Source organism: Apus apus, chromosome Z, assembly GCF_020740795.1.
Source record: "Apus apus isolate bApuApu2 chromosome Z, bApuApu2.pri.cur, whole genome shotgun sequence".
NCBI lineage: Eukaryota > Metazoa > Chordata > Aves > Apodiformes > Apodidae > Apus > Apus apus.
This window is the reverse complement of record NC_067312.1, coordinates 61,889,907-62,034,085: the sequence shown is the minus strand read 5'-3', so window position 1 is coordinate 62,034,085 and position 144,179 is coordinate 61,889,907. Positions and strand designations below refer to the sequence as shown.

The 144,179-nt window shown below is 39.5% G+C and overlaps 2 protein-coding genes across 3 annotated transcripts; one reads left to right on the top strand and one right to left on the bottom strand.

Moving 5' to 3' along the window:
- Window positions 1–29,067: 29,067 nt before the first annotated feature.
- Window positions 29,068–39,460, top strand: LOX (lysyl oxidase). Of its 2 annotated transcripts, XM_051641934.1 has the most exons (7): window positions 29,068–30,131; window positions 30,629–30,737; window positions 32,017–32,154; window positions 34,432–34,588; window positions 36,829–36,924; window positions 37,064–37,179; window positions 38,704–39,460. In XM_051641934.1, exons 1-7 carry the CDS (start codon window positions 29,402–29,404, stop codon window positions 38,708–38,710), a joined length of 1,353 nt encoding a protein of 450 aa, XP_051497894.1. In that variant the 5' UTR covers window positions 29,068–29,401; the 3' UTR covers window positions 38,711–39,460. The 2 variants fall into 2 exon arrangements, with proteins under 2 accessions (XP_051497894.1, XP_051497895.1); XM_051641935.1 differs by lacking the exon at window positions 38,704–39,460 and having other exon boundaries at window positions 37,064–37,183.
- Window positions 39,461–53,027: 13,567 nt separating this feature from the next.
- Window positions 53,028–131,307, bottom strand: SRFBP1 (serum response factor binding protein 1). The gene is made up of 8 exons (XM_051641936.1): window positions 131,187–131,307; window positions 104,664–104,752; window positions 103,630–103,702; window positions 79,628–79,699; window positions 56,580–56,661; window positions 54,900–55,638; window positions 54,520–54,557; window positions 53,028–53,776 (listed from the first exon to the last, which is right to left on the bottom strand). The coding sequence occupies exons 1-8, from the start codon at window positions 131,214–131,216 to the stop codon at window positions 53,583–53,585; spliced, it is 1,317 nt and encodes a 438-aa protein (XP_051497896.1). The 5' UTR covers window positions 131,217–131,307; the 3' UTR covers window positions 53,028–53,582.
- Between the last annotated feature and the right edge of the window lie 12,872 nt (window positions 131,308–144,179).

Sequence of the window (144,179 nt, the reverse complement as noted above, 5' to 3'; positions counted from 1 at the left end):
TGCTCAACACCCCATCCAACCTAGCCTTGAACACTTCCAGGGATGGGACTTCCACAACTTCCCTGGGCAACCTGTTTCAGTGTCTCACCAGCCTCACACTAAAGAATTTCCTCCTAATGTCCAGCCTAAACATCCCCTCTTCCAGTTTTGATCCATTACCTCTTGTCCTCTCGCTACAAGCCCTTGAAAAAAGCCCTCCCCAGCTTTCCTGTAGCTCCTTCAGGTACTGGATGGCTGCAATGAGGTCTCCCAGAGCCCTCTCTTCTCCAGGCTGAACGAACCCAACTCTCAGCCTGTCTTCATAGGAGAGGTGCTCCAGCCCTTGAACCATCTTTGTGGCTCTCCTCTGGACTTTCTTCAGGATCTCCATGTCCTCCTTGTGTTGGGGGCTCCAGAACTGGACACAGTACTCTAGATGGTGTCTCAGCAGAGCTGAGTAAAGGCAGAGAATTACCTCCCTTGGCCTGCACTTCTTTTGATGTAGCCCAGGACACAGTTGGCTTTCTGAGTCCTGGGTTGCATCAAAAGAAGCGTAGTCAGCTTTGAAGGATTGCCAGCTTGAAGGATTTCCAGTGGCAGACTCTTGCAGCTTTGCCTGCAGGATGCTTAAGAATATTGTAAAATGTAAAAAGAGAGCAATAGTATTGTAACAAGATTTCATGGATAACATGGTGCTGTTTAACTCCCATATTCTCCCAACAGCAACCATCAGAAAATCAAGAGGCATGAGCATAACACATTTCTCCATATATTCCTCACTTGATTGCATGTGAGCAGTGGATCTGTACAGCTGATTAACTGTGCCACAGTAGATGGGACAGTGCAGCTGGTTCTGCAGGAACCTATCCAGGCTCCCTGAGTTATTTTCTTGGGACAAAATGCAGGAATAGTGCCGCAGTTTTTACACAAAATGTAACATAGGCTTGAACTGAGATTAACTCAGTGGAGAGCCAGACCTGCTGTTTCTGCACTGTGCACCCTGGATCAGTACTGTTGAACCCTTTGGAGGTGTGTCCAAGGGGCTCTTCACCAGTGCAAGGCCAGCAGATTTTATACACTTGTGTTCATGCCATAGCAAGCGTGATCAGGCTCCTACTGAGCCGCAGAGTCTTCTGGATTCCTAGAAAGCTTGTTAGCTCTTTTGCAATATGATGTACTCAGGGAGTCAGTTCAGGTCAAGCACTGTGTCTGAATGAGTAAATCCTCCTCCAGTTTGGAGAATCAGGAGGGTGCAGTTCAGAGATACTTCTGGGTCTGGCCAGTCTTATGAGAACTGGTTCCATGACTGCTCCCAGTCCTTGCATCATCCATGTTTTTCTTCTATTAGGAAAATGCTTGTTTCTTTCCATCAGATAATGGAGAATTCACCATAATTATTTTTGGCTGGTGCACTGCTGCTAAGAGCTATTTCAAAGTGCTCTAATACAAAATAGGCTCACACCAGTGTACGGTTCCTTTGTTCTCTAGAAAATGGTGTTACTGAAGGTCAGACTAAGAGATCAGAATCCCCAGTAAAAATTCTTTCAGCCTGATGAAGGGCAAGAGGTTGAACAAACATTATCTACTTGTCACATCAGTGTCCTACTACTGGGGCAGGCAAGTTGGAAGAAAGAGCCTCTGTCTATTCACATTTAACCTACTCTGGTCAAGACAGCTTCTGGGACAGAAGGACTTTACAATCTGGTGGAGAAGATGAGCAGCTTCAGTAACAAAACAGCATCAGGCCAACAGGTTGAGAGCAGAGCCCCCTTGGTATTTCTTAGCCTGGTGATCAGAGAGCTCTTCTGTGCTTTGTGCTGCTTAAACCACAACTACTGTGACCTAAGATAGGCATCAAATCTGCACTCTCCATACCATTGGCTGTTCTGGACAATTCCCTGGTGATTAAATGAACTGCCATCAGCATTCACTGCTTCAAAAGAATGTGAAATGCCAGCATGGTTTCTTTCCTGGAGGGGAAAGAAAGACAGAAAGAAACCAACAGGAAGTCACTAAATGAACTTTGATCTGAACAATACATGAATGTTACTTATTTTATTCAAAAGACGGTAAAAACATCTATTATTCACAATAAAATTGATCTTTAAATGCCATGGTAGCCATCACCTTTTGTCTCAAATGAGTATCCCTAACACTGTGTTTTTAAAGCTTCACATGAAGTTTTCTGCAGCCATTGCTTACAGATGTCTGTGATATATGCCACAATGAACAAAAGTTAATTTTGTCCCTTTTGTGAGCAAAGGCATAACCCCACCCTTTTCATAGTCTAGCCACTGGATTCTAGCAAAGTTGTTCTGGTACAGTTATGTTTTGAAAGAATGTTACAGAAAAAGTGAAACCAGCCTACACTGGCATAAAATGAGAAGATCCTACAGAATTAAAAATGCCAGAGTAGTGAGCTGGAATTTGCCTGTGTTGCTTACTGGGAAGGGAGAAGGGGGAAGAGCAGCACACATTCCTCCTCCAGAAGGAAAAACCTGGTTGTGACTCAGACAGGGGAGAATTTTTCCAAGAACACTTCATCCTAGTGAAACTAAAACACTCGAGTCATGTTGCCAAGGTTATTGACATTTTGTTTATCTGATCCTTAAAGGGAAATTAAAGTTTAAAGTTTTGGACCATATGCTTCATGGGGCAAACTGCTGAAGCTCCACTGTAGCCACTGGAGGCACTTAATGGCACCACAGGTTTCACACGGTTCTCAGGAACTCTTTTCTCATGTTGGAGTAAAATGTTTGAGTTTTGCATTACATCCAGTTTTCATAATCTCTTTCCAGAGTTGATGCCTGAAAGTCAAGCTGTTTCACAGTCTGGCTTTCCAATGTGTAATTCTATAGCTGCATGGTTGCAGCATTACTGGGCCGTAACTTCCTGCCAGCTACCTCCTGCCTACCCCTATTCACATTCAGCTCTTGTTAAATGAGCTTTTTTCTCCTTTCATGTACCCCCTGAGATACAGGAACTCTCTAAAGCCTAAAGACAAAGCATCAATTTATTAAATGTTGAATCCATGTAAGGTGCAACCTCCCTACAGAACAAGATGCATGAAAATATCTGTATTATTTTTTGAAAATAACTTCTTATTCTAGTTAGTGACATTTTTTGTTATCTCAATGTGATTATTCCCTCCCTAGTTAAAAAATAATGGGATTTTAAAACAATAGGATTCTAGCAAAGAATCAATGCTGAGCTCTCCTTATTTGCCTTCTAAGTGGAAAAGCACTGCTAGCTGTCTTGTAAAGGGAGGTACAAGTATAGTCCCAGAATCACTGGATGTAAATTTGAGCAAACAGCCTATTGCTTCAGCATTTTGCAGGCTTACAGTGAACCAACAGGCCATCAGCAGACTCCTAGGGATCAGAAGTTATTTTATTTTTCAATAGAAGTAGAGATCCTCAGACACTCAGAGAGCTGCAATTTTAAGAAGAATGTTATCTCTGACAATAATTTTCTTCTTGCACATTTTGTCTCTAATACCACACCTGAACTGTAAGGCTGGCAGAGCAAATTTTCTCTCTGTTATGACCAGGGCATAGAGGAATCAATTCTTCAACTGAAACTTGATGATGGTAGTGATAAGCTGCCATGAATAAAATATTACATGGCTGTCAATAAGGAGTAACCTCCTGTGCAATTGTCTACATGACTAAGTCCATGAAACCTGGAGTCACTATGATGCATCACAGGTCTTCTGAAAGCATAATCCTTCTGCATGTCATGGAGGATCCTGACATATACAGTGTAGCTGCAGAGCTTTATTTACAAACCTATTCAAACCTATACTAGCAGGCTGAAATCCACAGTATAAGACTGATTATATTCAGACTCTTTGAGTAATTTATCCGAGAGTGCAGAATGATAGCTCCTGGCAATACTTCACAGGAAAACTTCTGTAGGTTATCAATTCCACATCTTCTTCTCATGAAGAATAAGGTCCAGTTCCCCTCAACCACATAAAGTCAACCATTAGAGCCACTGTCCTTTTATGCCTGACATCACTATTGCTTAACAAAATATTTTCTATTTTGGAAAACACTTGGCTATTCAAAGTACAAGCAGAGACCTTAGTAGTTCCTTCAAGTAGCCTCACTGTGAAACACAGCTCAGGGGAAGTCTACTGAAGGTTTAATAACAAACATATTTAGAAAACAGTAACTGATCACATGGGAAACCACATATTTCAGCACATCACTTTATGCAAGATTTTTTGTTACAACATAATTACTAAATCATTTTTTTTATTATTAAGACAGATACTTCTTTTATGACTAGAGGTGGTCCTTAATAAAATTGCATGTAGGACCTACACAAAATACAAGTTCTATCAGACAGCTCTGTCTGCAAACAGCCCTTGAATATCCCTAAAATGTCCAATAAACTCTTCTTCAAATTCATTCGTAGGTCATATTAGTAGGTCACTAAGCAGTCAATTTTTGCTGTTCCTCTGAGAGACTGCTTAAGGCAAATTTTACTGTATTTCCTTCCCTCCTGATATTGACTTATAATAAAAAGGAAAATATTTTTCCCTATTTAATGCATTTTCCAAAATTACATCAGTGTCTATCCACTTCAAACAATTTCTAACAAAGGTCTTGTCCAGCTGGGTAAACAAAGATATTTTACATACATTTCATTGAACATTTTTTACTTTTTTGTTGTGAAATATTAAGGCAACACCTCTTGCCAAACTCCATCATTTCTCAGCTGAATAATTACTTACATGCTTGCATTGAAGCATAGGTGCTCTTCTTGTCACAGCAGAAGTCAAGCAAAACATTCCAATGCATTGAATTTATAATCTCACATGAAAACAGGGCGTCAGTAGCTGCGTAGTTTAATGGACTTATATAGCAGCTCTAAGACAATATGTCTCTGAAACAATAAATACTGATTGAACAGAAAGATAAACTGCTTATTGTGATACACCTGTCATAAAGAGAAAGTTGAGCAGCATAATGTGTCTTAGCGTGTTCCCTTTTTCAGCAGATTAAACACAGATAATTTCCAAAGTCAATGAACAGACTTCCTGAGTGCACAACTATTCCCAAGCAAGTAGCAACACAGGCAGCCAACTCAGTGCCCCCCAAGAGAAAACTGTTTTCATCCCCAGCTGTTGAGGGCATGTACTTTGAATACACTTAGAATTAAGCTTAAATAATAGACTTTGGGGTGTGTTTTGTTTTTTGTGGGTTTGTTTGTTTGTTTTGTTTTTTGTTTGTTTGTTTGTTTGTGTTTTTTTAATTAAAAACATAAAATCCAAGGAAACAAACCCAATATGACCCATTCTTATTTCTTTGGTGCTTTAAGTAGATTTTGCTCAAAGCTGCACTAGATTTTGACTGACTTCATTTGATGTTAAGGAAAGGAAACCCTGCTCCTGAGGAGATCAGTGGCAGGGTGGGCCAGGGAAGAGTGCTGCTGTTTATGGATTAGTCTCAGCAGCTTAGATTTTGTAATTTTTTTTTTCAAGACATAAAGACTGGTGAAAATAAGTTGACAATACAGAGGAAAGACCTCATTTGACTTGTTGCATAGCCCTGAAATCCTCTTCAAACCAAATCCAGTTTTCACTTACATTGTCATGATCTCAGTGGAGTCAAATTTTCTGTGATGTGATGATATTCAGTTGAGAAAACTGAAGAGAAAGGAACCCTTTCTGTACTGTTTTTTTTTAACACATTGATGAGTGCTTATTGCTGTCAGAGTTGTCCTAGCTGCAGTGTCTCACCACAGAAACTCCGTGGACTCCTGTTTTTTTTTTGCAAGCTGAAATGTAAATCAGAAATTACTCATTCCATGAGGTACCAATTAAGTTCGTGTGCTTCTTTATGTCAAGGTTTCACTTTTCCCCAATGACATGTGTTAGACCATCACAAAGACTGATGGCTGTGCAGCTGATTTACAAGTGTGTGGCACAGGAGTTCTGTGTCTTGCTCCTGGGTGGTCTTTCTGCATGATCTTTACAATTAAGGGTCATTCCTTGTCTAATGACAACAAAGACCTCTGCATGCCACCACAACAGAGTAATACCTTGTGGCACGATAGCCTTGGCTAACAGCCAGCCTTCCACTGTGCTGCTCACCACTCCTCCCCAGCAGGACTATGAGAGAAAATAGCTTGACAAAGTTCATGGGTTGAGATAAAGACAGAGAGATGGCTTACCAGATGCTACCATGGGCAAAAGAGACTTGACCTGGGGAAAATTAATTTATTTCATTTCCAATTATAATATATTCAGATTATGAAAAACAGTGAACCACCGTTCCACCTGCCTTTCCCAGGCCCACATTCACTCAACTCCTGAATCCTCTATCCCACTCCGAGCAGCACAGGGGTGTTGCAGTTGGTACACAGCATTTGCCTCTCTGCTGCTCCTTCCTCCTCACACTGTTCTGCAGCTGCAGTGTGGATCCTCTTCATAGGTTCCACTCCTTCAGGATAAACCTTCTCCAGCATGGGTTCTCCATGGGCTGCAGGGAATGGCAGGAAAGGCTCCACCATGGAGCACCTTTTCCTCCTTTGACCTTTGTGTCTCCCTGTTATGTTTTTCCATCAGTTTGTTCCCTCCTTCACTCTCTCTGGCATTTTTTGCCTTTTCTTGAACATATTTTCCCAGAGGCACCAATAGCATGGCTGCATGGCTCATTATGAGGCAATGCAAACGGCCACAGATGCAGTTATTAATTGCAAAAGAAAATGTATGCATTGGTGCAGATTGAACTTGGCTCACACAGTGGTCACTTGCCTGGAACTTATCCAGCTGATCTTTACCATAAAAGATCCCCCATTTCTCTGCTGCAGTGCCAGAGTTGGAACCAACACAGAGGTAAAATAAAAAGGATTAAGGGAGTTTCATGGCATTTCAGGATTGGAAGGCAATTTACTGTTTCAGATCTTGGCTGAAAAAAGCAATTTGTTGAGGACATTGATGGCTTAAGCATATTCGGTTCAATCTATTACAACTCATCACAGAAAAAACAGCATTCTCTTGAGATTACACCTATAGCAAGCCTTTTGAATAAAGGAATTCTGAAGGTAACTATGGAAACTACAGACTTTAAAACAAGTTCTAAACTCTTGAGACTAGTAATTCTTCCTGTAACAGCCCCTTAAAACTTAATGGCCTGAGCTTTACCAAAACTTTGAGCAATAAAATGTAGTGCATCATGTGGTCAAATAAGCAGAAAAAACCTCCTATTGGGAAACTTCTGAAAGTTAAAAATTGTATGTGTAATACAAACACCTTGCGGCTGTGCTGGACCTTAAAGTATGGTGAGGGAAATGCTTTCACCTTTGACTGCTTTTTTTGAAGCACATTAATGTTTCACAGGAAGTGGTTTCCTATCCTCATCTATTTGATTCTAGGAGATATTTATTTTTCTTAGTGTCCTTTTTTCAGATCATTATTTCTCAAAAGAGGGCTAAAGTAAAAATTACTGATAAGAGGAAATAAGAGAAAGATACCTCTGAATAAGAAAAAGAGGATATTTTTAGCCAATAGTTTTCAAGAGAAACTTGTCTGACAGTTTCCTACTGACCCATAACTTGTACTGGGTCACTTTATATATTTATATTTACTTTTATATAATAAAACCTCTCATATTTTTACTCCTTATTAGTATACGAACAGAGAGGCAGTAGATCAAGTACAAACTATTTTAATTCATTTTTAGACTGTCTGCAGGTTAGGACAGGGCCAAATTGACTAAGCATTGAGACGATACCACTACGAATTCTTCTGTTGCAGGAAAAGACAGTTTATATGGCTGTCAACTTTTACATTTCACAGCAGTACAGTTGTGTTTTGTCTGTTTTCCAAAATGTTTGCAAAAAAAAATTACTTCAATAAAATAGTGATGATTCCTTATGTCAGGAATTTTTGAATATTTAACTGCTAGGGAAACAGAAAAAAACACAACTGAGTTTTAAATACATATGAATAATTAAATTGCTAAGTAGTACTTTTACTTAGCAAATGAATTACTGACTATTGCATAGAGCAATTTATTCATTTGCCTGAGGCATAATGTGGCACCTGCTTTTAATGAAAACTGACCATTTCAGCTTTTCTAGTTATCCTGTCCCTATATCTATTTTCCCTGCATGCAAAGAAAAAGCAAAAATTAACCACATGTGTATGGCATCACATCCTGTCTGGAAATGATGCTAAAGCATGATAGCCATGCTAGTACAAGACTCCAACATTTCTTGCATGATGTGGCTTATTGTAGAATTTCCCTATCTCACCCTTGTAAACTTAGCTTAAACGTGTGTTTTACCCCACAAATAGTATTTCTGCTTTACTTTAACCATAAATGGCAATAATATTTGAAAATAATGTTATTTTCCTGTGAAATTGGACAGTCAGCTAAGGCAACTAGTGTTTCAGTTTGTACGACAGAAGTGGTTCATACTGATAAAAAGACTGAAATGGCAGGGCCACTAGCTACAGCAGCCTTTAGTGTGAAATTGTGGGAAGGGAGTTGTCAGGAGGGTAGTACATAACAATGCACAAGAATCAGGTCACTTTAGTTGGAACAAAGTGGGCTTGATAGAGTGTCTTAACAGTGGTGTACACGGGGAATGAAGAATCAAAAGAACTGGGGGAAAAAAAAAAAAAAAAAAAAGGGGTGGGGGGGGAAAAACCAACACACAATACCTTATGTCCCAAACCAGATAAACGGTTCAGAGAAAATGTCTATTTTGGATAAGCACAAGCACAGAATCATCTTGATTAGAAATCACAGACTATTAGATTGCCAGGACGTGCAAAAAAATCTAAGTATCATTTACAGGTATAATAAAGTGTCTGGTTTTGACAACATAAAATTATTTAATTTAATTTTATGGTTGGGGACATTTCAGAATGTAATTGTTTGCCAATTAAAAACATGATTCTGTTGAGTTATTAATTTAATGTTATTGACATGAGTGAAGAATATGTGAATTCTAAATTCTATTGGCACATCAGCCTTGTAAAACTGTTTGTTCCCTTATACATGTTTTGGCCAGAAAATAAATTATAAGTATTTTTTTGTGTCAAAGTATTATGCAAGTAAAAAGGAGAATTTACATGGGTGCAGTTGTTACTCATTCATATCATAACTTGGCTTTTATGCCAAGGCTAGCATCCTTCCTTTCTTGAACACTTGTAGATATATAATGGCTGAAAGCTATTTAAACCTTAATCCCACCCTCATCTCATGTAACACTCTGTACCTTGAGCAGCACGGCACTTCCTACCTTTGTGCTGGACAACAGGGTTAGTCAGCAGTGACTCAAAAGAAAGATGTTAAGCAGTGAGTTGTTATCACCATATAGTGCAGTATTTCACAGTCGTATACTTTCAAAGAGCTGGAGAGAGCTGACCGTATATGATCTAATTTTTTCTGGACCTTTAAGGTATTACTTTTCACCTGTTATTTTACATTGCATTAGATAAAATCCAGCTTTTCATTTAGAATAGCTTTATATTATGATTTCCTACATACATTCAAAATATTCTAAAAAGAAAAACATATGCCACTTTGCAATCTCCAGTGGGTTTTCTGATCTTAGTTAAATAATTTATATCACTTAGAAATGAGCTTAGAGCACGAAATACCACTAAAAATAGCATGACTTAAAGCATTTTTTATTAAAGATCTCTGTCTGGATATTAATATGGTGCTACCACTTGAAAAATAAAATAAATTGCTGTCGCCCTTCATACACACACATCCCTGGAAGTAAGAGGAAAGAAGCAGGTGACCTCCTCATCAAAGAATAAATAGCAAGATGATGATGATAAAAGCCAATTTAGCTGGTAAATTTACTTTATACACAGTAGAAACAAATGGGAATTAGATGTGAAACTACATAAAGTCTTTAAGTGTTGAATTTCAGTTGGTTTCACCAGGTAATATTATTGTATTAATATAAATGAATACTGTACCCTGAGCCTCAGTAGAAAAGCTAACGAGATTTACTGAAAGAAAGATAAAGTGATGCACTTTACTGTAATGCATTATCTATCCTTAAGAACCATTAAGTTTTTCATGGATTTGGAATACTTGACATGTTCTGAACAAAGTGTGTAGATATATAAAGAATAATCTAAGTGTACCCACTTCTAGAAAATCTCCTTATTTTCAATTAAAATGACAGCACTCTCCCTACTTGAAGACACTTCACGTGCTTTAGATATTAATTCCCTCTACCCAACACATGATGTAAACTCTTTTATATTCTGGTTGAAGATCTACCTACGACAACATAGGGTATGATGCCTAGTAACTAGTGTATGTTACCTAGTGTACTAACAGTCTGTTTCTTTCCTTAGCCATAAGAACAACCAAAAGTCCCAACTGTTACCACATTATATAAAAGCCAGATTCCAGGATGTGGACCTTTCCACTAAGACCTACCAGAAAGTCTGCTAAATCTGGCTGACAGATTATTTTGGGAGCATTATGAAGTTATTTTAGATGAATTCTTTAGTCTAAACATTCAGTTTTAGTCTCATCACATCACAAGTTAAAGACTACTCTTATGCCTGGGAGGTCCCAGAACCACCAGCATTCCTCCTCAGATCCAATCAAGGATCTGAATGGAATTATCCTCAAATGGAGGAGATTAAAAAATAACATAGCTAAGGGATAAGCGAAGGTTCAAGAATGTCCCAGTATTCTGGCTTCTAGGACAACACTGTATTGGTATGTTTGTGAAACTCTATGTCTTTGTGAGATCCTAAACTTATAAAAGCTTAAATTATTGTAGATCTTCGTGCAAATGTTCTAACCAACTGAGTTACTGGTGTGTTAGTAAATTTAAAACTACACCTATGAGGAATTAGATTTTGCATTGTAAGACACAGAGCCTTGCATTCAAAGGAGAAAAATATGAGATGATTCAGTGCTATGTCTGTCACATCCACCCTCAGCTTACTGCTCATGTGACCCTTATGAAGGTGTCCTTGCAACACACCTGGCTAGCTTCTGTCTCTCCCACTTCCTTGGGAAGTCTTTCCCCAGGTGTGGGCCTTTAAAGTCTCTTTTGCCTCTTCAGCATTCTCATTTCACAGAAATAGAGGACAGCAGAGAAGAGAACAACTTTATACATGAAATGTGGTAGTTCTGTTTACATTTCATACATACACACATGTGTGCATGTCCACATGAATACACACAGAACATACATAAAAAATATCCCCATATCGTATCTGTTTGCTGTGCAGGTGAAAACAAACACCTGGTAGGTACAACAGCATATAAATACCAGCAAGAAACTTGAGACTATATGGGGATCCAAGATTATTTCCTTCAAGTTTCTAAAGATGGGAAGTCAGATCCCACACTCCCACATAACACTGTTCACGTGGCTCAGAGCTACATCTCTTTTCAATTTGTTTTTCCACCTCATGCCGTTAAAACCTCACTTAAAATTTCTCATTATTCTGGCCAATAAACATAGGTCCTGGGCTTCCTAATTCAAAACTGTGTACCATGTATGTGACCTGTATAATGTGCTGCTGCCCCTGCTTAGTTCTCAGCACAGAATGGCTAGGGGGGCATATACTAAGAGGCTGTGTCTGGAGTGATCCACCCTGGAAGCATGTTCTGAACCTGCAGAAGTCAGCAGGACACAGCCCTTCTGAGCACAGCTCCTTTCAGACCACTGGGTTTAATAAATGTATGCTTATGATTTAATTTTAAATTATATTATCAATTTGTTGTACAACTCCTGCATTGTGCTCTCTATATTATTCAGCATTAGTGAGTCCACAAGGTAATTATATCCTGATGAAAAAAAAGATCCTTTTTTTTTTAATGTAAACTTAGCAATTGTCACATTTTTATTTCTTCCTATTCCCCTTCTGTGCACCAGTCATGATTTTTAATCTCTGTCATTCCTCAGCTTTTATCAGTTTTCTCCTTTATAAAATGAAGGTCTATTCTAAGGAACCTGGTTATCAAATTAGAAGATGGGAAACTGACTTAATATTAAGAAAAATAATTTACTGTAAGGGTGGTGAAACACTGGAATGGGCCCAGAAAGCATGTGGGATCTTTATCCCTGAAGACATTAAGAACTTGTCTGGGCATTGCAATGAACAAACTGATAAAACTGGGCTCCATATGTTTCATGAAGAAAAATATTACTTCAGCCCTCTGAGGGATCCCTACCTGTAGTGACCTATTACCTCTTAAGGGCTTCCTTTTCTTGTCAGAATTGAACACGGGATGTTATCAAAAGCAATTTTTTAAATTCAAGCATTGCCTGGATTGCTGTAGGCATGTGTTGTGGACAAATGCCACAACAGCACAGGGAGCAGAGTTCTCAAGGTTTGAACTGAGCGCTGCCTCTTAGCATGTTTCCAGTGCCACTGATGAGAGAGATATTTGTACCACCTGAACAAACATGTTAACGAGTGATATACTGGACTGGCAAAGGAAAAAAAAAATCTTTCAAAATAATGCATAATGTTCTCAGACCTGTTTTGGATATTTTAAACCAAAATATATACCACATGTAACCAGGAGAGGGCAATGAGCACACAGAATATTGCTGAAACCTAGAAAGGCTAGCGCCCTGAATGGTACGGTATTTTCCTCTTTTTAATCAGAGGTTTGGTGTTTATTTACCCATTGTCAGCTTTGAAGAAGCTGCGTTTCTAAGGTTAATAACATTGCATTTCACACAATAGGTCTAAGGTCTCAAAACAAAACAGATTTCCACATCAGTCTTGCTACCAAAAAAAAACCCCAACAAACAAGAACCCAACAACAAACCAACAATTCAGAATTGCTGCTGAGAGTTTCCTCTTCGGCTAAATGGAAGAATGTGTTTAACTGGACAAATTCCCAGAATAAATGCCACAGAAATTTGCATTAAAAAAAACAACAATCAACATTTAGAAGTGGAAAAAACATTGCAAAGATCTGTTCTAAGAAATTGCTTTCACAACAGTTTTCACATGAATGCACTCTGAGTTTCTTCTTTCCCAAAGTATGTATTTTGAAGAAGCTTATTTAGAGCATTTTGGTCTCTTTCAGAATGTTTAACTTTTGATGAACTCTGAAAAATCTATCTATTCATTAACAAAATGAGGACAGCATTTGTTTGGCTTTCCCAGAATGAAAGCTTGCTGCTTGCTATATGTGTTGCTGTTAGGTCCACTGTAGACATAAACAACAATAAATTGTCCTGCTGGATTCAGGCATGTAATTTTCTTCATTTTCTTTAACAGGAAACTCCCTCTAAAGAGACAGGATAATTCTAAAGTCAATGATGCTGTAACATAAAAATAAAATAAAAAGTTAAAATAAAAAGACTTGCTTTGGCTGAAACAAAAATAACTTTTTCCAAAAGCAAATGAATAAAGTACATCATTATTCTCAGGTGTAAACAAGTGCAGGGGTTTAAACTTGACTTTTTTATAGCTGAAATGGAAATATGTACTGTAAAAAAAAAAAAAGAAAAAAAAGAAAAAAAAGAAAAAAAAAGAAGCTTGAGTCCTGATTTTTTCATTTTCAGACTTAGTAATCTAGGTTGCATGTATTTGATTCTGTTTTTGTCCTAACAGTATTGGTTAAAAATTTTATAACTTAATATATAAAGTCCTGAGGAATTCAGAATACTTTCAGTAGCCACGGGAGCAAATAAACACATATTGTCTGCATACCTAATAGTCTAGTGGTTTACTGTAGTGAGAAACTGCCAACCACATTTTATGGTTTAAGCTCAGTGCTTAGTTTCTCATGGGTTCAAATGAGTTGAGTTTGTTTTTGTCAAGGATATCACTATCTCACACTTAGCGTAAGTGGTTTGTTCCCTGCTTGGAAATTTGTTCTGAAATAATATATTTTAAATATCTATATAGTTTATCAAAATGTGATTTCATGTGGTATGAATAACAACATTACCATTTTCTGTCACAAAAAATGAATGAATTAAATTCTATATTGTTATACAAAACAAACTTTATTATTAATGAGAATAGTATTTTTATAATCAGGATGCTGCCAAAATGATAAAAATAAAAACAAAGGCTAATTTCTCTCAGTGGTATTTTACAACCTGGGGAGATAAGAGATGCTCTCCTGATGCTGTATAGTCACCAAGTATTCTAAAGAACAGGAATGAATGTTCAAGGTGCCTTATTTTGTTTACAGGCTTCTTGGAAGCAGTAAGAATTGGATCATCTAGGGCATGGGGGTGCACCAGACAGTCTGGAGTGCACAGGGCTCACTGGAGTGAGACACAAGTGAGACAGGGCTGACTGGGTCACACTAACCATAATGGAAAGGTGTCTTTTGTTTTCATCCCAATTGCTATATTTTAATGCTAAAGAAAGGAACCTGGCCAGTTTCTTCAGGTAGGGGATATAATTTACCTGATATATTTTAAACCTGGGCAAATTGTGGAGTGGGACTGAGTACGTGCAGCTCTGTGGTCCCTGGTACCAGGCTTTTATTGAGCAGAGCATCTGTCCAAGTAGGTCTTTTTACTAAAATGTGGATCTTAAATGTATTTTTATAAACTACAGCTGTGATCACGTGATATGAACATAAATTTTGAGTGGTGAAGGGAACTGAATTTTTTCAAGTGATGTGGTATTCATTCTGACCCCAGAGTTTAGGAAGCAAAAAACATGTAACAGAAGAGAAGACTCAGAAATTTACTGTAATTAATGTGTTTGATGACTCCTTGAGAAAAATACATCAGACTGCCTTCAGGTGCTTGGATAACAAAATGTCCCAAAATCCTTCTGGGAGGTCAGCGGGTCTCTTCCTCTCAGCTTACACTTGCTGGTGATTTTCTCAGTCCAACAGCGCTCCATTGTTTGGCATGAAGAATGCAAAGTTAGATAAATACATTTTTGGCACATGAGATGGTGCATTCAATACTGCTTCTTTACAGCTACATGCTCCTTTCTCACAGGTAGAAAGCCAGAGAAGGACGGTCACTCCAAAGACCAGATAATGGTAGGGTTAATTTCGAAAGGTGTTTCAAAGCAGCTGTAGCTCTTCAGCACAACCTGGCCCTCCTACATGAAGCAAGCAGCTTCATGAAAAAAGAGGGACCTTACAAAGGTGATTGAACAAGAACAGTGAAAAAAACTGTGCTTTATTTTTCTTTTCCATTCACTACTTTTCATGGGTAAAACATGTTCATTCCTGTCTTAGCAGCTACTTGCTCACTACAGTTTCTGTCCTGAATGACAGCTTCAGTGGAGGTGTTAAATTCAAATTATAAATATGGCAAAATTTTATTTTGTTTTGTTTTGAAATGAAGAGAAAAAAACTGTTGCATCAGCTGACTTTGGGTTGTGGTGTGCTGTCTATCATTTGACCTCTTTAATCCACAACTGTCTTTCTAAAAAAGATATCTTAGCTCAGTGACTAATTATGACCTTTATGCAGAAATTACTGGGTGAAATTCCATTGCCTGTGTTATACAGAAGATCAGACTGTACAGGTTCTTCTCAGCTTTTGTAAATCCAAATTCTAACACATGTAATCTTACTTACAGATTTCCCCAGAGGTTTCTAAAAAAGGATATTTAATTTTCTTTCTGTCCAACACTGCTTATTAACACAACTATGACAGAGAAGACATGCCCTTCCTCAGTGGTGTGCAAAAAAAACTGATGGGAGACATTTCTATGCCATGCTTTTGAATCTTCCGTGATGTAATAAAACCTAAACTTAATACTTGTTATTGTTTAGTCTTTGGAAAATACTAAACTATAAGGTCAGTGCAGTAATGACAGAAACACAGATTATAGTTTTATAAAGACAGCATTTTGCCTTTCTTAATTAATTCAGGTATCTTCAATCATGCTCTGTGCATACTTCCTACCACAGTCAAATTTAAAATTTAATTTACCGAAGTTTTACAACATGAGAGTTGTGCAGGAAACCACTGCAATTTTAATGCAAACTAAAATGCAAAATTAGAACTACAATTAAAAAAAATGATAAAAATACAGTATCTGGAGGAATTTTCATTCTTTAAAAAGTACATCACAGGACATACACAAACAGCACGGGGCGGAGCACGGCCCCGGCGGCACGTGCTATCGCAGAGAGCTGGTTGAGCTGGCTGGAGTGGGTCGGCGCAAGCAACTCGGTGTGGGTGTGTTCGAGGGCGCGCAAGGAGCAGCAAACAGCGGTTGCTTTCTTATCATGGTCACAACACGACCAAAAACTGCCGTCAGAAAGAATGCGGGAGCTCCGGCTGAGCTCTCGTGCAGACACGAGGCCCTGCAGGTCCGGGGCTGCAGCGAGTGCCCGAGCCTGGCGCTGGTAGCGGAGGGAGCCGGTGACACCGCGTGTGTGCGGGGTGAGCAAGGGAGTGGTCTGCTCAGGCAGGTGGTTGAGCCACACCCTAAGGCAACGGCAGAAGGAAGAAGTGATGGATCCCCTCCCCATCTATCATCAGACAGAAGGAGGGAACTCACGGGACAGAGGGAGGAATGGAAGGAGGTCACTCCTCGGAGAGGCAAGTGAAAACCCGCACAGACCCCCCCACCCTCCCAGTTGCGCTTGAAAAATAGATATGAGGCTTTGGAAGTTCAGGGCCAGGGAAATGGAGAAGTAGATCCATCAAGTGAATCACCTAGGACTTGTCACTCACCCCCACACCTTAGGACTTCTTCAAGTAAGAAGAAAAGGAGAGTAATTCTGGGTTCTGAGGGGAACAGAAAGGCCCATTTGTCAAGTAGACCCATCCCACAAGGAAGTCTGCTGCCTCTCTGGGGCTCGGATTAGAGACGATAAAAGGAAACTCTCGTATCTGGTGCAGCCCTCTGACTACTGTCCACTGCTGGTTTTTCAGGTTGGCAGAGATGAAATTATTACAAGGAGTACAACGGAAATGAAGAGAGATTCAGGGCCCTGGGACAGCTGATAAGAGGGCCTGCAGTGTAAGTAGTGTTTACCTCCATCCCTGTTGGGAGAAAGGATGAAGAGATAAACAGGAGTCTGCAGATCAGTGCATGGCTGTGTGACTGGTGCCATAGGCAGGGCTTGGGTTTTTCGATCACGGGCTGCTATACAAGACACCTGGCCTGCTGCTGGCAGGTGGGAGGCACCTGTCCCAGAGGGGCAAAAGGCTTTTGGGCCAGGAGTTAGAAGGGCTCATTGACAGGGCTTTAAACTAGGTATGAAGGGGGAAGGGGAGATACCTGGGCCTCTTAGGGACAAGCCCAAGAGAAACATGCCAGGGCTTGAAGGATGGTGGACAAGGGAGGATTCTCACTGGCTTCATTTGAGAGAAAGGATAGATGTTTAGAAATTGTGGAAGCAGCTGAGAAGTGTCTGGTAGGAAATGGGGCCCACAGTGGAAAAAAGGTGTTGGAATCATTAGCTCATCTGAAGTGCATCTGTAACAGTGCACGCAGTATGAGCAACAAACAGGGGGAGCTTGAAGCCATGGTACACCAGGAAAACTGTGACATAATGGCTATCACAGAAATGTGGTGGGATGCATCACACAACTGGACTGCCACAATCAAAGGCCACAAGCTCTTCAGGAGAGATAGAAAGGAGTGTGGAGTGCTCCTGTATGTTAGAGGATGCTATGAGAGCTTGGAAATCAAGTATAGTCATGATGAGTTTGAGAGTGTTTGGATTAGGTGAAGGGCCAATAAAGCTGATATTCCTGTGGGACTCTGATACAGACCTCCCAACAAAAGCAGTGAGGTGGGTGAAGCTTTCTATAAGCAGTTGGGAGAAATCTCCCAGTCATTTGCTGTTGTTCTTGTGGGGGATTTTAACGTCCCAGACATCTGCTGGGATTACAACACAGCAGAGAGGGAACATTCCAAGACATTCCTGCAGTGTGTGGAAGATAATTTCCTCACACAGCTGATTATTGAGCTGAGCAGAGAGGGTGCCCTCCTGGACCTGCTTGTTGTGAACTGGGAAGATCTTGTGGGAGAAGTGAAAAATGCTGGAGGCTGTTTAGGGCACAGTGATCATGAGATGATTGAGTTTTTGATCCTTGGAGAAACAAGGAGAGGGGTTAGTAAAACTGCCACCTTTGACTTCTGGAGGGCAAACTTTGACCTGCTCAGAAGACTGATTGAGTAAGTCCCTTGGGAGGCTGCCTTGAAGGATAAAGGAGTCCAGGAAGGCTGGACATACTTCAAGAAAGAAGTTTTAAAGGCACAGGAGCAGGCTGTCTCTGTGTGCTGAAAAACCAGTAAGTGGGGCAGGAGACCAGCCTGGCTAAATAGGGACCTTTGGCTGGACCTTAAGAACAAAAAGAGTCTATGACCTTTGGAAGAGGGGACAGGTCAGTCCTGAAGTCTTTAGAGATGAAGTGAACCTGTGCAGGGTGAAAATTAGGAGACCCAAAGCATAGCTAGAGATCAAATTATCTACAGCTGTTAATGATAATAAAAAATGTTTCTATAGGTTCATTAACAGCAAAAGGAAGATTGGGGAAAATCTGGATGAGCATACGATCTGTTGGATCAAGCACTGGCTGGACAGTTGGGCCCAAAGAGTGGTGGTCAATGGAGTCAAATCCAGCTGGGGCCAGTTCCTCAAGGCTCAGTGTTGGTACCATTTCTGTTTAACATCTTTATTGATGATCTTGATAAGGATATAGACTGTCTACCCAGTAAGTTTGCAGATGACACCAAACTAGGCAGGAATGTTGATCTGCATGAGGATAGGGAGGCTCTTCAGAGAGACTTGGATAGATTGGATCATTGGGCTAATGTTAATGGTCTGGGCTTCAACAAGGCCAAGTGCTGGGTCCTGCACTTGGGCTGCAACAACCCTAGGCAACGCTCCAGGCCTGGAGAGGTGTGGCTGGAAAGTGTCTGGCAGAAAAGGACCTGGAGGTTCTAACTGACAAGCAGCTGAATATGAGCCAGCAGTGTGCCCAGGTGGCCAAGAAAGCCAATGGCATCCTGGCTTGTCTTAGAAATTGTGTGACCAGCAGAAGTAGAGAAGTGATTGTCCCCCTGTGCTCAGCACTGGTGAGGCCACACCTGGAGTATTGTGTCCAGTTTTGGGCACCTCAATTCAAGAGAGATATCAAGGTGCTGGAGCAAGTACAGAGGAGGAAAGCAAAGCTGGTGAAGGGCCTAGAGAATCAATCTTATGGAGAACGCTTGAAGGAGCTGGGAATGGTTAGTTTGAGAAAAGGAGGCTGAGGGGAGACCTCATCAGTCTCTACAACTACCTGAAGGGTCATTGTAGAGAGGTTGATGCTGGTCTCTTCTCACAGGTAATTAGCGACAGCACAAGAGGGAATGGCTTCAAGCTGCAACAGGGTGGGTTTAGACTGGACATTAGTAAAAAAAAATTCACAGAAAGAGTGGTTAGACACTAGAATAGGCTGCCTAGGGAGGTGGTTGAGTCACATCCCTGGTTGTGTTTAAGGGTCATTTGGATGTGGTGTTGGTGGATCTGGTTTAGGGGAGAACTTTGTAGTGTAGGGATGTTGGTTGGACTCAGTGATCCCAAGGGTCTTTTCCAACCTGAATAGTTCTATGATTCTATGATTCTATGTTGAGTGCTCTACTCTCAGCTGTGAATTCCCACCTCGGCGTAACTCAGCTGGGAGTTGTTTACTAGAAGTGAATATTGTCCACAAAATTTAAAAGGGGAGTTCAGAGACACTCTATTCTTTGCATGTCTGTGGGGAAACAGCTGATTCTGGAACCAGACGTTCAGTAAGCTTCATCCTGCTCAAGCAGCATCGTTGCTTCTTAACCTTGCAAATGCTTATTCAGATTCTCTCTTCCTACTGGGTCTCTTTTCCTGATACGATTCCTAGAGAAACTCTATAAGACATCCTACAGTTTCTTCTCTTTATTCCTCAAGAGGTCCATGACAGTGACTAAAATAATGTCACTAGGTCAAGACTTTCTTATTCCTTATTGATTTCTCACAGCTCCTTGTAGAAACTCCTTCTAGCTTCCTCTAGAAAGATTTACTTCAGTGGAGCAGTCACAACCACCTTCCACTAGGAAAAGCAGAAAACCTAGGTGCAGGAACTCCTCCTTACAGTCCTTTCAGATAATTGTACTAGAAGGTGTATTCTGTCATGCTCTGACTGGTGAGACACACTATTCTTCAGAACAGCTACCTCCCTTTTGAGTTGTTGCCCCTGATAAAGCATGGACAGTGTTTAAACTCACCTAAAGCTTAGGACTGCATGTATTTCTTTGTGATAGTTTGTGTGTTTTTACAGATCTAAGAGTCTGAGTTTGTTCAAGACATACAGGGAAATGGTATGTGTACCTAGATTACAATACTAAATAGATACATACATACAGGAAGTTTTGCTAAACAAGTACAATAAGACTAAAAGAAAAACTACTGTGGGCTTACTTGTAGATTTACAGGGGAAAATATGTAAGGGGCTTGTTGTTCCTGTTTTTCCCCATCTCATGTCCTCACATCCTGCTCCCATGCCACTGCACAGGTAACTCTCACAAGCTCAGCCAACCGTGTGAAACCATAGCCTTTCCCTAGTGCCTCCAAAGCTACAGACAAGTCAGTGTTGCACCAGAGCAATCTTTTCTTTACCATCTAATCTCTCCCTCATCCCACTGCTTGTCCTCTTGTAAAGCTTATTAGCAGTGCCACACCATTTCCTGACTTGATACAGCCACACAGCCTAGACACGTATCACAGGGGATAACACCAGTCAACTGGAGAGAAGGAGGAGGGGCACCACCTTCTCAGACAAAGGCAGCAGCCACCTCTGTCACAAGAGTATTCAGCTGAAATTAGCACAACTGTGTGTACACATTTCTGAATAATATATCTGTTTTCATGGAACTTTCTGTTTGGCTACGTAACATCAAATGTTGAGATAATTTTGAATGCTTTGAAATGACACACGTGCGCTGTAGTTTAAACTCACTACTGTGTTAGGCTTCAACTCAGAATAAACCCAAAGAAATCAGCCTGGCATATCATGACAGCTTCCAAGCTTACCCTTAAAGATTGGTCTTCAATTAGTAGCTGTGTGAGTCTGCTTACTGTGAGGAGAAAACAGTATTTATCATCAATTTGTACTTCAGCTCATTAAAGTCAAACAAGTGTTTTCTAAGTGTATCTCTTTACTTCTACTTTTAGTTGGTAAACATTAACACTCATTGCCCTGATATGCCTTCAACATCTTTTTATAAACATTCCTTTCAATCTGACTGCATGACTTAATGTTTTACTTCAAATAATTTCTTAAATCATGTGAGCAATGATAAAACCTAAAGTAAAATCTGATAATTACCTGTAGATGAAAAAAAGAAATTAGATTAGGAATGTACTTCAAAAATTATCTACTATACTGCTGCAGAGCAGATTAGTAAAAGAGTTCATAATATTGGTATGTAAGACAAAATATTATGATGAAATTTAGACCAAAGGGAAAACCACCACGGGTGTTTTATTTGAGTCAGAATTGCTGAGTGTCAGCTTTGTTCAATAATACACACAGCTGCATGAGGGCTTCCACATGTTCTAAATGTTGCATCTGTTCAATACAGCATTCTGTATTCAGTACTGCTCTTCATGTTGCAGTGGTGGCCAAAAGTAATAGATTCAGTGCCCTACTGTGAGCATCACTGAGCTTGTATATAGGAAGTTGTGGTCCCTGCCCTGGAAAGCTTGCAGTCTGAATTGACAAAGGACATAACAAGTGGAAAAAAACCCGAGAAAATAGTAAGGAGAAAGATAATGGGGCCAAGATCACATGCTTGGATAGGATCAGAATATGAACAGCAAAATATTTCTCAAAAGGCTTAGTGTTCTCTTCATCTTATAAGGAAGGTAGATAAATAAAGTCAGTTCTTCCCAGTACTCATTCATGTAGACACTACTTTTTTTCAGTCTTCCTAGTTACATCTAGTTATGCCTAGAGAAAGAAATGCTCAGCAGCCAAGAAATTCTCACCAGTGCTGACCATCAGTTTAGGCAAACTGGCATATCTCCACTGTTGTATGCAAGCTGATTTATTTCAGGACTGGAAATGAACATATGTTTATAGAATCAAAGAATGGTATGGGTTGGAAGGGACCTGAAAGATCACCTAGTTCCATCCTCGCTGTCATGGGCAGGGACACCTTTCACTAGACTAGGTTGCTCAAATGCCCATCCAGTCTGCCCTGAACAATTCCATGGATAGGGCATCCACAACTTGCCTGGCCAACTTTTGCCAGTGTCTCACCACCCTCACAGTCAGTAATTTCTTCTTAATGTCTAACCTACATCTCCCCTCTTACAGTTTAAAGCTATTACCCATTGTCCTATCTCTACAAGCCCTTGTAAAAAGTCCCTTTCCAGCCTTCCTGTAGCCCCTTCAGGCACTGGAAGGCCTCTGTGAGGTCTCCCCAGAGCCTTCTCTTCTTCTGGCTGAAAAACCCAACTCTCTCAGCCTGTCTTCATGAGAGAGGTGCTCCATCACTTTCGTCATCTTAATCACCCTCCTCTGGATGTGCTCCAACAGCTCCAAGTCTTTCTTGTACTGGGTACCTCAGAATTGGACTCAGTACTCCAGATGGGGTCTCATGAGAGAGGAGTAGAAGAGCAAAATCCCTTGCACTGCTGGTCACCCTTCTTTTTTATGCTGTTGAGGATACCGCTGGCGTTCTCGGCTCCAAATGCACATTGCTGGCTAATGTATTATTTTTCAGCTATCACTGGCCCCAAGACCTTCCCCTCAGGCCCTGTCTCAATCCATTAATCTCCCAGTTTATACTGGTACTGAGGATTGCCCCAATGCTTGTACTTGGCTTTGATGTCCTTTATGAAGTTCACATGGGCCCATTCCTCAAGGCTGTCAAGGTCATTCCAGATGGCATCTCTTCCCTCAAGCAAATCAACTGCACCACTCAGTTTGGTGTCATCTTCTTGCTTTCTTAGAGTGCCTTCAATCCCACTAAGCTAACAATAAAGATGTTGAGCAATACTGGTCCCACCTGAAACCCCTCATTACTGATCTCCATTTGGACAGTGAGCTGTTGACTACAACAATTTGGATTTTGCCCTTGGTAAAACCATGTTGTCTGTCTCTAATTACCTCTTTATCTTCCCCATGCCTTGACACAGCTTTCAGGAGGATGCCCCACATTTCTTCACTTAATTCATACAGAAACTCTTTTTCAGGGTTTACAGATTAAACCTTCTGCACATAACTCTCTGAGAAGCAAAATAGAGCAAATGTGTCTTAATAATATTAAAGATTTGCTTGCCAGTGTCAAGCTAGAAACCAAGACTGAGTTGCAAATATGAGAGCATTTATTTTAGAAACATCCTGACCCCTGATCAGATATTTACATTTTGATGAAGTAATAAACAGCAATACACTACTGAAAACATATAGGAGGGATTAAGGGTTGTTATTATATTGTTTCTCTATAGCAGCTTGGCTAATAAAAGGTACCTTGTAAGTCTGGACCTGCATCTCTATCAACCTATTTCTAGCAGAAGACCATTTGTCTGGTAAGCTTCTGCGTCCTGCTAGAAGAGCTTGTGGAGAAACTGGCCCATCTGTTTTGATTCTTCTCTCATTTATTTTTTTAATGGAAACTGCAATTTTTATTTCTATTGTCTTTGATAATCATCTCTAAAACGTTCTCTCTAATGCAAAGATGTGAGGGTTTTGTTTGGTGTGTATATATTCTTCAAAGAAAACCAAGTAGTATACAATTAAAATCCTAGTCATAGGGATGTGAGAATCCTCCAGTTATTTTACCTTTTACCTTAATCATTGTCCCACATTTTATGCATTCACACTTGCTTTATCAACAGCATTATTGATTGCTATTTTAATTGATCCTTTGTATGCACCTTATTAGTATACCATGGAATTTTTTTCAATGCCTGTATGTAGAACCACTCAGCCAAACATTTGCTTTCACTGAATTTACTTAGGTTTTTCAGGTCTATCACTATAATCTCTTGATATTAAAAAACTTCAACAAAATTAGGAAGTTGTGTCTGAGATGTAGACATGTCTTGAGCACATGCTCTGCTTATGAAGACAATTCAGGACTGAACTCCCTAAACAGAAAAGTACTGTCTACACATACAATGGACAAAGCTGCTTTTTAATATTATTAACCTCACTAAATGAAACTAACTGGCACTTATGGCACTAATGCAGAGATAGTGGAGTCTTTACTTTGAGTGTCCTGGATTTCAATTTCTTTGTACATGTCATCAGACAAATTATTGAAATCAAACAAACATACTCCGTTATATTACTGACAGTAAGTTTTGATACCATTGCAATGAACACTTCAAATACATTAGGTAGGGAAGCTTTCCTTCCAGATGCTGATGTGTAAGACAAGAAATAACTCTGGTGGGTTTTCAAATCTCTGACTGAACTTGCAGTAGCTGCCTGTTTATCTACTTCTATCACTTTTTTTGATACTCACTTGTTACAGAAATTTTCGGGAGACCAACAGAAAACCAATAGGAAACAAATAGAAAAGTTAGAAGACAAATATTCAGAGATGAAACACACTGTAAGTTCAAGAAGGGAGAGGCTTTTCATTTAGTTTTCACTATGGTCTTTTAAAAATCTGGGTTCAAGTAAGAAACCAATCAACTGCATGATGTGAAAACATTCAGGTTTACCAAGACATCAGCACTCTAAATGTAAAAAAATACTGCTATTAAGACTTCATTACAAACTCCTGATTTGACAAAAAATCCACTGACATATGAAGACTTTTGTCTTCAGGTCTCATGCAATAGAAAGCACACCAGCCGTCTTGGGTCCTGTAGCTGCTTTTCTTGATAATGCAGTCAGATCCCGCAGAGACAGACAAGAGTGTTTCATTTCCTTCATTGGGCATAGATAGGTGTAATACAGTAGCTCTACTCACAAAGTAACTACAGCCTACTGTTGTAATGCACATAGATGAACCCAAATCTTAGACAAGGGCAGGTGGCACTTTGGCTGGTAATTTTGAACTGAGCATGATACCTGATAATAAAATTCTACCCATTTTCTTTCTTCAACAAAAATGGCAGGTTCATTGAAGCAACAAAAACCAGTGTCTTCCTTTATACATTCATAGTAGAAGAAAGACTGAAAGTTTACTTTTACACTTTACTTATGATCAAAGGAAGCTGCCTTATTAGAGACTTCAAAATCAGACCTACAAATGGTAGCTAAATTTAACCAGAAGATTAGCTACTGTGAAAATAAATTCTTACAGTCTGCTTCAAAGATTACTGATGTCAGAAAAAGTCTGTAACTCTGGTCTCTAATTAAGTCTGTTTGTTAAAAAAATAAATCTCATTACAGACCTGAACTGGAAAATACTCAGTGTGCATAGTTTCTAGTGAAGTTCACATACTGTAAAAAATATCTTAACATCTTAAATCCAGCTGTTAAGGGGAATTCTTTGTAATTAGGAACCTTTTCATCCAATGCACTGACAAGTGAGTTTCTAAATAAAAATAGCTCGACCTGCTGAAAAATGTGCTTTAGAGAAATCCACAGTGTTGTAGTGTGCAACAATACTACCCAATTTTGAATATTTGAATGCAAATGCAAGTAAATTTAAATATATATATATAAGCAAGATCTGAAAAACAAGATAAATGTGAATAATCTAGTTGCAACTCACTGTTTATGCAAACAAAAAGATCAGAGTAAGTTCTTTGTCTACTCAACCATAATTTTAAGGAGTAAACTAAATTTTTCTCTGATACAGCAATCTGAAACCAGCCACTACTCTTCAAGCTTTTTCTCATAGCAATTCATCAATAACCAGTCCTTCAACACAAACAAGTAAACAGCAGCTTCAAAGAAATATACTTAACACATACTAAGTTTGTCAAGTTTCCTGTTAGGCTTTTATAAAATTATTAATACTTCTTGCTTCATGTATGTGGCTATAGTGAAGCATCCCAATTCTACAGTAAAAAAGAACATGAATTATCCATCCTATGGCAACAAGATTAATTTTTAAAATTACATTAAAACTAACAAATAATGTTATTGGTGTAAACTAACTGTCACTGTCTACACTCTCACACTTTTTTCATGCACATACTGAACAGTATGCTTACAGAACCTTAAAATGTCTTTCTTAGGACACATTCTAAGGCATGCCAAGTTCAAATAGCTTTAGTTCTGTTTGGGGCTTTTTTGTTGTTTTTTTGAAGACCAGGCTAATCTTTTTCTGTTTTCAAGATTCAAAACTGCTGTTTAATAGTAGTGTACAAAGAAGGAGGACTCCAAATGCTACACATGCCATTGAAGATATTTTTCTGCATGTAACCTTTGAATGATTGATGTAACCAGTATATCAAACTTAAAAATAAAATCCTAATCTCAGGTTTTGAGAAATTATTGCACTTACTTTCTGATATCTGCTTCAATTAGTACAATTTTCTGCTGAAGGAAAATTTAATTTCTTGGCTGATATAGACTAGCATTTCTGTGGGTGGCAGAAATCCAAATCCCCAGTGCAGCAAGTATCCAGACAGAACAGTCATCCCAGTCAACAAAGAAAGGAGTAGGCAAACACTTAAGTAAGTATGTAAATTAACTGCAATCCAGTAGCAGAACTGGGCTTTAAAAGAAGCCATATCAACATAACGAGAAAGCTTAATGCCAGAGTAATTGACAGTTTTTAGGGCATTTTTAAAGCAGTCACCATATCTGTCTTTCTTACAAGGGTTTTAAGGTATTGCAGAGATTTTCATCTCCATATGTCTGGTCACACATTCTGGTGACCTTTTTGATGGTCTGGACAGACCCAAGGTATAAAATCTAGGTATAAATGGGCAACCTGTGAGGAGAGGATGGCAGCTGGACGTAGGCATACAATGATAAGTGAAGGACATGACTCTCTAGGGACGCTGATATTGCTTTTCATGCTTTATGAAACGTAAATTCATTCACAAATAAAACTCATGTTTAAAAAAAATGACAAACAACATGAACGGCTAATAAATGGTCAGGACTAGCATCATCTCTGCTTTCTCTAGTTTAATGAAAAATAGTTGCTTAATCAGGTAAAAAAAATGGCTAGAATTCCACTATGTGGAAACATTGTCTAATATCACACAAATTGGCCAACAACCTGCTGTTTATAACACTACAAAGACTTAAAAGGAAGATTAGAAAGACAGAGAACTCATTATTTCAGTGTTGTATTTTCCTGTCTTCAACCTTTCCATTTTACTCAGTCTTAGTCACTGACTGTTTGAGGCAAACCCTTAAACGAAGAACAGTATTTTCAAAGCCACAATGAGAAAGATCAGAGGGGATAAGCAGTCTGCAAATACAATGAGTAAGAGAACCCAACAACCTCTGTAACTGGCTGATCAGCTTAGTACTAGCTGGAGCATCAGGCACAACCTGCTTGTGGAAAGACACCAGTTACTGGTTCTAGTTGGGGGCCCAGGCCAGCAGATGTTCCCCACCAGCCTGGTGCTGGCTAGTAGTGATAACACTCACTTTGCTGTTGGGGTATTCCTTGGCTTTCTTTGATGCATACCTGCCGTGTACTCCAGACTGTGAATTTTTAAAGCTAACTGCTGCTTTCCCAGTGATTTTAACCCACTAGTTTGTTCGGGTGAGTGCAGTGAATTGAACAGTGCTTGAGAAAGTCCACCAGGCTGCACACTCATCTGCAGCACAGGTCTCCCGAGGTCAAGAGCAGAGCAAGCGAGCCCGGATTGGTGAGCAGCTGGTGCCAGGTACTGGTCACAGCCTCTGACCCACGCATCCACAGGGATAACTTGGACACCCAGGATGGCAGCACTGATTTCAGGGGCTATGAAGAGCTACTTTGAAGCTAAATGCTACTACTCATAACTGGATATCAGTGTAAAGCAGCATTCACAATCCATCACAGCCACGATGCAGGACCACATTTTGCATGATTTTAGTAAAGTGTGAACCATTTGAAGTAATATGGCATTCAAATAAATTACAACACAAAAAATTACAGGAGATCTAAATCAAGAACATAAAAATGAACTGCCAACTATGTGCCTGGTGGGAAGGTGCCTTGCATCTACCTCAGTACAGTAAAAAGTTCCAGCCTGGGCTGATTGAGAATCACTTAAGAAATATCCTTGCCACCAAACTTTTGGTGAAGTACTTTTGTGTATTATCCTCCATTCCTTCACAAGGATTCATAAGCAAACAGCCCTTGGAAAAATACACCCAAATGCAGTTTTGGCTGAAATCCACGGATCTTAATTTGTTTGCCTCACTGGGTGACTGAGCTTATCAAAACACAGCGCTGATGAACTCTTGTAAAAGCAGGAAGGGAGAGAAAGGCTTTCAGGACACAGCCTGCTCCCCTCCTCCCAGCACGGTTTTGGGGAGACGCTGCCCGAGCCAGGTTTATTTGTTCTGGTGACAGGGCTAAGCCTCTCCCATGTGAAATTTCACTTTTCAATGAAAAGTTACTCCGGGAGGAGCACTGCCAGTATATTTCTCGTGTGACTCATACTCAGAAAATGCAAAAGTCAATAGTCAAGAGTTTATTTGATGGAGGTTTTCTCCTAATTAAGAGGTCATTAAGGGGATCCGACTGTTACTCAGCGCTGAGACGAACGACCCCAGCAGCTGCTCCAGCCCGAAGATGTGCCGGACAGCACATTTTCCAGAAACATGTTTCCTCTCTCGCTAGTGGCCCCTTCACGCTCCTTCTCCGCCACCCCGTTTCTAGTCTCTCCAGCGCTGATGAGCTAATAGCATTTTTCCTTTGCATACTTTGGCGCTGCCCCACGGCATACTCTGGCAGCCTACGTGTGTCTGAGCGCGCCCGCCCGCCGCAGGCTCGGCTCAGCCCGGCGCGCCTCGGGACGCGGGGGGAGGCCGGGAAGGAGAGAGGGAGGATGGGGATCCTCGCCCCCAACCCCCCCGAGCGGGGCGGGCGACGACGGCGGGCGGGGGGCGGCCGTGGGGGAACCGTCAGGGCCGCACGTTTCCAGCTGCATTACGTGAACAAATGGCGGGGGCGCAGCCAGCCCAGCCAGCGGGGCTTGTGTAACTTTGCGAGCGTGCCAACAAGTTTAAAGTCCCTGGTCTCTCCTCCTCCTCCTCCTTCCCTCGCTCCAGACACCAGCGCGGGCCGGAGGACGATGAGAGGCTGATTGTTTGCTCCGGCTCCCATTCGCATCCTCCTCGCCTATAAATACCGGGGAGAAGAAAAGCCGCTCCTGCCGCCTCCCCCAGGCCGAGTTTCCTTCCCGACGGCCCGACCTGCCCGATGCCACCGCTCGAGTGCCGCCGCGCCTGAGACCCCGCTGCTCGCCTAACCCCTAGAGCGGCGCAGCCCGCTCGCCCCCCGACCTCCCTACACCCGCCCCCTCGGCCCCGTCCCGGCCAGGAAGGCGCCCTTAGCTCTCCGCACGCCCCTCGGTTTCGCCCGTTCCTCTCCCCCGCCAGCACCCAGAAAACAGAAGATGCATTTCGCGCCGCCGGGGCTCCTGCTCGCCCAGCTCCACGCGTGCATCTACTGGAGCTGCCTGTGGCCCGCTGGCTGCCAGCAGCCGCCGCCGCGCCGCGACCCTCCGCCGCCCCCCGCCGCCTGGAGGCAGCGGATCCAGTGGGAGAACAACGGGCAGGTGTACAGCCTGCTCAGCCTCGGCTCCCAGTACCAGCCCCCCCGGCGCAGGCAGGCGGCGGAGGCGGTGGGCAGCCCCATCGTCTTGCTGCGGAACAACGGCACGCTGCCGCGGGGAGCGACCGCCCGAGCCACCGCCGGCGCCACGCAGCCTCAGCCCGCCGCCAGCAGCCGGCGGGGCTCCGGCGCACGGCACTGGTTCCAGGCCGGCTACCAGGCTCCCTCCGGGGGTCGCGCCGCCGCGGGGCAGCACAGCCAGGGGTCCGCCAGCCCCGCGGCCGCCGGGACGGCCAGGAGCCCCTCCTCGGGCGCGTCGCGACCTGGTGCTCCCACCAGCTCCGCTGGCGGCACCGGGACCGACGGGGACCGGAGTAGCACCGGGGCCGGCGGTCTGCCGCCCCTCAGCAGTTTCAGACCCGGGCGGGAAGATGTCATGGTAGGAGACGACCCCTACAACCCCTACAAGTACACGGACGATAACCCCTATTACAACTACTACGACACCTACGAGAGGCCCCGCCAGGGCAGCAGGTACAGACCCGGCTATGGCACCGGCTACTTCCAGTACGGTAAGAGCTCTCCTTTCCTTTCCCATCCCGTCCCACCTTCCTGTCACGCCGGCCCCGGCCCCCCTCCCAACCCCGGTTCCGCCGCCTCGCTTCCTCCCGCGCAGTGCGGTGCCAACGCGGCGCGTCCCGGCGGGATGCGGAGTGGGGCTCGGGGGCTCTGCCTGCCCCTCGCTGGGACAAAACCTGGCCGGGCAGAAGTCTGCAGGGCTCCCGGGCCGCGGGAGGCCCGATGGGCTGCCATTCCAGAGGCTTGGAAGGGCGGGGGGACGAGCTGCGGTGGCCACAGCGGGAAGCTCACCGCGAGGGTCCGTTCGTCGTGCTTGTGATGCGGTCTTTAAGAAAAGCTGAAGGGCCTGAGCAAAAGGGAGAGAGAACTTAATGGGGGGTCGGGATCCGTAGCAAAACGGAGGCTCCTAACAATTTGGAGGGAAGCCAGGTATTTGCAGACGTGTCCTGGGTTGATCTTGCTGTTATGTGGTTGGTTTGATGAACTGCAGGTCTCCCTGACTTAGTCCCGGATCCCTATTACATCCAGGCGTCCACGTATGTCCAGAGGATGTCCATGTATAACTTGAGATGTGCTGCTGAGGAGAACTGCCTGGCAAGGTAGGCATCGCCCTAGCTTTTGCCTGCTCATTGTGGGTTCCTGTGCTTCTGCACCCACGACAGAATACCTGAGAATACACTGAAGAGTCGAGAAAAGTGAGGCTGGAGGGTCCGAGGAAACTTAGCCCAGTTTGTAACCTTAGATTCTAAGTTTGTGGCAGATGGTAGGGTGTGCACAAAGAAAACAAAACCTCCATATAACAGGCAAGCTACAGATGCTTTGAAGAACCTACATTTTGGGATAAGTTACATTGCACATTTCTATTATCAGACTCATTTGAACGTATCTGAATTTTGCAAAATGGAGACACCTAAAAAACCCACTTGAATCTGGTGATTCTCATCTCCCTTCTCCAGTCCAACCAGATCATACTCTATGCCATTAAAAAAAAACAACAACCCTATTCTTAAACAGCACAGCTTACTCTTAAAATTATAATGCTAATTGTTTCTGGGCCTATGCCTTTTAATGTCTCCTAAGAATTAAAGTCTCTCTGAAAAGTGTTTTAAAATCTGTTAATGGCTTGAAATAACAGCTTTGCTATAAAGTTAGGTTCTGTCCAGTTGGCAAAGAGGCATTTTTCCTGTTTAGTTTGGAAATAAATCAACATGGCTGTTTTTAACCATTTTAAGTTGTTTGATACCTTATCATGCAAAACAGATGTATTTATTTACCAGTATCTTTAATTGATGTCAGGCTGTTTCTAGGATCATGCTCTTTCTTCACTTACAGGTAAAAGAAAACATGGCAGAAGAGGCAGTATTTTTTGTAGTAACTTCACAGTGAAAACTAAATGAAGTCTTTTGCTGGCTATCAGTTGACTAAAACATTCCAGTATTTAAAAGAATGTAGAGAATAGCTGTATGAAATAGGAAAATATAGCCTGAGACATATATTTATTCACTATTTTTTCAACAGAAACAAATGTGTTGTGTGATCTTACATGCACGGTGAGTTATTTTGTTTAAAAGCAACTAATGAAATTATATTTCTTGTACTGGAGTAATTGTACAGCTAAGCCATGATCTGCTCGGAGACAGAGCCAAAGAGTCAGTGGCCAGACTCCTTTTTATATTATTAGAAGCAGATCTGAGTCTTACTCAGGCCTTGGTCTGACACCCTGCACTTCTGAGCACACCATGTGGAATTCTTGTGTGTCTCCAATGCATGAGCTTTAAGGGAGCTAAGAAGGATTGTTCAGTTACTTCTGAGACAATACAACGTGTTTTATGAAGTGTTTCTTGCATATACTTACAGCTCTTTTTTGCATTATTACAGTTCAGCTTATCGAGCAGATGTTAGAGACTATGACAATCGGGTGCTCCTGAGATTCCCCCAAAGAGTGAAAAATCAAGGCACGTCAGATTTTCTGCCCAGCAGACCCCGTTATTCATGGGAGTGGCACAGCTGTCACCAGTGAGTGAAGTGCTCAGTATGGTACCTTCTAATTAGCTTTTTCACTAACAAATTGTCCTTACAAGGTGACATTTTTTAAAACTGCAGTGAAGTAAGGGGAAGCCGTGGAAAAACTTTAGCCTTTTATTGTCTGATTAATTTTATGGTAGTCGTAATTAATCTTTGTATAGCCACATTAAACGAAAATGGATATGAAGCTTATGTGTAAGTATAAAACTCTTACATGTATAAAGTCATTATACATACAAGTCTGAAATCAGTTTTGACAGTGGCACCTTCTCCCTTTTAAGTATATTTTACATAGGATATTGTCTAGTTATATTTAGGTGGAACCAGGAAATGGAAGTCCCAATCGTGTTAAAACAACTGTGGAAACCCTAAAACATGCATTCACTAAACACTGAGCCATACTTCTTTACCTGAATTTCATGGGTTAGCTCTTGACAAGGAGTTGCCTAGTCAATATGAAAAAGAGAAGACAATGAGTTGACTGAACCTGTTATCAGTATCCCTATAATATAATGATAGTTTAACGTAGCAGTATTGGTCTAGAAATTAAAAAATTGCTGGAAATATGGCAAAGCAAATGTCGTACATTTGCAGCATTCTGGGAGCAGGTAACACTGCAAACTTGTACCTTTCAGAAAATTCACATGCCATTTTGCAGGCTTGTTCCAATTTTTGCTATTTCATAGCAAGCCCAACCGCAGAACATTAGAAAGCTTACCTTACTTCCACCTTACTTAAAATATAATTCTACTGTTATAGGTACCTAAGTGATAAGTTCGGTTTATTCTATTAAAATAATAATATGTAATGTGGGTTTGATCTAAGGGCCCCTGAAGTGAATGGAGTATTCCTCTAATTTCAGAGGCTTTCAGCTTTGAATGAAAAATAGGCATAATTAGAACAAAGTCTTTCAAAAAAAGACTGATATTACTAGATTATAAATCTTTTAAGGATCAAAAACCTAAACCAAACCAAAATAAAATAAAATGCTTCAATAAATGCTTTAGTTAACCCCTCTTCTGAAAAAACCACCACCACCACTAAAAAAATACCCCAGCCCTGGTGCTTAAAAAGTTGGTAAGTAGATTAAATGGATAAAGAGCAACTGAAATCTTCCATTTGCAGAAAAGCAGTTTCTTACTCTGCCATGATAGCCCATCTATTACTATCCAGATGCAAAGTGTCTCTGATGTTGATTCAGTTCTTGGAGAGAAAATACGTTGCCTACAAAAAAAAAGCATTTCTTGTGATCATTTCCATGACAGTGAAGCAAGCTCATTTTGAAATCAGCTATAACTGCCAATTAGTTTGGCTAGCTATCAGACTCTAGTGTTAGTCATCATCATCTGTGGACTGATTGTAGTGTTCCCGACATGCATGCTTATGAGACTTGTGTGCTTGTTTTCCTTTTAACAATATGTTTGAAATCTGTTTAATTATATATTTTTCATATATGTCTTGAGCTGAAAGCATTCATAAGGAACAGCAGCCAAAGGGTGCACATACGAAGTGCAGGTAGATAGTACAAGTTTAGCTTTCCATGTGTTTGGAAAAATTGAAATGAGAAGAATAATAGATGTTCAAGTGCAGTCCACAGTAGGAGCTAGAGCTCACTTTATGTGAGACAAGAGAAATGCCTCGCTGTGCCCAGATGAAAAGCATATACAGTTTTGAATAGAGACTGCGTTAATTATAGAGTAGAAAAATTCCTGAGATCAGATGCAATCTGCATTACCAGTTGACAGAAGTTGATTTATTTCTGCAGATTTTGTTTTCACTAGTGTTATGAATGTGTTACATTGATGGAGGGCCATGGAAATGTGAAAGTGAATTGTTGGGGTTTTGCTAGCAAGTAGCAAACTTCCCTGGAATTTATAGTATGTAAGGTAAGCATTCCTAGCAGAACTCTGGCTAAAGGCAGTTATAACATGTACAATTCAAATATGAAAAATTTATTATTTGCTATTGTTATTGGAAAAGAGCTGAAACAGGAAATTTTGGAAAAATAGTGCTGCTATGGAATCTTTCCTTTTACAAACTAAAATCTATTATTTTTTCGGTAGGAGATGGCATTTTTTGTCAATGCAAATAAGGATGAAAATAAAACTTAAATGAATAGCCAATAATAGGAAAGTAGACTAACATACAAGTTCCATGTAATAAATACAATTTGGCCAGATGTAACAGAAGGTAGATCAAATAGGAGTATGTTAAAATATTATTGACAAGATCGGATCCATCTTTAATAATGTATCTATGGTTTAACAGGCATTATCACAGCATGGATGAATTCAGTCACTATGACTTGTTGGATGCAAGCTCACACAGAAAAGTTGCTGAAGGACACAAAGCAAGTTTTTGTCTTGAAGATACCTCCTGTGATTATGGTTATTACAGACGGTACGCATGTACAGCGCATACACAGGTGAGAGGTAGTTCAGAGACAACCAAGATTCTTTCCCCCTCTTATTTATCTTTGAATATTTTTTCTACCAATCATCTGATGCCCTAAGTAGCTCTGAAATTCTCCATCATAGGGGCCTGTAACATCATCAGTAACAATGATATTAAAACACACCACAAGTTCTTGTGGTTATAGGATTGTTCAAGTGAGCTAAAACAAACTCAAGACAGAGTCAAGGATGACTGTTTCCAGTGGTTATCCCCCTAAAACTATACAGTGATGTCCTTGGCTGGTCCCAGGTGCAAGGTGCTGAATACCCTTAATACCTATAGCTACCATCTGGCAGTTCAAGGCAGAAAACCTACAGCACAGTTTTATCCGTGTATAGAAGGCTATTAAAGAGAATGGCAGTGATGTGAACATTATGATAGATCATATACCCATGTAAAGCAAGGTGTTAGGGCTTACTGAGAGAACAGATAAAAAGTGGAGTGTACTGTTACGATATACAAATCCTTGAATACTGCATGGAGCTCTGGTCACCATCTCACAACTGCTACAGAAAAGCTTAAAAAATCAAATCAGCTAACCCCAGGGGAACAAGGGTCATCAGCAGTGTAGTATGGCTACCACACTAAGAGATTTAATATATTATTCCATTTTGAAAACCAGAAATAATACCAAATCTTGAATGGTCCTTGATGGAAAGAGGAAAATGTTGATACTCACTGTTTCTCACAGTACAAGAATTTAAGGGTATCCAAAAGAACTGGTAGACAACAGCTTTAAAACAGAGAGGAGTGGTCTTTTGTCACAAGAAAAAAATATTAAATTTCTTTCTATATGATGTTGTAGAGAACAAAAATAACTTCATGGGTTCGAAAACAAAACAAAACTGGTGAAGTAATGGAGACTATTAAACAAAAAGTCTGATGGCACCCCATACCTTAAATACAGTCAAATGCCTGGTGGAAGGAATTTGCCTGGTAAAGGACATTACACATCCCATTTCTTAGGTTCTCTTCTCCTCAAGCATCTGCTTTTGACCACTGTCAGAGACATAACACAGAGCTTGATGGATCTTTGGCTTACCTCAGTGTGGCCATATCTGTATAGAAACTTGCATCCCTTTTTCTGTAGTTTTTAATCTAGGAGGTAGTTATTTTATCACAGAGAAATGACAGCTATGCGTTACTGGCTGACGTGCTCACATTTGAATTTTAAATATAATGAATGGTCTGCAATACATAAAGGCTTTGAAGAGGTTTTATAAATACTTTTTCTCCTTTTGTAGAGTATGACATCAAACTAAGCAACATACATATTTTATAGCTGGAGTATTTTTTTCACTAGAATCATGGCTGTGTCAGCATTTCCACTGGAAGCCCATATTTCAGGGGATTGTAATTGGACTGTAAAACTTTCCTCCAGCCTCAGACTTGGCACATATGTTCAAGAGTCTGAGCTGATCACCAGCTGGGTCAAGAGTGAATTCCTGCAGGACTTTTTGTGCAGTCTGTGTGTCACCAGAACAGCTCAGTTTTGCCTAGAGCAATCTGTATTGGCCATGGTTAAAGACACCAGTTTTGAATCAGCGATACATTAATATATGGAGAGTCTTACTAATGTTCCTACCAGCAAAGAAATTTTCAGAAAAAATCAATCTGGAAGAAAGGCTATCTTTTTAAGTTGTGTCAATATTTGCCAGAAGAGGTGCCATTTCTGTGAAAAACTCAATGTGAAAATGGTCCTAGATGCTACTGTTCAAATGTCACACTTTGGCAGAGTATATCTATAGCAAAAAAGTTCCATCATTCCTGAGGGTAGAGACAGGTTCCAACATAGGGATTAAGTTTGTACTCAACAACCTCAGTAGCTATTTACTTGAGATATTTAGGTCCGGTCTTTGGTCAGTTTTGATTTTTTTCTTGCATTTTGTAAAGAACAGTAAGCAATAACTTCAACAATATTTACAGAAAAGGAGTACTGTAACAAGTGATAATAAAATACAGACATTTCACAGATGAACACCTATCAATAGTACAGGTATTTCTTACACAGCAGTAATAGAGTACCATCTATAAAAGTGGTATGTTAGACTTAATGTGTTCTAGTCTAGATATTCAAAGAAAATGCCAAGAAAAAATAAGACCCATTTTCTGAGGTAACGGTTAAGTGAACTTCAGTTTCAGTGTCCCTAGCATCTAGAATGTTGCTATGCCTAATGATTTTTTTACATCCATCTTAACTTTCTTTTTAAGGGACTGAGCCCTGGCTGCTATGACACTTATAATGCTGATATAGATTGCCAGTGGATTGATATTACAGATGTAAAACCTGGAAATTACATTCTGAAGGTAAGGGTTTTGGGAGTGGGGAGGTTTGGTGTTTTTTTCTTGTGTTTTTAAAGAAGCAAATCATAGACATATGTCCTCTTGAATGTAAGTTATCAGGTACAACCTGGAAGCTGACAATACTGTGCTTTCTCCCCTTAAGGTGAGTGTAAACCCCAGCTATTTGGTGCCTGAATCTGATTACTCCAACAATATAGTGCGCTGTGATATACGCTATACAGGGCACCATGCATATGCCTCTGGCTGTACAATTTCACCGTAAGTACATTCCTTTGTCTTTGCAACTGTTTTATATTCCTAGTACTAAAGTTCACAAACAGATTTTTAAAGATTAGATATTTACTTTATATTTACTCCCACCATTAATGCTAGTGATACTGATTTCTTCAGTATGTTGTTTCTTAGGTTTCAGGATCTAGTGTGTTAATTCAAAATTCAGATAGTACTTTTCAAAGGTCTTTGGGCAGAAATGATGGGAACAGTTGCTTTGCTCTTGATAACTGCAGAACTTTCAAATCCTGACCTTTGATAATTCAACTATTTCTGTAAGGCTAGCAGTGTTTTAAAAAAGTAATAAGCTTGAAAAACAATAATAAGTGAGAATTCTAATCTTGCATTTGTGTAATCAGGATATATAGCACTTTCAAAATTGCTGCTACTGTCTGGGCTCTTAGATAACTACCTCTGGCTCACACGTTCTGTGTACTTGCACTAAAACTTCTGTGCTCATTCAATACCCATGTATAGCATCCAGACATAACTGTTGAGTAATTACAAAGCTCTTAAAACATTCTGTAAAATCCCACACATGTATGTTGCTTTGCTGTTGCTGCTGACATAGCAGCCACCCTCCCTGAAACAGTTCTTCCAGACACACTTCATTTACCTTTTAGTTCTCTAAAAATTTTAACAGTAGCACAATTATGGCATTTTTCTCCCCCAAAAGGTAAATTCATTAAATTAACATTCTCATGGTGTATCTGCTGTAGCTTGGTATCTGTGAAACACACACAGACAAAGCAATCAGTCTTCTGCAACACAGAGATAAGCAGTTCTTAGGAAAGTACAAAATCAAGTGCTTTCATTTGGATTGCATATGGAGTGTGTTAACACTGCATAGAGGTTCATGTGAAATAAATTCCAGAGCTGTAAGTGAAAAGTAAATGACCAGCATAGCTTGCTGTAACAGCTTCCGTGAGACAAACATCCTGAATGAATGTGACTAACGCTGAGTTAGCCTTTAAAGTATTCATTTCTTACTTTTTGTTAGGAAACTAGTGGTTAAATGAGGCTAAAATGAGAAACACGTTTTTCACACCAGTGTGGAAATCTGTATTTTTAATCACACTCTGGTCATAAACATGACAAGTTAAATGAGGCTTCAGCAAAATCCTCTTATTTATTCTCACCGAGTGGTGGCCAGACTTGCAGGAAACAAAGGAAAAAAACCAACAGGCATCCTGCAGGTCATAAGTGATTATTTTTGGTGGACCTATGGCAGGAGTTCTTGCAGGATTTCTCTGTAACAGGACTGACTACTTGGTACTTGTAGGAAAAAACGTTTCTGCCCACATTCATGTGGAAAGGAAGTTCATGCTTCATGCCTTTAACTTTTAGTTTCCCCATTTTACCTCTGTAAATGTTACCGAGTAAAAATACTCATTCAAAACAAAATTTCTGTTATTGATTGTTGACCTGCGGCCTTTGAGCTGACAGAAGTGTATTTAGCAGACACTGTTATATTTCCTTGGTCATCTCATAATGTTTCTTTTCTTTTGACAGATACTGAGAAAGATGCAAGAAAATGGATGAGATGGTGCCAAATGTTTTTGAACTGAAGGATCATTATATAAACTTCAATAGGATGTAAACACTATAGAAAAAAACCTACAGAGCATACACACATACACCCTCACACCTTATATGATTTTGAAGCACTTCAGCTGCTTCTCAACCAAAACTGTAACTGGATTTTAAGCAGTTAAATTGGCGTTATTTTTATTACTATTGAAATGTGTGGAACTGGTGATTCATGCACAGATACTTCACATTTTGAAATTCTAACTAATTCATAAAACCATAAGCATTTCTTAACTTCTGAAGATTTGCAGTTCAGGTGATAATAGACTTCAGTAGGAATATTACTGGTGAATGAGTTGAACATATATTAAAAGGTAGCAAAGATTTATGTAATATGAATTAAATAAATGAAATAGAAAGTACTAGTGTTAGCTATCTCAGAAAATACTAGAATGGGAAACAGCTTAAGAGTCATGCTACAGTACCATTAAAATCAAACTTGCTAGTTCACATTGATATGAATGAGAAAAGTATGTTCAGTTTTCAAGGAATATAAACATATAGCAGAGAAATACATATATATATATATATACATATATCAGTTATACCCCTGCAAGAAAAGTTATGTTTACATTTTTAATACATTAGAAGTTTTTCCATTTTCTTAAGTAAAAAACAGATGGGGTTTTGAAATAAACCTTTAATCTGTGGAAATGAATTAAAGAACTTATCCACCTTTCTAGTTCAAGTGATTTTTCAAGGTGGGGCTTTTAAAATACTTCTGCAAATTTAATGTGGATGAAAACAAATACCTGTCAAGAAAAGGGCTCTTGGAGAAGAGTCCCTGATGTAGTCATCTGTGAAAATCATCCAACCTGAACAGGTTAAACATCAAAATAATACAATTAACTCAGGTGGCACCATAAACAGAAGTAGGTCAGAATCTCTTAATGAAGTATTTTTATCATGAAAAAGCCTACTGCCTGCTTCCCTCTTAAGTACTGTAACTTCTAAAATGTATGTCTCGGTATTCAAACAATGAAGTTGAAATATATACTATATACAGAGGGAGAAAAAAAGCTAGTGGATTTAACATCATACTTTAGGCTGTTTGGGAACTAAATGTAACATTGTTAAAGTGAAAATCTTCCAGTCCAAATTAAAGTTTTTGCTGAACTGCTTAACTGGTGCTGAATACACCACTCCTCCTCCCATCCCCAAATTATTTTGCTTTTGCCGTGCACCCTGCTGTAAGCTACAGTAGCTGTGATTTTGTTTTTAAACTGTGAAATAACATATCACAAGGGGATCTGGTGTTTTTTTTTCAGAAGATTTCTGATCTTGTAAAATAAATAAACTGATTTTTTTAAACAAAGGGACCTAGAAATATTGATTGGTGTTGGTTAAGTTTAACCAGCAGTTCAGAATACCTAATGAAACATGGAATGCTCAGTTTCTTAAAAAAACCAAACTACAACCAACAAACAAACCCATGCGCCGTTCAGTATAGTTAAAAATCTGAGGATTATAGAGAAGTTTTGTTAACTACTGCTGAGAATACTTCAGGCAGTTTTTTGAGGTATTTGATGCAATAGAAGTGTATGGATTTAATTTGTTTTATCAATTACTGTAATATCCTTTAAGGATCAACTTTTTCTTTACTGCATATATTTAAGCTTATTTGATGATTATGAAGTACTTCCTCCTTAATCATAATTTTGCTACAAATTTGCACAACTAGATTGTATACTTAAAAAGAATAAGAACCAGCAACCCAGTGATTACTACCAAACATTCACAGTGGGTGCAGAATGATGCCATTTATACCTGCAGGTCCCTTTTTGTTTGCTGAGAGATCCATTGTAGCAATCAGTCACCAGTATAGGCAACCATCAGAAGCAAAATTTGGAAACCAGATTTATTAGAAGCCATTTATTATATGTCTGCAAAAGTTAGCATCTGTTTAAAGCCTAGGCTTCTGAAATCTCATCCCAGAGTTTTTAAGATTAAAAGGTGTTAGGGGATGCAAGTGCATTTATCTTTCCCTAGACCTAGGTCAAAATTGGGGTGTAAGTCCTGATAGCAGCTTGGGCAATGGACACAAAAGCTACTATAATGGAAGCTGGCCTGTGGGCACTGGCTGCTTCCTGGTAAGAGGTTGTGTGCTTGTACCTCATTGTGCCTGATGCTGAATGTGGGATAAGAGAGCACTAACTGGACACAGCAGCCACAGAAATTGAGCTTATCCGTTGGCTTATGAGGCAGTAACCTGCTCACATGTCTGTACCCAAACTACTTGCAGAACTCCACTGAAGTCAGCAAGGAGGCAGAGGACCTCGAGTATCTGTGTAGGTGGAACAAGTTATAATACAGGACTTAGTCCTTTCAGTGGGAATGGCCTTGTTTGGAAAGGTGTTGAACGCCGTAACTTTGAATATTGGGGATATTGTAGCTACAAAAATGTAGCTTTTTTTTTTTTTTTTTTTTTTTTTTTCCGTAGCAAAGTATTATATTTGTTTTGAAATGTGTGTTAAGCAACATGACAGTGATGTACAATAGCACAAAAATTGCCTAAGATAACATGAACAGTCTATTTAGAAAAAAAACAACGGATTTTAGGATTAAAAAAAATGAAGGAATGTGACTTTAACTTCCCCTGTTTAACTATAGTAAATCACAATGCAGCGGAAGAGTTTTATTCTATAGCATGTGTAGAAGTAGTTCTAAATAGGGGAGTGCCAAACAGTATTTTCAGTATCTTGGCTCTGCAGTTTTAATACCTTAACTTACTTTTTTTTCAGACTGGAATATATTTATGGGATCACGTGCATTTTTGTTGAAAAAAAAAATATATAAATGCTTTTGATAAAAGCTTATTTTATACAGCAAATTATATTTTGGAATCCTTTTTACCAGACATTGGGCTTTTTCCCCATCATCTTTGAAAGGCATCTTGCCATTGGTCTCAGTGGGAACAAAATCAGATTTAAATTTTGTGAGAATTCTAGTACAAATTTGCTGTCTTTCAGACTCAAATTTCCTTTGAAAAAGCAAAGCATAAAAATGTGTGTGAAGCAATTACCTCCCACATTTCAGATCTTTAGATAAAAATTGCACATATGGAACATACTTTATGCCAGGCTTCTTACAGGAGGGGTTTGTTATATATATTTTTTTTTAATCCTGAAATACATTTTATATTTGCCTATTTCTAGACAAAAGTGTAACAAAAATGACAGATTGGTCACCAATGGAACCAACATATTGTGTAGATGTTTTTGTGTTAGTAAAAGTCAATTTGTTTTCTCTCTGCTCCAGAGTTTACTATGCAGTGTTGAATGAGTGCTAACACCAAATGTACCTTCCTGTAGTCATTCATTTACAGTGTACTCATTCAAAACCAGCAGGGTGAATTTCAGAAATGAGACACTGAAAGGTGGTTTATCCTGTGTCTCATGTTTATGCCGATAAGGCATTTTTGTTTTCTCCAAATCCTAAAAGGTGCTGAAAGATTTTAACTTGAATTAAAACCAAAGAGTATGTTATTGGGAGGTTTTTATTATGCAACTAAATGCTACAGATACAGTGAAACGCCACTTCTTTTTGCAACTTTTTTTAAAGTTTTTAATTATTTCATTCACTTTTCTTCCAAGAGTCTTAATTTCAATAACTTCGCATCTTTTATCTGAAGAGCTCTAATTTATAATAGTCAGGCACTAGCTTTGTATTCTTCATTGCACTTTCATATTCTTGTGTTACATGCCCGTATTATGGTTGCAAGTTTATGTGAAAATGACTTCAATAAAATGTTTCAAGTGTTCCACTTGTCAAAGTATTATACTTAATGCATAGGCCAGATCCACCTACCAGTGACAAAGCTTCAGTTACAGTTGTATCTATAAGAAGCTGAAGATCTTGTCACACTGACATGGTCTCAGAAAAAATGTCACAAAAAGTTAGAAACAAGAAAGAAAGAGTTGCAATGCATGATAAATTACCTCCCACACTACACGAAGGCTTAACATGGTGAGGGTATGACAGGATGAGGTTTGGTTTGTCTGGATACATGATTTCCTTACTGTATCAGCTGTCTCTGTAGAAACAGGAACTTCAAAACCACTTTCAGAATTTCTGCTCCAAAAACTTCGTGTAAAGAACATATAAGCAGCCCATAGTAGAAAGTCTACATACTCTAGAAAATTGACTAACAGATTTAACACTCTAAAAACATTTTGATACTTTCATTACTCGAGTACAAACCAATGTCCTGCTACCTCTTCATTCCATATGCTAAACTTATGAAATAGGCTGAATTGTGAAGCATTTCTTGTCCCTTCACTGAGGGACTAATGCAGAAAAGTGTGGAATGTTCGTTCTCGTAAAAGGCTGTCAGACAAACATCAACTAATGGCACTCCTGACTTTGAGTAAATGCAGACAGAAACGATGTCGTATCTTTTTAAATTCATAAAATAAATATAGAACTATTTCAGATGTAAACAATGTTGTGATGATGTTTCTATAATTTAGTGAACAGAATTATACCTATACTAGTGCATATTACAGCTAAAAGCTTCAAACTGAGATTCTGCAAGTGGTATCCCTGGAGCACAGAACTTAGTGTGGATCAGTATCCATGCACATACAAAAATGCAGTTAAAATTGCATATAATTATTGCAGAAAGTATATTCAAACTTACTGAAAATAAAGCATTTCCTAGTTTCCAGGTATCTTCTACCTGCTATTTACTTTCACATTCTCACATTAGATCACCTGCCTAGTATCGCAAAATGATCTATCACCAGTAGACAAGTTATTCGTGGGACAACAATGTGCCCTTGTGGCCAAGAATGCCAGTGGTATCTTGGGGTGCATTAGGAGGAATGTGTCCAGCAGACTGAGGGAGGTTCTCCTCCCTCTCTACTTGGCACCCTAGTGAGACCTCACTTGGAGTATTGTGTCCATTTCTGGGCTCCCCAGTTCAAGAGGGACAAGGGTCTACTTGAGAGGGTCCAACGGAGGGCTACAAAGATGATTAAGGGACTGGAACACCTGCCTTAAGAGGAAAGGCTAAGAGGCCTTTTCCATCTAGAGAGGAGAAGACTGAGGGGGGGATCTAATCTAATTAATGTCTATAAATACATGAGGGCTGGGTGTCAAGAAGGCAGGGACAACCTATTTTCACTTGTGCCCTGTGATAGCACAAGAGGCAATGGATTCAAACTCAAGCAGAGGTAGTTCCATCTCAACATGAGGAAGACATTCTTTATGGTGTGGGTGTCTCGGGCCACAGGGTTCACAATGTGGAAGCCGACCATGGCTGAATGCGCTCGAGTAGGTAACCCTGTTATATTTTGGGTTCATCCCAGATTTTGGGAATGGCTTATGTTGCCAATTAGGATATACCAAGTACCTCAACAGGAGCACGCATGCTTCTACACAGTAAGAACAGACACCTGAATATGTTTTATGTGCTTTACTTTTAATGCTTTAGTGAAACTTACAAAAATATGATTGAGGGAGATTAAATTCAGGGGTACACGTGTATGTGTGTGCGATTCCCGAGGAGGACATTTAGCTCAGAAAGAGAAATAATTATGACAGAAAGAACTACTACAGAGCATGCCGCAGTTTCCCCCTCTTTGGGGTCACCATTGTGAGCGGAAGCTGATTACGTTTATCTTGGGGACAGAGAACACTAAGGGATAGGATAGAGTGGATATGTATGTTCTTGGCTTACTATCCCGCTACGTTGGGAAGATGGTCACGTCTCCTGAGGTGTCCCTTTGGTGACTTCTTGTAAGATGACAGGTGGTGTCTTCTCTCTTCTTGGAGAGAGAAGGAGAGCTCAGGGAAAAATGCCTTTTAGCTCTTTTAGTATTAAGATTCAGAGCTTCAGAACTGGCGGGCACTGAGTTCACAGGCTCCCACCTATCCTGGCCTTTCCTGAATCAAGTGATTTAGCTCTTTTATTTCTTTCCCCTTGTGGGAGCTTGACTAGTGGCTGTGCCACCATGATCGAGCCTGGCAGCTCCTCTGTCCTGCTCTTCTAGATCTTCTGTTCTTCTTAGCAGCAACTGTGATGACAGGCAGCAGGCAGCTCCAGCAAAGCAAGCAGGCAGTCAACACGAACCATCAGTAGCAACCACAAACCAGTAGTAAGCAAGCAGGCAGCAGCCAGCAAGCAAGCAAGCTATGCTTTTATAATTCCTAGAAGCCTGCACCTTAGTCTCTGATTGGTGCATTCTGTAATTCTTCTATTTGCATAATGTCTTTACCAATCAGGTGATAGCTAGAGTCAGCCTTGTAGTCCAATCTGGAGGCAGCGTTCTTAACTGGCAACAATGTTGTGACTTTCCCACCTGAAGGCTGCCTGTTGGGCAGTTACCTCAGTCCTTGTTGCTGCCCTTGAAAAGGATGATTGGCAGCTCGGGGTGGCCATTTTGTCTCTCCTGTGGAATGAGTAGTTCTTTATAGGAGACATTGTCCTTTGTGAGGGGTGGAATCCTCACAGAAGGCTACAGAGCACTGGAACAGGCTCCCCAGAGATGTTGTGAAGTCTCTTTCTCTGGAGACTTTCAAGACCCATCTGGATGCCTTTCTAAGTGATCTGCCCTAGTGATTTTTGGTCGTGCTCTGGTAAGGCGGTTGGATTCAATGATCTTCAGAAATCCCTTCCAACCCTTAATATTCTGTGATTCTGTGATTTTGTAGAAAAAGACATGCATTTACCTGCTATACACCAACTCCTTTAAGTTGCCTAGATGCAGATGCTAATCTTTAATGCTTTAAATTAATTAATTATCAATTAATCTTAATGCTATGCCAAACAGGTAGATGTTAGCAGCCATAGTACAATTTTTCATGGACAGCTTATCTTTCAGCAGATGAGGACCCTGTTTTAAGAGTTAATTCATGTTAAACACCACAAAGTTAGATTGCAAGTACTTTGGGAAAAAAAGAGACTCTTTACCAGCTTACGTTCTAAAGTGAGTTTTTGCATATGCTTAGAGATCTAGCAGCATTGGTTTATTTTGGCATTTGAGCAAGCTTCCTGCTTCATTCTTACAGCTGTAATTTGTGGCCACACAATACTTCCTGAAGGAAGCCTGACTTATCAAAACTGTGTTGGTTTTGTTTGTCTTTTTTTTCTTCAAAATCACTTGTGAACTCTTTAAAGAAAAGAAGGAAGATAACATACACTGAACATGAATGAAAGAAGAGAGATTAGGTTACTGGCATTGCTTCATATTTTAATGAGTAACTGCTATGTTTAGCTGGTACTTAGTGACTCACCTGGATCACAGCCTTATTGTACTATTCAGAACATGGAACTGGGCAATTTTTTGTGAACTGATAAACCAAATGAACTTGCCTGGAGATTGTTGATAAAGTTCAGAACATTTTCTGCTCATTATAAAAACATTTTTAGTATCTACAGGATTTTAACATAACTTGTATCTGTAACACTGTTTAGACAGAGTCCTCTCACAAAGTACTACTGATTTATTTTTACAGTGGTATGGAAGTTTATTTCATTTTGTGATAATCAGATTTTAAAAGACCTTGAAAGCCATGCTTTCCAGTGCGGTACCATACCATAGAAGAAATGTTCTCAGTTAGAGTACATAGAATCATAACATCCTAGAACAGTTTGGGCTGGGAGAGACCTTAAAGATCATCTAGTTCCAGGTGCCCTGCATGGGGAGGGACACCTTACACTAAATCAGGTTGCTCAAAATCCCATCCAACCTGGCCAGGAACACTTCCAGGAATAGGGTATCCATAACTTCTTTGGACAACCTGTGCCAGTGTCTCACCATCCTCACAGTCAAAAATTTCTTCCTAATGTCTAAACTAAATCTACCTTCTTTCATTTTTAATCTATTACCCCTTGTCCTGTTGCTATTTGCCTGTGTAAACAGTCCCTCCCCAGCTTTCCTGTAGCCCCTTCAGGTACTGGAAGGCCATTGCAAGGTCTCCTTGGAGCCTTCTCTTCTCCAGACTGAACAACCCTAGCTCTCTGTCTGTCTTCATAGAAGAGGTGCTCCAGCCCTCAGATCATCTTTGTGGCCCTCCTCTGGACTTGTTTCAGCAGCTCCATGTCCTTCTGTTATGGACTCCAGAACTGGACACAGTACTCCAGGTGAGGTCTCATGAGAGTAGAGTAGAGGGGTAGAATCACCACCTTTGACCTGATGGCCACACTTCCTTTGATGCAGCCCAGGACATGGTTGGCTTTCTGGGCTGCAAGCGCAGATTGCTGGCTCACATTGAGCTTGTAATCAACCAACACCAAGTCCTTCTCCTCAGTCCTGTTCTCAAGCCATTGTCTGCCCTGCCTTTATCTGTGCTTGGGATTGCCCTGACCCATATGCAGGTCCTTGCACCTGGCCTTCTTGAAATTCTTGAGATTGGCATTGGCCCACCTCTCAAGCCTGTCAAGGTCCCTCTGGATGGCATTCCTTCCCTTCAGCGTGTCAGCCTCACCACACAGTTTGGTGTAATCAGCAAACTTGCTGAGGGTGAACTCAGTGCCACTGTCCATGTCGCTGACATAGATGTGAAACAGCACTGGTCCCAGTACCAATCCTTGAGGAACACCACTTGTCACTGATCTCCACTTGGACCTCGAGCCATTGATTGCAACTCTTTGAGTGTGACCACTCAGCAAAATCCTTATCTACCACATAGTCCATGAGGGACAGCATCAAATGCACAAGTCCAGGTAGATTATCCCAGTTACTCTTCCCTTATCCACCAACAGTGTAACCCTATCATGGAAGGACCAGATTTGTGAGGCACACTTTGCCCTTATTGAAGCCATGTTGGCTGTCACAAATCACCTCCTTATTTTCCATGTGCCTAAGCAGAGCCTTCAGGAGGATCTACTCCATGATCTTGCTGGGCACAGTCTGGAGACTAACTGGCCTGCAGTTCCCTGGTCTTCCTTTTTTTTCCCTTTCTGAAACTGGGGGTCATGTTTCTCCTTTTCCAGTCAGAGAGAATTTAGCACACTCTTAAAATTTCTCAAATATGATGAATAGTGTCTTTGCAACTTCATCTGCCATTTCCCTCAGGAGCCATGGATGGATCTCATCAGGTGGTCTCACATTTGATCTACCTCTACCACAGGTGGATCTTTATTCTCCCAGTCCCTGCCTTTGTCTTCTGTGACTTGGATGGTGTGGCCAGAGCACTTGCTGGTGAAGAGTGAGGCAAAGGAGTACCTCAGCATTCTCTACATCCCAAGTGACAAGGTCTCCTGCTTCCTTCTGGAACAGACCCAATTTTTCCCTAGTCTTCCTTTATTATGGACATATCTATAGAAGCTTTCCTTGTTGCCCTTGATGTCCCTGGCCAGATTTAATTCTATCAGGGCTTTAGCTCTCCTAATCTGATCCCTGCCTGCTTGGGCAACTTTTTTTTTGTATTCTTCCCCGGCTACCTGTCCTTGCTTACACCCTCTGTAGGCTTCCCTCATGTGTCTGATTTTGTCCAGGAGCTCTTTGTTCATCCATGCAGGCCTGCTGGCGGTTTTGCCTGCATTCCTCTTTGTTGGGATGCATTGCTCCTGAGCTAGGAGGAGGTCATCATTGAATACTAACCAGCTTTCTTGGACCCCTCTTCCCTCCAGGGCTTTATCCCATGGTACTCTACCAAGCAGGTCCCAGAAAAGACCAAAGTCTGCTCTCATGAAGTCCAGGGTAGTGAGCTTGCTGTTCTCCCTCTGTGCTGCCCCAAGGATCTTGAACTTTACCATCTCATGGTCATAGCAGCCAAGGCTGCCCTTGAGCCACCAGGCCTTCCTTGTTGGTGAATAAGGTCCAGAATAGCACCTTTTCTCATTGTTTCCTCTATCACTTGGAGAAGGAAGTTACCATCAATGCATTCCAGGAACCTCCTGAACTGTTGGTACCTTGCTGTGCTGTCTATCCTTCCACCCGGCATCAGAATGATTGAAATCCCCCATGAGGACCAAGGCTTGTGAACATGAGGCTACTCCTATATGTTTATAGGATCCACTTGGTCTTCCCAGTTGGGTGGCTTGTAGCAGACCCCCATTGTAATGTCCCCTGTCCCTGCCCTTCCTTTAACCCTGACCTGTAAGCTCTTGGTCGGCTCATCTGTCCGCCAGTGGAGTTCCGTGCACTCCAGCTGGTCAGTGACATACCCTCCTCATCTGCCCTGTCTGTCTTTCCCAAAGAGCCTGTATCCTTCCATTCCTACACTTCAGTCATGTGAGCCATCACATGTCTCTATGATGCAAATAGGATCATAGCCCTGCAGGCACACATCTCTTGACTCCTCGTGCTGTTTAAGTTGGGACCCCAATGAAGCTGACTTAGTGGCTGGAGTGGCTGGTATTCCTTTTGGGTATTTCATTGCTGTTTCCCTGTTGATTTCTGTTACCTCAGGAGCTCCTGGCTTGAGAATATGCTGCAGTGCCCACTGTGTCTCTGACCAATAGGCTGAGGGCCCTTGCTAGCACTCTGTCCCTCTAACCTTGGCATGTCATCCCACAGCTTGTCACAGGCAAGCCTGCTATTATCTCTCACATCAGATACTGCCAGACCGCTTCAGGTGCACAATGTTTTCAGTTCAAACTTTTAAGGACTCCAAGGCTCTCCTCCACAGAGCTGCTCTCTAGCAGATCACCTCCTAGGCTGTACAGGTGCATTTTGTTGCTCCTTCCCAGATGCAGGACTCTGCATTTGCTCTTGTTGAACCTCATGAGGTTCCTCTCTGCCCAGCTCTCCAGCCTGCCCAAAACTTGCTGAATGGCTGCACAGCCTTCAGATGCATCAGCCAATTCTCCCAGCTTTGTGTAATCAGTAAACTTGCTGAGAAGACACTCTGTCCTGTCATCAAGGTCATTGATAAAGATGTTGAACAGGACTGGACCCAGCACCGATTTCTGGGGGACTCCACTAGTTACAGGTCTCCATCTGGACTCTGCACCATTGATCAGCACTCTTTGGGTTCTACTGTGTAGCCAGTTCTTAATCCATCTCACTGTCCAATCTCCTGTCCCACATATCCTGAGCTTGCTCACAAGGATCTTCATAGAATCATAGAATCATAGAATCCTAGGGGTTGGAAGGGACCTTGAAAGATCATCTAGTCCAACCCCCCCTGCCAGAGCAGGATCACCTAGAGTACATCACATAGGAACGCATCCAGGTGGGTTTTGAATGTCTCCAGTGAAGGAAACTGTCTCAAGAGTCTTGCTAAGGTCAAGATAGAATACAACCACTGGGCTCCCTGCATCTATCCATTTAGTCACAACATCATAGAAGGCTATCAGATGAGTCAAGCATGACTTCCCCTTGGTAAATCCATGCTGACTACTCCTAATAACCTTCTTCTTTCCCATGTGCTTCAAGATGACTTCCAAAATGGACTACTCCCATCATTTTTCCAGGGATGGAGGTGAGGCTGACTGGTCTGTAATTTCCTGGATCTTCCTTCCTGCCCTTTTTCAAGACTGGAGTGACATTGGCTTTCCTCCAGTCCTCAGGCACCTCTCCTGTTTGCCATGATCTTTCCAAAATGACGGAGTGGTAGGTGATAACATCAGCCAGCTCTCTCAGCACTCTTGGGTGCATCCCATCAGGGCCCATGGACTTGTGTATATTCAATTTGCATAAATGATCTCTAACCCAATCTTCATTGACTAGTGGAGTCTTTCCTCCTCCAGGCCTCCTCTCCTATATCCAGGGTCTGAAGTTCCTAAGGGCTGGTCTTAGTAAAGACTGAAGCAAAGCAGTGACTCTGCCTTCTCTGCATCCTCTGTTATCAGGGCTCCCTCCTCATTCAGCAGTGAGCCCACATTTTCCCTGTTCTTCCATTTACTACTGATACATTTGAAGCAGCTCTTTTTGTTCTTTTACTTCCTTTACCAGTCTAAGTTCTAAGAGGGCTTTGGCCTCTTGTTGCCTTCCTACTTACCTTTACAATGTCCCTATAGTTCTCCCAAGTGACAAGTCCCTTCTTCCACGAACTGTAAATGTCTTCTTTCCACAACTTTCTTCAGAAGATCCTTGCTTATCCATGAAGATCGTTTAAGACCTCTACCTAATTTTCTACTCAAAGGAATGCACCTATCTTGGGCTTGGAGGAAGTGCTATTTAAAAATTGACCAGCTTTCCTGGGCATCCTTTCCTTCCAGAGTCTTAGCCTTTGGGATTCCTGCAAGTAGATCTTTGAAGAGTCCAAAGTTAGCCCTGTGTAAGTCCAGGGTTGTAATCCTACTTATTACCCTGCTTCTTCCTTGTAAAATACTAAACTCCACCATGTCATGGTCACTGTCTCCAAGGCTATTCCCAGCCTTAATGTCCCCAACCAAACCTTCTTTATTCATTAATACAAGGTCCAGCAGTGCACCTCCTTGTTGGTTCCTCCCCTACCTGCATTAGAAAGTTATCATCAATGCACTGCAAGATGATTCTTCCCTACAAAACTATTTTTAACTAGTTTTTATTTTGATGCTTCTGGCTTTAAATGTTGTTTTATATTACAGTAAAAATAACAACAAAAATACCTGGGAAATGGAAGGTCATTTGAATTTGTAATTCCTCTGAGTGGCAAGGCCATTCTGGAAGATAATACCACGTATACTGACATTTGTTTAGGATGCAGAAAACAAAGCCCCACCGAGTGTTGTAAAGACATGCCTTGATAATAATATATCAAGTGGACCAACTGGAATGTTAGCCTTCAAGAACTTCAAAAAGGATGGGAAAATAGGCAGAAATTGCTAGGCTATAAATATTAAGATACAAAGTCTGCAGGAGAGTGAGAGGTGGCCATACGAGCAATTGTGTAACGTAACAATTAAAAACCCCCAAACTTTTTCCTGCCATTTCATCCCAAGTGGAATACACCGAGAAGTGCGATACACAGTGACTACATGTTTTAGACACATCCAGTGACTCCCCTGCAGAGCCACTGATGGTAAGGGAGTAATTGCTTGACTCAGTCCTAAGTATACAAAATCACAAGGAGTAGATGAGGTAGGAAGAGACCTCTGGATATCACTTAGTTCAAATCCACTGTCCAAGCAGGGCCACCTCAAGATCGTAATCCAGGACTCTGTCTAGTCAGGTTCTGAGTATCTCCAGGGAAGGAGACTCCACAATCTTTCTGGGCACCCATGCCATTCTCCCAGTTGTTCTTGTTTATGCAGAATATCTTGTATTTCAATTTCCTTTTCCTGCCACTCAATAGCACTAAGAAATGTCTGTCTTGACCTCCCCTCACCCTGCCATGTTTATGCACACTGACAATATTGTCCAGAGCCTTCTCTTCTCCTGAACAGTCCCAGTTCTCTCAATCTTTACTTGCATGCAATTTACTTCAAACCCTTTATCATCTTGGACACCCTTTGCTGGACCCATTCCAGCCTGTCCATCTCCCTTACATACTGGGGAGCCCAGAACTGGATCCAGCACTTCAGATGTAGCCTCATCAGTACAAAGCACAAGGCAAGGATCACGTCCCTTGTCCTGCTTGCAACACTCATTCTAATGCAGCCCAAGAGGCTGCTGGTCATCTTTGCTAAGACATATCAAAAGATTATTTTTCATAAGGCTGTAATACATAAGAAAGATTTCTACACTTCAAGGGATTACAGATTCCACAAGTTTACATGGATTTAAGAGCAAATCTGCAGAAAAGAAATCTATTGAGGATTATTAAATCAAATAAATATTACAAGATGCCCCTGAGCTATAAAATTGGAAGCTCAATGACTTCGAAGTTTGATGATGTATCACTGAATACTTCCTTTATCCCTATGCTTAAAGCATCCTTTTTTTGACTACTGTTGAAAATTTTAGGCTAGATGAACCTCCAATTTGATGCAGGACTTTCCTTAGGTATTGCAAAATATTACATGAATTGTACAGTGTATTACATTACACCCACTGCAATAATTTACCAACTTTCTGAATTTGATAGTGAGAGATTCAAGATTATGAAATATAACTGTTTAGATGAACAACACTGTTAAAAGACCAATTACAACTTCAGAACTTTTTAAAATCAAGCAGCAGGGAAAGAAGCCCCTGTAGAAAAATACAATGAGGATTTTACCTCATATCCCATTCACATGAACTCTCAAACTCAGGATAGCACTTGGAAGTGCAATGGGTACAAAGAACTTTCAGTTTTTCAGCATCCTCTCAAAAAATGCAAGTCTGACAATGTCAGAGCACCCAGATATATCCACTAAGGCAATGATATTGAAGACAATCTTCCATTTCTTCAGTTGGCAGTATATAAGCAAAGGACAGAGATCACAATTTAGCAGGCCAATATTTTATTTTTCTCCAGAAATCTTCATACCACTCATACTACTGACTGGCTTTTCAAGCTACTTGATGCATTAATGATTTTGTGAAGTCTGTTGAGTTTAAGGATCTCTTACTTTTTCTCAGTTGGGATGGATTTGACAATATAGTTTTAAGATTAGCACTTTAGTATTTTGTATTGTCCCTCTCTCTTGACATCCAAGTCCTTATACAATTTAAAGAACATTTCTACACACAAAAGAGCTCCAAAGAAGAAATGATGTTTCTAAAAAATATTAATTAATGTTAGGGTGTATTTCCTAAATGGTGGCACTATGTAATGAGACTTATGAACTAACAACATATGACCATTAATTATCAGACAGCACATTAAATAAATGAAGCAATCTTCATTATTAACAGATGGTTATTTCTAGCAGTTGCTATTTTATAGATTCCAAAGGATAAGGACAGTATAACAAAAATGTTCAAACAGCAGTTGTTACTTCATAAGAAAGTACCATTGATACAAATCTAAAAGCATTTTTTTTTAAATCCTAACTTAAATTAGTCTAAATCATCAAATTTAATCTTTTTCCCCTGGAACACTGTAATTTGAGACATTTGTTCCCGGCGTCTCTTGCTTGCTTCCCAAGAAGGATGAAGAGGCTGCTCCAAACATGTTTTCTTATTGTCGTATGTAATACCTGCAGCTTTTGCAAATGATTGCTTCTTGAGCTGTGGTTCCTTTTTAAGAAGTGCTGTGCAAGAAGTACAAAATAAAACATGAACTATATTATAAATAAATACATACTTCATAAATATTTGAATATTATAAATATACTTCATAAAAATATGCTAACACTACCATGGGGTTGCAGATAGTTTCAATAATTTCTTAATGAGCCGTGGAGAACACATATATCTGAATGTTCACAGCAAGATTTCCTAACCTTGCAGTACATTTCCACTGGTAGAATGCAGATAGTTAAAATTTATTATTACTGACTACCTTCAAAATTTGTGTAGCCATATATTCAGCACAATCTCAACTTTTTTCTTCACATTAAACCAATGAGATATTACACAATGTAATTCAGTATGACTGAAACTATATCCTTGTTCTAATTAATTATAAAATGGAACCATATACTATAAATGGACTTATTCACAAGATAAACTACTAGTTAAATATAATCTGACATTATTCCCCGTGCACAGGTAACACTAGCTGCTCAACATGAAGATAAGGTAGAAAAGCACTTTCCTAAGTGCTAGAGCACTAAAGTATTCTAAGCACTACTTTTAAGTATTTCTAATATTAAAAACAAGAAAATAGCAAATAATATGTTCAATAATTTGACCATTTTAGCAACAAATGTTAATATACATGTCACAAAATTGAAACGGAACAAAAAACAGCCTATCATGATTAGACTGTAGAGGCAATAAAACCTTAAGACATTTTTACTCTTACAACTTCTCCAGTCTAAGTTATACATACCTGTCCTTCCATTTTTGAGAGGTTGGTCTTGAGTATTTCTAAAAAATAAAATCAGAATTTAGGACTTTTCAGGAAACTTGTAACATGACAAACACCTGTGCATAAAGAATCATCATCACCAAAACACCCGTACAATGACTTTTCAAGCATAATGTGCAAAACCTTAATATATTGCTTCATATTTGTTAGTAGGAATCCTACATATATGTCAGTGCTAATGTGAATATGAAAAGCACGTGTCTAGAAAGCACAAGAAAACTGCAGAGTAGCTTATGTGATTGGCTGTAATTGGCTGAAATTCTTGTTTGGTAAGGGCTACTAAAAATTACAATTTTCATTACTAGGAAGGAGGGAGAACATAGCAAGGGGAAAAGGTTTACCTTCTGTTTTGAGATTTCTGATTTGAGGTAGACAAAGAACTGCAGAACATAGATTCTAGCTTGCTTGCTTTTGCATGTGGCTTTCCTTCTTCCATTATCAAATCTTGTGCTGTCCCAGGTGCTGTGTTCTTTTCTTTCCTCATTATGTTTTTCTGACGTCTATCCTTTCCTTTTGCTGAAGAGAGATCAGTAGCTGCTGCTGTCTTTTTCTTTCTTTTTACTTTGCCAATGAAGAAATCATCATTGCTGTCACTGTCAGAATCTGATGACTGGTTATAAAACCTCTCTTCAGTACTATCATCATAGTACTCCTCTTCATTAGGTTGTTCCAGGTCACTATTATTGTTAATGATTTCTTTTATTGTGCTTAATTTGTTCATACTCATATTTTCTTTCCTGTTTTGATAGCCAAGTTTCTTTCCTGTTTTATTTTGAGTGACTGCTTGCATTTCTACTGGCTGAAATGGAGATTCTTCTGGAACATTTGCTCTCCCCATTTCCACAGGCTTTTCAGGTTCCTTCTCAGGAAGTTCTTCAGCCACCCTGTCAGTTTCTATTTTCATACTCATTTTTTGTTTTTGTTCACATCCTTGCTGTTTTTGAGCTAGTTTAAGAGCTTGGTTATTCGAATTGTTACTGAAATGTTGTGCTGATTTAGGCTGTTCTTCTGACTTAGCTTGTTTTGAATGAGTGGCTTCAGCTGTGCTCTTTCTTGCATCCTTAAAAGCTTTTACAGCAGCTAGAGAAGGGGCAGGAGAAAAATATTCTGTTGCAGCTACACATGAATTTACATATATTATTTTGATATTAGAAAACAATTTTGCAAGTTAAATGTGTTGTACTGAGTTAGTGTATTTTTAATGTCCTTACAAATTATACACTGAACACATGGGACAAGAAAGACCTTAAAGTGAAGAATCTCATCAACAGAAGTGAGGAAATGAACAAATCATTACCAGCTGAATATACTGCTAGACTTGGGTTTAACTATAAACTTCTCTTTCAGCAAATAATCTGCAACTGATGATCGTGTTCATCTAGGACATTAACTTGTATGTAAAAACTGCAAACAAACAGTAAATATAATAAAAATGGGTACTTGACATTCTCTGTTATTAACAAAGCAATTTTGTGATGTTATGACTAGAACTTGACCCAGTTTAGGCCCATTTTAGCTGGAAAATTTGTGTTTAAAGAAAACAGGACACAACCTAATGCACTAGGAAATATTCTCTAAGGATTCTGGGGACAGTTTCCAGGGAAGTTTTAGGGAATAATTTGCAAAACCTTTTAGCTGACTTTGGAAATCCAGTTGTAATGCTCCTTTTACTTTCCTATCTGCATGTTACTGTGCTCATTGGCAGTTCATTCCTATTTAATTTAGAGATACTCCATTATATTGGCTTGATTTTTAGAGTTCCCACTATGCCCTGTTTGCCCTACACTCTGTATCTTAAATGTCATATAGCATACTGTCATATTTGTAAGCTCATTTCAGGCAACACAAATGGCAACAAGCCTGCGACACTTGGTTCACTGCAGCTAGTTAAGGTAATTATAGGAGCTTTTCGTTTTTTTTTTTATTTTTATACTAGATGTTCATGTCAGGAATACACAGGAACAAGGTAAACCACTAGAAAGCTACTGAAGTCATAAACAAGTTAATAGAAGATTTCATACCTTTAAGTTCAATAAATCTGGGTTTCAAGATTGGGTGTGTGGCAAGTCTTGCAGTGGCTCGCTCAGCTGCAGTACAATTTGGCTATACAAAATAAATTCAAAGGCATGAAGTCAACAGAATGGTGAATACTTACAAAGGCCTGTATCGATTATGCTACAATGCATATTAATGTGATTCTGGACTATCAATTGAACAAAGAAAAAGCTTATGACACAGAAACATTTGAATATTCCTTATTTTTTCCCTCATCCTGTCATTCTAAATGAGGAAAAATCTGTCTGCCTGAACATTGACAGAAATGGATCACACATGTAAATCTGCTATTTTTCAAGTACTGAACATGAATAGCACAATTTTTATTTTAAAACCATACCAGACACATCTTTCAGAGCTAACACATTGATTTTACATTTGCTGGTTCTTACACATGGAAAGAAAATTAATGAGCCCCCTGAATAAAGACCATATTGGTAGAAAGCATTCTGCATGACTCATGGTATTGCATGAGTTGAAAGGGACCTCTAGAGATCATCTAGTCCAACTTTCCTCTAAAGCAGGATCCCCTAGAGCACATTACTCAGGGCTGCATCCAGGCAGGTCTTGAATATCTCCAGAGAAGGGGACCGCACAGCCTCCCTGGGCAGCCTGTTCTAGTGCTCTGTCACCCTCACCATAAAGAAGTTTTTCCTCATATTTCAATGGAACTTCCCATGTTCCAGCTTGTCCCTGTTGCTGCTTGTCCTGTCACTGGGAACTACTGGAAAGAGTCTGGCTTCATTCTCCTTGCACGTACCATTTAGGTACTTATAGGCATTGATAAGGTCTTCCCTCAGCCTTCTCTTCTTAAGGCTGAAGAATCCCAGCTCTGTCAGCCTTTCCTCATAAGAGATGCTCCAATTCCCCAATTATCTTTGTTGCCCTCTGCTGGACTCTCTCTAGTAGTTCCCTGTCTCTCTTGAACTGGGGAGCCAGAACTGGATGAAGGATTCCAGATGTAGCCTCACCAGGGCACAGCAGTGAGAGAGATCGACCTCCTTCAGTCTACTGGCCACACTCTTCCTTACGTACCCTGTGATTCCATCGGCCCTCTTGGCAGCAAGGGCACATTGCTTACTCATGGATAATTTACTGTCTACTAGGACTCCCATATCCTTCTCCTCAGAACTGCTTTCCAGCAGGTCCACCCCTAACCTGTATTGGTGCATACGGCTCTTCCTCCCAAGGTGCAGGACACTACACTTGCCCTTGTTGAACATCATTAAGTTCCTCTCTGCCCAACTCTCCAGCCCCTCTAGGACATGCTGAACAGCAGCAAAGCCCTCTGGAGTGTCACCACCCCTCTCAGTCTGGTATCATCAGCAAACTTGCTGAGGATACACTTTGTCCCCTTGTCCAGGTCATTGATGAAAATGTTGAACAAGACTGGACCAAGTACTGATCCCTGGAGGACACCACTGATGACTGGCCTCCAACTCAACCCTGCTCCATTGATCACAACCCTCTGAGTTCTGTCACACAGCCAGCTCTCAATCCACCTCTCAATGCACCTCTCTGTCTACTCATCTAGCCCACACTTGCTCAGTTTCCTAACGAGGATGTTTTATGAGACAGTGTCAAAAGCCTTCCTGAAGTCAAGGTAGGTGACATCTGTTGCTCTCCCCTCATCCAGCCAACCAGTTATGCCATCATAGAAGGCTAGCACATTGGTCAAGCATGATTTACCCTTGGTAAATCCATGTTGACCACTCCCAATAACTTCCTGTTCTTCAACGTGTTTAGAGATGACATTCAGAAGGAGACACTCCATCACCTTCCCAGGGACAGAGGTGAGATTAACTGACCTGTTGTTCTCTGGGTCCTCCTTCTTGAAGGAAAACAGCAGCTTGCAAAAAGTGAAGTATTGATGTCATAAAAGTAGGCAAAATGACACAGCAGGTACTGAATGAATATACATGAAATGCAGTTGAGAGGCAAGACCTAATTTGATCTCAGAGAAAAACAGCCTTGAATTTGATGTGGTAGAATACTGAAATTCTGTAGACTGATTCAAATAACAAACATGATCTTCATGCTTTAATTTGAAGAAAGAGGAAAAAAAGTGAATTCAATTTCTGACTTTGTCTTTTATATATTAGAACTCATTGGTATGACACACTGTAACCTCATTTTCACACTCCTGTCACCACTCTACTTGAAGAAGTGATAAGTATCTTTTTTATTTTAACAAAGGAAAGGATGGTGTAACAGGCTTGTAAAACACAAATTTAGCAGGAAGACTTCTTAAAGCCTGAAGTGGAATTCTCTGGAAGAAAGATAAAACACACCTTTCTCCCCTTGTGCCAGTGGTACTGTAATGGATATATGTTTAAATTGCTGCTACCTGCGATTTGAGCTGTATGTTACAGAAGAACTACAGCAAAAGCTACCTGAACCACAGATGACGAGCTTTGTAAAGAACCATGCAAATGCTCCATGACCCAACCTGAGCTGATTCTGGTGTCCAACAACTCAACACAACAGGCTGCTGCCTCTCCTGTCCTGAGTGACCACTGCAATAGATGGAGCCTGAGTCACAGGTATGTAAATGGTAGAGAATAAGGGGTGGACATTGTACTGGCACTGACCTGTGATGGAGCTAACTTTCTCCATAGCAGGCAGGGTGGTGCTGTGCTTTGGATTTGTGACTAAAACATTTTTGAGTTGGTAATACATTCAAGCTTCAGTTACTGCTGAGCAGTGCTTGGGCAGCATCAAACCTTTTGTTTCTCTCTGCCTTCCCAACAAGCAGACCGGGAGCAGGCAAGAGGTTGGGATGGAAATGGACCTTGGACAGTTGATCCAAATTGACCAATTCCATATCAAGTTATGCTCAACAATAAAAACTCATGGAAAGGAAAAGGAAGGCGGGGATGTTTGTGGTCATGTCATTTGTCTTCCCCAGTAACCCTTACATGAAAAGAAGCCCTGCATTCCAGAATGTGGCTAACCATCTGCTTGATGATGGCAAGTAGTGAACAAATTCCTTAATTCTCCTTTGGTTACACACAGCTCTTCACTTATTGAACTATCTTTATCTCAAGCCAATGAGTTTTTCTCACCTTTGCTCTTCTGATAGTATCCCCATCCTGTGGAGCTGTAGTGAGCAAGCAGCTGCTGAGTGCTTATAGTTGCTGGCTGGGGTCAAACCATAACACAAACAGTACCTAACACATAAGAAATGCATGTTCAAAGTATTGGATTTGCTTGACGTGAAGAGTGCTCAGTGCAGAATCTTACTTGTTTGCATGTACGTTTTCTTCCCACAGAATTATGCCACTTAGTATAAACATTATGTGTTCATTGCATAAAGAGAGATGGACACTTTATGACAACTAGTAGTGCAGCAGAATCACTTTCAGTGCTCTGGTCTGAAGGAAACAGAGCAGGAGATGACACTGCAGCTACGGCAGAGCCAGTACTTCTAAATGCAGAAATATGTAATTGATTTGCAAAACATAAATCTTGTTGCTCAACCAGTGCAATGCAAATCCCATTTTTATTTCTTTTATCATAGTTCTACAGCTCACAAAATATACTCTGGGTATGTTTGCTCATATTTCATGTTTGAAGTGCAGAGCATCTGGAAATTCTAGTACCTTCCTTTCTCCTCAAGTCTCTGCTATTACAATGTTATTTATCCAGGTCAAGAAAAACTGGGAAAATGTTTTCTCTGTAGACTGTCTACAGAACTACAAACACTGGCCAGAGAAATGGGGTCAAAAGATGGGTCCCGTCCAAGGGCCACAGACTGGTAGCCTAGCTCCGAGAGCTTGAAAGCTAAATTTTGATACCCATCTGATAGTGCTGCACACTGCCACCAGATTCCTGGGACAGCAAGCTCACATTTCTGAAGATCAAGCACTATTTTCTTTGGAGATTTTTCTGTAGCTGGAAAATCTATTTCTGAACTTAATTAATACACTTTTCCCCTTAGCTACTTCCTGTGGGTTTTGAAAGAATATACCATGAAGTTCAGAAAGCAGAAGAAGCTTCTGTGCAACATCTGGTGTCCTTTAATTCAAATGTTTATAGAAAGAGTTTAAGCATATACATGCCAATCCATATGGAGTATCCACATTTTTTTCTTATAGCAAAATACTTCACAAATACTACTTACACTGATAGGCAGTAGCCAACAAACATGCAATGACATTCACATTCCTTAAAATTTCTCATTTTTCTGTGTAGTTTTGTTGTTGTTTTTTGGCATGTACAATGCTCAATTTATTTTTCCTCAAGTATCTTCCAGTATATAAAAACTTGGCAGAAAATAAAACTTCACAGAAAAATGTCAACTGTATTTACATCAAGAACACTCGCTCCCTCTCCTCCTACCCCCAGTATGTTTAGTTATGCAGATACTGGAACTGTACACATCTATTCTCACACGATCCTGCTGCTTTTTGTATTCTTTTGCAGCACTCATTTTTTCACACAAGACTGTCTGAGTAGTTTCCATAGAACTCTCCCTCATTCAGTGTGCAACTAAGATGCCACAACATGAACAAAGAAACTGAGCAGTGTATAGTCATGCTTTTCAGTGAGAAGTTGTAAGATGGATACAGAATCACCTGGAAGTCAGACTCTTCTCAACCTTTTTATTTTGGTAAATGACACATTATTTCTATACATAGTATTAATGATGTCTGTCATCACTATCGTGTTAAACTCCATGTGGACATTTAACTGAATTAACTGCACTGATGTCTATATTTTCAAATCTCTTAAACCAAAAAGAAACCCAAACTGCATAAACAACCATTCTTCATCCTGAATGGTAGATGTGCACACAAATGTACAAAAATATAACTTGTTGGTTATACCACCAGAAAGCAGCAGTTGTATAACTTACATGGTCCAAAACACATATATGCTCCACATAAAGGATGCAAACTGTGTACAGTGTGACAATGATTGGCAACAAATGGACATTACAAGCTTGCTAAGATAAAAACAGATTCAAAATGCAAGTTTTGAGATGTTCTGTAATAGGGTTCAGAAGAATTATGGAATGGCTCTGAGAACTGGCAGCACATGGTAAAGAAAAAAAAACTGTGATGAAAACATGAGGTAGAACTTGCGTGTGTAGTACCTGCTTCCTGCAACACAGTCAAGTCAGAGTAAGAAACTGAGTGTCTAAGGGCCTTTGGGCAGTTGAGATTGCAGAGTTGAAAGAATACCTTGTTAGCAAGCTTGAGACAATAGATCTTTAGGAAGAATTCAAGTGCAGAAGCCTGGGATCAATTCCGGAATGTGAAAAGGAGACTCCTGACCATCGCTTCATTCTGATTACTCTTCCTGTTCAAGTCTACTTTTGTTCGTACCCTCTCTGCTATAACTATAACCAACAACAGGAAACAAAGACGTCATACTTCAGTTGTTCAACTGACTTTTATGCACAAAGCCTTGTTAAAGGTCTCACCAGAAACAAGACTGCTATTAGAAGGGTATACTACCACAAAGACTACTACTAGAATATCATCTGGGTCACAGGACAGTGCTAAAAACTGGTAATGCTTGGTGGCCCTGCATCTGTCACTTCAGATCATCCCTCAGTTAGTTAAAATAATGGCATTCACATTGAGACAGTCAGAAATTTCCCTGACAAGAACACTATACGTGGCAAAAGTCATGGCACAAAAAGTAGCCTTGAAGCATGTCATACTCAAGTTTCTAAACTAACTGGAAATGCAGTTTAATGTTGAGTGTAACAACAGCCTGACTTTAAGAAAAAAAAAAAAAAAAAAAAGGCAGAGATAATGCTGTAAGAATTTTTTTAAAAGCCCAAACAATTCTGGGCCAAAACCAGATGTCATTGCAATACCCTTTGTAGCAGCTTAGGAGAAGAACTGTCACTCAAAAAAACCAACCAAACAAATGAAAAACACAACAAAACAAAACACCCCAAAATGCCCCCCAAAACCTAGAAAACCTTGTTATTTTACACATTTTTCCTAGACCTCTAACTAGTTACAGCTGTCCTTCATAACAGCAGATGTGGTTAATGTGGAGTCAGGGTGGATGAAGGTGCCAGGTCATGGCTGCCAGCCAAGTCCATCCCATGGCCTCATACTGCTTTGGAGTAAGACTTTTGAGAGAAGTTACTTTCTGACTGTGAAATGCTGCTAATTCTCCCTCATCTTTTATGCCTGTAAGATAAACAGTATGTGATTTCTGGCCATCAGACACGGGAAAGATTTTGGTATGAAAAGCAATTGGTTAAGGTCTAATTTGGGGCAGCATTATTGTCTCTCAGCTCCTGACAGCAAAAGACTGTTGATTGTGCCTACCCTTGATAACAGAAGGATGGATTAGCGAGGGGATGCAGTGAACAGGTCTCTGTTAGATGTTGCAAGAGTTTAAAAGAGAGTGGTTCTCCCAAATACAGAAATAACAGAGAGTAATCCCATAGTATTCAAAGGAGAGAAACATCAACACTAGCTGCTTCCGACTCTGCACTGGAAACAGATAGCCAAAACCTGTCAGGTTTATAATCACTTTTACTCGGTTTTTACTCAAGCTTTCCCAGCTTTCCACTTAGCATCAAAATGATGGTACAGGTGTTAAGAAGAAATAGCTATATAAGTTTGATTGCAAGATAGGTGAGAAGTTCTTACTGCAATTAATTCTGTATGGATCTCGGGAAACCATGGAAGTTTCAACAGATATATATTTTTTTATTGGACTATATAACATTTTTTAAATAGACTGATGAAAAATTTCCGGTTGGGGAAAACTGTATGTCCTAACAGATCTAATGCAAAAAAACTCAGACAAATTATGTCTTGTAATAGAATAACCAAACAACTTATTACAAAACATCAAGATACACAAGTAAACCTGAAGCACCGCTTGGCTTCTTGCTTATTACTCTTTTCAAAGACTGTCTCAGTTCATATTAATTTACATTGTTATCTGTTATTGTCGTAATTCAACCATGAAAATAGTTGGGTATTTATCTTGCCAGCTGTAGTGGGTTGCACCTGGCTGGACTCCCATGTGCCCACGCAAGCTGCTCCATCATTCCTCTCCTCAGCTGGAAACGAAAATATAATGAAAGGCTGGTGGAGACAGGGGACAGGGAGAGATCAATCAGCAGCTACTGTCACAGGCAAAATAGACCTGACTTGGGAAAATTTGCTTAGTTTATTGCCAATAAAATCATGGTAGGGTGATAAGAAATGAAACCAAATCTTTAAACACCTTCCCCCAACCCCTTTCCTTCTTCCTGAATGCAACTTCACTTCTGGATTTCTCTCCCTCCTCCTCTCCAATGGCACAGGGGGACAGTGAACGAGGGTTGGGTTCAGCTCCTCACACCTTGTCTCTGCTGCTCCTTCCTCCTCAGGGGGAAGACTCCTCATAATCTTCACCTACTCTAGTGTGGGGTTGGTCCCTCCCACAGGAAAGTGTCCTTCATGAACTTCTCCAACACAAGTCCTTCCCACAGGCTACAGTTCTTCGGAAACAGTTCTTCACAACTGCCCCAGTGTGGGTCCTTTCCATGGAGTGTAGTCCTTCAGGAACAGACTGCTCCAGTGTGGGTCCTCCATGGGGTCACAAGTCTTGCCAGCCAACCTGCTCCAGCATGGCCCCCTCTTTCCATGGGATCACAGGTCTTGCCAGGACCCTGCTTCAATGCAGGCATCCCCATAGGGTCACAGCCTCTGGACACATCCACTTGCTCTGGCATGAGATACTCCATGGGCTGCAGGGGGCTTTACCATGCTCCTCACCAAAGGCTGCAGGGGAACTCTTTAGGAAGGACAGACAGGGCAGATGGGGCAGGGGTGTTGCCCTCTCTGTCAAAGACCAGCTGGAGTGCATGGAGCTCTCCCTGGGGATGGATGAGGAGCCAACAGAAAACTTACGGGTTAAGATTAAGGGGAAGAAAGGCAAAGGCAACATCACGGTGGGGCTTTGCTACAGGTTGCCTGAGCAGGAGGATAATATAAGTGAGGCACTATATAGACAGACAGGAACAGCTTCACATTCACATCCCATGGTCCTCATGGGAGACTCCAATCACCCTGACATCTGTTGGAAGAACAGAAGGGCTGGTGAAGGATGTTAAGCTCAAGGGCAGCCTAGGTTGTAGTGACCATGACATGGTAGAGTTCAAGATCCTTAGGACAGCAAGGAGGGCTCACAGCAAGCTTACGACCCTTGACTTCAGAAGGGCAGATTTCATCCTCTTCAGGGACCTGTCCAAGAGAGTGTCTTGGGATAACATCCTGGAGGGTAGGGTGGCCCATGAAAACTGGCTGACATTTAAGGATCACCTTCTCTGGGCCTAAGAGCATTGCATCCCAACTAAGAGGAAGTAGGCAGAAACTCCAGGAGGCCAGCACTGGATGAGCAAGCAGCTCCTAGAAAAGCTCAAACTAAAGAAGGAAGCATACAGGGGGTGGAAGTTAGGGCAGGTATCCTGGGAGGATTACAGAGAGGTTGTCCGAGCGGCCAGGGATCAGGTTAGGAAAGCCAAATCCCAGATGGAATTAAATCTCACCAGGGATGTTAAGAACAGTAAGAAAAGCTTCTATAAGTATGCTGGGGAGAAAAGGACAACCAAGAAGAATGTAGGCCCCCTCCTGAAGGAAATGTGTGAGATAGTAACTCAGGATATTGAGTAGGCTGTGGTCCTCAGTGACTTCTTTGTTCAGTCTTCTCTGGCAAGTGCTCCAGCCTCAACACAAAGGTCACAACAGGTCAAAGCAGAGACTGGGAGAGTGAATTATCCCCCCACTGTAGGAGTAGAGCAGGTTTGTGACCATCTAAAGAACCTGAAGGTGCATAAATCTATGGGACCTGATGGGATTCACCCACGCGTCCTGAGGGAGCTGGCAGGTGAAACTGCTAAGCCTCTGTCCATTGTATCTGAGAGGTCACGGCAGTCTGGTGAAGTTCCCGCGGATTGGAAAAAAAGGAACATAGCCCCTATTTTTAAAAAGGGGAAAAAGGAAGATCCAGGGAACTACAGGCCCATCAGTCTCACCTTTGTGCCTGGCAAGATTATGGAGCAGATCCTCCTGGAAAGTCTGCTGAGGCACATGGAAAATAAAGAGGTGACTGGTGACAGCCAACATGGCTTCACTAAGGGCAAGTCATGCCTGACCAATCTGGTGGCCTTCTACAGCAAGGCTACAGAGATGGTGGATGGTCACAGAGCAACTGACGTCATCTACCTGGATTTGTGCAATGTGTTTGACGCTGTCTCGCATGGCATCCTGGTCTCCAAACTGACAAGGCATGGATTTGACAGATGGACCACTCGGTGGGTAAGAGATTGGCTGGATGGCCATACCCAGAGAGTTGTGGTCAATGCCTCAATGTCCAAATGGAGGCAGGTCACGAGTGGTGTCCCTCAGGGGTCAGTATTGGGACCAGTGCTCTTTAACATCTTTGTTGGAGACACGGACAGTGGGATTGAGTGTACTCTCAGCACATTTGCTGATGATACCAAGCTTTGTGGTGTGGTTGACACCCAAGAGGGAAGGGAGGCCATCCAGAGGGACCTTGACAGGCTGGAGAGGTAGGCAAATGCCAACCTCATGAAGTTCAACAAGGCCAAGTGCAAGGTCCTGCACCTGGGTTGGCACAACCCCAGGCACAAATGCAGGCTGGGGGAAGAATGGCTGGAGAGCAGTCCTGAGGAGAAGGACTTGGGGTGGTAGTAGATGAGAAGCTCAACATGAGCCACCAGTGTGTGCTGGTGCCCAGAGAGCCAATTGTGTCCTGGGCTGCATCAAACAGGATGCAGGGCCAGGGAGGGGATTCTGCCCCTCTACTCTGCTCTGGTGAGACCCCACCTGGAACACTGTGTACAGTTCTGGTGCCCACAGCACAAGAAGGATACTGTTGGAGAGGGTCCAGAGAAGGGCCACCAGGATGATCAAAGGCCTGGGCACCTCTGCTATGAAGACAGGCTGAGAGGGTTTGGGCTGTTCAGCCTAGAGAAGAGAAGGCTCCAGGGAGACCTTATAGCTGCCTTAGAGTAGTTCAAAGGGGCTACAGGAAAGCTGGGGAGGGACTTTTTGCAAGGGCATATAGTGATACAACAAGGGGTAATGGTTTTAAACTGAGAGCAGGGAGATTTAGGTTAGATATTAGGAAGAAATTCTTCACTCTAAGGGTGGTGAGGAACTGGAAAGGGTTGCCCAGGGAGGCTGCGGATGCTGTATCCCTGGAGGTTTTTAAGGCCAGGCTGGACGAGGTTTTGTGCAACTTGGTATAGTGGTAGGGTTCCCTGCTCATGGCAGGGGGGTTGGAACCTGATGACCTTTAAGGTCCCTTCCAACCTTAATGATTCCGTGATCCTATGAACCTCTGCTCCAGCACCTGAAACACCTCCTCTCCCTCCTTCTTCATTAACCTTGAGGGCTGCAGAGTTCTCACTTCTCTCTTTGGCAGCAGTTGTGAAGGTTTTTTGCCCACCTTCTAAGACAGGTTATCACAGAGGTGCTACCACTGTTCATGATGGGCTTGGCCTTAGGCAGTGATGGGTCCATCTTGGAGCTGGCCAGCATTAGCTGTGTCAGGCACAGGGGAAGCCCCTAGCAGCTTCTCACAAAATACAGCCCTGTAGCCTCCTCCTGTCAATACCTTGCCAAGCAAACCCAATACACAAGCATTATGGAAGCTGAAACCCCATGGCAACGTGGGGTACTCTGGACAATCTTTTTATTTATCTGCAGAACTGCATACAATAGAAGGCAGAGGTCTGAAGAAGACGTTGCATTGATGGCAGTAGCACTGACTGTCAATTCATCACTGACTTCCACAGACTCAGTTTACACTTCTCTAACTTCCATTTGTATGTTTGGACCGAAGCTATTCTTTTCCTCCTCATTTGTCCGAAGACGAAGTGGAAGCCGATGGTAGCAAACAAATTGGTGAGATACAGGGATGAGCTCCATATTTTTAAAACTATTTTAAGTTCACAGTATTCTGCCTTGGGCAAATCTGGTAAGTTTCAGAATTGAGATATCCACCCAAACGCTTATGAAGTCAATTTGCTGACAAAACTCTGCATCAGACTTTTAGGGATGTAATCTTGAGACATCCTTACAATATTTCACTGCTTAAACCTCAAATGATCACTTGTCAGATGCAGTCTGATGCAGCATCATATGCATAAGCACATATGAAAGACAGTTTATAACAGAGAAAGTAGATAGAGTTTTGATCTTCTAGTTTAAAACAGATGCAAAGATTCAAAACTAGCTAACATTTGAAAAACAAGCTCAAATTAATCAAGTGTATTTTAGATAATTTATAAAGTAAAAGATTTATCCCTGCCAATAAACCCTGTCTTGCTCAGGCCTTCACATTTACAAGCATTACCACCAGGTAACACATATATAACTACTGTGAGGGCAATACCTTCAGATAAAACTCTTGGCAGAGATGTATTTATGTTCAGAGCACTGCTGAAGAAACAAAGTGTCAGTGCCAACGATTTGGAGGCACAGAGGACCTAAAGACTTCATGAATGCCGTACACATTAGCCAGGGGTCCTCAAAACAAGACAGAATTTCTTGGCACACCACATTGGAATTTTCACACACAATTGAAAATAGATTTCCTTTAATCTATATGTTTTTAAGCCACTTTCTGAAAAAGACAAGGGAAATACAAATTCAGTTCACGGAAAAACTATTAAAACAAAGATAAACATCCTCTCTTCTTCCCATTGCAGGTGATGATGTGGGATGGAATAGAAGGATCCAGTGATTAAACACCTGGTTTCGAATCTGGTGCTACAGGCAGGGCTTTGGGTTCCTTGACCATAGTGGGTTTTATAAGACACCAAGCTTGACAGTAAAACATGGAAAAGGTTTAACTTCCAGGGGAAAAAGGGTTCTAGGACAAGAGTTAGCAGGGCTCGTTCATAAAGCTTTAAACTAGATTCAAAGGGGGTAGTAGATGGGTTTGCACTGGTGGGGCACTGTTCTAGTATTAATGAAGACCAGAAGGCCTCTCGCCTCCCAAGGGTCCCACCAGCGTGCTCAGCTCGCTCCCACCAATGTGTGTGCGTGCACACCAATGCACTCAGCATAAACAGGAGGAGTTAGAAGTCTGTGTGCAGTCTAAGGGTTATAATCTGGTGGCAATTACAGAGACATGGTGGGACAGCTCACATGACTGTAATGTGGTCATGGACGGCTATGACCTTTTTAGGAAAGCCAGGTCAGCAAAGCAAGGTGGTCGAGTTGCGCATTATGTGAGAGAGCAACTAGAATGTATTGAGTTCTGTCCAGATGTGGATTAGGAGCAAGTGGAAAGTCTGTGGGTACGAATTAAGGGGCAGGCTGCCATGGGTGATGCTGTTGTGGGGGTCCGTTACAGGAAACCTGATCAGGATGAGGGAGTTGATGAGGCTTTCTACAGGCAGCTGAAAGCAGCCTTGCAATTACAGGCCTGAGTCCTCATGAGGGATTTTAACTACCCTGATATTTGCTGGCAGGCCTACACAGCCAGCCATTCACCATCGAGAAGGTTCCTCCAGTGCACTGATGATAACTTCTTGATGCAAATGGTGGACAAACCAACTAGGAGAAGACCGGTGCTGGATCTTATACTCACTAAAAAGGAAGGTCTGGTTGAAGTGGTGATCATCAAAAGCAGTCTTGGCTGCAGCAACCATGAGATGGTCTTCAGGAGTTTGTGTGGGGTGAACAGAATACCTAGCAGGATCACATCCCTGGACTTCAGCAGGGCCAACTTTGGCCTCTTCAAGCAATTGTTTGGGGATATCGCATGGGACAGGGTACTAGATGGTAAAGGGGCCCAAGATAGTTGGTTATCATTCAAGGACCACTTCTTCCAAGCTCAGGATCTGAGCATCCCAAAGAACAGGAAATCAAGTAAGGGAGCCAGGACACCTGCATGGTTAAACAAGGAACTGCCGGGCAAACTCAAGTGGAAAAACAGCATCTACAGATTATGGAAAGAGGGGCTGGCCACTTGGGAGGAATATAGGACCATTGTCAGAAGATGTAGGGACACAATTAGGAAAGCTAAGGCCTCCTTGGAATTAAACCTTGCAAGTAAGGTCAAAGACAATAGAAAGGGCTTCTTCAAATACATTGCAGATAAAACTAACACTAGAGGCAATATAGTCCCAAACCTGAATGAGATGGGTGCCTTGGTGAAAGAGGATATAAAGAAGGTGGAGTTACTGAATGCCTTCTTTGTCTCTGTCTTTACTGCTGGAGACTGTCCTCAGGAGCCCCAGACCCCTGAAGCCTCAGAGGAAGTCAGGATAAAGGAGGAGTTCACCTTGGTTGATGAGGATTGGGTTAGGGATCAGTTAAGCAAACTGGACATCCATAAATCCTTGGGTCCAGATGGAATGAACTTGTGGGTGCTGAGGGAGCTAGCAGAGGTCGTTGCTAGGCCACTCTCTCTCTTCTCTCCTTTCAGTTTAAAACCATTACACCCTGTAAAAAGACCCTCGCCAGCTTTCCTGCAGGCCCCTTCAGGTACTGGAAGGCCACTGTGAGGTTCCCCCAGAGCCTTCTCTTCTTCAGGCTGAACAACCTCAACTCCCTCAGCCTGTCCTCATATAAGAGGTGCTCCAGCCCTCAGATAATTTTCATGGCCCTTCTCTGGACACATTCTAACAGGTCCACATCTTTCTTGTGCTGGGGGCACCAGAGCTGGACACAGTATTCTAGGTGAGGTCTCACCAGGGCAGAGTAGAGGGACAAAATCATGCCTCTCGATCTACTGCCCACACTTCTTTTGATAAAGCCCAGGATAGAGTTGGGGGCCTTCTGGGCTACAACTGCACATTGGTGGCTCATGTCCAGCTTTTGATCCACTAGTACCCCTAGGTCTTTTTCTACAGGGCTGCTCTCAAGTATGACCTCCCCCAGCCTGTATTCATATCTTGGGTTACCTTGGCCCAGGTGCAGGACCCTGCACTTGGCCTTGTTGAACCTCATGAGGTTCACCTGAGCCCACTTCTCCAGCTTGTCCCAAGTCCCTCTGGATGGCATCCTGTCCCTCTGGCATATCAACTGCACCACCCAGCTTGGTGTTATCAGCAAACTTGCTGAGGATGCTCTCAATGAAAGATCCCAACTCATGCATGCTCTGCCTTATGTTCTCCATCCTTGCACTCTATGGCGTTTCTCAAAACAGGATCAAGAGGTGGCCACCCTTCCCTCAGTGGTACACTGATTTTGGTTTCTCACACACAGGCAACATGATGGTAGGTAATGCTTTAAAAATCACCCCCAACAACCTTGGATGAAATTGTCTAATGAGAACCACCAATACTGAAGAAAATTAGCAGATAGGTGGCAAAACAGGGAACACATTTTGCTTTCTCATACGGTTGAACATATTCTTCTCACCTGCCCCTTCCTGTGGATCAACTCTATAATGTGATTACTTTCCCTGTGAATGCATGCAATTCCAAGATTCTGTCTTTAGTACCCAAATGAATTAACATGAACTGAAAACTCTCATTGTTAATATGTCCTAAATTTGTAGCTTCTCTAATCTTATTTAACAGTTTCTGCTCAGCATCATCATTCTGACTGGATGCTGTAGCACTTTACTAGTACCAAACCTGTATGAACTGTCATTTCTTTAGTATTTGTCTTTACCTGTAATACATTTACGCTGTTAGACTTAAAACACAGTGCTTCAAAACACAGCACCACTCTCATGTCCATTACCCCTGCAAAGATGGCACCTTACATTAAGTATCTTGAAGACCTGGTGGAAGAAGGAAATCTATCATAACTGTGATGACATTACATGTCAGGTATTCTAGTTCCCCCCCCAATTTTTTCCGTTCAAGGATTTATATGGAATTATTCACAATTTATCCTGTTTCTCTGCAGCTGAGTATTGGAGATGCCAATCAACTGGCATTGTAGGCAGTCTGATTTACCTTAATTATTTATTAGATCAAACTGTTCCCTCCTTGGCCTTTAAGAGATATTCTGAAAAGCAGACAGATGGCAGTCATATAACTGTGACTCAGTTACTCCTCCATACATATCATCTTGCCCTGCTTTTATTTTCAGTAGTCTTTTATGACCTTTAAAATTCTCAGTAAGAGCAGCCTGGCACAATTTTTATTACAATGAAGCTCATCCTTCCTGTCCAGTCTCCTGCTGGCCTCAGGTTCTCCAAACATCTAAATTTCTCCTTCCTATACCACACTCTCATCCATGCATTTAGATTCTGGACCTCTGTCTGCCTTTCGGGCATTTCATGCAAGTCTGAAAAATATTTTGGAGAAGGATACCAAGGAGATTCTGAACAATGGTAACTTGGCCTTGTCTTATTAAATAAATAAATAAAAAAGGTGAATCAACCACCATACCTTGAAAACCTCATTACTTTTTTTTTCTTCAAGAAAGCATAAAACCAAGACTAATTATAACATTTTCCTCCATTTTCCCCATTATAGCTCATATCCAGTAAGATATTTACACACATCACTTACAAATTATTTTAAATACGAATTAAAGTTGAGCGTTGCTAGTCTTTCTTGAGTGCTGTGATAGAAACCTTCTGGGACTGAAAAAACAGTCATGAGCATGTGGAAGCACCGTGCATTACAACATCACCACCACAGGCACATCTGAGCTTAACACTGTTCCTCCCTACCCACCTTTTTTTCCATTTATGCTCTTGCATGTGTGCCTCTTGTGTCTGAATGACCTAGATGGTGCAAGCCAAATATCACTTGCAAAAATGGTATTGACTCCCTCTGAGCTTCATTGAGGACAACATGCCTGGCCACATTCTGGTCAGACACACTACGTAAGTGAAAAGAGCATATTTAGATTAAAAGCAATCACACCACTTTTGAAATTGAGTCTTGCCTAAGGACAAGAATACACTCTAATAATCTTGAACAATCAATTCAGCGAGACAAAAAAAAAATTAAGTAATACAGCTGCACAGGAATTCAAATGACTGGTAGTAAATCCCTGGATTAGTAATTTAAAATTTGACAGGAGACAGCCTTTTTGTGTCAGAGATAAACATAGTACCTCTGTGAAAAACTGCCAAAGTTTTTTCAATACTGAACTTTAAAAAAATTATTTCCAGAATGGACAAAATCCAAACTGTAATCAAACTGAGATCACTGCAACTGCTACTCAGCTGTTGAATATTATGGAACTTTGGTCTAGTCTATCTCTTTGCTCTCAAACAGTGACCATACAGAGGTAAATGTGTGGGCTGCCAAATTTGAATGAAAAGGGGCTAATGGAGAGGAGATCTACAAATTGCCCCAGAGAAAGTAAGGGCAAGAGTGTGTGTGTGTGAAGAATGGCTAACCAAAGGTGGGAGAGAGGAACACAGCACAGACCTGACCTCTCCCACTGGAAGCCTGGGAAGGGATTGACCCTAGTTGGGCTAGCAGACAAACAATTAGGTGGAGAAATATGTGGGAAAAAAGTGGAGAAAGATTTGTCAAAACATGACAGACTTAGTTTGCGCTCACATAAAACTTCATTTTCAGCCATAGCGATAGACTCTAAGCTCTAAAATATAGTGAAGTATATACACTAACTGCAAACTAAACAGCCCACAGTTCAAGTGATCAAATTTGGAAGATGAAGAACATTCAGGAAAAGAAGGCAAAAAACAATCAGTCACACAGAAGAAGTATTTACAGCTGAATGTGATATTCATCACTGTATGCAAAATTCTTCACTTTGTCAGTAGTCTTAGGAAGACCACAGAGAAACAGCTGGTATTTGACATGGAAAATTCTCAGGAAACGGTGGCTTCATACATTCAGTGTAACTTCCATTCAGAGACAAAACACTCAGGACAAATATTTCAGCTCTGCAACACTGGTTACCAGCATCAAACCAATTATTTTAGCCTATGTTACAGGAAACTGTGCTATTAAATCAATGCAATGAATTTCCAAAACCAAAAGATGATGACAGATCTACCTACTACACAGAGCAAAGTGTATATGGTATCCGACATGCAAATGAATGCCTTTATTTCCATACCGAAATAAGAAAGGAATAGAATGTAACATTTCAACAGGTAGAAAAACAAATAAAGTATTATTATTTTACTGTTGTCAGCATACACACATTGTTGGAGAATGGAAACATCTCTTTAGGTACAAGCTAAAACATTCATTCCTAAGGAAAATCGGTAACTATGTTTCCAAGAATCAGTAGTTGGAAAGAAGGGGAAGGGGAAATGAGATGGAGACTGTTAAGGGTTCAGGTAGACAATCATTAAATTGTTAAATTTTCACGTGTTCTTAGGATTCTGTTCTAGTTTAATAAGAGTATAACAACCAGAATCTAGATTTTAAAAAAATAAATAAAAAATTGAGTTTTTCATGGGTCCCTCAAAAACACCAGCCATTCACCCCTATATTGCCAAAAATCAAACCACAAAACAGCAAAATGTGAAGAATTAATGATAAGCATGTTAAGCAAAGTTAGTGGATTATCAAATCAATATTATACAAAAGACTGATTCATACAGTAGTCCTCTCCCTATGGTTTATGGATCGCAAACAGAATTTCATAAGCAAAGAATGTTAAAAATCCACAGAACTAATTACCCAGTTATGCTGCTATTAAAGGCACAAACAACACAAGCAAAAGTTTATATCAATAATAACATCTATACCAATCAGAATGTTTTGTAGCAAGCAGAATTCTTCAAGGCAGCTAAGGAGGGCAGGGGAGAAAGGAGGAGATTGTGGAAAATCCCTCAGAGCTCAAACAAAAGACAGCAAATATTCTGTGCTTGATCCAAATGCTTTGAAGTTAACAGTCTCCAATTAAGCTGCAAGAGACTTTGCATCAGGCCCCTTCTGTGATTTAGCACATTTCCTCAGAATAAATCCACAGAGAATACAGAGATTTTGGTTTTATATATTTTCCACTATGAAGTATATTTTAAAAATAAATTAAGGCAAAGGTCACAAGTGTCCTTTTAGAAACGTTAGATAAAACAGAAACATTCATATTTTTCGAAGTTAGACCATAGAGATATGATTGTTCCTCCTCAGGCACAGATGTGTTTAACCAAAAGTTCTACCTATTTAGAAATGATACCTTCCTTTCTTGTTCTGTCACACAGATAAAAAGAAGTAGCAATATCAAGTTCAATATTTTCTGAATAAAGAAATGTATTATTTAGAATTAATATTATGCATTAGTTGTGTAAACACGTCTCATGTATTAGTGATATACTCTGGGAAACCTGATGCCTTTCACAGATTGTTGTTGTGAAACATTTCAGTGCAAATCTGTAAAAACATAACACAACCACTGAGACTACCCTATCCTTGCTCTTTCTTTGGTTACTGATGAGAGAGGCTGTGGACTGATAAATAGTTTCATCTCAGGCCTCATACCTCCAGAGTTTAAAAATAAGGTGGTATGAATCTGAGAAATGCTATTTCATAATGTGATTTAAGCACTCTTTTGAAAGATACAAAGATAAAACATAAACATACTTTTTGTAACTTCATCCTTTTTGTTCTTCTCTGTCACAGGCAGAAATACCTTTCTACCTACTTTTCATGTAGTTCTTGCCCAAGGACTTTCTCCCATAGCAAAGTTTGGGAGGTGAAACAGGGTCTTCTCACAGGTGAAGCTGAAAACTCTCATTTGATAAATCACAGAAAACCTTTTCTTGCTTTTCTGCCAGCTTCTGAATCTCAATTGCATTTGAGCCATACAAGCAAAGAACCAAAGATAGTAAATACACTTACCCCTGAAATAATGCCAGAACTTTAACTGCAGCATAACAGCCTTTGGGCATCTGTTAAAAATACCTGGACCTGAAGCTAGATAGCCCTAATGTCATCTCCCCAAAATGACATTAAGTACAGCTGTTCTCATCAGGTAGCATAAGCCTTCTACTGATCAAAATCATACTGTGCAGCAGGCTGCTCAGTCAAATCCTTGAATGCCTCTCTACGGCCATGTATGAGCTGCCTGAGATTCTGTTTCTAAAGCCTTCGAATTCCTTCTAAATTCCAAACAAGACAATGTCGGTTCCTGAATATGAAGCAATCCAAATTAAGCTCACCAGGCATTACATTAACAAAAAAATGCTTCTAAGAGCTAGTAATGGCTTACATTGCTGGTCTAGAAGAAATTTCTCAACAAACTTAGAAACTGTGCCAAGCTCTTCAGTAATCTTGAGACTCAGTGGGATATGGCATGGCCCCAAACAAACTTGAAAGTCACAATTTACTAAAAATTTGCTATGCAAAATCCTCTTTGCAGTACAGAATTGGAGCAACGGGTGAAAATACAGGACTTAGGAAAAGACGGTGCTCTTCTCAAGGACCACAGATTAAAGTTTAATGCAAAAAAATGAAAACTATGCTACTAAGGTTATATTAAGATTGTATTTGAAAACAAAAAATAAGAGGATATATTTATCACCTGAGAATATTTGTTGGTATATCTTCCTGCTAGAGAATGTGCTCAGTTCAAGGTACACTACTACTCTATTCTTCACTCAAATAAAAATACAATAGTTCTTTAGAGTTTCAGTTCCCTCTCCTAAACCCCCAGAATCCAAAAGTCACTGATTTTTTAAGGACATACACTTTTAGTTAGAAAAAATAAGAAGTATCTTGACTTAAGGCAAGAGGGAACTGCAGATCATTGCTTGTAGATCACTATGCTGTAGCAGAATTCTGTCAGTGTTTAAAATACTGGTTTTTTTCCTCATGTCCTAAATGCCAAAGACTTATTGGATGCAAAACTAAATGAGATGCTACAGTAAGTTAGTCAGAATCTGCTAGCACTAGTGGAAAGGCAAGAAAATCAATTGAGGTTATGATGAAGGTGCTCACAGGTGGACCAATGTTCCCTTTTCTGGGGAAATAGAACAGATGATACATACAATTTCTCTAATACTAGAAAATTATTATTACATATTAACCTATCTATGCTGCCTATTTCAATCTATTGTAGTTACCTTAAAACTACATTAACAATAAGCTGAAGATAACACTTAAGACCTTTTTCAATTCGGAAGTCAGTTTTCTGCTTCTTATGAACAGTATGTTTAGGACTAGATCTCATTTATAACTTCAGTGTGCTGGAGCACACCACCAATGAACCATGCCACCCATAACAGTTCAGGTACCTATGCTGTAAAGAACACTTCAAAATCCAATCATAGCTGGAAATACCAGTTTCAAAAAAACATTAAACAACAGATCTGCCACATGTTTTTCAATGTTATTAATGGCTGGGAAATTTATCTGTTACAGACAGTAAACAACTGCATACATAAAACCTTAGCCAAAACCTACAGGTTCCATTTTTCAGCAGCTGTAAATAAGAACTGGCAATTTAAAGTCTAGTTAAAGCCACATAGCAACATTCATTAGAATTTTTACAATAGAATTTATCACCTGTTCATACCAAAGGTGCCAGCTGCAGCAATATTTTAGCAGAGGTACACAAAGAACAGTTCACCTACTGCTTCTTGTCTGACAGTAATGTGGTAAGCCCTATGACATTTTTATAAATTAGAAAAGGAAGAAGTCTTGTGTCATGTGGCTGGTAATTCTTGCCAATTCACTCTGCAAGTTATTAGTGCTTATTAGCAATCATTAGTATAGCAACATTGACAGCTAAATCATCAGTTAAAGTGGGACTTGCTAAACACAGCACAATTTTTTTGTATTTCATTGAAATCTGTGCAAACTCTTTTAAAATAGAAGAGTACATCTATCTTATTCTGAAAAATGTATGGGGAAACATAGTAATGGAACATAAAGTCTCAGTGGGCCAAAGGAATTAAACAAATATCCTGACTACATGTCCACTATGCAAAACTAATATTCAGCATTCCACAGTGAATTAAAAGCAGACTGCCTTTTATCAATGAAAACAAACCTATTCTGAAAATGAAAACAGCCACAGAATGTTTTCCTTCAAATATTTTGAAACTGAAGTTAATGAAAAGGTAAACAGTGCGGTCTGCATTTTATGTGGCCTACAGAATATTTCTAGGGGTAGAAAATAAATACTTTTTTTTTTTAACTGTATGTTTAATAACTAACTGTGGGAAAAGAAGAAATAGTATAGTGGAAAATTACCTTTTCCTGAAACACACAAGACATGCTTTCTTTAGTTAGGGCTATGCTATGGCCAACCAATAAAGTTATGCTGGCTTAGCCATCACTTGTCAATAATTCTGTAATAATTGCACATGTTCTACTGCAGTGCAGCTAAAAACCCTCTTTGGGTGTTTAACATAAAGCATCAGCATCCATCCATAAACCTCATTTGAAACATGAGACCCATTCACTACAAGGTGTGAGATTAACGGACTTTCATACAACTGAAAAGCAGGACCAGCAGCAGAAAGTGAAAGAAGTAACAACAGTTCTAAAACCCAAAACAATTCAATGAAGATACTGTATTATCTGCTTTCAAGGATTAGAGATAAATGAAAGCCTATTTTAAGTAAATGTAGAAAAAATACAGCCAGTCATGATTACGAATACATTTTAAAATGGGACAAAATCAATTAGTAAGATTAATAATATTCCTTCTGTATTCTTGGCGAAAAAAACCCCATCCCTCTTAGAAAATAAAATCCCAACTGTAAAGTCCTTTAAAACAATAGTATCAGCTATTTCATTTTGGGATTCCTATACTTTATGCAATGAGCATAAGCCAGATGCATTTGATTCCTTAGCAGAAGAGTTTCCTATAGGAACTGACAAAATGCCCTAACTTTTTGAATTTAGCATCCCTTTACAAGCATACGTTCTCACAAACTTCTGCACTGTTTTTAACATCACAGTAAACAGTTTCTGACCAGGTTACCTTCAGACTGGAAAATCACAGTCAAGTAAATTGTAAAGAAGAATGCTGCATTTTAGCTCTTTGTCAGCATATCTGACCTTTTCCTTACTCTCTTCTATCATTGAGTGAATGAAAAGCAGCAAGACACATCTAAACACTGCTCCAGAAATACCAAATTCCTGTAATATTTTCCTTATAACTTGATTTTGCTCACATTAAGCATGGAAATCCTACTGCACGCTATGCTAATAGCTGAACTACATCACACATGACTGAGCTTTGCAACAGCATAGCTGTATTACAAACTATTTATTGGTGCCATTATAGGAAGAAATTACTCAATTCTACACTTAGCCTGTGGACTATGAACATTTTAGACTTCGGAGTTTCTCAGCAGACCACCCACTGGAACTTAAGATAATGTGAAGGAAAATGTACAATTTCATCCATTGATATTTTTTTATTCTGAATTGCTTTCTGACATCACTTCTGCCACATACCCCTTAAAATGGTATTTATTTCTGCTCTTCTTCACTCTTCTTTAAGTGTCCAGTCTGTTCTTAACCTCAACTGCTTATTTCAACAAGCTTCTTTGCTCCTGTATGTCTTAATTTAATCTCTTACAGATATCACTAGTAAAACAATTAACATTTAATAATGTGCCATCAGTGAGTTTCAGGAGAAACACTGCACTGAAATTAATGAGGCATGAGGGTGTTAAAATTCTGCCTTTATTTCAGGCTAATGTTTGTTATGTTTTGTTCATATGTGGGAACTTCCCTCTGCATCTTCAAGTATTCAGAGCCTTTTTCCAGCTGTTGCTGAAAGCTTATTTACACTAACTGAACCATCTACATGTACTATACAAACAAAACGAATATATTTATACAGATTCAAAAACCACTACTATACTTCTTGGTATTCTGTTCCAGTTACTAGGGATTAGCCCACCAGCATAGATGACAAGTCACTTGTCCTAAACAGCTGTAGTTTTTCTGTAGATACATCCTAGTGGATACATTTCTTTAGTAAAGGAAGTAAGGTTAGGTTATGGTTGGACTTCATGATCTTCAAGGTCCCTTCTGGGGTTCTGTGATTCCATGATACAGAACTCATTGCAGGTACTCACACATACACACACACTTTTTCCTAAGGAGCATTCACACTCACAGAGAGGGGAAAAGAAAACAAAAAACAAGGCTTACCTTTTTGCAGACACTTTCAAAATTAACTTCTGTCCGAAGAGCAAGTCTGGTAACTTCATCTGGCTTTATTTCCTGTGGATGAAAGATACCTTTATTCTGCTTATGATCAGACTTCATGAAATCTGTCTAAGGTTTACCTTATTCATAAACATGCTAACTTCACGGTATCTCCTACTTAATCTCTTAAAGGAAAAAAATCAGTTCGTTGTATAGATTTTTTTTTGTGTGTATATAAATACTGTATTTATTGACTTGCAAAACACTACTTACACCTGATCTGACTGTATCTACCGCAACTGAGAGCAATAGAGATTTTCAACAGCCAAGGTGATTTTATTACAGAAATGTTTACACTGCCTCTATTGTTTTGCTACAAGTAAACTTTATAAGATATTAAGTGTTTCATTTAAACTCTGAAGTCACATCAGAACTTAAAAACATATGTGAATGTGTAAGCTTAAGGCAATGGAAATGGAGTTATCTCTTTTCTGAAGAGACGGACTACACATGCAGTTTTCATCCCTATACTTAAGCATTTCCATTGGCAGCTGAAATAGAGAAATAAAAATCCTGAACAAGTGGATTTTGTTAAAAGTTGAATATTAAATGAAACATGGCCCTGTGACAGATTTATAAGAATTTTAAAATACATGCTTTATATATGTTGTATTACAAAATGCCTTATTAACCATAGCATTTGAATGCACTGAATATTTGCTTTTTTCTCCTAGGGCTCTGCGTCAAATAAATCATGTTACATACCAGTTGTTTGCCAGATGGCCATTTTATAAGCAGTTTAACTACTGTTATGTAGATCACAAATAACTTCCACACACTCATAGATACAAAAAACCCACCAACTTTGTACAAAGAAACCTAGTTATTTTGATGGCTTTCATCTAATCTAGCCAATATTGCAACGCTGGTAGTTTCAACACATGAAGAAAATTACCTGTTCGCTGCATTTCAAAACTCCAGGAAAGCAGATGACTTAAAGGACTGTAATTTCGCCACAATTGTGGTCAATAAAGAAGATGAAAACTTAAATTGGAGGTACCCATGCAGAGCATTATAGTTTGAGAAAATGAGACATGTCAAGGTGCTTTGGGCTGGATCCGTAGGTAACAATATAGTTAGATCTGGAGTATTGTGTCCAGTTCTGGGCCCCTCAGTTCAAGAAGGACAGGGAACTGCTGGAAAGAGTCCAGTGCAGAGCCACAAAGACGATTAAGGGAATGGAACATCTCCCTTATGAGGAAAGGCTGAGAGAGCTGGGTCTCTTTAGTTTGGAGGAGACTGAGCAGTGACCTCATCAATGTTTACAAATACGTAAAGGGTGAGTGTCAAGAAGATGCAGTTAAGCTTTTTTCAGTGATGACCAGTGATAGGACAAGGAGTAATGGATACAAATTGGAGCACAGGAGGTTTAAGGTGAATATCAGAAAAAAATTTTTTACTGTGAGAGTGACAGAGCACTGGAACAGGCTGCCCAGAGAGGTTATGGAGTCTCCTTCGCTGGAGACATTCAAAACCAGCCTGGATGCATTCCTGTGTGATGTACTCTAGGTGACCCTGCTCTGGCAGGGGGGTTGGAGTAGATGATCTTTCGAGGTCTCTTCCAACCCCTAGGATTCTATGATTCTATGATCTGGACAAGAAGGATGCTAATTGAAAACCCTTAAAAGCAACAACTGTGACTACTGGCTCAGAATAATTAATGTATTAGTAGAGATTCAAAAGCAAATCAAATTATGGGAGACATGTCTATTAAAAAAAATTCCATACAGGGAAAGACTTCCATGTTCAACAACTATATTATATTTGTTCCTTTCTCCCTTTTTTCCTGCTTAATAATCCTTGGTAAATATTCCAATACTTCCATTTAACATTCTGCTCCTTTGTTATGCTTCCATAATCTGTCCTGTTTCTGTACTAAATTTGGAGCTGTCTGCCTACTTACAGAAATGTGACTTCAGGAAGAAGCACATAGCTTACTTTCTTAGAGAGGGTCATACCCTGCATTTCAAAACCTTATGTTGTCCTTCCTTCTATATATACATATCTTATGGAGAGTTTTCATCTTACCTAGATCTTTATTTAAGGTGTTGCATAAATTGCATACCTTCTAAAACTATAAGCAAGCATATAATAATGGGAATAAAGTAACATAATTAAAGTAACAACAACAAAAAAGTCTCTTCTTGTCAATGTCAGAAGGGCTTCCTGACAATGAGGTCTACAAGTCTGCAAAATCATCTCCCAAACATATTGGTGGAAGCCCAATCACTTGGAGGGCAGAAGCCAGACTGGAAAAACACTGGTGGATGTAGGAAACAATCTTTTACTGGCAGATGAACAACTGGATGACCTAACAGAATCTAGAGATGGAAAAGACCTGTGATTCAGTTTTCCATGACTTTTCAAAGCATTTTACAGATGGTGAAAGTAGGACACACTGGTTAAATGACATGCTTACTGTCACATAGCTTGTTGGGGGCTAAGAGTGAAGCTCTGGAACCCAATACTATTAATAAAATCAAGATGTTGCTTTATTAAAAAAAAAAAAAAAGACAATTTAGATGATCTTCGTCCCAAAGAAAACTGCCTATTTCCTGTCTCTTCAGGATTTAAATGCAGCAACCTGGTTCAGAGGGGAGGCAAGTAAACTCCAGTAATCCTTACACTAGAATGTCAAAGGTTTGATTTTTGTATTACAATATTGCAGAATTCTGTTAGCATTGCAGAATTCTGTTAGCATTGCAGAATCATGAATAATGATGGAGAAAGAATGACAGTTTGGAATGTGAAGTCATGAATGAAGCTTCACTGAAATGCTTAGTATAACAAATGAGGCCAATAACCTCTTGTTAAGGCTTAAACCCCCAATTATATAAAGCATCTCACTCACTTCTCTTAGATTTAAGGCAAAACAAGTATTTTTTACTTATACAGTCTTCAGCAGCACCCTGGTTTTGTAAAAGTAGCCATTAAAAATCAAGTTGTTGGAATAAACAGACCTTTCTTCTGTGTCTGTTAACGGTCATCAGCAGACAGGAAAACAGAAAAAGGGATATAGTGGCATTTTTCCCAGCACAGTTTTCTCAACTTTGAGATGCAAGTAGTTCAAGAACTCATAACTCACAAAGAGAACCTTTATATTGAATATTTATTATGAAATCTTCCAAGAATTATATTAAGAGATTTTCTAAGTGGCTGCAACCTCAAGCATCTCTGAGATCCATCCACAGATTCTTCCTGCCCTGCTGCTGGTGTACAGCCCAGTGCATACACAGACCTGGAGGTTTCTGTCCTAGGTCTGCAGATGTGGCAGTTGCTTTCTTGTCAGCAGATTCAACAAGTAGCAAAGCTCAGCTATGCCGCTAGCCATCTCATACAAGGCACTGCCTTCAAGAGCACCCACATGTGACACCCAAATCTGAACTTCATGCAGCCAAAACTTAAGTAGAGCCTGACAAGAACTCCGTCTTCTTTTTATCTGGTCAAGATTGAAGTTCACTATTGACAGTATGCCCCTGCTGACCTCCTCCAGATTAATGAGAACATGTCCATTCATGGATCCCTCTCTCCACTTAATACCCCTCTGCATTGGTCCAGAATCCTTTTATCCATCCCATTGGCCTGGCTGGCAGCAAGTACCTTGTCTTACAAGTGCTCCTGTCTTACAGGCACCCCATGCTCACTGGTCCTTCCTGAACACCAGCACAGGCTCTCTACCCACCTGAAACCTGTCTGGACCAGCACCTCCTACTCACTGATAGTCCAACTTGAAGTTTCCTAGTGCCAAAAAGACACATACAGATGGTCAATCCACACCGCCAGGTATGGTGAAAGTACAGACATCCTGTCTGTCCCAGTCAGCAGTTGGGATATATCCTGCCCTGTGGCTAGAACTAAGACCTTCACCTGCTCCTCCTGTTGAAAACACAAGCTTGGGGCATCTACATCCCTGGTCTCCCTCCACTTGCTGGCTCTGTATCCATTCATGCTGGTCCTCCCGGTAGCTGGCACCTAGTACTTACAGCATTTGCACACACAGGATAAAGAGGGAGATTACACGAAAGTTAAAAAAAGATTTACAAAACGATGACAGACTGTGGCAATCAGACACAGGGCTTGGTCAGATAAGTGTCCCAGTCGGCACTAGCTGGGACTGGCCCTTTTGATACCTGCTCCCACCTACGTCCCCTAAACATTGTTTAGTAATTTTCACACAGTCCAGAGGTCCCCCACGTTCCAAAATACTCAAGATCCTCTTGCTTCCCCTTCTTATTAGTTAGAAAGTCTAGATTCGCCTTCTCCAAAGTAATACCAGTAGTTTCTTAATAGCCTGTTACTTAATGACTAGAAACTTTTTGTCACTGTCTCTGTTAACCCTTGTCAATCAGCTCTGCTCCAATCTGTGTTTTTGTCCATCTCTTCCCTCTTCACTTATAATTCCCTTAGTATTGAAAATGTCCATGACTGGAAGTTCACAATGAAGAATGCTCTCACCACATTCCAAATGCCCTCACAGATTATAGCTGCTTTCTGAAATCACTTTAATACTTTGCCTATAGCATCCTGTGTCCCTAAATTTCCAAGATTAATGAGGTGTTACATTCTAAGTGAAGAGGGAACAAAAGTTACGAGGGAACCAGTTAAGTAAGTTACTGTTATGAAGTATCCGATCCACAATAATCCCAGGTTAGCTAAACACAAAGCCTCCCTACCAAACAACACACACACACACTCTCCTCCTCTCCCGGAAAATAATCTGACAAACATTTTAAATATCCCCAAAACACCTTAAAAAAAAAAAAAAAAGCAAAAAAAGCCTTAAAAATAAGGTTTTGAAGCACTGACTGCCTCTTGAAGGATGATGAAAAGCAACTGTTGGGATCAACAGACGCTTCTACCCTGCACACTGATCATGTTTGCTCTTCTGGGAAAGAGACTACAAGACTTTCAGATACACTGCCTGCACTGATGGCACCAGCACTCAAGCTGGCAAACACCGGCACACTGATGCCTAATGCATAGTAAGCAACAAGGGAAAAGTTTTAATTACAGACTACACTCCTATCTCAACTTCTGTCATGCAACCCTTTAAGATACAGGGATGTGAGCAAAGGAAGACTCATTGCAAGTTGATGTACACAACACAAAACACAACGGTATAGTTATCTTTGTCCTGGTGCCTTAGCTAAGCCAACAACTGCCACAGAAGCAACCAAGATGAAACGATAAAGAAGTGGTGAAAGCGAGCAGCAGCAACAGGACCAGCCTGACTCTGAGATGGGATCTGTACAATTTTACAACAATTTTCAGTGTGGGGATCAAGACTCCTCACATCGTTGGCCACTTGAGCAGCTCCTCTGAGCATGGGGACATCAGGCAACCCATCAGCCAGTTGGACCTTGTCAGGGCTGCAGGCAGATGTCTAGGCCTTGGCCTGAGATTAAGCTGAATAAACAGGATGTGAAAAACTACTGGACACGACATCAGAAAACTGCTGGATGTGACAGATAATGCGAGAAGCTGACAGAGCGGTTGGATTTTTACAGATCATTAAGGGAGAGTTACGTGAAAAACAGACAAGTTCCATAAAAAGCTGAAGATGACGACAGGGCAGTTTTTGGAGGGAGGAGGACACATCTTGCAAAGCTGGCAGTACTGAGGCAAACATACTGGTAACAGCACACAAAGCCACGACTGAGCCTACAAAGTCACACTGAAAAATCAAATCTGGGAAAAAAAGAAACTATGGGTGGGTAAAGACTGGCCTGGGCTGAGCAAAGGGAGTGCTGGGACACAGGAAAGGATATAGCAGTGTACAGTGGTGGGCCAGCCATGCAGCTCTGCTGAAGCGAGTCCCAGTACCAGACAGCTCACCTCACTACTTACAAAAACTTCCAACAGCAAAGTTTGGGGTTTTTAAAATTGTTAACTTATTTAAATAAGCTGTAACTGTCTTACATAGAAATCCAGGGCTATATTGAACAGCAGTATGTGAAGCATAAATAGAATCTAAAAATATGACTTCATGCCAACAGTAATCGTGGTTGCTCAGATGACACTTTATCCAAGTGATATTGCAGAGGATACAGTTTCTAACTTAATAGGCATGGAAATACAATGTATTGAATAGCCTTCAAAATACAGGAAAGACACACAAAACCCCTGTCAGCTGTGGCTTTGACACATCTAAGAAATGTAAGATTATTCACATAAAATGTATTCCGAGCTATGCAAAGGCAGTTTTAGATGACTCAGAAAAAAAAAAAAAAAAGTTTGCCAGTGGTGGCCTGTGGAAGCAATTCAAGAGTCCTCACACCATTAAAACCTAGCTAATCACAATTTTGTTTTGACTCGTATATTGCTTTCAAGTTTATAATGAATTTCATTAATGTTCCTCATTATTTTTTCACATTTTTTAGCTGCACAAGCATTAAGCCTTTCCTTATGAAATTACTCCATATACTCCATCTTTGTAAGATGATTTTTCTCTTAAAATGGAGGGTTTTCTACAAAAAATAAATAATAGAATCAGCATATGTACAAGTAGGTGACACAACAACCAGACCAAAAATCAAGTACTTCTGGTGAAATCTCAAATGTGGTTTGTTACTTGTTACTGCATTTATATCTTTTAAAATATTATCATAGTTTTTGCCCTTGAACAAGTGTTGAAGACTACTTTCTTGCAAAGTTTGTTTTATTTTTTCCACAGCATTCAGCCTCCTTTTGCTGTTTACTGTCATTTTTCTAGGTTCTTAAAAGTAAGGAAGAAGGAATAGGAAAAAAACCCAAAACTCACTTCAGAACAGGTCTTCAGCTTTTTTTTTTTTTCTATAATTTAATCACTGCATGGCTTCCTGTCATAACCAATTGGTTTCCCTAAGTCTGGTAAAAGTTCAGTATTTTAGTCATTCAGAGCCAAGGTATTGTTTGACTCTAAGCATAAAAACTACCACTGAGAAAGTACACCAAAATGGGATCATGACCTTACAAGCAAGACATCTTCAAAGTAGTGAACTGAATCAGCCGTGGTTCACCTGAAAGTTTATAGGCTTTTCAAAAAGAAATTTAACCCATGATAAGAGTATACATTTGTTTCATCTATGAAGGCCTGATTTCAAGAAATGCAGTATTCTAATTGGTTATACCAAACAGATAATGAAGATAAAGTGACACTTCTTTAGTCTGTCAGTTTACAAATCTAAATATTTTGTCAGTAACTGTGAACCAAATCTATCTATCTATCTATCTATCTATCTATCTATCTATCTATCTATCTATCTATCTATCTATCTATCTATCTATCTATCTATCTATCTATCTATCTATCTATCTACCTACCTACCTACCTACCTACCTACCTACCTACCTACCTGTGTGTATAAATATCTACACACACACACATCCCCACACATGAGAATTTCTACAGATACAAGTTTCATTAGTGGATCACCATAACAAAATCAATAGCACTCTGCCTATGTTAAAAAACAAAAATCAAAACAATTCCATACCTGAAATCCATATCCCCCCAAGCCCAAATTTTACCAGATGTGAGACCAAGATAAATAGCATTGCCAGGAGAGGAACTTGGAAGAAATTCATAAACAGAAGAGTAGGACGGAAAATTTAAACTAGCAAGTAAAAATCTGATATTGTCTAGTTAAGTGTGGCTTAAACTTATTAGTAATTTTATTAATCAGATCAGCACTAAACTGCTATATCTACTTTATTATAAAATCATTATATAATTTTATGAACAGACAAAATTAAGCACTTTTAGTAGCTGGCTGTGTTCCTGCCAGTACTTATAAACTATTACCAAGTCATCTCTCAAGGCCTGTTTTAAGTAATTAAATGACCTGACCTTCATCTACCTCAGAATGACAACTTGTGCCTATGTAAAATTCGTAAGTCTTTTCCGCATTTGCTCTCATTTTTTAATCACAATTTTTAAAATAGGAATAAAATGGGATACAGTATCTGTCTTGGTAATATCATACAGAAGAAAAGAACTTTCTTATTTTAGACAAAGAGCCCATAGCCTTCCTCTCTCCTGGAAATTTAATCTTCCATTTGGCTTTATTTTTTTCCTCAATGGAGTCCAGGCAATCCAGGCCACTTACATCTTTATTCATCACCTTTCAATTACATAAAATCCTTCCAGAAAGGTCCACTGATTTCTCTCAAATTTCCCTAAATGTACCTGATGCTAGTTAAACACAGAACACTATATTTGCTACTTGCTTGTGACTGCAACTTCTGCGCTAAAGCTTTTGACACCTGAAGACTGGGACTTCTGTATTAATGCTTTGTTGACTGTTAAAAGTAATCCTGAAAATCCAGTTATCTCATCTGGCCGAATAACATGAGAAGGCCTGAATGATGCAACACCACCATTTAATTCCCTTAATGCTAAGAAACAGATTGATTAATCATTAAAATATTTAACTCTTATTGAAAATATACACTGATACCATAATCTAAATGGAAATAGTAGCACTATCTTGATACTAAAAATTCAGTTGCTAGCAGCCCCTAGAAATCGCTAGCCATGTACTTCTACTAAAAATAAAGCACAACCTGAAAATGTGGCAGGTAAAACCTTTTTTTTCATCAAGAATTTAATCCAGCATTTCAGCATTTCAATTCTAAAAAGACCTGACACCACCTCCTGTTGCAGCAGACTGCACACAGACACTTTACATAATGTTTCACATTCAGGAAAGAATTATGCCCAGTTACCAAGAGTTTCAAATTACTGCTGAGGAGGACTGAGGTTTTCAACTCACAAGTGAGAGTTCAGTGAGGGCCATTAACAGCCTCCTAAGAGATAGGCTGATTCTCAGGGAGTCTAGGATGGTGCTGTTATGGCCATCCCTGTCAAAGGTCTGAGAATTTGATTAATGACAAGAAAATTAAGAAGGTATACAGACTCCAAGGTCACTTGTTCAGAATAGCATCACCCTTCATGAGTCAAGTAACCATTTAGGTACCTCCGTGCTAAAAGCCCTCCTGACTTTTTTTTTTTTTCCCCCCCTTTTTTATCAAAGTGTCCTTTGGAAAAAAACAGCACCCACCATTCCTAGATGTGTCAATTCATCTGTTGCATCTGAAAGAGGGATTCATTCTTGGGGTTCTTGGGTGAATCAGACATTGACCTCAGAGCAGAAGATATTCTGGGAAGTTTCAGTACTTCAGCTCCCCCAGTTTACAGAATCCCCTCATACTACACAAAGAAGGGCCTTGCTATGCCTCCCAAGGCACACAAAGTTCATGTTAGATTTCAATAAAATGCTATTAGAAGTGTTTATTTGTATATTCAAAACAGACATTTCTAAAATGTTCAGATAAAGAAATTAAAGACAAGTTACACTTAATCTGCTCACACTAAGGTTAAAGTTCTCTCTGCCTTGCTCAGGTTGACTTGCTATGTTTCCTGACAGGGCAACACTCAGTATTTTCCATGTCTGCGCACATTTATGCTACAGCCTGTGCCTTTCAGACAAAGTGAGGGAGTCTACTTGGGAGCTACTGGCTTGGTTTCTTTGGTGACTCACTGGCACCTCACTGGCATAACATCCTTGCTTTTTAAATTACAAATGGACACAAAATTTAAGTGGTACAAACATTTAAATTTTATAAAAATACACAGTAGTCTACTGAGTGCTAACCAAAACCATGAGAGACATTAATCACTACGTGGTTAATTTGTTTGGGAAGATGTATCCCCAGTCTTTTAATCTACTATACTGTAATATACTGACAAAGCAAACCTGCATGTTGAGGTGTAAGAACATTTAAAATAAATATAAACAAGACAAATAAATGAGCATGTTACTAATGTATTCTGTTTTCTAAGTGCAAATGACGTCACATTATAATGAGGATAGCAATGTCTTTCCAATTAGCAATGCTCTGAATGTTGTCGGAACTGTTTTCATACTGTAAGTCTAACTGATATTGTTTGAATAAATTTTACTTCAGAAGTTTTCACATGTTCAGGAATCACATCTTCTTTTAATAAATGACTTCAGGAAGTCAAACTTTTGCAAAGCCTTCAGTCAGTGTAGTAAGTCTGATATATGTTCAAAGTACGCAGGATGTACAGATTTAGCTTTCCACAGAAATCAAGTTTTACTGTTTTACCTGTGTCATAAAGAACAGAAAACTACAGGAAAGCAAAAACCACAACAAAGAGAGATTCCATAGATCAGTTTAATTCCACCAGTCTAGCCAACAAAGATTTTCCCGGCAACCTGACTGGATAACTCGATTCTGTATCATCACATAGTGAAACCAGAGGTTTTATCCAGCATAAAGGAAGACATTTGCTCTCTAATTGCAGACAAATTAAGTGAATTATAATTTAAATACATTTTCCTGTGTCATTAGGGTTCTACAGTTGCCCATTTTCATAAAGTGTAAGCTAAAGAAAACTTCATGTGTTTTTTAAGGACATTGCATGTTTCATCATTGCCTTACACTTTCAAAAGCTTTTTAGAACCAAATAAGTTGCTAGAAGAAATTATCAGAATACAATTTCCCTGAAAATTGAAAGCTGTACAGCTATACCTTACATTAATATATAGCATTTGATTTTGATGGGAATTAACTAACTCTAACTTATTTTATAAGGGGAGGAGGGAGGGGGAAAAAAAGGCACTCCAAAATTACAGTTAGTCATTGGGAATACAAGAATGTATTTCAAGTGGAACTTGTCTAGCAATTGTTCTAACTACACTGGTGTCAGGTTTTTGCTGGCACCAATCTTAAACATTACTAAATGTCTACAGTATTGCTGTCTCAGTTTAGATCCAAGTGAAATTCAATGTCAACCTTTGAATTTTCATCTACTAAGTTTCACACTACAAAATTTTACAGTTTTCTGGTTTTGGTGTCCCTGGAAGTTAAAGTTATTAAAATACTTATCAAACAAAATTACACAATACTTCTATAAACACAGTTTTGTCCAAATGGTTACTTTCCTCTAGCTAAATATTCTTATTCTTCTATGCTGCAGAAGCTCTCTTAAAAGCAGAGCATGCAGCTGAGGTGAAGACTACTTATTTATGCAGTTTAATGACAAAACAAGATGAAAAAAACAACTCCCAAAACCAAGAGTTAACATGGCTAGTTTCTCCAAGCTGTTGTAAAATACCCAAACTTTATTTGGCAAGTATAGGCTGGTCTTTTCTGCCACGTTTATAAACTAATTTAATATTTCAAGAGGTATGCAAGTCAAATGCCAGCAATTACATCAGTCTACTGAGATGAACACTGTGAACTTAGCATTACATTTAGTCAATTAGATTAAAAGAATTGTTTAATTTTGGAGGTTCCCATCTGATTCAGTAGCCACATTCAGGGAGCAATAGTCACTGTTTTTACCACAGCATACAAAAAAAAAGTTAGCAAGCCTGTAATCTTGTGACAATTTCAGAATTGGAAGGTATTATGAAAGTAAACTATAATTACAAGGATTCAGAAGAAAAAAGTTAGAAAAAAAGGTAAAAAAAAGTTCATTGGATTATTTACTACAGCAAGCACGATGATGCAAAAATTGTTGTTATTTGAATATTCTCTTTTCTTCAAACATCTTTCAGTACAGAATGTCAGTGTTCACTTGAATTGGTACAATTTGTAACTTCACTCTGTACTGGCAATTTGTTCCATGCTGCTTTTCTAATATTAAAATAACAACCACATGCAATTTTAGGGTTAACATATTTCCAAGCAATCCTTTGTTGGCTGGAACCACCTTTGGTATTGAATTACTATCCTCGGTATTCACATCCGTTGCCAGAATCACTGGCTGCCAGATGAACCGTTTTTGTAAAAATGGAAGAAAAACAGCGCTATCTGCCAGAAGGGGACGCTATGCACAACTAGCAGAAATCCGTCTCAGTTCAGCCTCCTCCCTCTCAGCAGGAGCTCGAGCTAGTAAGACTGCCACCAAAGCGGCCAGGAAAAGGATGTGCTGTATTCTCATAACGTTCCCAACGAAGACAGTGGCTGACCAATGGGTGCAATAATCCCCACTCAATAGATTCTGGTTTGAAATAGATACAGAAACATAAATGAGTAATGAAGACAGAAAAACTCAAAGAGATGCAGAAAGGGGTAGAAGGGCACACACCCGGCCATATACACAGCCCTTTTGCTTCCAGAGGGCATAAAAGAGTTAAAAGATTACAAACAATGGAGAAAATAAATAAATATTTTTTCCATTCCCTTTCCCAGTATGCACTGTCTACAGGAACAGTACTCCTCCTGCAGTCTTTTGGTAAATTGTCATGGGGAAGAATTGTGCCTTTTTTTTCCTCCCTAGAAATCTTGAAACCTGGGTAAGACAAACCAGCTATCTCATTTGCCCAAGGTGAGGGGTAAGGGTGGAAAGAAGAGATCTGGCAACAAAACACAAAAAATACAACGTTTTTCAGTATCTGCAGATTTCCAAATCAGCTGCTAAAAGCTCCAGAGCAAAATACTGGTATCCAAAGAGAAAAATGATTATTCAGAACAAATACATAAATTATGTAAATCTTTTAACATCAGTAGTTTACTTCGCATCCTGGGGAATCCTATTCTGATTTCGTTACACTTTCTGGAGATGCTATGCCATATCTCTGATCAACCTTGACAGGTTTTGAAATACTTTTACTAGCTTTTTCTTCTTTTTTTTTTTTTTTTTTTTTAAATACACCAAGATATGCAATATAAGTAAAACGATGTAAATAGGAATAGAAAGTCTTTTGTCTGAAAACACTGAATAGCAATATGGCATTTTCACACAGGTATCTATGGTAACTTCAGCATCTAATTCCTCACTGGTAAATAGTTTTTATCCAGTGAAAAGGAACCACTGGAAATGTAATGCTCATCACTACCACATGCTTTACTTTGAATTCTCTTGTTTTAATTTCTTTAGTAATTTTATTGCTCTTTGTAATATTATTCTGCAGTGTTATAGTATCTTCACTATCCTGAACTTCTGGATCAACACGCTCCACCATTCTTTTTTATTATTATTATTATTTTTTAATGGTATCACTTCCAGCACATCACAATACTCCCAGAAGTGAACTGCTAGCTTTCCAATACTATGAAATCTAACCATCTATTCCTCTATTCCACTGACTATGTTTAACTGTGGCTAAAACAAGACAATTCATATCCATCAACAGCTTGAGGTTTTTTGGGGTTTTTGCTTTTTTGGTTGGTTGTGGGTTGTTTTTTTTTTTAAATAATAATAATAAAAAACCACAACAAAAACAAAACAACAACAACCAAACACCCCCCCCCAAAAAAAAAACCTAAAAAAAACCCCCAAACAACCAAAAACCCCACAGAAAACAACCAGAGGCTTTGGTGAAAGCTAGAGAAGGGCTTTTTGGAAATGTAAAATGATGCACAGACTCAGTTAACAATATCCACTGTATGTATTTCTTCGTTCAAGGAACTCCCACTTACTTGCAAAGCATGACTTTCACCTCCTAAAGGTACAATTACTCTGTCTCATCCTATTCATCCACATATTCACTACATCCATTCTTTAACAGATGTGCCAATGAGTCTGTTCAGCACTGAAGTAATATTTACACTAGTATACATTCCCGGAACAGACTTCATATATATTTTATTTATTTGTTTGTTTGTTTGTTTTGTAGGCAGCAGGCAACTATGGGGGAAATAGTATTTTACACATGAAAGCATCACGTGGAACAAGGGATCACAGCAGCTGCAGTCACCATTCTGAATTAATTAGTGTCCAATTTCTCCCCCTCTCCAATTAGAAGAAATAAGAATAAAACCTTTAATACATTATTCAAGAACAATTTATTTTACAGCCGTAAAAAAAGACCTAATTTTCTGGGAAATTTCTTCAGAAGAAGGAGTGCCAAAACAAACAGCTGATTAAGGATATTGAGACAGTTTAATATTGATCCAAAATATTAAGTGGATTCATTATTTACTAGAGATATCCTTCTTTTCTTCTCCAAAATACAGTAGGTACTAACAACAGCTAGTATACAGCAAGAAATTAACTACAACTGCCTCACGTATCTCAGAAGGACCATCTTCTCTGGCAACTTTTCGTATACTCTCAGCATAGGATGGCCAAAATATAAGAAAAAGTACCCAGTGCTTACTGAAACATTAATTTCTATCTTAGGTTCTGATGAATTATGGAGGAGGTTGACAAAGAGGCCCAAGTTGCTGCACTGAAGTGGAATACACGTGGACATGTAGAAAGAAGTCAATAACAAAAAACCCTATGTATTTGGAATATATATATTTTCAAAATGAGTGAAAAATGTGCTGACAGTTCTGTCCTTATTTTGAATAATAGTAAGTGTTTTCGTTTGCTGTCACTGCTCAATTTTCAAATAAATTAAGACATATGAGTTGCATTAACTTGTTTTTTGTACTACTGCAAAGGTTGCCTCTTTATTAAAATAAACAATACTTAGGGAGAATTCAGAAAGGAGATGGAGTCTCATCTGCAGGCCATATTTTTTAAAAAGTGAAAATAGCTTATTTTGCATCCTTTCAAAAAAGAAAAGACAGTGAAAAAAAATCTTATGCAAGATGCAGGAGGAAAAAGCTTCATATGCAAGCCATATTTTTAAGACAGTTGACAACCTTTACTTAGACTTTACTTTAATATTTTCCTTAAGTTGTCTCAAATCCAACAAAAAGCTGGCTTTGTGATCTGTTTTCACTTTGTAACTAAAAACCTAGTGCATAAGGAAAAAAGCACACAATATCTGCTTCTATTTAAGTATCTTGTCAGTGGTGAAGTCTTGAAAATGAAGTTGGTGATGTTTTTACTGGCTTTTATATTTAAGAAATGCAGCTCATATTTTTTAATGCAAAAAAATCATTACTTCTGTTATCTTAATGAATTAAAACAGTAGGGACTGTTGTCAGTTGTTTTCTCATTCCAAACTAAAATTTTACTGTACAGGATTCCCCCCACATTTTTCTCGCAGTTTTCCTTGCAATTCTAAATATTTCTTTATGCTTGTCATCTAGAAAAAAAAAAATATCGTATTCCACAGCTTTCTCATGCTGAGTTTCTTAAGCTTGCTCAGTTAAGACATTTTGACCCTGCAAGGGAAGCACATAGGAGAGTTATTTGGGAAAGCCTTTAAATTAAATATAGGGTTATTTATTTTAGCATAAATAGGAATGAAAGCAATGTCTCAGTAAAAATAATATTAAATGCTATGAAGATTAAGAACAGAACAGAACAAAATTTGTGAGTATACCAACCTGCCTTCTCACTATTTTAAGAACTGTGTCAGAAAAAGATGCTAGTTAAGAATTTTCAAGGGAAGTGGGTGTACTGAGGCGATGTTTACGTAGTTTCCTAACTAGGTGTACTCCTTTCTCATTCTTACTAATCAATATCAAGAGCCAGGTATCTCAGACCTCAGACACTGAGAAAGACACCCAAATGGACTTCCATTCAGCTTATCTCTTCTTTTGTATACTTTTACTCCACCTCAGCCATGAAGACCAAAACATTAATTAAAACAGTTGTCATCATTCAATTCTAAGCGTATGTACACATGGGTAGACAGGCCAAAGTGAAATTTCTGAAGCAAATTCCATTCAGAAGAAACATGCTTACGGTCTTGACTGATGAGAAATTACATACATCAGTATCCGGTCCAGGAATAAATTTGTTCAGACTCTCTTAATTCCCTCTAGAAGACTGTCTTTACTCATTATTTCAATGTTAATATAATGTTTCAAATTTCAGAAACTGAAGGAAAAAAAGCTTTTTTGAGTAAGAATTAGTTCTGTATCAAAAAGTCATACTACTTCTGAAACAAAATGCTCCTGAATATTGAGGAATTATCTCCTACAAGGAGATCACAGAAGAGGTATTCCATGGAATTTCAGGATTAGATAAAAAAGTTAGAGGTATCAGTGAGCACACGCAGTCACCTATAATGACAGTGCGACAGATACACTGGCGGGAGCGTGTATTCTAAAAGTGAGAGACAAAATCCTACCCTTGAAGTTACAGCAAACAACTCCTTTTATCCTCTAATCAAATAACCAAGGTGATTTAACATTCATATGGAAAGGATGATAACACACTATCCTGCAATCAACTAAATATAGAAATATTTTATACATTCTTGCCCATCTCCAGTCATGAGACACTGACTGTTATACAAGTATCTTTGTAATTTTGGCATGGAAAATGTACTATGGGCCTCTTGTTTATAACTTCCCTGAAACGGGTCTACCTACTAGTAGCACCAGTTCAATAATACAAACTAGCACAGTATTGTTATAAACCTAGATCAGAATATCCATAAGTTTACAAACTAAAGTAGTAACATATTCTACTGTCCACAAAAGCAGATATGATACTGCTCCACACAGTATATTCTTAAGCACTTAGTCTAGCTGTCTATATTCAGTACTGTTCATGGTGCTCCTCCTTACACTCTTTAGAAGGTAAATCTACACTACAGCACAGTTATTAACGCATATCAGAACCTAGGTATACAACTCCATTGACTTACTCTCAAAGCTATTTCTTAAAGAGCAGAAATAACAACTGAATTCCATGGTCTTCACTCCTAACTAAAGCTAAAATATTTCATTGTACATCTACAGTTTCACGCTTCCTAACTTTTAAATCCCTCCTACTTATGATTGTGTAAACAGATGTAGGCTGGAAGAGACCTCCAGATCTAGTGTAATCTTCTGTACAAATCAGCTCCAGACAGAGGTGGCTTTCTGGGTCCTTGAGTTAAGAACACCTCCGAGGATTGAGATCCTGCACCTTTTCTTGTTACCAGTTTCAGTATTTTATCAACCCAATGGTGAATTGCCCCCCTCATCCCCACATAACAGGTCAGAATTATCCAGGATGCAATTTATGCCTATTGCTGACCACCTTTCCACTGAACACCTCTGAAGAAAGGCCTAACCTTCATAGGCGATCATAGGTAGCTACAGACAGTAATAAGGTTTGCTCTTAGCCTTTTTTCACTAAGAGTGAACAAACACAGTTCTACGGCCTTGGTATATATATGTTCCAGCCCCTAACCATCTTGGTGACCCTCTTCTGGACATGTTCCAGCATGTTTGTGTCTTTCCTGCACTGGGAAGCCCAGAACTGGATACAATACTCCAGCTGCAGCCCTATCACAACCAAAGGGAGGGGAAGGACCACTGCACTGGACCAGTCAGCAACACTAATGTGGTCTACAATGCAGTTGGTGGTCTTTGCTCCTCAAGTTCAGGATTGATTCTGCCTTTTTTCTTGTTCGCCTCTCTCAAGATCCTCACTTCCTCCATCTCAGTCACTGCTAGCAATGCTGTCCCTGACCTTCACAGTGCTGACCAGTCCTCCCTTGTTTGTATACATGAGGTCCAGCACAGTATCTTCCATCATTGGCTCCTCAATAACTTGTGTTCAAGAGGTACCATCAGTGCTCTCCAAATCTCCTGGACTGCTAGACAGCTTTGGTTTATATCGGTGCAGCAGATAGCAGGGTGATTCAAATCTGCAAGAGGCTGTGAATACCAGATTTCTTTTAGTTGTTTGAAGAAGGCCTCACCTGTATGTCAAAGAGGGTGTGTGCAGTCATGGTGGTAAGCTGCTGGTAGGTAAAGTGAGGCTAGAGCAGGGTGCAAAGCTTAGGTCACTGTGGGCAGCAGTGTTGGCAGGGGACAGTGTGGGTGTCTGTGCCACCATTAATGCATCCTGTACTCCCATGTTCAGAAGCTAAGCAGCAGTTAGTTAAGTTAGCACTGGGATGGGAGACTGCCTGGAGACTCCCTTTCACCGCTGCCACCTCATGGTTTGGGCTTTTCCCCCTTCCTCTCTTGCCCTGGATTTTGTTCTCATTCTCAAGTCTTCTCCCCGATGATATGGAAATTGGCTAGATGGGTGCTAACAGGTGTAGGGCTATTTCCCACCCTCCTTTTTGTCCCACCAGTGCTGCAGTCTCAGCATCAGACCCTCTGGTGCTGGCCTGCAGATAGGTGATGCATTTTCTACCTCCCTGCAGTGGGGTGGGTGGAGGTGCAAGGTAGTCTTTCTGACCAGCCAAGGTGGTGCAGGGTTTTCCTTCATCCCCTCTGAGGGGCTGAAGCAAGTGGCTGTAAAAAACTGCTGCTTATTCCCAACAAGTGGAAGGCACTTTCCCTGCAAGCACTGCAAACAGCCTTTCTTCCTTATCTCATCAATGGGCATCCTCTCAACATGATACTGCTATAACAACACCTGCCATAAACCGAAGGTTTCTGTAAGTTCATTAACACCAAAAGGAGGACTAGGGAAAATCTCCATCCTTTATTGGACAGAGAGGGAATCTTAGTAATAAAGCATGAGGTAAAGGCTCAGGTGCTCAACACCTACTTTGCCTCAGTCTTCAGCAGTGGAACTAGCTGTTCCATGGATATACAGCTACACGAGCTATGAGACAGGGAGGGGATGCAGAACGAGGTCATCACAATTAAAGAGGAAGTGGTCACAGACCTTCTACGCCACTTAGACACACACAAGTCTGTGGGACGGGATGGGCTACATCCAAGGGTGCTGAAAGAATTGGCTGACGTGATCCCCAAGCCACTTTCCATGATTTACCTGAAGTCCTGGCTAACTGGGGAGGTCCCAATGGACTCGAGGGTAGCAAATGTAACACCCATCTGTAAGAAAGGCAGAAAGGAGGATTTGGGAAATTATAGACCTGTGACTTTGGTACCAGGGAAAGTCATAGAGCACATCTTGAGTGTCATTAGAAGATAGAAGACATATAGAGGTCAACCAGGGGATCAGGCCCAGTCAGCATGAGTTTATGAAAGGCACATCCTGCCTGATGAACCTGATCTCCTTCTATGACATGATAGCCCAACTATTGGATGAGGGAAAGGCTGTGGATATTGACTATCTGGACCTCCACAAAGCACTTGACATGGTTTCCCCACTGAACTCTCATAAAAAAACTGGCTGCTCATGGCCTGGATGAGCATACAGTCTCTTGGATCAAGCACTGGCTGGACAGTTGGGCCCAAAGAGTGGTGATCAGTGGAGTCAAATCCAGCTGGGGCCAGTCACAAGTGGTGCTCCTCAGGGCTCAGTGTTGGGACCGTTTCTGTTTAACATCTTTATTGATGATCTTGATAAGGATGTAGAGTGTATTATCAGTAAGTCTGCAGATGACACCAAACTAGGCAGGAGTGTTGATCTGCATGAAGATAGGGAGGCTCTACAGAGAGACCTGGACAGATTGGATCATTCGGCTGATGTTACTGGTATGGGCTTCAACAAGGCCAAGTGCCAGGTCCTGCACTTGGGCTGCAACAACCCCAAGTGCCAGGTCCTGCACTTGGGCTGCAACAACCCCATGCAACATTACAGGCTTGGGGAAGTGTGGCTGGAAAGTGTCTGGCAGAATAGGACCTGGAAGTTCTAACTGACAAGGGGCTGAATGTGAGTCAGCAGTGTGCCCAGGTGGCCAAGAAAGCCAATGGCATCCTGGCTTGTCTTAGAAATTGTGTGACCAGCAGAAGTAGAGAGGTGATTGTCCCCCTGTGCTCAGCACTGGTGAGGCCACACCTGGAGTGTTGTGTCCAGTTTTGGGCACTTCGATTCAAGAGAGATATCGAGGTGCTGGAGCGAGTACAGAGGAGGGCAACAAAGCTGGTGAAGGGCCTAGAGAATCAATCTTATGAAGAACACTTGAAAGAGTTGGGAATGTTTAGTTTTACCTTCTCATAGGTAATTAGCGACAGCACAAGAGGGAATGGCTTCAAGCTGCAACAGGGTAGGTTTAGACTGGACATTAGGAAAAAAAAATTCACAGAAAGAGTGGTTAGACAGTGGAATAGGCTGCCCAGGGAGGTGGTTGAGTCACCATCCCTGGATGTGTTTAAGGGTTGTTTGGACGTTGCATTGGTGGATATGATTTAGGGGAGAACTTTGTAGCGTAGGGATGATGGTTGTTCTCAGTGATCCCAAGGGTCTTTTCCAACCTGAATGGTTTTATGATTCTTCTGTAAACAAAATGTAAGAACTACTCCTAAATACACAGTAGAGCAACTACATAAAGTTGTATGAAGACCTAATTTTGGCTAAGAAATTAAAACAATTCAAGATAAGCTAGGCATTGCTAAGAAATCACTACATTAGACATCAGTTATTTGTGTATAAAAACACATTTTAAAATATCTTAGCTTCCTAAATAGGGCAAGTGGTATTCAATCAATCAATTTTGAGAGGCCTCAAGAGGCATCAAGCCTGCCCATCACTAAAAAAATTCCTTCAAGTACACACTATTTTATAATTTAAAAAAGTAATACCATAGTAGAAGGACTAGACGGAATTGTGCTGTTCTTTTTTTTGCAGCATTCATGATTTTTAAATAAACATGTTATATGGTTTTGGCAAAACAAAATCTGAAGAACTCAGAAAGCAGTGCACTATTCCAATAACTTTGAGAACTCCTGCAAACAATTAACCCAGTTCCTGCATCCACGTAGCTGGAATTTCTAACTTCTCTCATTTCCCACAATGTTTACTTCTGATTCTTGTGCTTGAGACATTATTAATTGTATTTGCCAATTAAATTGCTTTTAATATCCAGTTCTAACAACGAAAACATATGCAATGAAAAATTAATTTCATTCAAACAACAATACAACCGTGCTATTTTCATTATCAAATAACAAAAAGCCTAACACAGCCCAGCAAAAACACTTTTAAGGTTTTCAATATATGCAGAACTATGCATCTGTGAGTATGTATAGGATACAAAAAAAACTAGACACAAACACTATTTAACCTGATACGTGAGCATCCAACTATGACCTACTCCTACAAAATAGTATATTTACAGTGAAACGATGTACACAGTGTCTGCTTAGTCTACCTGAAGACAGGAAAAATGCATAACCAAGAATTAGTGATAAGTCAAAAGTAAGAAAATAATAGCAATCATTTTCTCCTTAATATAATATCAGACTGTAATTAGTAATGATCCACACCAGAAAGAGAAGATCTTGTAGGTAAAAGTTCTCATTTGCCTCATTTGAGGCCAGATGCTCTTACATTCCTCCTGAGCTGCAAACAGCCAGCCTCTAACAGCAGATGTACCATGAAGTAATTGATTTTGTCTGGGTTTTTTTGTTTTGTTATGGTCTGGATGAAAGATACCAGTTGTTTCCTGAACTGGCAGCAACCATATTGAAACACTATGCTGAGCAAACCTCCCCAGGTAAAGGAACAAGTAAAAAAGGTTTGTTGGTTTACAGGCAGCTGAATGCGGAAATGTAATTCTTAAGAAGGCAAGAAATTTTCCCTTATTGAGATATTAATCCCTCAGATTTTTTTTCCCAAGTTAAGAGAAACTTAAGCCATCACAGTAAACACTTTAGTAAAGCAGACAATTGTACCAAGGTCACAGAGTTTCAATTCTCTTCCCTGATCTTGAAACGAATTCCCTGTGAAATGAAATGTTTCACTATCACCTGCTAAGGTGACCAGGATACATGAAGGTCTTCACTAAAGACCCTGTTCATGCCAGCAGTCCCCAGAAGGTTTTTTCTGGATATGTGGTAGAGGAAATATGGTCTAAGTCTGTTCTTACTGATAGAAGAAAAACACACCTTTAGAAAAAAGTGTGCTGTCTTTGACAATTGGGAAAATCTCAGAAAAAAATCCATACTACTATTTTACTTTTCTTTCAAAGATGTATTTCTGGATGTTATATGGAAAATAACCAGTTCCTATATTCTGCACACAGTCAATTGGTTTTGGATGGATATGCATCTCCTCTGACAAGTAGCTGGAATCCACATACTAAAATTGCTAGAACAGTCTGGACAATACTAGCCTGCTCCAAGATCCAATTCTGTAGCCCACTTACCAATTTACCTTATTAACCATTTCTATTCTGGCCATTTTTTCCTGTAAATTAAAAAATATCCATTCAGGTTATGCAACAGCTCTTTATGAATCCTATGATCAATAAATGAATACAAAAAGTTGCTGGGAGTGACGTTTCAGCAATGTAAAAACTTCCACTGTCTCAAATAATATAAATAATTTCTGAGAAAGCTGTTTTGTTGCTCTTCACAGTGAATAGGAATATTTCTACCACAACTCCAAAAAGGTCTCTTAGTGTAGAAATCAACAGTGGTAAAGAATATGTAAACAATTACTGCCTCTTTGGCTGTGATTCATTAAGTAACATGAATTTTTCTTTTGTCTAAGAAACACTAAAGCTAGTCTAAGAAAATGTAAAGCTATTAAGTGTCTATTTGTTCATTTTTAAAGACCAAAAAACTACAAGAAAAACAATCTTTTCCTACATTACTAATATAAGGGTGCATTTTTTTTAACAATAAAGACCACTTTGAGCACAATTTCAGAGAACTGAGCGTATTTACTAGCTATTTCCCTGAGAAGTAGGAGAGCTTTTCCTCTTTCTCAGCTGCTCACTTAGAAAGCTCCTCCCTGTATATAAACTACTTCAAAGTAGAATGTTTTCCTTCTGCTCTCCAGATTACAACTCTACCCTCCCCTGACAATTGCTCTTAAAGTTAACACAAGTCCTGAGCTCATTAATACTAAGTAAAGAAACCACTTGAATGTACTTGGCCAAACAGTCCTGAGTTCAAGCAGCCCTGAAGGTGTCTGCATGAGCTGATCCTGGAAGGAAAAGCACAATAGTGGACCAAGTGAACACTTCCAGGAGATGTGTGCAGAACAAATCTTGTAGTGAAACACTTACAGAAGCCTCATAAAACATGCATTTGTGAGTTAAGTGCCACACCACACCTGATCACTTGATATATACTCTTACAAATTGAGAGCTGCTTTCAGAATCCCCATCATGCTTCAATAGACAATGCGTAGTTAAAAAAGTAAGAGCAATCACAAGACAAAGTTCTGACAGCATGCCAGAAAAGCAGAATGCCTCAATATGACTATTATGTTGCTTAACCAGCACTTTACCCTTTGATAAAGCGCTCTCTCCATTTTCTTTCCATTTGTACCAATCTGTGAAGACTCCTGTTTGTACCTGGTGCTTTGCTAAAACCCCCTATGATTCCACCTGATGTATCTGACACAAAGCATATCTAAATGGGCCAGTGAAGCCTTTCCAGTTACCAGCTTTTCTGAAGACTAAGATCTGTGCAACGATCAGGAAAGAAAAAAAGAAAGTTAAAAAAAAATAAAAGCAGGGGGAGGGGCTAGGGGTGATTTAATAACTACAGCCATCAAATAAAAAAAAACAACAAACCCGTAATTTTATGTGAAAACAGTTTCCTTGGCCTATGCAAGTCTCCTGTGCTCATGCTTTAAGACTGGAATTTGTACCTCATTTCAACACACACAATTTAAAGCAGTATCGGTTAAAACTGAGATATGATTAGTACAAAACATGAAGCTGTACAATTCCTGAAGCATTTCCTGATATGTCATATGTCTTAAGATACAGAAACTATTAATTGACAGTCAGGATGAAGATAAAAATGGTCTGGCTCAAGTGTTAACAGTCCCTCTAAGCTAAAATTTCAAGGTACTTTGAAGCTGAAAGTAAAATACAAGTAGCATCATGCTTAAAGCTAAGAGAACTGACAAAGAGGATACTGTCAGGAACATAAAATGGCTTCTATATTCTTAAGGCATGAGTACTTTCTTGCTAATTTTTGTGCTTTAACTGTTACAGTAAAAACTTAAGCACCACGTATTTCTAAACAAATTCATGTTCAGTCTGGCAAATTGTCAAATTGTCAAACCGCTTGACAGACGCAGCAAACAAATATGGAAATACACAAATATACAACGTTTTCCAGCTGTGTTTCAGTAATGACCAGCTGATTCTAGAAATATTTCCTTTCCGTTTTAATAATGCAGTCCCAGAAAATAGACAAAGCTTTTTTTGTTACTTCAATTAATTCCTTCTATTTTTTTTTTCAATATCTAAACATGGTATTACCTTCATGGCATGGATTTCTTCTATTAATCTCTCAACTCGTTTTTGGTTCTTTAATTTCAGCTCTTCTGAACCCCTGCAAATGACATTTGTTGTTATTTAAAAAATAAAACAACTGATTTTTGTTAACTTTATTTACCCCTGTGTTAATACTACATAGCAAAATAAAAAAATATCACTAGACTGAGCATAAACACATTCTGTTGTAGTTTTTAGCAAAGAATTGAACATAACCTAATGTTTTCACTCTTCCACACAGAGGAAAAAAAACCTAATAATTTACCAGAATAATAAGAATGACAAATAGTACTTTACTAGAAAATTGTAACTACAACTCCTGTCAACACTACATAGGAGACACTGATATCTCAAATATAACTACATTTTAAGTTTTGTAATATTTATATGTACACCACTGGGCTTGCTTCTTATTTTGCACAATTTGCTAACATTGTGGTAGAAGGGTATGCTCAATTTATACTTTGAATATAGTAACAGATGCCCCCGGTAAGACACATCATTAAGTTACTTTGGGCCATTTATCTTTAAAAATACAATTTACAAAATACTGCTTAGACTGTTTATCTAAAGATTAATTAATACTAATTATTAAAAATCAAGTACAATCTGTGTATCTATGCAAACCAAACAATATTTTTTGCAATAGAATCTTGCATACAATTGCAGTGAGAGAATGTTGCACAACTTACATTCAGCAGCAGACTAACATAAAAGATAAGTCTATCACTATTAAATGTGCTGTAAAAGGTTCTGTAAGTGATTGGGATTAGCTTCCAATATACTAACATCCTTTAGAAAATGTTGTTCCAATTCTACTTTATGAAACTGCTTTTGAGTTTGCACTTTTAGTCTATCTAAAGTGACAGAAAAATAAGACAAAAGGCACTTTTGCATCATAGTGCCTTAACTTTGAACTGTAACACATGATTTTTCCCTTTGTCCATTCTTGGGAAAACAATTAGGATACCTCCCCATTGATAAACACACAAACAAGAACATTCATATTTAAAACTGACTTTTTCAACTTTAATTTCCCAATGTGTCTGGTAAGTCTGCGAATAGTCAGGACTCTGGCCTTCTTCACATCTTTTCTCATCTTCACAACCTGTCAGAAAGATGGAATGCATTATAAAGCTCGTTTTCCTTGATTAGTTTCCACTTACAACACATTCATTACATTGACTTAAATTTTATAAATTAGTTCAACAGAAAGAACCATTTCTGAAAATAGAGTGCATATCCCTGTTAACCAAATCCCAAGTAAAATGAATTCAGATTTCATTTAAAATCAAACTGCTTCCGTAAACACCAGAGGAAGAACAATCAACAGTCTGGAAATGTGTCTGAGGTCTAAGCATAAGACAAGACATTCCTAACTAGCCATACTTCAATATTCTTCTTAGAGCTAGACTGAGCTAGAGATTTAATAGACTCACCATTTGCCTTCATTTGTTTTTGTCCTGGTGAAACAGCATCAGTACTTTTCCATTAGTACATGATATATAAAAGCATTTTCATTATGAAACATTTTTAAAGATTAAGGAAAGTCTCCCAACTAAACATTACTTACTACAGAACACAATCTGAAATATTAAAATCTTTTTATGTCTTTGAATTGATATTTGTTGAAAATAAGTGATTTCCAACTCACTACAGTCTCTTTCAAATTCCTATACCACCCAGTATCCTGCTCCCAAAATGTATTTCAAAGTAGACGGCATTAAAGAAAACTTGACACTTATGTTCTTGTCATATTTCTTGCCCTAGAATAAAATAAACAGAATTCTGATTATTAGTAGACACATAGGACTAACAGATCCTGGGAATCTTTTGCTGTTAAAAGTTTTATCATGGGAAACCTTAGGCCTAGACATTGTCTTGTCAAGGATGCATACTTTGGAGATACAGGGAGACAACAGTGACTTAAAACTTCAATTTTTTGCAACTCGGAAAAAAAAAACTTATTTATTGAGATATATCATACTACCAGTATTAAGATTTTGTATTTAGCAGTTAAACTTACAAAATATGAAATACAAAACAAATAACAAAAAAATCACTCTTCCTGACAAAAAGACAAATTTCTCTTAAATTTGTGCAGTGGGATAACTTTCAAAATAAATTTGCACCTCTTTCTCAAGGAAGTTCTTTCACCTCAGATTTCCATTTTATCTTCTAATTTCTCAGATATATAAAAAAATTATTGCTTGATGGTCACTGCACCATCAAGTCAGTTACACAGGGAATTTTGGTATTCTAAACCTGCATCAAACTTAACCAAGAAAAAAAGAGAAAAAAAAATCTTTAAAGCTCACAGCAGAATATTTCACACCTATGATGGGAAGCCTGGCTAGTGTATGTCCCCTGTGCAGAGATCATAAATGTGAGACAACATAATTTATTTAAAAACCACAAAAAAACCCCACATACTCTGCACACCTGATTATGTTTGTTGCTAGATTACCAAAACAAGCTGCAGTTAAGCACTGAAATGTGCTCAGCAATGGCTCTACTGAAGTTGAATCAGTCAGAGTAAAGGCATTTCTAGAGTGGGGTGCATACTGCAGGCCCTACTTCTAACAGGGTAGAGGAGGAGCGTGGGGAGCAGTGTTTCCCCGAAAAATAGGGGAGCAGCAGTACTGGCACTTGCACAGAGAAAAAAGGCAAATAAGATTTTTGGCATAAGAATGGCTGACTTAAAATTGTTCTCCTGTTCTAAAATCTGTACAGCAACAGTCATTACTTACCTTGGTTACCCTAGGGAAAACAACTGCACACAGGTCTACCTACAAGCATTTCTACTTCAGTTAGCAGAAACCACAACCCAAAAAGCATATCTGGCAAGTTTCTCCTAGAAAGCAGCATTTCTCAAGTGTCCATGTGCTAAAGAACATTACCATTCTCCATCTAAGCATGTAAACATTTATTTTTCTAAGACATTGAATGTAATTATTACAGTTCCCTATATTACATCTTCTAAATGGAATAAAGAAAATAAAACATTTTCTAGATGAATACCTCTTAGATATGACATATGTTCAAAGAGTTTGGAACTTCAGATGTGCACTGGGAATGGCTTCTCTTTTTCTTAAAAAAAAAAACATTTGTAATGTATTTTTAATAGAAGTATTAATGCAGATACAGCATAGTTCCGGGGCCTATGAGAGCCAAAACCCAGCCTTCCCTGCTGCCAGCCAATGAAGCCTGTATAGACACATGACAGCAGGAATGAGGGAAGGTATTTGTTCTTTGGCAGACCAGGAATACCAGTTTATGTAATCCAGTCACTTCTTTCACACAGGGCAGTATGCATCAGCTGTGTTCTTGGAAGTACTCTTAAAGTTCTCAAGAAAGCCGTCAGCTCATTGGGACAGAAATAAAAAAATTTTTGCTCTAGATTTACAGTGTGTCTGAAACAATGGGACTTGGACCACCAGGGTGGTTCCTAGGACCCAATGAACTATTTGCCTCTCATGTTACAAGGTGAGAAAGATAGCTTTGTGAGTGAAGAAAAACTAAAACCCCAAAAAACCCATTCAAAAACAGTAGTAGTTTTAGAAAAATTATAACAAAGATATTATTAAGTATTAATATAGTATTTTTTATAAATAAGTTAAGACCACTGAAAAGGAGAAGTCTTTACACTGAAATCTAGAAAGACTGCAGTGTAAGTTGGGGTCAAACTTAGCAATGCTTTAAGAACAGGTGATAAGAATTTTTAGTCTACTCAAGGCAGCTGTCAATGCAAAATAATAATTATAACCACAGGCAAATCTCAAAGCAAAAAACTTCTATCAATACAACACACATTTGAGGATTCCTGAAAATTCACGAAGCCTGCAATTATAAGTAGAAATAACCATTTAAAAGACTATTAGCAACACAGAGCAAGAGATGTTTTCCTTTTTGAAGGCATTTGTTCCGTAGGAAAACATTAGCTACAAGGCAATTAAACCATTATTATTTACTGATACTAAAATGCTTATTTTAATACATATTTATTAATTAAAATTCTTAAATAGTAAGTAAGAATGGATAATATACAACTGCATATTACTGAGAGGGATTATAACAGGAATTTCAGCCTTCAGTGCATACTGAAGTGGTAGTTCACATGTAGCTCCCAGTAGTCACCACTAGGAATGGCAGTATCTGGCAACAGAGAGCCCTAGTTTGGATGCATGAGTACGCTTGGCATGGTACAAAAGGAACAAGGTAAATGTCAAACCAAGAAGGTGATTTCCAGCAAATAATGCATTTAACAAGTCTGTGTTTAAATGTGTCACAAGAACCATATTTAACCCAGAACTTATTCACAGCTGAGGAAGGGAGAAACCAACAACTTCAGCCACTTTGCCTTCTTATTCCTGTTTGCTTCTGCCTCTGAAGGGTGCAAAACCATTCTCAGAGATTTGTCCTCTTCTGTGGTAGTCCAATCAAGCCTTTCCCAACCTGCAGCATATCCAAGCCCTTCTCACCCTAGCAGCAGGAATAAAGAAACTGACATAGGATTCTTTAGCTGTATCTTTGATCTCTAAATTTCTATCTAGGCTGTTTTTTTGGTTTGTGCATGGGTGTTCTTAGTTGTTTTTTTTGTTCGTTTGTTTGTTTTTGCTTTGTTGGGTTTTTTTGTTTTGTTTTATTTTTTGTCTTTTTTTTTTCAAGAAAATAATTTGGCTTTAATAATAAATCCCTTAATTTCCACTAACAAAAATCTTGGAAGGGCTGAATCAATGCCTGAATCAGTCTTGGACTTACTGGAATGGGCTTCTGATCACCTACGTTATGTCTTTTAAATTTATGGGACATGGTTATTGAACATAACACAAGACAAACCACATAGAAACACAGAAAGTTATTTGAAGAGCTTCTCACACAACAAAGCTATTGCAAAAGTCCTTTTATGAAAATTTACAAATTTCTTGAAGAGAAACCTAAAATATTTTTAGATAAAAGTATGAAAAAAGTATCTGATTTAGCTTCCAAAAAACTAAACCACTATAGGACAGGCCTCATATCGGTGATGGCAAGATAAACACACCAAGCAACATTGACAAAACAAGAGTATAGGCACAATATCACATTCAAATTCACAAGATTAGTCAAAGGTATTTGCCTTCATATTTTTAAGACAACAGCAGCAAAGTTCTCAAAAGAACACTGCATTAGAAGAAAATGTTATACTTGGCTACTTCTGAAACTTGTTTTGAGGTCTGCACAGGCAACATGCCTCCAAACTAAGCTAGTGTTCAGCCAATTAAAAAAAAAAATATAGAGGAAAGTGTGACTAAAGATTTGTAGATGTATCAAGAAAGGTATGTGTCTATTCTGAATTATAGTGTCAACTACACTTGACCAAAAAAAATGCCAAATGAAAGCTTTCTTCAAAAACACTATTCCAACAGATCAAAAGGAACAAATAAGCAGTAACATGCTTCCGCCTATTTAATATATTCTATCCAAAACCACTGAAATACTAGAAGAATTGTGTATGGTCACAATATGAGAAGTGTTTTTTTTCATGTTACCATTTACAAAAATACTGTACATGAAAATACTTGAAAGACCTAGGATGCCTTAAATTCTTAACTCAAACTTGCTAAAAGTTAACTTATGCAGTCAGTCCCAGATATGCAAAATGCATGAAAGCCAATAAACTCATGGACCTATCTTTTCCCTCTGAGCAGCGAGAAGCACATACAACTGTTCTCCTTGGGCTTCAGCCCACGAGGTGCTGAACATTTTGGTCCTGACTCAATAATGCACTTAAACAAACTATTAAATTCTTAAACAACCAGAACTAGACAGACTGGAGTTTATTCATCCACGTCTGCTTTATGCCAACACACAGTCTGGTCCTAGTTCTTCTACAAGTAACCAGAAAGACAAATAAGTTTGTTCTCCTCAAGGAAGGATATTACACCTTATCTCCTCCAGTGAAAAAATTAACTGCAAGAGTTTATAGTGTTCTGATATATCCACCATGTTATATAAGCAAGCCCATTAAATAGAGGCCTCTCTGCTCTTCTCCACCGTGGCGAAGCCTCTACTATACGAAGATTTTCTTCGAGGTCCAGACACAATTGCAAAAAAAAAATTTCATTTACAGTTTGACTATATCATTCCTAAGCAATGTTATGTAATTGTACATAGTCAATATAAAGTCTTTTCTGTTCTCTTTATCACTTGATACATGAAAAAAAGAGGGTAGTTCTAAGTTTGCTTTTCTGTTTCAGTTTCTTCTTGTGCTTTCAAGGCTAACAAGTGTTATCTGACATGAAGGTCATACTGAGGGTGAGATGCCAATGAGAAAACATCAAGAATCTATCTTGTAAATTCTGCCTCAGGAAAGAATCTATTTTAAATACACCTGATCATATTTCTGTCAACAAATTACCACATACCTGCACAAACTGGGTCTAGTGAATGAACAATACTGAGAAACAAAATCACATGTACATGCTATACACCAGTCCTAGAAGAGCCCTTTCCTGCCAAGAATATCCTAGCACAATTAGATGAGTCTGATTCATTAGCATCAAAATGGCTCAAAGCAAAAGAAAAAATTACTTACATGTGCTCAAAGGTATACAATAGCTTATTGATTTCACTGCAGTAAGAAATTTGCTTCTGAACCCCCTCACATTTAAGCAGCAATGCTGAGTAGAAAGGGAAAAAAAAAACTACAAAAATACCAAAAATGGTTATTTATGCGCTTAAATTATGCATCAACAAATGTCAAAGCAAGAAATCCAGCTAAAAAAAAAAAAAAAGTAAAAAAAGTTAAATGTATTTGAGTATTCAAGGTGTCTCCAATACCTACAAGAAAAACGTGGTACTAAGTAGTTTTTCAGCTCTCACTGACCTTCTTCCTTCAATTGTTTTAGGACACACCAAAAGCATTGGTTTCATTTCAGTTACTTGGCAGTCTTCTAACCAAGAAATTACCATGGCAACAGAATAGTCTAAACGTTAATTTTTTTGGTGCTATTTGGCAACAGATAGCTTTAAAATTCAAAACACCTGCAGCTGGATCACATGTTAGCCAGAACTAACAATAGTACATAATCTTTTGAGTGAATAATCTAAGTGAAAAAATGTTTCTGGAACTTCATTACAAATATTTCTCTCTATTATATGGAATGTCAACTTGAAAGATCTAATGATTTTTAGATTCTTAGGAACTGCCAACTATACTTTTTTTCTTGTTTAGAAAAAGAATCACTATATTACAGGATATATTTTATATTTGTCAAAATATCTGGAAATAGCCCATCTTAAGAGTTATTATTGCTTTATATAGTTGCATTATAAAAACATATGTAAGTAGGGAGGTAAAGGTAGCAAGAACAACAGAATTGCACCTATGTGTCTTATGAGGATTCAGTTGTTCAGTTCCAGGACAGTTTTACACAAATACATATCCATTAAAAAAAAACCCCAACACATCCTAACCTTAAAAAAAACAAGGTGAGTTTTCAGCCAGATCAGCTTCCTGAGCTGTTTCCCCTCATGGTAACATGAATGTTCCCTAGTTACAGAGCAAAAACAAAATTGAGAATGTAGAGGAGGAAACTGAGAGATGGGCTACAACAAACCAGACTACAATCAATGACCTATCTTCTTATTTAGCGTAAGGATCAAATCCCAATATAGAGTGCTAAGAAACACAGAATTCCACCAGCTAGCATCTGTGCCATACCATTGTTATGTTAATCTTACTTTGCCATCTTCAGGTACATGCAAACAGGTTCGAAGTAAGTGAATTGTATCACAATGCATCTAACAAAATGTAGACAGATTCATGAAACATAAAGCAACATTTTCCAGATTAAAATACAGCACTCTGCTGCCCACAGCAGACATAAGTGCCATCATTAGCTGGTAGCACCCACAAAATACCCACAGCCTCCCAGACCTCTGAGAACGAACCAACCCTATCAGGTTCCTAAGGGGTATTGCTAAACACGAATGGGAAGTAGCACACTGCCCACTTGTGCATATTTCTACCCTTCTCACGGAAAAACTACTGCATATACTCTTGTGAGTTACTGTCAAGCCATTCAACCACTGTCCATGTTGCTTTCTTTGTACTTTCTCAACTGAAGCACTGAAATATTAGTTTCTTCTTTCAATATAGCACCATTTTTCTTCCTGCATAGAGAAGAGTTGTAATTCCTAAAACAATTTATCCAAATGGAAACCACAATGAGTACTCAGACTGCTAGTGAAGATAATTTTCATCTAAAGGTTTTGAAAAGCAACTCCAAATATCTCAGATAGTTGAGAGGAATAAGGCTAGTCTAGAATTACTTGCTCTCTGCCAAAGACCAAAATTTAATGGATTTACTGCTTGAAAGTTGGTGTCTGTATGGAGTCAGGCTCTATGCAGTACTTCAGAAAGCATTCGAGCTCTCAAGTCCAAACCAGGATTATGAGCTGGCTAGACTCATTTTTAAACCCTAAATAAACAGCAGTAGTTGTAAAGGTCCAGATAAGAAATAACTGTGATAAACTAGCCCAAAGAATGGTAGAAGTTGGAAGGGGACTTTGGACATCATCTAGTTCAAAAGCCCCCTGCTACAGCAAGTCCACCTACAGCAGGCTACACTTGAATGCGTCCAGACAGCTTTTGACCACCTTCAGAGGAGACTTCACAGCCTCTCTGGACAGCCTGTTGCAGTGCTTTGTCACTCTCTAGTATTTTTCTCCTGTTCAAATGGGACTACCTGTGTTCAAGTTTGTGCCGATTGCCACTTATCCTGTCACTGGTCACCACTGAAAAGAGCCTGGACCCATCTTGATACCTGTCCATTAGATCTTTACAAGCATTTATAAGATCCCCTGTCAGTCTTCTTTTCTCCAGGCTGAACAAACCCAGCTCACTCAGCCTTTCCTTGTTTGAGAGATGCTCCAGTCCCTAATCACCTTTGCAGCCCTCCACTGGAGTCTCTCCAGTAGTTTCTTGTCTTTCTTGAATCGGTGAGCCCAGAACTGCAGACAGTACTCCATACATGACCTCACTAGGGAGGAGGATAACTAGCAGAGTAGGAGAATAACCTTCCTCAACCTGCTGCCTACATTCTTCTTAATGCACCCCAGGATGCCATTGGTGCTCTTGGCCACAATGACACACTTCTGGCTCACAGTTAACTTGTTGACCACCTGGACTCCCAGGTCCTTCTCCACAGAGCTGATTTCCAGCAGGTCAACCCCCTAACCTGTACTGCTGCATGCAATTATTTCTCCCTAGATGAAGGACCCAATACTTCCCTTTCTTGGACTTCACTAGGTTCCTCTCCTCCCAACTCTCTGGTCTGTACAGATCACACTGAATGGCAGCATAGCCTTCTCACATATCACCAACCCCTCCCAGTTTTTTATCATCAGGCTTGCTGAGGGTACACTCAGTCCCTTCATCCAGGTCACTGATGAGTATGGTGAAGACAGGACCTGAACTGTGCCCTGAACACCTCTAGCTACAGGCCTCAAACTAAACTTTCTGCTGCTGATAATAACCCTCTGAGCTCTGCCATTTAGCCATTTAGCCATCCACCTGACTGTCCACTTGTCTAACCCACACTTCCTAAGCGTATCTACAGGATGTTATATAAGACAGTCTCAAAAGCCTTGCTGAGCTCAAGTCCATTGCTCTCCCTTCATCTATCCAGACAGTCACGCCATCATAAAAGGGTATCAGATTGGTCAAACATGATGTCCCCACGGTGAATCCATGTTGACTAGTCCAGATAACCTTAATTTCCTCTACATGTTTAAAGATAATATCTAGAATGAGCAATTCCACTGCCTTTCCAGGGAAGATGAGGTTGACTTGCCTATAGTTTCCTGGCTACTGTATTACATAAATCAGTGCATATGTCACCATGTGGAAATAAAAATTACACAAGTCCTCAAAACAGATGACTACCTGAAGGCAACTTCTAACCCTGTATTTTAATTGACCAGCTGAACATAAGTTAGCAACCCCCCAGCTAGCACTCTGCCAAAACTATTTCCATGGAATGTTGTAGGGGGATCTAAGGAAGGCAGTCAACACAGCCAAGCTAAAATAAATTGAATTCTATTTCTAGGATTTCTTAATTAGACCAGAGCTGTAGCTAGAAGTCACATGATAATTTCACACCCCCTTATGTTTTGACTTCACAGTAAGACAGCAATAGCAGAAGTTACGTAGCGGCACAAGAATTACCAGGATGAACACAGGTGAATAAATTATGAGAGTGGTGAGAGTTTTTTTCCTTATTCAGATGGTGAACTTCTTAACATATGACAAAGAGAGCACTGCTCCCACAGCAACACAACTAATCTCTACATTACTTGCATAATCTGAAGCATAACACCATACCTTGACTGTAATGACCCACAATCTGTGTAATTTTTTGCATTACACAAATCACAAATATTACCCAAACCTGTAGAATTAAGCTGCTGCGCTTAAAAGAAAACTTGCAAAACTGGGTATGATATTTTCACTTAACAAAATCAGTAATGCAACAAGTATCCAGCACTAATTTGCAGAGATAGTGTGATTGCTCTGGCTTGGGATTGTTTTGTTGTTTTTTTTTTCCTTTAAAGATGCATAGTCATGTTGCTCCCTCTTCTTTCACATCAAGTAAGATAGGCACCTCTGTAGAAACTGCACAGGTGTTTAAAAAAGAGACAGTCAAAAGATGTTTACAAACTTACACCCCTATTTTAAGGATATTTGTAAGAATATAATAAATGTAGAGTTTTTAAGATGAGTCCCCTTTTATCTAAAAATTACCCTGAGTATCGCTTTCCACCTTTTCACTTATCACAATTCATGAACTAGCCTAACCACCAGCAAGAAGTTAGATGGAAATCTCTGTTCTAACTGCTTGGTAGCAGGTCAGCAAGCACTTTAAATGCAAGTTAAATTCAGTTCACCTGTCAAAAGCCCAAAAACATCAAGGGATGTGTTTGTCTTACAGAACTAAGGGATGCAAGACTCCTTGCTGTGTAAGCCAGCAAGAAGACTACGAAGTATCACCTCTTTTTGCAACAGAATGTAAAACTAAAGCATTTGAATGGATATCACTTTATCTTGTACAAAAAAGAATAATAGAACAAGCAGTTGACAGCTCAGCTGAAAGGACAAACCAGTGCATCAGACTGTCTTCCCTTATTCTACCTCAGTTTGACAGTCTCAGTCATGGGCTATCAGTCACTTGAAAAAATGCACTGCAGAAATGTTTGTTAGAGTGAATGGTAAGAGAGTAAATAAACTTCAGCAAACTGTAAATGCAGCATTGTTTCATAGAATCCTAGAATGGTTTGGGTTGCAAGAGACCTTAAAGATCATCTAGTTCCAACCCCCTGTCATGGTCAGGGACACATCACACTAGACCACGTTGCTTATAGCCAGATCCAATCTGGACTTCCAGTGAGGGGCATCCACAACTTCCCAGCCCAACCTGTGCAGGTGTCTAACCACTCTAACAATAAAGAATTCAACAGAATCACAGAATCTTAGGGGTTGGAAGGGACCTCGAAAGATTATCTAGTCCAACCCCCTGCCAGAGCAGGATCACCTAGAGCACATCACACAGGAATGTGTCCGGGCGGGTTTTGAATGTCTCCAGCGAAGGAGATTCCACAGCCTCTCTGGGCAGCCTGTTCCAGGGCTCTGTCACTCTCACAGTAAAGAAGTTTTTTCTGATGCTTACATGGAACCTCCTATGCTCCAGTTTGCATCCATTGCCCCTTGTCCTATCACTACACATCACTGAAAAAAGTGTGGCTCTGTCCTCCAGACACTCGCCCTTAACATATTTGTAAACATTGATGAAGTCATCCCTCAGTCTCCTCTTTTCCAAGCTAAAGAGGCCCAGCTCCCTCAGCCTTTCCTCATAAGGGAGATGTTCCACTCCCTTAATCATCTCTGTGGCTCTGTGCTGGACTCTTTCAAGCAGTTCCCTATCCTTCCTGAACTGTGGAGCCCAGAACTGGACACATTATTCCAGATGCGGCCTCACCAAGGCAGAATAGAGGGGGAGGAGAACCTCCCTTGACCTACTAACCACACCCTTTCTAACACACCCCAGGATGCCATTGGCCTTCTTGGCTACAAGGGCACATTGCTGGCTCATGGTCACCCTCCTGTCCACCAGGACCCCCTAGTCCCTTTCTCCTACACTGCTCTCCAGCAGGTCAGCCCCCAACCTGTACTGGTACATGTAGTTGTTCTTCTCCAGATGCAAGACTCTACACTTGCCCTTGTTGAATTAAAATTTCTTCTTAATACGTAATCTAAATCTACCCTCTTTTGGTTGAAAGCCATTACCCCTTGTTCTACCATTACATGCCTTTGCAAAAAGCCCCTTTCCAGCTTTCCTGTAGCCCCTTCAGGTACTGGAAGGCCCCTGTAAGGTCTCCTCAGAGTCTTCTTTTATCCAGGTTGAACAATCCCAATCTTCTCAGCCTGCCTTCATAGGAGAGGTGCTCCAACCCTCTGATCATCTTCATGGCCCTCCTCTGGACTCAATCCAACTGGCCCATGTCTGCCCTGTATTGAGGACTACAGAGCTGGACACAGTACTCCAGGTGGGGTTGCAGGAGAGTGGAGGAGAAGGGGAGAATCACCTCCCTTGTTCTGATGGCCATACTTCTTTTCATGCAGCCCAGGATATGGTTGGCTTTCTGGGCTACAAGCACATGTTGCCAGCTCATGTCCAATTTTTCAACCATCAGTACCCCCTTAAGTCCTTCTCCTCGGGGCTGCTCTCAATCCCTTCATCCCCCAAACTTGCACTGATAGTGAGGATTGCCTCAGCCCTTGCACTTGGCCTTGTTGAGCTTTGTGAGGTCCATAGTAATGGGTTAGTAAATTGTACTTCGTTACACATGCTTTTCAAGAATCCTCATACCATTTTTCTAGCTAAGTGGTTGTTCTTTGCATGCTACAGTTTACTTACAAGGAACCACATGACTTCAAGATTCATTGATCATCCATCCCTGACCAGCAGACCTCCAATACTCTAGCCAAACAATTAGCAGGTCAACTGTCACACTGTTATACTCAGATTAGCATGCAAATGTGCTCTGTTATTAAGTAAAATATCAATATTAATTTTTGAACCATAACAAAGCTGCTCAGTTCTGGCCGTAGGAAGATCAGTCTGCTGCACTAGGACACTCATCAGGGTGGGATGGGAATGGGGAAACAGGAACAACGGCAGCTGTACACCAATTAGCCCTGTGAGCATACATGATGCCCCTTCTATTTTGCACTGGTAGAACTGACCTCATATTGATCACGTATTAATTTGTTTTGGAGGTGCTTTGTACAACATTGACTGAAAGCAATTATTTGCATCCAGAAAGCTGATACCACTTATGATGGGCTTTAATAGCAAGCTGAGAATCAGCACCTCAGCTGACTCAAAGCTTAGGATGGAAACTCTGAAGACTGCCAGCCAAGCTGATTCTTCTACATATAATTCTGCTTTTCAATACTTTATTTGGACTTGAAGTTCTTCAAACATTACATCAATTTGTGTAATTACTTTAATGCAACACTGGTGTTATGATAAATTACTTTATTTCCACACTCAAATGAAGGAAAACATATCCTATAAACTACATTTAAAACACAGTGTCTCTGTGCAATCTTAAAAGTCTTTCTCAACTCTGTTTCAAAATTTAAATTTTCAGAATTTGTTTGCAGATCAGCATTTCCAATAAAGTTTAAATAATCACTGATTTTGCAAAGAAATGGTAGCATTGGTCTCCTAAGTCACCAGAGAAAAAACCTACAACTCCTGACAGCCAATACATTACAACTTCCCTCAGCTATTTGAGAGAGTGGAAGATTAAAACTTTGTATATTCTGGAATTAAATTTATTAACCTGGTTTCTGAGGAAATTAAGTTTGTCATCACATTGTTTGCCTGTCAGTATCCCTCCCCAGTAATTTTTGGACTTACTAAACAGAAACAAAGTTTGACAATCAGCATAGGCCAGAGCTCCTGCACATTTTGTGGAAACTGGTAGGCAAGTAGGAGAGAAGGACTAAAATTAGCATGCCTAGCGTTGAAGAACTACATAAGCAGAATTCAAATCTTTTCCATTTTGTCTGCCAATTTGTACATGCATACTCTTCACCAGCATGTCTGGCTTGGAATCAGCCACAGAACACCAGTCACATCTCCTTATCAGCTAAGCAGGTGGGAAACATGGGCCATAACTACAGTTACTTGGTGCTCAAACAAAGCAACTCCAAGGATAAAACACCAAGAAACTATATACACTGAGGAATAACTTGAGTTTACTGGTATGAAATTTTAAGGAATGCTGGACCCAAAGCTGTAGGCATCATTGGTTCTGCAACTTGAACACACAATATGTTTTATTATAGCCATACCCATTGGACTGATGTATTTAATTTGGTGATGGGAACTTAAAGGGAAATTATAACACTGGTAGCTTGCTGAACTGTATAAAAGGGGAGGTTCTTCCATGCAAGAAACTTAACGTAAAAAGAGACTTTTGTAGTTACTTCCATTACCTTCAGATTACACTAGTCTCACATTATAAGAAGCCAGGGAGAGAATGGGGAGCCTAAGCAAAATTATTATCAGCATATTTGCAAAATACTCATATCTTAATACAAGTAGCAATAATTATTTTTGTGAATCTCTCATTCAACACAACCACTCATTTTGTACTTAACCACTACAAAAATCTCTATTTTTTATGTTACTACATAGATGTTATCATGCAGGCATAAGGAATCATAAAAGAAACATGTTTTCAAGCGCATTAAACAAATAAGCAGAACTTCAGTATTAGCAGAGAAGTGATCAAGTTGGAGAAATAACTAATAACTGATTTCTCCATTTCTCTATCAATCTGAAGTATAAAAAAAATGAAATAACACAATTTTTAGACTGTCTATAAAGTACATGTATAATCTGTTTTTGGAAAACTGAAAAGTAACTGATCTTACTATGATGTGAAAGTCTTTTTTGTTTTAAAATCTAAACTACTTTTACTTCAGACTCCTCCTCAGCAAACTTGGTCCCTGTCCATACATGTATGAGGAGGAATAAACAGTAGGAAAAAAAAAACAGGAAGGTTCTTCAGCTATTTGAAAACTTCCATTAAAATAGGCAAAGGTCTCAACTATTAACTACTGCTCTTAAAGTTAAATTCAATATTAAGTTTAATTAACTTTTGGATAGAAGTAAATTATGAAGTTAAATCTTGCAACAGGTTAAAGCTAATTTTCATCATAAGTATCACCATACTGATGCATTTTGGAGGAATAAACAGCTGAAAAAACTTCCATCACAGAATCATTCTATTTGGAAAAGACCTTTAAGATTATTAAGTCAAACTATTCATAGAATCATAGAATATGCTGAGTTGGAATGGACCCATCAGGATCATCAAGTCCAACTCCTGTGCCTGTGTAGAGCTGCCTGAGAGCATCATCCAAATACTTCTTTAACCCACGCTGACTAAGCCTGATCACCTGGTTGTCCTGCACATGCTGCATTACGGCAATCAAGACGATCTGCTCCATTACCCTCCCTGGCACCAAGGTCAGAGTGACAGGCCTGTAGTTTTCCAGAATCCTACTTCCTGCCCTTCTTGAAGACAGGGGTCACATCTGCCCATCTGCAGTCAACTAGGATCTTTCCAGTTAGCCAGGACTGCTTATAAATTATTTAAAGTGGCTTGGTGAGCACTTCTGCTAGGTCCCTCAGTACCTGTGGGGTGGATCCCAATAATATAGACATTTCTTAAAATAACAAATGTAACACAGACAGCTTGTTGTCACACTAAAAATGCAAACATGCCATCTATGTAACATATCATCAGGGCTACAAATTCAATGGGAAATGTTTCCCATACCACCGAAGACATTCAGATACCCATACTCAGCATTTATTGGTGGCCCTATGCACACGACAACCTGCATATATTGAATACACAACATCTCATTTCTCTTTGTCCTGCTCCACCATTAGCTTTAATTAATTTGATTGTGGGTTTTTTTATTTGTTTTGTTTTTTTTTTAAGGTGTGGGCTATCTTCTGAACACTTTCTTTCAAGACAAAATAAATGTTATTTCAATATTTTCATAGTTTAAGAAGTACTAAGAGTTATATCCTGAGGAATAAGTTTACTTCTTTGTTGGTCAGATTTATTTTATTTTGCTGGCTAGTTTTCATTCTCTACTGAAATTATCAGGGTCTAAATTGAGAGAAATGAGCTAAGAACTCCTGAACTGCAGAAAAAAAAACCAAAAAAAACAACCAAAAACCAAACAGAAATAATGAAAGAATAAATGCCATTTTATAGCATGTTTGGAGATTTTTATTTGAAATGGGCTTATTGTCATTATTACATTTACCTGGAAACTGCGGAAGCCAAATTATAAGATGCCATTTTTTTTCTAAAATAGCTTCCAAACAGAGCTATTCCAGATTCACTACTTACATTTGCACTTTACCTAATGCACAGTTTCTTTTAGGAGAAAGATAGGAACTAATTTCCAATGTTTGACTCATTAAACATGGGAAACAATATGTCCCTCACATTTTACTTGTCACTCTGAGCTCCTGCTCCAATTGGAATATTACTCATTTCTGCTCCTGGTGAGGGTAATGAATTTTTGAGATTGAACTATTTCACACTGTACCAATTTTAAAGACCCTGCAATCTAATTTCTCACCCTACCAAGCTACTATACCATAATATCTTAAATTAACAATTGTTCAATTTAACTGTTGGCAGCCACTTTATAGCCAATGTTTGCTTGATGACAGAGAACAAGAACTTAAGCAAGTCTATGAACTTACAATAAACTACCTTCCAATAAAACTCAATGAATCCAACCAAATCTCTAGATAGTATTCAAACTTAAATAAGTGAATTAGAGACCCTAGCTTATTTTTGGTGTCATCGAGACCTCTGTATCAAGGTTACTGATGATTTAAACAGAAGTGCTCTAAAAGCCATCACACAAATTCTCTGTTGGACCCAAGTTTGACCTGTTTACTCAACACAAAAATTACAGAACAGAAAAGCATGACTGTAAGTCAGGTGACTACAGAACATACAACAGAATAAAAATGAACAGAATATTCTCATTCTAAAAAAATGGTAACTGATTTACATTCTAAGAAGATAGTTTTGGATGCACACACAACACTCTTCACTTGGTATTAAATACCATATGAATAAATACACATAATTGTGACCCATCTTTGTAAAGGAATTAACGTGAAGGTATTTTTTTCATACAAAATAAGTACAAGAATTTTAAATCCTTTTCTCTTATATGATTGAAAGCACAACCAAAAATGTCACTGAATTTAGTAGCTGCCCATTTTTGTGCAGAAAAAGCTAACTAAAAAACTCTTTTCTTAATTGCTCTCCACTACTGACCTCCACAGCATACGAAAAACCGAAAGGAAGTCAGTAGTTTCCAATGAATTCACAATTGATTACTATTCTCCTTCTAGGAACCCCACCTCCCACAAGCCCACCAATTCTGTTAGGAAAAAAATCCAACAACACCCCTTCCTTTCTACATTCAGTTCAGCCTTGCTTCCTTCTTCAATTGGCAGCAAGCTTCAGGACCAAGAATGCAAAAGTTTGCGGAAAGATGTCTGCAATGACAGCAGTAAGCAATTAAGCACACTTACTGTAATAGAACAATTTTTAAAAATTGTATTTTATGCATGCATAAATACCCATAAATTACATCTGATAAAAGACTACACTGTGTACTGCAAGTATCTCACAGTGTCTTTAAAATAAAAGTTACAAAGTTTCCCATGACTGCGTTTGCATGTTTTTTTCATTATTGTACACTACCACACCAAGGAACCACAGATGTTTCGTTTTATGAGAGCATCTTACTAGTCTACGTGGCCTACCACACACGCTTTGTAAAAACCACTTGAGCTAAAGAAAAGCTTTAATTTTTGTCCTGAAGTATAGTATTTTGATAACCAATGTATACAATATTGCCAGAAGCAAAAAACTGCAGTTTGCCGTATTTAATTGCTTCAGTAATCTGCTGAAACAAAATCTGTGTGGATAGGAGATCAGAGTTTGCCGTTATTATTAGTTTAACTGATGATGTGGCAACTCTAGAAACTTTAGAAACAACTGCTGGAACAGTTCCTAGAGGGAAAAAAAAAAAAAAAGCCACAATTCCTCAGAATTCTATCTCACAGAGTATAAGTTTGGAAATTTCATAAGCTTTCAAAAGACCTTTTCCTTAGGACATTCACATGGTTTGTAAAAGAATGTCAGTAATTTAACACTTGAACTGTATAAAGCAGAATTCACAATTTCCTTTTTCTTTAAGACACTGTTGTGCTTAGAATTATTTATTAGTAACACAAGCAACGCAAGAATTTTTACATGCATTTCCATAGAGCCAAAACAACTGCTGCCAAGTATTCCAGAGCTTAAAGAGAAAGTTCTGCTTGTAACTTTGCAGAGACTTGTAATTTACAGCAAAAAGCAGCGATTTGCCGGTTTACTGTGAAACAAACTCATGGAATAGATTAGCCATTTGGTTTTGAATTGTGTGGATTTTTTTTTTTTTCCTAAGCTTTAATAACTTGTTTATATACCTTTCCAAGACTCTGAACCAATTTCAGACACATAAGATATTATGTGCCAGCTTCAAGGAAGTACTTAAGACCATATGCAAGCCAGGGGTATGCATATCTTGGCAGTGGCAGAATTCAGTCACAACTTCAATTTTGACCACAAAGCATCCCAGGCACCTGCACTTTTTGAAAAGTATCTAACTGGTAACCACTTTACCTGAAGAATGTTCTTCAAGTGGTCACAGAACAACCTAAAGCTGACTTAGGCTGCCCAAGAGACAGAGCCTTTCTGATAAAGCTTAATCACACCAGTGCATTGCTCAGAAAAGTACCAGAACTGGTGTCCACCACCTGAGGAACTGCCTAGATGTTGGGACACTTACTAGAACTGGAAAAAAAAAAAAAAAAAAATTAAAGACCTTCAATGTGAGGGAGTCTAGGACAAATGCTTCAAGAGAGTGGCTTCGCCAGTATGCTGGGTAGGTGCTGGAACAAACAAGGCTCATAAGCCAGAAACAAAATAAGGAAAGGGAACTCATCTGTAGACCGAGGAATTTCCTCAGGAGTAAACAGTTCCAAGTTCCAGTATTTCCTTTGAGGGAACTCAATTATTTTATGTTAATTGTTGGATAGGCAGTCTTTGGAACACTGCCAAGGACTTCTACTACATAAATGCTCCCACTGGTGAAATACATGACCAGGCTCCTCCCATGCCATAAAATCTACCATCTTTGTCGGACACTAGCTCAGCATTAGTATTTGTGATTAGCGCACTCTGCTGGTCATTGAGATCAAAGAAATTAACGCAAGACAGGGAACCTATCCACCAGTTTTCTCAACTCTGGCAAGTTTCCTAACAACGAAGCCACTAAACAAAAAATGCAGCATTTTACCCATCAGACAGAGGCATGCCTTGAAAGAAGGCATAATACTTGGAATTATGAGCAATAAGACATTCACAGCTCAGACCAGTACTGTCTGATATCAATCTCATGCCTCAATGCCCCTTTAGGTAGCTATAAAGTCAGTATACAGAAATACTAAATTGCCCTAAAAGAACTAGATTCCCTCTTAGCCCAGGGAATAGTACAAGAAAGAGATCTTCAGGGGTAGCTACTTTATTTCAAAGAGAAGCCTGCACTGGGCTGGCTGCCCAGTATTTAAAACTGTTTTAAACACCATAATGCCTGCAGTACTCATTGTTATTTTGAAAGTTTCCATCTAGGAACCTTTTTTATCACTGGTAAAGAAAGTCGAGGAATGCACTTAAAAATATCACAAGATTCCTTAGGCAACACTAGCCATTTGGATATAATAGACTAAAAAATTCAAATACTCACATCAGTTTGTTCGTGATAGTGAAAGCAATTTTGAAGAAAACCCAAGAAAAAACGCCTAAGTGTTCATTTCTGATTACTGTGGGAAATAAAACTTCTGAAAATAATATTTGGCTTTACTGATTAATGGACTGAAACTTGTTTTAAGAGTTCTTTTGCAACAGGTAAGAGAACAGTTTTTGTTTTCCCTTGATATACCTTTGGTCATATTTTCCAAAAATATATATAAACTTACTGAAACGTGAAATTCTAAGACTATTCTTTCAAGCTAGTTTCTAACTAACCTCCAATTAACTTATTCTGTAATATTATCAAGATCAGACAAATATAAAGGTTTCTTTGGCTTCCTCTTTGAACCCTCTAGTCCACCTGCTCTTATACAGCCTTGACTACTAGTTGCTTTCCATAACATAAACACAAGCCAGACAACATAACTGCAGATCATATAATCACCCTATTTTCAGTTTTGTCAGCTGAACATGCTCCTCAGATCTTATGCTCATTTCACAGAAATGCAGCTACCTAAAGATGAACAATTAACTGAGCTGAAGAACAGCAGTTCTACCAGCCCCCCAAGTCAGCTGAACAGCCTGCTGCGGTAGAATGCCCATCTCCGTCCCACCTCTGCTCCCCTCCCATTCATCCCTGGTCCCATGTTCCTGCTGCTCTGGCTCTCTGTAGGACCCTATTACCTTAAATCAGCAGCAGAACACCACCCTAGCAAAAAATGTATTCTGCTCACAGAGGCAGGACCATATAACAGGAATAGGTGAGGAGCTAGGAGAATGAGGAACCTTGCCTTCAAACAGTGAGTTCAGCTACCCATGAAACAACAGGTTGGAGGATCACACTACTTCACTACTTCAGAGGGACGCTGCACGTCTGAGATAGCCCACACTTAACAGCAAAGCAACTAGTCACAAAAAGCCTTATATGAAAGGCCTTTCAATGACAGTTTCTATAGTCTAAAATATGGGGGGAAATGTAATTAATAAATAACATTTTGAATTATATGTTCAAATTGTCATCTTAAGTCAATGAAAACACAGAGGTGTATCACATCTGAGTGATGAGGCAGTCATAATGCTGGAGAAAGGCTGAAAGCAAGGAAGATCTTAGGTAACTGCAAACAAAAACCATGCAGAATTCTTAAACCCACTTTATATGGAATGTTTCTCTTAAAAAATGGTGATCATTCAATGACAAAAAATCTTCATTTAATTTTAGATCAATTTAAACTAGACATTCATATTAGCCTCTCCAATTCCCCCCTCCCCATCCTTCAACAATTTCACTTGATATCCCAGTCAGACCGTTTTTTTTTTTCCATTGCTACAGAGAAACTTCAGTCACCAACAGTGATTTACTATGAAAAGTATGCACTTGGCCTTTCAGTAATTTGTTAGTGAAGGCATGTAGAAATGCAATTCTAGTAACTGGTTTTATGTTTGTTTGTTATTTTAGCTATGCCTGATCACCTCATGAGAAATATGACACCTATGCATTCTAGACCAGGCCAGCCCAGCCTTTATAAGCATCTCCAAATATACATTTACTTGTAGTTGCACTGTCACAAAAGATGCAAGTTTCACAGAATTGCAGATACAACTCACATTGCAGTTTCAGACTTTCAGAGTGTATTTCAATCTTTCTTCACTTGTAAGGGTATTTTCCACAGCGTTTTGTCTTTTTTTTTTATTTCATTATCAGCCACATCATCCATCTTTGACTTTGTTGTACAAAAGTCTTAATATTTAGCTACATATCCAGACTGCTTTCTAAACATGTAATTCATGTAAATTGCAGTCCAGATAACTCAGAGGTCAGGGCGTCAGTCCTAAATCTAAAGAGTAAAAGGGCCTCAGTATTGCCACTTTCAGCATCACAAAACCGAGTGTCAGGACCCAAAACAGTACTGAATGGAATCCACCACCTTCAGATTCATTACTAAGCTGTCTACATATCATTTTTTAAATCTGCACTTTGTTTAGCAACTGAAAAATGTGTGCACATGCACTACTCTGTAGATAAAAGTCCATCTTTACCTTTTAGAAAAAAAACAAACATGACTTTAGTCACAGTTGACAACCACTAGGCAGGCACCAGCTGTTACTATGTAAAAACCACAGCCTTGCAAGTAAAGTTTAGCCTTATCTAATTCAGTAAGAGGTCCATAACATTTCTATACAGATAAATTATTCTGGATGCATGCAATTGATTATTACATATAAATCAAGATAAAAACTGACCTAATACCAAAGTTTCCATACACAAACAAGTTTGGCAAATTCAACTCATGTGTCTCATACAGAAACAACTCTCAAATCTGAGAGATGTACGTTTTACATGATGTTCAACTTCAGTCATTGCAGTACTCTCATAGATAGACATCAGAACACTTATTTTTAACAGAATTCATACAGACATCTTTTGCATTAGCTTTCTTTATCCATGGCAGTGGATGATTATGTGCTGCCATCTAGCAAATGTTTCCAGAAAAGTTTAACTTTGGAAGCTACTCTGTGACAAGACATCTGAAAATTCTTAGAAAACTTTTTAAAACAGGAAACATACACAAGACAGCGACATTTTTTTAAAAATATTTTTTCAGCCTGCATGCCAATAGAATTAAATACAAGATGCAAATACAATTAGGCTTAATGTAAACATAAATAACTCTACATGAAAAACACAAATTATTAATAAATGTCTGTATATATAGCTGTGAGTAACTGTACAGTTATGGCTGATTTCTTCTATTTTTCTGTCTTATTTCACATTATCACCACTGCAACTACCTCTTATTTTCACCCAGGATCCTTGCTACTGTCTGGTGATTTCAGATCTTACTCATGCAGTCATCTGAAAAGTATCACATTTTAATTCTGTGTTCCCTAATAGAAAAGAACAGTTGGGAGCACGTTGCCTTATGGGGGCACTATTTTTTAACCAAATTATAATTCAAAAAGAAATTAAACTTTTCAGATGTTCACTCCTTTCCAAATTTTCTGAAATTAGCCAATGAATTAAAAAACTGTCAGAAAGGAGACACACATGACAGTCCTTTACTTGTATCATTTCCTTGGAGGATTAGATTTACATAACAACAATATTCAACCTTCAAGGTTTTTTTGGTGATAAAACATCACCCTATTAAATGTTCTGTAATTTCAAAACATGTACACACTTTAATTCATTGTAATATTGCAATCAAAGACTTAATTTTTTACACTGTACTAACAACAATTTCCATTAAGAGTCTGAGAGGCGCATTTTTTGTTTTCACCAGGACAATAATACCAGAACAACTCCTGCCACTGAATTACATGAAATCACAGAATCACAGAAATACTTTATTAAAGCTAATGATCCAATGCCATTATTTTCCTCAGTCTTGAACCACGTGGCATTTATTTTCCCCTTGCCAGCTCCAGTCCAGATTCCACATGTTGTGCCAGGGACACCTGAAAAGGTCTCACAGAAGCTTTGGTGAAGAAAGTGGATGTCTGTTTCAGGGTGGATGCCAGCAGTACCCACAGAATGTGTAGATGGTTATGCCTTGCAGGTAACCAATAGTTACAACTTTGATTGTGTTAAAAAAAAATATTATGGAGCTGAACGTTCTCTCAGATGTATTCCCCAGAAAAACGGTATGAAGAAGATTCAACAATCCCAACCCATTGATATCCCATCTGTATATCTTAACTCTAGTCTTGGGCAAGCAGGATTCACTAAACCAGGCAATTCTGTCGTTTAAAAGGTGTGACAAAACTACACAGAACCAAAGCTATCTACTCAAGTGGTAATTATACTTCTCATTCAGAAAGACATTAAACAAGTATATCTTATCTGCATAAAGCAGAGGCTGTGCAACTTCTACATATGACAATACAGTTTATAGGAATGCTGAAGTCATGCCAGAACAAAGACATTTTTGGACATCAATAAATATTTGTTTTGTTAGTTACTAGTACCTACAGCAAGTAACAAAACTAAGTGTTATTTGGCATTAACAAGGGTGCCATTTTATATTACTAAGGAATGCTATACTTAGACTATCTCTTCTTCCTGTAAACGATGTATGAATTGCTAAAAAAAAATGCTGACACCTACTGTGCCACAACTTCTTAATCATTTAGCAGGCCATTATACATTATAATATTAATTTGTAACAGAAGCCTGCCAGAATTAAAACCTGGAATATACAAATATAACACAGCCAAATCTGCAAGACCGTACACAGGCCTATTGTAAATTGAGCCAAGGCAAACAGGTTTATCAGCTACATAAGGTCATAAAGATCTTTCTGCAACATCTACTATCAGTCCTATTTGATTATCTTGGTCCAACCCTCCTGACATGGGCAGGCACATCTCCCATTAGATGAGGTTGCTCAGAGCCCCATCCTACCTGGCCTTGAATACTTCCAGGAATGGGGCACCCACAACTTCCCTGGGCAACCTGTGCCGGTGTCTAACCACCCTCATAATGCAAAATTTCTTCCTAATGTCCAACCTAAATGTCCTTTCTTCTGCTTAAAAGCCATCATCCCTTGCCCTCTCACAACATGCCCTTGTAAAAAGTCCCTTCCCAGCTTTCCTGGAAGGTCTTCCCTGGGCCTTCTCTTTTCCAAGCTGAGTATGTCCCACTCTTTCAGTGTGTCTTCGAGGGGAGAGATGCTCCAGCCCTCTGATGGTCTTCATGGCCCTGTTCTAGACTCACTGCAACACCTACATGTCCTTCTTACGTTGGGGGCTCCAAAACTGGACACAGTACTCCAGGTGTGGTCTCACAAGAGTGGAGTAGAGGGAGAGAATCACCTCCCTCAATCTGCTGGCCACACTTCTTTTCATGCAGCCTGGGATATGGTTGGCTTTCTGGGCTGCAAGAGGACATGGCTGCCTTAAGTTGAGCTCTTCATCAACCAACATCCCCAAGTCTTTCTCCTCAGGCCTGTTCTTAACCCATTCTCCACCCAGCCTGCATTTGTGCTTGGGATTGCCCTGACCCATGTGGAAGACCTTGAACTTAGCCTTGTTAAACTTCATACGGTTGACATGGGCCCACTTCTCAAGCCTGTAAAGGTCTCTCTGTATGGCATCCCTTGCCTCCAGCACATCAACCACACCACACAACTCGGTGTCATCATCACACTTGCTGAAGGTGCACTTAATCACAGTGTCCATCTCCCTGACAAAGGTGTGGAACAGCACTGGTCCCAGTACTGACCCCTGAGGAATGCCACTCGTCACTGGTCTTCACTTGGACATAGAGCCATTGACCACAATCTTCTGAGTGCAAATATCCAGCCACTTCCTTATCCACTGAGTGGTCCATCCATCAAATTCATCTCTCTCCAATTTAGAGAACAGGACGTCCCATGGAACAGTGTCAAACTGTTTGCACAGGTACAGGCAGATTATGTCACTCGGTCTCCCCTTGTCCACCAAAGCTGTGACTCCATCATAAAAAGCCACAAGATTTCTCAGGCATGATTCGTCCTTGGTGAAGCCATGCTGGTTGCCATCAACCACCTGTATATTCTCCATGTTTTAGCACAGCCTTCAGGAAGATCTGCTCCATAATCTTACCATGCACAGATGTGAGAGTGACTGGCCTGTAGTTTCCCAGTCCTTCTTTTTCTCCCTTTTTGAAAACAGGGGTTATGCTGCCCCTTCACCAGACTATTAAAATTTCTCAAATATGATGGAAAGCAGCTTTGCAACTTCATTCTCCAGTTCCCTCACAAGCAATCTCATCAGGTCTGAGCCCTTGTCAGTGAAGACTGAGGCAAAAAGTCATTAAGTACCTCAGCCTCGTCCTTGTAAACACTTCTTACCAATAAAATGTGTTTCTACAAGACCATCTTAGTAACTTTAATAAATCCAGAGAGGATATCCAAATATTGGCTAAGAAAATATTGCTTTCAGCTTTTTTGCCTGGACATCATAGTAATTAACATGGCTCTGACGCTTATGAAAAAGCATAGGTGTAGAAATGCAAAAAATTATTTAAGCTATTCCATACTGCTCTTGGCCAGGGTGGCCTTCTGTCCTTGATGAGATGGCATCCAGGATTTTATATCAGATGGACCTTTTATAAGAGTGCACCTATTTTTTTGTCCAAACTCTGATGAAGGTGCCAACCTTCAGAAAATCTAAGAACTTACTTCAGTTTCCTCTTAGGATAGGATGATGTTTGAACTGCAAAGAACAGCATCCCCAGTTTCTGTACTGAATTTTTTCAATCTTTTGAATCCTCTCTTTTATTGAATAACTCTTTGGTCATTCCTCAAATGCTGCTGCTTTTTTTTCATCATTTGTTATACGAGCATCTCTTTGGTGATAGACTATGAACCACCACCTGAACTTGATCAAGAAATTCCCTGCATCAACATTAAATTAAATAATTTACTCTTTCTTTAGTGATTCAGTGGCATATTTCAATGCAAAATCACTCATATATGACCTTATGTTTGTTAACAGCAAGGACCTAAAGCTTGTGATAAATTACTGAGTAAATATCTGTACTTTTAGGTTATACCAAATTACATTTCTTCTGATGAAATGGCTCTCACTAAATTCTTAACTTGCAAATAAACCTCCCACTGAGTCACTATAACCCTGAAATATAAAACCTACTTTAAATAAGAGTGCAACCTGAGAATCATTGTATAATCTCTAATTTTGGTTCTGTTGAAGAAAATAGTAACTTTAAGCGTACTGTGAATAATCTAAGAATCCTGGAAGTGCATAATGCAATCTGCACAAGCTGATACAATACATGTTAAGCAGAACTGCTAGCTATTCTTTAAATGCTGGAGCAACAGTTTAAAGAGGCTAGCTTAGTTGTGTCTGCCTTATCATACACAATGATTTGCAATTGTGTAGTCAAAACCCATCATAAGTGAAAGACACCTAACTAATTTAATACACACTATAAAGTACAAAAAAAACCCAAAAGCTCTGAAAGAAATATGAAACACCAAACCTCTTGAAGAACAGGAAAAAGTTAGGGCTAACCCATTAATTTCTCATTCTCAGCCCCTCCAAGAAAACAAGGTTATGTCATATCTCTGCAATCCAACGACAGGAGGCCGAGACTTTGGTAGGTGCTCAAGAACGACCTGCAAAATTGCAGTGTGAAGAGAAACACAGCTAGACGTGACTACGTGACACCCAATGAGACCATGTTGAACTGAGGCACACATCGACAACTGTGCTTCATCCCCTTGAAGGTGGTTTATCTTAGCAAGAGAGATCTTTACTTCCCCCACATGCGCCTTTCACCCAGAGCCAGGCCGGGTTGCAGCGTTTCCCAGGGGGCTGTCGGCAGCCGGCCCAGGTCACATGGCGACTGCGGAGACCACGGCCGAGCCGGGGCCTTTCGCAGCGCTTCGGACAGCCGTGCTGCCAGGCCGGACCCAGGTCGGACCCGGCCCGGCCCGCTCGCAGGAGACAGGCCGCTCCCGCCAAGGGCCGCTGCCTCCACCTGTCCCGCCAGGCCCTCCGCGGCCCAAGCCTCCCCAGCCGCCCACGCCGGCCCGCTCCCACCGCCGCCCCAGAGCAGGCGGGTGGCTCACCTCGTTGTTGAGGTTCAGCACAGGAGCCATGGCGCCGGCCCTCGCCCGCACAGCTCCGCACAGCCCCGCACAGCTCCGCCGCTGCCCGGCCCGGCCCGGCCCGGCCGCCCCTCCGCGCTCCCCTCACGCCGGCAGCGAGAAGCGAAACCCGGCGCATGCGCCGCGCGCGCGGCAGCAGGCCCGCCCCAGCGAGGGAGCGCCTCTCTAGGCCACCTCTCGACGGCCTCGGTCCTCCGAGCCCGCCCCAGCCGCCCGGCTGCCCGTGGCGTGTCCAGCGCCGCGGCGGCCGCTCCCTTGTTCCCTCTCTCCTTCCCTGCCTGGGGCGGGGGGGATCGTTGTGGAACCTGAGTCAAACAGTGACAGCGGAGTTCCTGCCCAGGATCCCTGCCCAGGATCCCTGCCGTCCCGCTTCCACCCCCCCCCCCCCAGCCCGTCCATCCCCAGCCCAAAGCCCCGTTTCCTTCAGAAATGGGGAAAAGAGCGTTTTCTTCTGGTTCTCACGGGTAATAAAGCCATCTGGGCGTGAAGGGGATTCCGAACCAGACCTGTCCGAGGCGCGCCAGGGCCAGCTCTTCAGAAAAAACGCTCTTCGCGTAAGGATGAACGTGAAACTCCTGTTGCGTGACTTTGTGCGCTGCTACATTTCATAATCAGCTGGATGAACCGAAGACCTGGACAGATGTACACCTCTGAATCCTTACACTAAAAAGACATCTCCCCCACCGAATAGTTAGTAATCTGGGATTCTTGCTCTTCCTACCCTGTTACTGACATTGTGGGACCAGTCTAAAAGGGATACATGAGTAAATGCTTTATTTCTAGACTGCATTATCCTCCCACCCTTCTTACGATGCAAAAACATTTTCAAACTCCTTTACAATTTTCAGGTTGATTTTTTTCCATTTGTGCAGAAGGAAGGGTATGTATTATGCAGAAATTAGATTGTCTGAAGCTTTAGCTCTGTAACAGATTTTGTACACAGACTTCAGTTTAAGCAGCTGTAGTGAAGTGGGCCGTGCATGTCTTTTGGACTTCACAAGATCTCAGACTGAGAAGTCTGGCAGAGCTTCATGAGAACTTTTCCTCATTTTTTACAGTTTATTGTGGTATAAGGAATTGTTGACTTTAACTGCTACACATATTTTTCTATTTTACTGAAACGTGACTTTTACAAAACTCTTGCCTGTATTTAAGAAAGTCTTAGCATGCCTAGAGAATGAATCACTTATTGTTTCACATTACTGTTTCTTTGTTGCAGTAACCAAAAGAATTGAGATCATATTTGAAAATATTTGGAGGAGATTGTTTAAAATATAAAACCTCTTTGTTTATACAAATAAAATCAGTTTCAGGAAATTCTTTGGATGTTCACCAGCAGTTTACTGCCCCCTGGATGGCAGTGTTGTGCATGGAATTCTTCTGTTTTGAACTCTGAATATTTAAATAAAACTCGCCAGCTGTCTTTAACAAGTTTTGTCTGCAGGACCTACTATTTAGATGTTGTTGTATTTAATGTTTGATTTCTAGCGGGTGCTCAGACACCTCCTGTAAGCAAACCACAACTAAGTCACCTTAATCAGTCATTTTTATCGAGGCTTACATGCAAGTGAAGTACAAGTTTCAAATTCCATTTAGCATCTTTCCAGAAGAGGTGCTGCTTATTCAGTAGCATTCTAGATTTAATTTAGATCAATAAAAAATGAACTGAAACTACTTTGAACCCATCACTTCATAAAGCAGTAGAGGTACTTTGTTTCAACAGGAGCTGAAATTCAAGTTAAACACATAGCTGCTGGGAATGCTCTGGCTGTAACTGCAGGTGAGAGGTATTTACCACAGCAGCTCTTTCAGAAAAATTCTCACTTGGGCAGTTTTATCCAGCCTCCCTAAAGCCAGACAACTATCATCCTGTATTACTTGCTTCTTGGTATCACTGATTGCAGTAGTAAGAAGCTACAGTATTCTACATGCGAAGTAGCTGCTTTTGATTATGTTTGCAAGAAAGCAGTTGTGGATGTGATGCATTCAATACCATCAATTTATTTTTAAAAATTAAACAATATTATATCTAGATTGGATTTGTAATACATTGAGTGTAAAATTGGAATCAGAATCTCAATAAGGAAATATTTTCTAAGGAAAATAAAAAGGTGCTTCCTTTTGTCTTGGTCTTCCATGCAAAACTAATACCTATATATGCCAGTCTTACATTCCATTGTTCACGTTAGCAAAGAGAAGGACAAAAGTGGGTCCAGGGAGGTAGCTACGGTTCTGAGTCTCCAACCAGTGCCAGCCTGGTCTCACATCAATTAGTGCTGTTCCTTGTCTGTGTTAGCCTACCGGGTCACAACTTCAATTTTCTTTTCCTGTTCCTCTGGACACTGAGATAACTTGCTTTGTAAGATTCCCTGATGACATATTCCTGGCTCTTTTTAATCTAGAATTTTTTTCTTACTACTCTGATGAAAATTTGTTTGCTTGGTTTTTTGGGTTGTTTTTTTGTTTGTTTGTTTGGGGGTTTTTTTGCTTGTTTGATTGGGGGTTTTTGTGTTGGTTTTTGTTGTTGTTGTCGTTTTGGTTTTGGGGTTTTTTTGTTGGTTTGGTTTTTTTGGGTTGTGTGTTTTGTTGGGTATTTTTGCTTTCATATTTTTAAATCCCAGTGGCCTTCCAGAACTTAGAATCGGTGTGCCTCACAGCTGGTTCATTGGCTCTTTGTCATACTATTTTTTTACTTAAATTCATTCTAAGTCAAGATTTTCTTGTCAGCTTGTCACAGTCAGGATGCTTTGAGGCATTGTTCCATATAAAGCTTTTATACTTTGGTGCTTTGTTCTGACCTTTCTTCCTTTCATGTCAGTATTTCAGTCAGATATTTTGGCATGCTTTCTCAGCCTTTGAATGTATTTTTCTGGACCATCTTCTCCAGTCCATCTTCTCCTGTATGTGCATGTGGCAGGGCAGCACGTAAATGTTGCAGAACAATAAAGGGGAGTTGGGGTGCTAAGCTATTTCAGGGAACAAGGGGTTATGACTGGGTCTGCTTTATCTTGGCACTCTCCAGGCTTATGTGATGTGGTAACAGCTGTGCAGATCATCTTGTGGCTACATCTGGCCTTGATTCCAGAGGCCACGCGTCTAAGTCATATTTTTGGAGTACTTACTGAAATTTGTGATTTTTGCAGACACTTGCACTCATGTGCACAGTACAGACATAATCAAATACGCATTAAGCTTGCTTTGTATTGAAAACTATGATAACTAAATTTCAGATGCTTTTGTTCATGTTTGGTTCATGCATGTTTCCTGAACCAAAGTTAAGAATTTTAAAAGTTTCACAGAATGAAAGTGCCAATAATATCAACTAGACATTGAGGACCACAAAACTAGAAGGTGTTCTGCAACTTGTATCTTCCTTTATAGCCATTTCTGCTCTGGCTTTTCTCAGAGGAGTTATATTTTGCTGATACCAAGACATCTGTTCTGGGCTTGCTCCCTTTCTTGTCTTCAAAATTAAGTATATGTAGTAAGGTATAGGTAAGTAAAATTTAATAGAATCACAGAATCATTAAGGTTGGAAGGGACCTTAAAGATCAACATCAGCATTTCAGTATCATACAGCAAGCAACTGAAATAGCCAGGTGAATTACAGAAAATGCTTTTTATTAAATGAAAATTTAGAAGACAGGAATTTTTAAATTATTTATTATGGGTTGCAGAAGAAAGCATGTGCATTACGTATTTAAACTCCCAGGTTGGAGTTCACCACATCTCCTTTCCAGACCCTGTTTTTCATATGCATTAAAATATTGATTAAATTGAGAAATATTTTTTGCAATTGAAGTGCTCACAGCGTGGCTGAACATTGAAAGGAAGTGGGAAGCAGTCTCCAATGTAATCCTGCTTCTTTACTAAAAGAGGGATGTGACCACTTAGGATTGAAATACATTAAATTTCACCAAAGAGCATATTCTAGCATGTACACAGGAAGGACAGTATCTGGTAAGCGTGTATGAAGACACAAAAACTTTTAGAAGTGGAGAAAGCAGTAAGAAAAATGTCTGCAATAACAAGAGTGAATTTTTCTGTTCTTCCCTAAAAGTCAAAATAATTCCTTTTACAAGGTGTTTTTATAGACTAACAAAGATTTTTTTAATATTTATTTTTCAATCTTTTTCTAATGCAAATAAGAATTTTTATTTCAATACAATAATTATTAACCTGATTTACTATTTTATATTAATTGATTCTGATAGGCTGTTCAAGTGTTAAGGGAAATGTAATTTGAATTTTCTGACTAATCTTTTTCTAAAGAGCATGTTAAATGGGTTTTTGGTGTGAATTACTATAATTAAATTACCCCTAATATATCAACTACATGGCATTCACAAAATGCAATTTTACAAAAATAATGACACTAGAATTTTGTGGCAAGTTGATCTGACTTAAAAAAGATTCAGCACATAAAGCATAAGAGATTCTGTGTGTTGAGTGTATAATACAAGAAAGTTAAGTGGAAAGCATGTCAAATGTCAGGCATAATATTTTTTATTTTTTTTAAATGATGGGCCAAGACTTTGTAAAAATTTAAAATATTAAATACAGGAGAGATTAGAAACACTCCACCAGGGAGTAACTTTGTCTGGTACAGCAGTTTTTGCAGCTGCTTTGCAAGCAGTAGATTCTGTCAATATATCCAACTGAAACTCTGATTAAGATATTCCAGAACAGTGGCAGTAATCGTGAAACTTTTTGAAAGGTGCCCGCAGTTCTAAGACAGTAAAAAGCCTAATTCAAAATATATTGAATATGTTTTTTCAAATATTACCAAGAAATCAAGATATTTTGAAGTATAAAAATAGTTTGACATCTGACAGAGAAGAAAGAACACATAATACTTGGTTTTCTGCTAAGGGTTATTACAGTTTTGCATTTCATAGTTTAATTCCACTTTATTGTATCTTTGTCCTTTTCATTCTACCTTGTTGTCATGGTTTGACTCAGGATGGGCAATTAAACCAGCGACAACAACGCTCTTGATCCCCTTCCTGTCCCACCCAGGTAGGGAAGGAGAGAGAAAATGAGAGAGCCTCTCTGGATTGAAAACTAAACTACACAGCTTTAATTAAACACTAATGATAAAAGAAAATACGTACAATTATGTACAAATTTGTTCAGGAATGTACCAAACCCTTTTGCCCTGCCCCTCCCCCCACACCACTTCCAGCAACTCCCAGAGGACTCTCCTGTGAGCAGTCCCGAAAAGTCCTGGAGCTGCTGGAAAGAGCGCAGAGTGATGAGGGTCAGCAGAACTCCAGCCTGGGGGTCAGTGGTGATGGATAGATGGAGTCCTCCCTGGACGCTGGCCATGGATGGAACAGAAGGGAAGAAGAAGCAGGAAGGAAGTTGTCTTCTGTGATCTCTGACCTTCTTCTGAGCTTATGTAGATATATGGAATGGAATATCTCTGGCCAATTTTGCTGTCTGTCTAATTCAGCCTCCTATGGGGGGGTCACAGATTTCCCTGTAATGTCTGAGCTGGTAGGACAAAGATGTGACCTTGGAGTCCCAGCAATAGCATAAGCATCCCAGTGTTATCAGTTCTAGCTGGAGCACTTGCTGCTCGTTAAAAGAGAGCTTACTGAAGGAAAAAAAAAAAAAATCAGAAAAAGGAAAATTGCTTCATCCTGGCTCAAACCAGGACACTTGTAAATACATAACATATTGGCAGCAAACATGAAGGGGCTCTTCACCATTTCAAATACTGTTTGCTTGTATCTGAAGCAGACTCCAGCTTGTTTTGCTCTGAGTTGTCCAGAAGCCACGTAAATATGATCTTTATGGCACAGTTGTTTGCTTGCACTGGTGAGCTGCACTTAGAGGGAGACTTAAGGGTTGACACTGTTTGCTCCCTTACCTCGCTGTGATGACTGTCTATAAGCAGTTTTCTCTTGACTCTAGTAAGATCTGGAAAAGTATACTAAGATCTTGAAAGCAAAGACGAGAAGCTTGTATTGAATGCATAAGGAAGGCTGCAAAGAGAAGGGTGAGAAGGTGAAAAATACTTTCTAGGAAGATGATCTGTGGATATACTGCAAAGGCACAGAACTATGTTAAGGAAGACTACAGACTATGATGTGGCAATAATTGTAATGCAAAAGCGGCAACAAAAATTGTTAACTTGGACAAGAGTACAGGCTTCATGGGTAGATAGGAAAGACTGTATGTTGGAGCAACTTATGCCTTAGACAACAGAGTTTCCTGAATATTCAAAGCCCAGTATATGGACTCTGATGCCCAGAATATGTTGTTTGAAAGGATAGCACTGCTGTAATTGCTGATTCAAGAAGGATGTGGGAGAAATGGCTGCAGGGTAAAATTAGGGCAATAGCCTAGTTAATAGTTAAATCTCACAATATAGCAGGAAGACAGACTGAAACATGAATTTTACTGAGGGGCAAGTTTGAAGTAGAAAGCTACATCTGTGTGTTTCAATCCAGAGGTGACTGCTGAATTTATGATAGCAGAAATGGTTAGTCAAAGGTGAGATTCAGGGGGAGAAAAGGACAAAGGACCCAGGTGTCTCCAATCCCTTGCAGGAAGATCACTTGAAAATTAAGCTGCAGAAGCACTCTGAAGAGATCCCATGAGCAGAAGCTGAGTGAGCACACAGTGTTAAGATTAACAGTGGGTCTTTGTCACAGCACCCAAACATCTGACACACTGGGAAAGATGAGAGTGGAGAAGTGGGTCTGACTCTTGCTCTGAGAGACGTTGTTGGAATTCACAATAAAAGACGCACTGGGGGAGCAGATGGCATCTAAGGTGAAAGGTTAGGAGGGAATTTGAAAGCAGGCAACAGAAAGAAGAAAAGAGTCTATGGAATAGTAGCTGGAATGCCTGATGGGATTAGTGGGGCTGTTTGCTGACTATGTAAAGAAAAAGCTGCAGAGAATGAGTGGGTAAGGAAAGGATAAAGTGTAGTATGAAAATGAAACTAAGTGGGATCAGGAATAGCATGCTGTCATTAGTAAAAGTGTGTGAATAGATGAGTAGATTAGAAACTTCTTGGCTAAAATGGAAGAGAATTTAACATCCGTAGAATGATGTTAGTTACTTACCTGAAAATACAAGGTATCATAATATAATTCTACTCTGGTGATTCAGAAATTATTTTATTCCAGAATTTATTTTTTTTATGCATAAATTTGCTGCATAGAAAGGTCTGAAGGCTGAAATTCTTCACACTCAGTGCTAGCCTTTTAAACAGGATGTTTAACCAAGAGTCCAATCAGCTTTGATTGTCCCTTCCATTTGGTTCAGAGGGAGACAGGCAGACTTTCAGAGATCTCTAAGATATTGCTGCCGAGGATAATTTAAGTCCAGGGTGATTAGATCCCTAATCTCAATGCTTCAATTAAAGATTAGCTTCATAGGATGAATCTTGGCACAGATATCATTATAATTGTGAAGAAAAGTTGAAAAATGTGAACAATGTAGTTAGTATTTACTGTGTACATAAGCTTGATATCATTAATAGATGTGATATACACCAGAAATCACAGGGTGTTTCTTGAGTAATCCCTGTGGTAATTAAACATAAGAGTTTCAGTCAGTGTCATCTTTCATCAGGTTAATGTACAAAAGCAGCGGGGGGATTGGAGTCTCATAGTGTTTTCCAAGGGGTATCTGACTAATAAATCTTACTTTCTATTTTCTTTCCACTTTAAAACTGATCCAGGAGCGTGGGAATCATGAGGATCCCCACTAGGGGATATTACTGCCAAGTCTGCTTTGCCAGCAAAGTAGCAGATACCCAAAATTTTCACTTCTGTATCGCAAGCACCAAGTGCTTATCTGTGCTGGTGGTCAGACATGCCAAGTGAATGAGTCATAAACACAAAGATAATGTACCCAGCTTTTATCATAATTTGTTAGGATTTCCGGTGCACCTAAAATTAGCATTTGAATTCTGTTTTAAGCACATGGGCTCATTTTCAGTCCTACTGAGTTCTCACATGTTCATCCTAAATTCTCCAAGTGTTTACAAGGTTAAGAAACAGCCGTAACTTATATATTTAGAAAATAAAAGAGAAGCCAATTTATGGGAATTTTTAATTAATATAATCACATGAATTATCTTATTTTGTCACTGATTTAAAAAATTGTGTTGCATAATCTGATTGCAGTTTCTATTTCCTCTGTTCTTACTATACTCATCATGGAAATTTCATCACATAAAAATACTCTGTCATTTCAGCCTCTGCTGACATCCATGGAGTTCAGTTCATGACTGCTTGCTTATGATCATTGAAGATTAATTTAATATTCAACTTCCAGAACTCTGAAATTGCAAAATAAAGCTTGCAGAAACAAAATAGAAGTATTTCCCAGTGCAATTTAAGATAAAAATTCCTGGAACTTATAGAATCACAAATTATTAAGTTCAACTGTTCACCTAGCATTGCCAAGTCCACTGCTAAACCATGTCCCTAAGAACCCTAACTACACATCTTTTAATTACATCCAGGGATGATGACTCAGTGACTTGCATGGCAACCTCTTTACTGATGTTTTTTTTAATACAAGCTCACTTGGTGCCAAAGGCTAAGTACCTTTGCCTAAAATAGATAATAAAACTATCAGATCAGAGTTGTGATGGCATTTTTTTAATAGATCAAGGAGAATTCTGAAATTATATCACTACTTAGTGCTGAAAATAAATGGAATGACAAATCCACCACATGCAAGCATTTCCTTAGGCTGTTTTTTTTATACCTATCTTTTTAATCCAATAAGAGGAGGACATATTACTGGTAAGTGCATGGAAGGTAGTCTAGTTTCTTACCACATTTATGATATAAAAGCCTTACTGCTAAAGACAGAAAGAAAATATTTTATTAATATTAATTATGAACAATGTATTAATAAGAGGAAAAATTAGTTTGTGTCCCTGAGGAATGAACAAGTCAAGGAAATACGTTACTTTGAATCCAGTGAATAATGAATCAGTAAAAATATGTCTTCTTTCTGTTACCTTCAAACTAGTGTAAAGGGATTAAGCAGATTTGACAAGCTGAAAACTGTTACAAATCAGAGGGTGAAACAAAAAACTTGCATTGTATGAGGCTTTTTTCATCCCATTAAATAGTCCTCCTTCCATTTTGTGGAGTAATTGTATAGGACAGTTAATGTATTGCAAGATTTATGCAGATATGACAAAGATAAAACACATCTTGACAGAACATTACAAGAAAGCTTAATATTTCCATAGTGGAAGTTTTAATTTTATGTCAATTATTTTGGGCTTGTGCATGTGCATTTGAAGGTGATGAGGTGTTTGATAGGCTTTGCATATTCTCTTTTTTTTACTTTCTGACTTCAAGCAGTTCCATTACATTACACATACTTTTTTTCATCTTCCAGCTCAATTTATTCTGTATATATTGAAAGATAGTGGGATATTTTGCATTTAAGCACAAGCTCTGGCTTTTTCAAATGTTTAAGGTTTATTTAGTCCTGCTTCAGTTTATTACATTTTAATGTTTAATCAGTCTGTTCTGTCTGAGATGTTGATAAGTTTTAGAGATTTTCCATTTTCTGAATTTAAATGTTTCCCCTTATCGTGCCTTATTGGCAAGTTCTTCAGGTATTGGGGAGAAGTAAATCTTGCTGATGTTGTAGCCTTCACCAATTGTACCATACTACTCATTACAGCCTTCTCAAACTGCTGTGATGCTGAATATATTTATCTCATATAAAGACGGAAAAAAATACAGGACAAGACCAGATAAAGGATTTAGTCTTTATATATTTGGAATTCCAGACTTCTGAGCATCAGATGTTTGGAAATCAATAAGTTATTGTCCAGAGCTTCAGGGCAGAAAGTTGCCACCAATGTTAATATGGTAGATCCAAAGAGATGTGAAAATTGCTTTAATGACTGACTCTGTTGTAGATAATATAAAACCAGGGGTTTTTAACAGTAACAATATGAAGCTAAAAGTACAACCAGCAGCTCAGCATGAGCAGGTGAAAAAATGGAGATTTATGTCTGATATTGAAACCAGTTTTTGTCAGTGTTTCTGTACATTGAAAAGAGAAGCTTTCAAGAAAGTGGAGGTTGGAAATAGAATTGTGTGATATCTTCATTTTGAAAAAATGGATTTCTGATACTATCTTGATTTCTGCCTCATGTACTCTGGTATCATTCCTCATGGAAGACACGTGTATAAGTGGCACTTCAGGGCATGCTGTAGAGGCCAAGGTTGTGGGTTTTGTTTTGTGTTGATGGTTGGACTCGGTGATCTTGGAGGTCTTTCCCAATTATGACAATTTTGTGATTCTGTGATAGGTAGCTACAAGGTCATGACAAAACTAAATTGTTTAGAATAAAATAAAGACATGTTGATATTTTTTTAAAAAAAATCTGATCATTATGAACATTGCATAAAGCAGTATGACAGATCTGTTATGCCTCTTAAAAGAGATAGTATGATTTGGTAGAGTAGCACTCTTTCTTTTAACAGTTAATAAATAAAATAAAATGAGAGTTTAAATAATGTTTCTTGCATGCTATTTCACAAAAGATTTTAAAAACTAACTGTAATGGATTCAGCCTTAAATTTATGTCAGAAGAAATAAGAAATCTGGCTTCATGAATTACTCATATAAAAATAAAGTTAAATCAGAGCTCATGAATTATTTATAAAGGCAAGCCTGAAATCAATAAATTGCCTGTAATGCATACAGAAGCATTTTTCCAAGTCTATAATATGCTGACATAATGATTTTTTTGCGTGTACAAGAGCTGTGCAAGACTATTAGCCTGAAATTACAAAATTAGTTATCCTCAGGGTTTATTTAAACATGTAATTTAAATCTCTGCATTTGGTTGAGAATAAAAAATACATTGTGAAATGCAGACAGATGTCCATAACAAGAAACTAGGAAAACATTACAGTGTGGTTCACAACACAAGTATCCCTGGAGATTCCAAGTATTGCTAGATTAAAAATAATTTACACAGAATATTAATTGCCAAATCAAACTTGTAAAACGAGAAAGAGGCTAAATTCTAATTTAAATTTTTATTGTACTAAAATTAAATTTCAAATTTAGAAATACCAGCTATCTGCCAGAGCGATAAGTAGTCTTTGCGTGCAAAATCTTTTGAAAATAAAGAAAGGTGTTATTATGTACTGTGTCTATCTTTCAGAAGAGAAAGATCAGTACTCAAAATTCAGTCTACTTGCAGATAGGTGGCTGCTTTAAAATATTGTGGGCCAATGAAAATTTACAGTTTCTGAATTTGTCAGTATTTATGCACCTAAATAGGCACCTTTATGCTGTTTTATTTGTGTATGAGCATTAAATACTGAAGCAAAAATAATAAATGAGAGCAACAGTATTCTGTGCTACTGTAAACTTTGAGCAAGAACTGTCATACTTGCAAGACAGCTGACCTTAGTGAAATCTTTATCTATTCACTTCTGTTTTATTACAAGAAGAGAATTTGAGGAAGCTGGGCAACTTCAGAGGCATTTGAGAGGAGTGCTCTTGGACGGTGCACAACAGGTAAATGTTGAATCATTGTGACTACATTTTTGCCATTTCCTGCTCACAGCATTATTTTCCTTGATCATACTTTATCTAAACTGCACTTGAATGATAAATGCTATTAAAATCCTATATTGTCTTCAGCAGCTGGGTGAGTTATGGTAAATAAGCAACTAATCTTCCATGCAATAGTGAAAATGTCCCTTTATATGTGCTTTTGTAGTGTTCATTTTGGAAACTTTCGTTAGTAATTGCTCCATGGAGTACTGCAAGCAATAACAGAACCTATTTAAATATTGAATTGGACATTAGTAGGAGTAAGTAAGAATTAGTAAGAACTGTACTCCAGCAGAACCAAACAAAAAGCTATGCAACATTCAGGGAAGGACCTTTTTACATTAAAGAATTAGCAGCACAGCAGCTGAGACAATCAAATACAACCAATTACATGGATGCAATTTGCTCCCTTACTCTGTAGGGTAGGCACAGTGTTTGCCTTCACAAAACTGATGTGGGTAAAATTGGATCCAGCACATTTCAGTTGAACAGTGTTGAGCAGTTCCTGCTAAATACTTCTGTGCACTTTCAGGAATGTGTTACAGAAACATCTCGGTCACCATTATGGAAATTTCTCCAATGTAAGCGGGACCATAAATAAGTTGTGTTTATTTTCATATATATTTAATGTAATAATCGGAACAAAATATTTCATAGTAATAATTTACATAGAGAAAAAGGCAACTCTTAGAAAGACTGAAAGGTCATTGATCAAATAGAATGAGTAATAAATCTAGAAAATAACCAGCTGTGTTAAAGTCTATTATCTCATATCTTGCAGCTGTCAAAGTCATCAGGAAACAATTAGAGATCAGATGCAGCAATATTTTGCAGCATTATTTTTCAGTTCTCTCTTCAGAATGCTGCATTCAGCTGCTCACACATTAACTCACAGCTGGCATGCAGGATCTGTGCAAGTTTTTAATTCAAGATAAATGAGTTAAAAATAAAGTTTCACCAGACAACGAACAGCAACAACAAAAAGCTATAAATGAATGGCACTACCTGCCACAAACTGGGCACATAGTAAGTGGAGTTATGTGACAATGTTTTGAAACTGTTCTATACTTTATGCAAACAAGAAACAGAGTTCAGATTTTCCAGTAAGCTTGGCTAATATATCTTACTTTTATTATTTATTTACTGTGGAAGTCCATTATTTCAGGGTCCTAAAACACTCAAGTTGAGTAATTTTAAATTCTAAGACAAATACGGGCTTGAGAAAGAAATCAGGAAATACAAAATTTACAGGTCAAGCAAGTAACTTAATTCTGAATTCACAGTTAGGAGAGGACAGGCCTGAAGATCATAATTTTGGATGAGTAAGAGTTGTACACACCTAATTTGGAATATGTACGAGAGAAGGTTATGGCATCAAAG

Excerpts from the sequence above, each read along its gene's own strand:
- LOX (XM_051641934.1), top strand. The coding sequence starts at position 29,402 with ATGCATTTCGCGCCGCCGGGGCTCCTGCTCGCCCAGCTCCACGCGTGC. Across the intron at positions 30,738-32,016 it reads GAGGAGAACTGCCTGGCAAG|TTCAGCTTATCGAGCAGATG; the intron begins GTAGGCATCGCC and ends GCATTATTACAG. Across the intron at positions 34,589-36,828 it reads CATGTACAGCGCATACACAG|GGACTGAGCCCTGGCTGCTA; the intron begins GTGAGAGGTAGT and ends TTTCTTTTTAAG.
- SRFBP1 (XM_051641936.1), bottom strand. The coding sequence starts at position 131,216 with ATGGCTCCTGTGCTGAACCTCAACAACGAG. Across the intron at positions 55,639-56,579 it reads CAGATTTATTGAACTTAAAG|CTGCTGTAAAAGCTTTTAAG; the intron begins GTATGAAATCTT and ends CCCCTTCTCTAG. Across the intron at positions 54,558-54,899 it reads CAGAAATCTCAAAACAGAAG|AAATACTCAAGACCAACCTC; the intron begins GTAAACCTTTTC and ends TTTATTTTTTAG.